We start from the raw sequence: 110884 nt of genomic DNA on the forward strand, positions 1-110884 counted from the left end.
GTGATAGATTTCAGTAGGGATATTTGGTTTTTCGGTGCTGATGGTGGTAACGTAAAATATAATCTGTGTTTTGAACCAACCTCTCGTACCGTGTCGTGTGCATCCACAGCTGTTGTTCTCCGAGAGGACGAAGGTGCCCATCTCACGCCAGCTGAACGACAGGTGCTCGCCGACGTCATCAACAAGCACGCACAGGTATTTGCAGCAGGGGGAGGTCCTACGCCGTATGCAGTACACAGAATTGACACAGGTGAGCACCAACCTATTGCAGTACCTCCATATCGCCTCAACCCTTCCAAGAAGGAGCTGATGAGGAAGGAAATTGACAAAATGCTAAAAGAAGACGTGATAGAAGAATGTGAATCGGCTTGGTGCTCTCCGGCGCTCATGGTACCAAAACCAAATGGTTCTATCCGTTTTTGCGTTGATTACCGGCGTTTGAACGCAATCACCAAAGCCGACACGTATCCAATGCCACGCATTGACGAGCTGGTACAAAGCACAAAGCGAAACTGTTACATGAGTACCTTAGATTTGCGTTCTTCGTACTGGCAAATCAGCGTACACGAGGCTGACAGAGACAAAACAGCTTTTGTATGTCCTCTGGGCACATTCCGTTTTAAAAGAATGCCCTTTGGCCTTCGCAACGCGCCAGCTACGTTTCAGCGTTGTATCGACCGTTTTCGGTCGTCTGCTGCATTAAAAGATGTTACACTTTTAGGGTACGTGGACGATCTCCTAGTAATCTCTGAAGGTTACCAGCGCCATCTGTCGGACCTGGAGGCAGTATTCAAGCGTTTGGCTGAATTTAACCTACACGTCAACAGGGACAAGTGCCACTTTGCCAGAGAGAGCGTGAAATATCTCGGCCACGTCATTACACAAGACGGCATATCCACTGACCCTGATAAGGTAAGTGCAGTTCTCGACATGAAGGAACCTGGTAACCTCAAACACTTAAGAACGTTTCTGCAAACGTGTTCGTGGTTCAGAAAATTCATACCAAACTTCTCGAAAGTCGCTGAACCTTTGACGCGACTAACCAGAAAGAACCAAGTCTGGTCTTGGGGCTCAGAACAAACCCAAGCCTTCAATGAACTGAAGCAACGCTTAACAACAGCTCCAATACTGGTACAGGCCGACTTCAGCCGTCCCTTTGTTCTGCGTACCGACGCAAGTAACTACGCTTTAGGTGCAGTTTTGCTGCAAGGGGATGGTCATCAGGAAAGGCCGATCGAATATGCTAGCCGTCTTCTAAATGCTGCTGAGCGGAATTACTCCACGACAGAACGAGAGGCGCTCGCAGTAGTATGGGCGGTAGAGCGTTTTCGGCCTTACCTAGACGGCCAACCAGTCATCATCGGCAGCGATCATCAGCCTCTTCGCTGGTTGCTGTCCTTAAAATCACCAGCTGGAAGGTTAGTCCGTTGGGCCTTAAAGCTCCAATCATTCGATATCCAATTCCAGTACACACCAGGGAAGGCGAATGTCGTGGCAGACACACTTAGCAGACCGATCTGTTCAAGCGAGTCCCGTGAAGACTGCGGCATATGCTCCGTTATATGTGATCTGCCCACAAAGACTCCTAGCCAACTACGCTCTGATCAAATCGCAGATTGTGAACTGGAAAAGGTAATCAGAGAACTTGAAGGATCCGACGATCTCGCTGCCCAAAGATGGTCCGAAAGAGGCTATCTAATGAATCAAGGAGTCCTATACCGTTTCAACCCGGACTCTGACAGTGAATGTCCCCAGCTTGTAGTTCCCGCTAGCCAAGTTGCTAATATTTTAAAGGAGCTTCACGATTCCGAAACAGCTGGCCATCCAGGTATTGATAGGACTTACCATAAAGTAGCACAGCTATATTATTTTACAGGGATGCGAAGAATAATCACCGATTATGTTAAGGCTTGCATCGACTGTCAACGATATAAAGCCAGCAACGCGAAACCACAAGGTCTTCTGCAGACGCCGGTTATGAATCAACGGAATGAGGTATTAGCAATAGATTTATTCGGCCCGTTACCGGAAGGAGACCAGGGGGAGCGCTGGATTTTTCTAGTCGAAGACACAGCGACGCGCTGGACTGAATTATATGCCCTCAAAGAGGCCACGGCGGAAGCCTGTGCTCAGGTTCTCATTGAGGAGTTCTTTCTAAGATTCGGTCTTCCACGCAGGATTATTTCGGATAATGGGGTACAGTTCATTTCCTCTGTTATGCGACAATGCATGTTAGTTTTTGATATTAAACAGAATTTCATACCTCTGTATCATCCGGAATCAAATCCTGCGGAGCGAAAGAACCGTGATTTAAAGGCAATGTTAGCTCACCTCGTGGAGGAAAACCACTCTTCGTGGCCGAAGAAGCTACCGGTTATTCGTTTCGCTCTGAACTCTGCCAAGTGTCGCACAACGGGCAAGTCACCGGCGTATCTCTCCTTTGGCAGGGAGATGAGGTCCCCTTCAGAGGTGAGTCATGACCTTCGAGCCATCTTGCAAAAAGACAATTTTGTACCACAGATAGCCCCTTACCTCAGGAAATTTGTAAATTCTTTAACAGCAATCAGGGAACGCGTGGAAGAGCAGCAAGATAAGACCAAACAGTACGCTGATGCGGCACGTAGCCCAGCAGTGGATCTGAAGGTAGGAGATCTAGTAATGCTAAAGACACACTTACTTAGCAAAGGACCAAAGGGTCTCTCTGCAAAATTTTACCCACGCCGTGATGGACCTTACAAAATTGTTATCAAAGTAAGTCCCTCTACGTTCACCATCGCCAGCACCGATAAACCTGATGTCATTCTAGGGAAATTTCATGTCAAAGATCTCACTCGTTACCAAAATACCCAAGATTCCTCGGTACCTCAACCTGTTATCCCTAAGAGAGGAAGAGGACGTCCAGCTAGGGCTAAGACTACTCGTAATTCACAAGTCCAGGAGCGGGGTCGTTCTCCAGGACTTGAGGGGGAGTGTGTAGCAAACCGATCATCCGATCGTCCCATTCGGGGTACTCGCGGGCGCATGCCGAGCCGATTCCTGCAGTAACGGCTATCGCCGTCTCGCTCACCCCCTAGACGATTGAGCGGGGCAACAGAGTGACGCGGGGGCAGTCCGCTGGCCGCCGGCTTTGGAGCAACAAGTGCGCGAATATTCTCTTGTACCGCAACCACGCTTTCTTTTTTTGTTCCAAACCTTTTTCCAACTTTGTGTTTTTTTCTTTGTACTATTCAACTTGTGTAGTGCTAGAATAAACAGGGTATAGACTCCGAATCTCACGACTTCTGATTTCATCCCTGAGAACCAACCTCATAACTTTATATTATGCCCGTTGCAGACGATGCACAGTAGCTTGCGCGAGTACTTCAAACGTAAAAAGATCACGCGAAGTAGCTTTGTATAGTGCCAGTGCATAGTAGGCAACCATGGACAAGCGTATGGTTTTGAATAAACTTTTTAAGTGCCTAATTCAAGAGCTAAATGGAGTGATAGCAGATGAACTCATGCAGGAAATACAGAATTTAGAAAAAGGAAAACTGTATAGTTTTATCTGAATTCCATTTATTCATTTTTAATTCAGAAACTTAAAACATTAAGACTCAATAAAACAACCAACTCCCCAACAATCTAGTGGTAGGTTTCTACATCTTTACCAAAACAACAAACAGACTGAACTGGCGCTAGTACTGGCGGTAGTACTGGTCAACGCATGTTCAAACGATGACCAGTGAAGTAGCGCGGGGGTGAAGAAGCCGGAGCGGGGACAAATGAGTCGCACTTGCGCGAGGGCCAAAGCGAGTGCTACTAAGCAACTTGCACTCGCACTTTCACTAAGCAAAATGCGTTCACACGATGAAAATATATGCTTAGTATTAGTACTTGCGCAAGCTACTGCGCATCGTCTGCAACGGGCATTATACTCGACACTGGCCATGGTTATGTAGCAGAAGTGCCATTATAAGAAAAAAAAAACAGTCATCATCGTCCATCTGTCAAATGTCAATAAATTGTCAAATTACGATCAAAATTTCATTTCCAAATCAGACCATTCAAAATAGAAATATCTCCAAAAATGGACTTTACAAATTTGAAAAGCCTTATAAACGTTGTTTCTCCCTTTATTATCTTTCTATGGATCGCACAAGTTTCTGAAGGTACGCACTTTTTCATTGATTATTTTTACTTTGTCCGTCGATGGGCCGCGAAGCTTATCGTGTTTTGCTTTGCAATTACGTGGCCTTATATTATCGGTTCATATTTAATACCTTTATATCTTACTAATAAAGCTTTAAACTATTTCCAGCGTCCAAAGCAGAATTTGTAACATGTGGTACAATTTTGAAGTTGATGAACACTGATCTGAGGCTGCGGCTTCATTCGCACGACGTGAAGTACGGCTCCGGGTCTGGTCAACAGTCAGTCACTGCGGTGGATGTTTCAGACGACTATAATAGCCATTGGCTAATTCGACCTGGTATGGGAGAATCCTGTAAAAGGGGGTGTGTACTATTCATATTTTATAACCTTGTGTTGGTAGTAATAGGGAATCCTCCTTCTCCAGTCGTGTTCCTCATGTCTGAGGGTCGTGACCTCCCCCTTCCATGACCTTCCTTGTAATGGTCTTACGCCAGCTGTTCCTATCCTCGGCCACTCGAAGAGCGTCGTAGACGGTGGACTCAAGTGTGGTGCGGATTTGATCGGACCAATGCATAGGACTGCGACCTCGTGGTCTTTTTCCCTAAATCTTGCCAGTTACCATCAGTTTTTCAAGATTGTCTCCTTTTTTTCTGGCTATGTGTCCAAAATATTCTAAAATGCGGTTGAGGCAGATGGTAGAGAGCCTTGTTTTTATATTTAGTTGAGCCAGAATGGATGCGTTGGTTCTGAATGCAGTCCATGGAATTCGGAGCATTTTTCTCCAGCACCACATCTCGAAGGCGTTGATACGTCTGCGGTCTGCAGACTTCAGAGTCCATGTCTCGGATCCATAAAGAAGGATGGAGAATATGAGCGTGTGCACAAGTTTCGTCTTGGTTCTTAGTGAAATCTTCCTGTCACGCCAGGTTTTATGCATTTGAGACATGGCACTCTTAGCCATCCCAATTTTCCTACGTATGTCTGGTCTAGTGGACCCAAGGTATACGAATTTGCTAACCACTTCTAGTTTTAGAAGTAATAGGGAATATGCATGATTTTTTTTATACTTTAATTAGTCCTTTATATCTTTATAAATGAGAACAAAACATAAATAGGCTTCAAAATATTCAAATTATTCTTTAAATTGAAATTTAAAACATTGATTAAATTTGTAGCGTTCAAACGCCGGCATTTAGCGCGCCATGTTGATGACGTCAGATGTTATGTCCCTTGTTTGTTTCCTTTAGTGATTCAGTTACTTCGTATTTATTTTCGGGTTTATTGGCTATTAAATCATGGAAGAAGCTAAAAAACCTTACAAGTATTGTGTGATACTGAAGTGCAAAAGCATTACTAGAAACACACCTGACAAAGTATTTTTCGTATTCCAAACGATGTAAAAATACGAGAACCATGGTGTAAGATAATGAAAAGCTATGTTTTTTTATGAAATAAGGGGGCAAACGAGCAAACGGGTCACCTGATGGAAAGCAACTTCCGTCGCCCGCCCGCGGACACTCGCAGCATCAGACGAACTGCAGGTGCGTTGCCGGTCTTCTAAGAGGGAATAGGGTAATAGGGGAGGGTAGGGAAGGGAAGGGAATAGGGTAGGGGATTGGGCCTCCGGTAAACTCACTCACTCGTGAGAATTTTTTGTGAGAACGTGGTATTTCTCCGGTCGAGCCGGCCCATTCATGCCGAAGCATGGCTCTCCCACGTATAAATTCTCTATCTCCATTATTGTGTTTATTACTATTGTGATGATCATTACAACGTAAGTACCTATGCTACGTATATAGCATACTTATGTTACTGTTATACATCTTCATGCGATTTAGTCAAAAGTAAATTAATTTTGCAATAGAAGATCTGAAACAAACAAGTAGCTACTTATGTCGGTACTCAACGTAAATTGTTCATAATAATTGGAACATCTAATATATAAAAATTCTCATGTCACCGATATGTAACATCTGACGTCACATTTCGTTTCGACCAATGGTGGCGCGTTTAGTAAGTTTGAATTTCCCTCCATTCATTTTCATTTTTTAAACAATATTTTATGGGTTCAAATGATAACCAATTAAAAAAAATACCTTTTGATCATAATGTGAGGATGATAAAGATTACAGAAAAATATATTTGAGATGGAATTATTTTTTTTGCATATTCCCTATTATGTTATCCAGACATAAGTCTTAATAGAAATGGTGTTGTTTAGGAAATTAGTAGTCTTTATTTAAATACTTCAAATAATATAATATAAATAATAATAATAATAAAGCATATTTATTCAAGACTTATACAATTTGATTTGTTTACAATCTATTTTGAGTTAGTATATTTCTTAAACTATGTTAGTAAAAGTTATTGTACCCTTGACCCCATCCGGGTATATGCCTCCTCCATCTCATTCCAAACCTGTCTATCCTTTGCTTTCTCTAGCCAGTTTGTGTCTGCCACTTTCGCAATGTCGTCCATCCACCTCATTTTTGGTCTGCCCCGATGTCTGTTCCCTGGGTGGCCTCTCCATTTTGTGATTTTGAGAGTCCATCTTTGGTCTGGGACCCTGGCTACATGTCCTGCCCATCGCCATTTCATTTTTAGAGCATGTTTGAGAAAGTCTGTAACCTTCGTCCTTTCTCTAATGGTTTTGTTTCTAACTTTATGTATCCTAATTAGCCTTAGCATACTTCTTTCCATGGCGTGTTGTGTAGTAAGCAATCTGTTTCTGGCTTTATTAGTGTACACCCATGTTTGGCTACCATAGGTGAGGCAAGGCAAAATACAGACATCGATTACCGTCTTTTTTAGCTCTAAATTATAATATCCTTTTAAGATTTCTTTGTGTGACCAAAACTTGTTCCATGAGCTTCTAATTCTTCTTTCAATTTCTTGTTCATTACTGTCGCTGTTGAAGGAAATTTGTTTCCCTAGATAGACATATTCCTTTACATATTGGATCTGGTGCCCATCTATTCGTATAGGTCTCTGCAGACTGTTTATTTATTAATTATTATACTTCAAATAACAATTCATTATTTACTATCATTTGTAAGATTTTTATTGTTTCTATTATAGACAATTTAATTTCTTTTTGTATAAATTTCTATGAATTCTACATTGCTGTTTTGTTTTAGCGCACCAATTAAATGCAACACAAATGTCCGTCTCCAGCATGTATCTACGAAGAAGAACCTCCACTCCCACTATTTCTCGTCACCACTGTCTGCTAATCAAGAAGTGTCTTGTTATGGTGATGAAGATGGTGAGGGGGACAGCGGAGACAACTGGACAGTGGTCTGCAACAATGATTACTGGAGAAGGGACACACCAGTTAAATTGAGACATGTGGATACAGCTGCGTATGTACTCTTATAAGATTTTATTGTTTATTGCAAAATCTATCCCAAAATCGTGGGTGGTCGCCTCTTCTCTACCCTATAGCACAATAGACTGAATGAACTAATAGGTTGACTTAGAAGTGTTCTTGAAATTTACGTGACTTAGTGTGACATTGCCCAGCGCCTCCGCGCCCCAGTTTGATTGAAGTAGGCCTATTGGTTTGTCCTTTTGTTAGGCCTCTAGCTTCTTGCAACACAAATTGTTGGTGCGCTTGCCAAAACCTCTAACTAATTAGTTAAGTTTTCAGTGGAGACAATAAACTATTTTATTAAATGATTGATTGACTTGAATAAATTAAAAAGTCTTAGTTCATACATAATATTTTTTGCCACCATACTGCAGTTTTAATTTATTGATAAGTCCATCAATTATTAAATATAATAGTTTTAAATTGTCTACCCCTGAAAACTTGACTAAATACACATAGGCTGATTTTCCTGTCACGCTGATTGTCAGCACCGACGGTTGGCGCGGAGCTCGTCAGCGCTGATCAGTCAGCTCGGACTGTTTTAGTCTCGCTCAAAATTCGTGTTTAGCAGTGTTGCAGAAATGACATTTATGAAATCGGTGTTGCTACCAACTAAAAATCGTGAGAAATAGGGAGATTGCTACGAACTAAAAATCGGGAGAAATAGGGAGATTGCTGCCTAAATAAATCAAATAAAAACACGTGATAAAGTTATTAATCATTAGCCTCCTTGCAGCTTAGACAATAGGCGTAGTTTGCATCTTTAATATTACTGCTTGCCTGTAACCACCCAGCAAACTCCGGGCGCGTTTCCCACTCTTTTTTATACTTTTGTAGTAAGTATATCTTTTTTTTTTGTTTCGAACGTACCACTACTAGTGGTTGAAAAATCACTGTCTGGGTCTGAACTAGACATTTGATTTGCGTTAATACAATATGGGAAGTTGCGTATCGGACGAATGATTAGAAAATGAAAAATTGAAAAATGAAAATTTGAAACCTGTCGCATTCATATCGACGTATTTAAAAATATATATTCCCCTACAATAATATTCAACTTTAGTGAGTATGAATTACAGCCTAAATTTGCTTGTTTATTGAAAGGCCAATATAATGCCTTGCCCCTTGGGGAATAACCTAACTTGGGGAATAAAATAATAATAATAAAAATGTTAAATTTGGTGTTACAAACTACAAAATGAATATAAATTAAGTTTAATGTTCTAAGATTAAGTAAATCGGGAGATTATACCCTAAAATCGTTTTATCGGTATTTGTTTGCTAAAATCGGGAGATGTACCGATAAATCGGTAATTTTAACAACACTGGTGTTTAGCGCGACACGAAAACGCTCACTGAGTGTGGAGGTGCCGCGCGTACGGCCACGTAGCGATCTGCGCGACTCGAAAACGCTACATATAACTACATACCCATCAGCGTCGGCCATCAGGAAAATCAGCCATAGAGGTTTTGGCAAGCGCAACAACAAAATTTCATTTAGCTCCTACCTAGTTTTTTAATAATAACTTTTTAAGCAGTAGTGTTTGTAGCTAAGTTGCTTAATAAATAACAAACTATAATTTTAGGTATTTGGCTGGATCAGGAAGAACATTTGGAAGGCCAATCAGTGGACAGGGTGAGATTGTAGGAGTGAACTCACAATATGGCGCATACACAGACTGGCAGGCCAAGGAAGGGCTCTTTGTACACCCCAGTGAAGCGTTACCACACCAACAAATAATTCATTCCGAACTATAATTATTTATTACAAATTAGAATTAAATTAATTTTATACCATGTTGTGTTGTAATTTTTCACATTGTTGTCTAGTTTATTCTATACTTCCTTTGGTAAAAAAAATTGTTTAAGGGCGCGTTCAGACGTGCGCGTTTTCATCTCGCGTGTTTTCCCAAACGCTACAGCAGAAAACACGCACGTCTTAACGCGCCGTAATTAGTGTTGGACGTATGTTAAATTTGCCATTAGGATTTCGCACCACGACTGAGCAGCCAGGTGCTAGCAGTTTTAATTGTAGTTTTGAACTTTTTATTTTGTATGTTATAACTTTTATAATAATTATTTCCGTGCTTCAGTTGCATCGGAATTTGATTCCCTACCACACTTTCAATGTCTGTGCATTGGTTGAAACTTAACATCTCTTCACAACTTAGTTATTTTATGCCAAACCCTTTTTCCTCAGCCTTGTGTACTCGACATAGCTCTCTGCCTTAATAATTATTTTAAGCCATTTGCACTGTGTTATAATAATTTGTACATTGATTTTAATATGATTTAGAAAAATACTTTTAGAAGTGCCTTACACAAAAATATGAATGATTATTATTTTTGTTTGCTTTTTTCACTGTACTCTCATCTAAGACAGTATTATTATTAGTTCGATGCTCTTGAAGCACTAATATTTGTAAACTTTGGAGGTGTGTTGCATCACACACAATTTGACAATAAAGTTTTTAGTAATAAAAAGTGTTTTCATTCCATTAGTGTCTAAACACACTAGGCCGAATTTACGCGGCGGAAATTCCGCATGATTACGCCCCCAATTTCAAACGCATACAATATACGGACGGAATAGTGTGTCATCGGTAATTTTTAAAATACATTGCGGGCGTAATCATGCGGAATTTCCGCCGCGTAACTTCGGCCTAGTGTGTTTAGACCAAGTTTAGACACTAAAATCATTTATTTTTCATGTACCTATGCATTTTTTCCTTTTGCAACAATATAGTGCTATGATTTAGCTAAATTTCACTTAATTTTTTGTGATTGCAATATTTGTTGCTAGATAGTCCTACAAAGGCGACAGTTTGGGTGTATGGATGTAGCGATGTATGGATGTTTGTTACTCTTTCTCACAAAAACTACTGAACGGATTTTAATGAAACTTTACAATAATATAGATTATACATCAGAATAACACATAGGTTACAATTTTAACCGACTTTCATAATGGGGGAGGTGTTATGTTCGTTATTTATGTTCAACGATTACTCCGCCATTTATTAACCGATTTTCAAAATTTTTCTTTTGGTATATAGGGAATCATCTCAATTTAGTATTATATCCACAAAAGTGGTGATCTGATGAAGGATCCATAAGTAATCGAGGGAACTCCTCAAAATTTATAGGGAAACATGTGGTGACTTCGATTTCGTGAGAAGTATTCTAAGCTTAAGCTACCAACCAGTAAGATTTTGCACCGAGGTATACCTGGTATACCGTGGTTCGGAAGGTGCTGAGAGAACTCCTGATTCTTTATAGATACAAGTTTGGGAGTTTCGGCGTTGTTTTAAGAACGGAAAGCATATGCTACTATGCAAATTACATTCATCATCATCACTACCATATTATGACCCTGTTGTTGGTATTTTTCATAGTCTTTTAGATCGCGACTCGAATTTGTCAAGCGATAATTTAAAAAATTCTATACTTAATATTATAAACCTGAAGAGTATGTTTGCTTGAACGCGCTAATCTCAGGAACTACAGGTCCGATTTAAAAACTTATTTCAGTGTTAGAAGCTCATTTACCGAGTAAGGCTATATATTATAACGCTAAGACTAATACGACCGAAGAAACTCAGGAAAATGTGGGAAAAATGGGGGAAATATTAGAAAGAGCTTATCTCACAAACTACTGGAGCAATTTTTGGCAAAGATATATCATATAAGAGTAGATCACTTGAAGGGAGTATAGCTAATTTTTATGGGAAAATGTACGGTTTCCGTAAAATTCCTAATGACAGCGGGCGAAGCCGCGCGGGACATCTAGTAGTTAATAATATAGTGCATAGGTGGGACTCAGTGTATGTCGCAAATTGAAAATTCTGTATACCTACTTACATTTATATCAGCCATCTTGCAGGCAGCAGGACATGTAAAATCATTAATATTTTGGCATAACAGTATCAACAGCTAATGACCATGCCATTTTAATCTATCAAATTGTTCCTGATATTGGTATCGATATATTAGATTGTATCTATTGAATCGATTAAAATAGATAGTACCGAATAAAAATCGATAGTGTCGACTATTTTAGACTAGTTTTTGCCCGCAGCTTCGCGTTAAGAAGTATTATTACATACAATCTTTCATTTCTTTAGCAACCTATAGGAGAGGGGTTTGGGGGGCAAACTCAACACTAACGACGCGACACTATTTTGTTATAAGCAACATTTACGCATAGCTGCAAGCAGCACAAAGCTTCGTGACGATAGACGCATGTGAGGCCTGGCGAAAACAAAAACACTCTTTACAAGTTCATTATTATTTATTTGGCGGGACCGTGACAATGGTTTTTTACCAGCCACGGTCCCGCCTCTTAGCAATCATTATTGGGTTTGAAGGCTGTGGACGCACTGCAATTATCTCTTGCGTCGGCGGACGAAGGAAATGCAGGCTCGCCAGAAACTGGCGAGCTTGCACCCTCGACCGCCTCCTCGTTTCGATGCAGCTGAAAAGAAAATAAAGAATAATCGTATTGTTAGCTAAGGTTTTCGTCAAATATGGCGTCCATAATGGACTTTTACTAGGGATTTGACAGTTCATTTGACTTTTTGTTATGGTTAAAGATAAAGTTATGGGTATAGTTTAAATAAACACACTCTGAAGTGTAACAAGGAGAGAAACAATATGACCTGGCATATATTGTTAACTTATTATTTGGTCGTTTAACGACGCCCATTTACCTTGCGTTGCGTCTTCGGCGGCTGCGCAGGGGGCGGGACAGAAATCGGCGCAGGCGGCAACGCAGATCGGCCGTGGCTGCCCTGACGCCTGCGCGTGCCACCACCACCAGATTTTGGAAGCAATTTCCAGATCCAGGCATGCTCGCTGCTCGGGAAATCAAAATGTCACTGTCAATTTGACAGTGTCAAACGGGTTTACGTTATTGACAGAAAGGAATGCCAACATGACACACAAAACACAAAAACCTTGTTAAAAACTTACGTATTTAATGTTAAATCCACGGTTTGAGGCATTCTTTGGCCGTTCTTAGTAAGATCTTGCATAAAACGTTGACTACCTATACACTTTTATTAACACTTTTATCACATGAAATAATATGCAGACCGACTCCTTTGTTATGACTAGGGTTGCCAGATGTCCGGTATTTAAGCGTACAGTCCGGTATTTTCGAGGCCTGTCCGGTAAAAAATAAACGGTCATACCGGACAAGACAATGTCCGGTATTTTGAGGAAAGTTGGTTTTACTGGTACCTAGTTTTAGGTGATATTAATTTTTTAGAAGCTCCCTTACCTTTATTTCGTTAAGTAAGTTATAGTATATTATGGCGACCACAATTTAATGACCGCATTTTATAATATAAAAAAATGTATTTTTGCGACCTTCCATACAAACTAAAGTACCTGATACACGGTTGACAACGGCGGTTGTTAACAGCAAGAACGGGTTTGCGCGTTGCCAGCCACACTGTTGTCAACGTGTTGTAAACCACAGTGTCGAATAGATTTTGCGTGAATAGGACGTGTCTATGCTTGCAACTCACACACAACCTCATGGCGCCCTATACCTAATTATAATATAATTATGTTAAATTTTTATTATGACTAAAATTTGTTTTTATTATGCTTATCATACATACATACAATAGGTACATACTACACATATTTTTTCTATCCAAGAATGTTAAACACTAATTATTATTAATAATCATAATACCAAAGTACGTCAAATCGCGTAGCGGAAATAGAGTCTTTGTACGAGTCGAATTTTATTTTATTGTTATTTTATTACTAGTAGACTAACATAAATACATTTAATATTATTGGGATTGGACTTAAAATAAAAAATGTAAATGGTATCAAACATCGATCTACACGGTTGAAAACTTAAGTTGAAATCCGCCGTTGTCAACCGTGTATCAGGCCTTTAACACAACATGATATTCACATCAAATGTCACAGGAATTATTACCAGTGTACTGGCTTAATCGCTTAGGCCAATGATCGCTTAGGTTTAAGATATTTTGATTTATGTCACACTTGACAGCACACTGATATTTTTTGGAAACACAACCCATATGTAGTCAGTGATGCCAACCTGCAGATAATTTCAGATCGGTGAGGAACCAATAGAAAATCTAGAAGTGTCTATCCTTACGCCATCTAGTTAAGATTGTTAAAATTAAAATTAAAAAATATAAATGAAAATCCCTCATTACGTAGTTGAATATTTTTCTTATAGATGTCGCTGTACCGCGCTAGAAACAAACTAGTGGTATTTCGACGATGAAAGTATATATTTTGTACGTTTATTTCAAATCTGTATAATGAACTGTACTTGTAAATATTTTAATTAATTAATTTATTTATTTACAGTACCGGATCTTCTACTGACGACGGGTGTGATGTTCGATGCGTAGTCTGCATCGGACATTGCATTCAATTTTTTACAAGGCTATTGCCTTATTAATCTTATTATCTACTCTACATGCATTACAATTAGGTAACATGTTTAAAAAATTGTAACGAATGGACATAATATATTATGATACAAGTTACAAGTACACACTTTCTATTGTGTGACAAAAGAACCAAAACACAATAACTTAAATGAAATCCATACTAATATTATAAATGCGAAAGTATCTCTGTCTGTCTGTCTGTCTGTCTTGCTTTCACGCCAAAACTACTGAACCGATTGCAATGAAATTTTGTATACAGTTATTCTAGAGTCTGAGAAAGGACATAGGCTACATTTTGATGTGGGAAAATATCTTATTTCCATGAAAATATCGATGAAAATGAATTCGCATTGCGCGTGGCCAGCGCTCATCCCGGGGGTCCTGGGTTCGAGTCCCGCAGGCGGAACAAAAAGTTTTCAATGTTCCTGGGTCTTGGATGTGTATTAAAATAAAATTTCAAAAATCTTAAACATATTTTATGTATAATAATATTATAAAAAATCCAGAAATATATCGATGGAATGAACATTTTAGTTCTAATACGATTCAACAGATGGCGTTTAATTTTTACTTTATTGTAACATAAAACTAATCATACTTATTAGTTAGTATGTTTTTGTTTATAGTTTTTAATACGTTAGAATATTATCTATACTAATATTATAAATGCGAAAGTATCTCTGTCTGTCTGTCTGTCTCGCTTTCACGCCAAAACTACTGAACCGATTGTAATGAAATTTTGTACACAGATAGTCTAAAGCCTGAGAAAGGACATAGGCTACTTTTTAACTGGAAAAGGGGGGTTGTAAGGGGGTGAAAATGCGTAAATTTGGTCAAATTAAATTAGTTCCAAAAACTCAAAATAGATGGCGCCAAGAGTCCCCCTAGATCGCGCTATTGCTTGCTCATGCGTATTTTTATAAGAGGTGGTACCATTTTGAGCCAAGCTTTTCGATTCTTTCGATTGTTATACACGTTATTAATTAAGAACTCACCTACCAACTTAGATTAGATATCAAATTCAAAAACAACAGCGCCAAAACTACTGAACCGATTGTAATGAAATTTTGTACCTACACAGATAGTCGAAAGCCTGAGAAAGGACATAGGCTACTTCTTACTGGAAAAAGGGGTTGTAAGGGGGTGTTTATGCGTAAATTTGTTCAAATTAAGTTAGTTCCAAAAACTGGAACCGATGGCGCTAATAGTGTTGTTTCTGGTCTCTATGTTGGTACGTGAGTTATTTAATAACATGTATAACAATCGAAAGAATCGAAATATTATCTCAACATGGTACCACCTCTTATAGAAATACATATGAGCAAGCGATAGCGCGATCTCGCCTAGATCGCGCCACGCCACTAACAGTCTACCAATAATAAATACTAAATAGTTTATGGCCTATGGTTATTGGCTATTGGGCAAAGCTAAAGTTGTGTAATGCATTATGCAGCTAAGTTGTGTAACGCTAAATAAGCTTTAAAAGGTATAAAAAAGTTTAATTTAAAAAAAAACATATTATGTGCACACTACACGGCTGTTTTGGGTATTTTAAGGGGTACCAGGGTTTTAAAAAGCTTTTGACACCAATTTTATTAACACCGCGCGGTATAAACTGAAGTCCACGCGGACGAAGTCGCGGGCAACAGCTAGTAATTTTATATATACTTACGCCATCTAGTTAAGATTGTTAAAATTAAAATTAAAAAATATAAATGAAAATCCCTCATTACGTAGTTGAATATTTTTCTTATAGATGTCGCTGTACCGCGCTAGAAACAAACTAGTGGTATTTCGACGATGAAAGTATATATTTTGTACGTTTATTTGAAATCTGTATAATGAACTGTACAATGAACTGTAAATATTTTAATTAATTGATTATTTATTTACAGTATTACAGTACGAGATCGCGAGATAACGGATGTGATGTTCGATGCGTAGTTTGCATCGGACATTGCATTTAATTTTTTACAAGGCAATAGAAACTCTATTGCCTTATTAATCTTATTATCTACTCTACATGCATTACAATTAACATGTTTAAAAAATTGTAATGGACATAATATATTATGATTTATGATACAAGTTACAAGTACACACTTTCTATTGTGTGACAAAAGAACCAAAACACAATAACTTAAATGAAATAATTTTATTTGTGACTTTAAGTGAACATTTTATTTTATTTTATCATACCCTACCTGGCAGGTCGGCACGCACTCGCGTACTAGCTGCCGCCGACCCGCCACGTAGGACCGTAGCACAAGTAGGGAATGAAATTTGCGTTCCTACCTGGCGCTATCGTTAGCACAGCCGTTGCGGCACTCTCGTCCCAATAGGCGCGATTTCAGCAGTTATCGTGTTAAGAGTTAATCAACATAATTAAATATGAATTTTTGTTTTAACTTAGTCCATCCCAGTCTCAAACTTATTTGGTTAAACTTGGAGTTCATTTGAAGTCTGGAAAGGGAAGAGTCTAAAGATTTGCCAAAACTCCCACATAATGTCCCTGTCAATGGGTGACTTTGGATGGGTCTATAGGTTTTATGTTATCTTAACAGTTAAAACCAAAAGACAAGACTTGTGAATTGATTATTATTATAGCTAAATTTATATTGAAGAGCTTATGCTAAGATAAGAAATGTCCAATGTTGGTTAATTTTTCATAGTTGCAATCTCATGGCTATGATTATTAAGTCCCAGAAGAAACATCTCTAGTTTTATATATTTTTAACTACACTATCATTCCTATTCAATGTAGAAATTAATTCATTTAGCATTCATGTACTCCCACGGTGCCTAGAACAGTCGACTAGCACATTTTATTAGCTAATACACTGTTTAGTTTCTCTAGTGCGTATGTGAGGTTCGTGTATAGTTTCTTATCACAGCCGTGCTCCTCTATTGTACTGAAACGGAATGTTCTGAAGTTCTTGTCGACGTCGATGTAAGTCACCGCTTGCATAAGGGGGCAGAGTATTATTTTCGTGTGGTCTTGGAAGTTTATCTAGAAATAAAGAATAAATATTGAGAACAGTAATAGAAAAATAGAATCACGAAAATCACTAACTTGAAAAACATTTTTCGAGCATTCTATTTGCATTAAAAAACGATTGGCAAATGCCGAGAAACGTTACTAAAGTAATTTGTATTTCAACAACAGACATTCGTAACTCAACGTTAATTTTCTTCAATGCTGTTGTAAATTTTCGTTAATGGAAAATTTGCCTAAACATGACTAAACTAAAACACCAACTACTACAACTACAGTAAATATAAGTCTAGAATATTACCTGTAGTGTTCCATTAGTGAGGTACATGATAACCGCCAGCGTCGTCCGGAACCACTGGTGCAGATGCGGCAGACGCGATAGTCCGTCACTCTCCCGCACCGGGACTGAGGCGCCTGTAATTCAAATATTATTTTGTTCTTAACTAAAAAACTCGTTAAAAAAGAAGCAGAAGTATCATAATTCCAAACAAAAATTCCATCACTTTTCTTGGGAATGTTGATGCATTCTTCTGAATTTCAGACAAACAATTGTTGCCTTTGTTTTGAAACAAAATTGTTTAGCAGAGAAGCATTTAACAGATCCATTAATTGTGAGGGGAAATGTGGGGCGCGACCCACCCGCTTCTTAGCCAACAAATTCTTAAAGGTATAATACATACCAGCTTTCATAAGATGTTCTGTCATATATCTTCTAAAGTATGTCAATAGTTTCATTTTCTTGTCGAGCTCCTGTGGGTATTCCCGCATAGTCACATACTGCTCTTGCCCTTGTCTGTTAATGTAGTGCACATTTCTGAAAACATAACAAATGGTTATTTTCAAATGTAAACAAAAACCTTGGATGTAGTAAATGATATAAATAATAAAATTGCAAGCTACCAAAAACGACAATATTTTTGAATGTCAGCATGTCAGCAACGAGGCTTACCATCACTAAAGTAGTGATGGGCAACCTGAGTAACTAATTCGATTTAACTCGAGTTGGGCGTAACTCGAACCCACTCGAGTTGAATTCTCTCTGACTCGAGTTCGTAAACCGCCAAAAATACATTACAAGTTTTTTACTAAAAAATGAAAGAATTGAAACATAAAAATATCATTTGTCGGTTCGAATTTTTTAACTATTTATGTGAAGCTGAGGGAATTAACTGGTAAAAATTAAAAAAAGTATTCACTTGTCCATCCAGTTAACTCGAGTTCAACCCGAGTCACGTGAATTTTAACCTGAGTTGGCACATCACTACACTCAAGCGCTACGCTACGCGACAAGTCAGAGCCAAATAATAATAATAATACTCCCCACACCGGTTTCGGTGACGGTGGCCGCTTCCATTGAAACCAGACCAAGTACGCAGGAGTAATTTTATAGTGCCCAAGTGTGTGCGCAGTACACAAGAGCACTCTCTATTCCTTTACTCTCATAACCCAGTGGGACGGAAGACCGACACGACTGGCGAGAGATCAGGCGCAGGACCGACTTTTTACATGCCCATCCGACGCATGGATCATCTTACTTGTCAGACAATCAGGTGATCAGCCTGCATTGTCCTAACCAAACTTGGAAATAACATGTTTCCAACGCGGGATTCGAACCCACGACCTCCGAAGTCGAGAGCGACGCTCTAACCAGTAGACCACGGAGGCGACCACAGAGCCAAATATCCTTTGTATGAAATAAAGAAGACTGGTCACGGACCATACAAAATTTACCCATGCCCGACACGAAAGAGACGTATCTCATTGTTTTCGTTATATTATGGGTATCCAGGATATGTAATTTTTATATTCAATATCAGTGGCTAACATGTTATTTTATTGCTTTCTTTTTTCTTCAGGCGCAGCATGAAAAGTGCAAATATTGAGCAATTTTATTCAATATCATTGGCTAACATGTAAATGCACTTATTAGATGTAGAATGCAATCACGACATATTTCTTCAAAAACATACTATTACACTTATGTAATGTACTATCGAGGAAATTGATTCCTAGGCAGTTGACAGACCTACGTCATTTGGTTGGGTTATGTCAATTCAATACGTTAGTCGTAATCTGACGGCAAGGTTTGACGTAACCAACCAAATTATGTAGGTCCGCCATGTGCCTAGGAATACACTTCTCTGAATACAAGTACAATCCCATCATTGATGGAAAATATTCTATTAATGAATATTACTGTACATGTTATTATGGAAAGCGAATGTTATTCTTATTACTTTTTATTATAGCCTAGGATGGGAATCTCGTTTTCATGTTCATTAGCTATTAGGCATAGGTTTATCTCGCCCTCGGTGTTATAATTATCACGCGAGATAAAATATAACATGCTGCAGAGACAGGATGTTTCTAATTGTTTGAAACTCGATGGGCATACTCGTAGAATGTATTATCATGAAAAAAATAAACAAAATATTATTTATAATGGTTACGTGTTTTTATTTAGCCACGGTATAAAAATAATATAATATTTCTAAGTGTTTGCCACTGATATTTAATATAATTACATGCAAATAACGATTCTTAATCTTCGTATTAGCACTTTTCATACTACGCCTGAAGAAAAAAGAAAGCAATAAAATAACATACTAGCTATATATGTGTCGGGCCTGGGTCACAAATGACCCGTCGCCTTTTGTATAATATTTTATAGCTGGGTCAGTACAGTATATTTTGTCCAGACTCCACTTCAAGATCCACTTGTCGTCACTGTATCTATGCAACTAGTGTCCCATGGTACTCACACTCCATTGGCCAACATGATGAGCTTGGTGGTGTCGTTGAACATGACGCCGACGCTCTCGTCGCACAGCTGGTAGCCGAAGCCATACTTGTCGCTGTAGTCCACCCACTTGCCCACCCACACCAGCGGCTGAGCGGCCGGGTCGCTCATGTCGTCGTTCAGACACTCCGGACGGCATTTCAGCTAGAAAAACATTTTGTGGCAATCTTAAAATACGAGATTGTTTAAGTAAATTAGATGATGCCGCAACTCCGTCGCGTCAAAATTCCTTTACGCAAGTACATTACATTTTTCCCGAATGAAAAGTGTGTCTGTCTGTCTGTTACCTCTAACAGAAAGACATACACACTTTCGCATTTATAATATTAGAATAGATTCAACTAATCGGTTTATGTGTTATTTATCTATTTACACTAATTTACACTAATAAAAATATTTAAGCAGCGACAATTCAAATTCCACAGTTTGTTTAAATATTGTAAAGTTTTCAATGTGCCAGAAAGACATGCCGAGCTCACTGCATATTTTTATAAATAAGGAGGATCATGTAACTTCAAATTAACAACAGTTAATTTATTGAATAACCCTTATGAAAGGGTTAAAACAATGGCTGTCCCCAATCCCTGCCAAAATATTGGTATAGAAATTAAATTATTTTTAAAATCTTTATTACAGTTACATTCAAACTGTTGGCAAGCCACTACCAATTTATTTTCAGACACTAGAAAATTTGACATGCTCACTGGGTGTCTATGTAGCAGCGCGCCGTTAGGCTCAAATAAAGAAGTAAAACCTTCATATTATTATAAATAGGACATGCTGTAACCTCGAAAGTTTGTTTTACCTCGAAAGTATAACTTGCAAGGATAGTCTATATAAAATACTGCAGAGAGCAATTTCAACATACCTTGCTAGTAAGTAATGTAGCGAGTTGATCTCGCAGCGCTATGAGATTCTGTTTGTGTGACGTGGGCTCCACCGAGCGCAGTTCGGCGGGCGGCGCGCGCTTCACAGGCGAATCCACTGCCATGATGTTACCTGAACCATCATATTAAATTTAAAAATAACAAGTACACAGGGCAGGCTCTATTTACAGTTAAAGGATATAAAAAATAAAATAAAAATTAAGAAGTTAGTTTAGAATGAAACTTTCGGAATGTTTACATAGTTACCAAGGTTAATTTAAATTATATTAATATAATATCTATGGACGCTTTGCACCACGTCAGTCTGGCCCTGTGCTAAGTACCTGAAGGACTTGTGTTACGTGTACCAGACAACGGAAATATATTTAATACTTTTATACTATACATATATTTAAGATTTTTATTAATTATGATACACATATTTAATACACATCCATTACCCAGGAACTTCTGAAAACTTTTTGTTCCGTTGGCGGGATTCGAACCCGCAACCCCGGCTTGAGCTACGAACAGCCCACCAACTGAGCCACAGAGGTTGTCGAGATATTTAATAATACTAGTACATAATCTATAAATTACCTATGTAACATTCGAGAGCATGCAGTGAATTTTGTTGTATTTGTCATTTTCCTACATGCTTCTTAAATTTATTCTGAGCTGCAATTTACAAACAAAAAAGAAAGAAAAGTAACGCACACAGGAAGCATTTTAACTTAACTCATTCTTTTTGTTTCATTTATTTGGTACAATATACAGTTAAAAACATTTTTTTTCTTTTCAACAGAAAATAAGCAGAATAAAAATATCTTACCATTAGCGTTAACTTCATTAAGTGGACGTCTGTTCAGTGTTACACCCTCCAGCTGGTCGGTACGTGGGGCGGTGGTGAGACAAGAGAGCGGCAGAGCAGCAGGCATGATGCCCGATGTAAAGAACTCATGTTGAAGGAGCTTGTCAACGGATGGCCGGAGTGAGGGGTCAGACTGCAGCTGCAGGACTATCATTGAGGCCGCTGGCTTTCGAAGCGATGACGGGATCCTGTAGACAGTTCCATTTTAGTGTCAAGCCTATTTAACTCTAGTAACACAGAGATGATAGATGCCTTTTACCTTTTAGGAGCAAAATATATGTGCACCTCTGGCAACTGTTTTTTTTTTTTTTTATAATTGTTTTTTTTTATTTCCAAAGACAGTGATGTTGTGGTAGTAGTTTAAACTAATATAATTGATTATTGTGATTGACATGGACTTAACATACATTTGATTATCTGACAAAAGCAGTACAATTATCACAAATGCTAACATTGCAAGTTAACCCGTCACCTGACATATTATTTGTTAACCTGTAACGGTGATTGACTGTGTTATCGTCGACAACTGCCTGAGCGAATCTGCTACCGATCGCATGCCAGGGCCCACCAAAGCATATCTGTAGTGCAATGTCTACCCCCTCACTAGACAATATACAATTCATTTTCCATTTGTCAAAATTATAATGTTTTTTGTAAATTTTAAGTAATGTTTTATAGTCAAGTAACTTTTATTCATAAATATGCCACTAAATATTATGACAACTCATAATCATATCTTATAATTGCAAGTCTGATGCCCGGCTTCTAAAGTTTTGTAAATCTTCAGAAACTGGGCAATAATCTGCTTTAGAAACAATAATATTTTACCTGTATTCACATTGCTTTATTCTTTTGTAAGTATCCCTCAGAGTGGATGTCTCAAATGGTGGTTTGCCAATAAGCAATGTGTACATGATGCATCCCAAACTCCACACATCTACTTCAAAAGAGTGTCCTTTTTTAGTCAAAATCTCTGGTGCTATATAATTTGGGGTGCCGCAAAGAGTCTTCTTTTTCTCTCCTGAAAGTATCATATAATTAATTTTAATAATATTCTACACATCATCATAATATTTGCTTTTCAATATAATTTGTACATAAGTACAAATTATGTTAACCTATCAATCCCCAAATGGCACCCAGCTGTCACATAACAATTGATAATCTATTATGTCTGTATTGCCACAATCGAGGTATTAAAGAGTGTAGTCTTATCTGACTGCTAGATATTCAAACTCCTAACCTTCTACTTCAAGTTTGGTGGCAAGACCAAAGTCTCCAATCTTGACATGGAGATCATCATCAAGGAAGAGATTGCCAAGTTTCAGGTCCCGATGTATGATACGCTTGCGGTGCAGGTACTGCACTCCCAACAAAATCTGGTGCATGTAGAACCGTGTTTCCGGTTCCGTTATAGCTTTTCTACGCTTGTGCAGTTCCATCATAGACTGTAATTAAAATATTATGATTGAAGAATCACACACATATAAGGCAGAGCTCAATAAATATATTTTGAAGATCACTGTTAATCAAAAATTTCACATAGTCTATATTTCCTGTCAAAACCTGTGCTTAGTGTACTGTGTACTATGTGTACTGTGTAGTCATTACAAATTTATGACTACAACTAGTACTTTTTGCAACAAATAATATAAAACAAAGACTCAGGGTAAAGTATAACGATCTACATGTTCATCACTTACCCGTCTCTTGCACAGCTCAAGAATAATGTAAATGTTCAATGAGTCTTCAAAGAAACCATGAAATCCAACAACGTGTGCATGCTGTAGTGATCTATGTATGGAGATCTCTTGAGCCATCTTCTCTTTCTGGCTGGATTTCACCATAAGCGTTTTGGACACTATTTTGCCAGCATAAATCTGGTTTGTGGCGAGATCTTGTATTTCGTAACATTTTGCGAATCCACCCTAAAACAGTTGAGAATTTTAAATTTGTGAAAGAGACAACAAAAAACGATGTTATAATTATAGCTGTACTATTACAAATACGTATTGCCAAGGAGATTATTTTCTAACAAAAGAGGCATGAAAACGGACAACCACGCATCAACATAATTAGGTTTTTAGTGTGAACGGTTAGTCCGTTATAATTTATTATTTCTAACGAAAATTCATTTTAAGTTATTTTCTGCTTCTATTACCATAACATAATTAAGATTTATTTAATTTAACTCGAAAGTTTATTAATTACAACAAAATTTACTCACCTTGCCGAAGAACCTCAGTCTTTGATATGTGCTATTTGTTTGCGGATCGTGTATAAATTGCGGAATTTCTTTCTTTTCATCTTCTTTGATCGATGTCATTATAAACTGGCTTAAAAATATAAATTAAAGTAAAATTAAATAACAATAACGTGACCGCCGTAATGATTTTTGTTGACAAATTTACGAATATTTCTAACGGCCGGAGCCCAAGCGTTTGAACATGAAGGCAGTTGCATTTCTTTCAAACGGTATATTTTTGGACCAATCACAAACGAGAACACAAACTTCTGTACTCTATGGTGATAAAAGTTGCCAGATTAAAAATAATTTGAACGTCTATGGTACATACAATTTTTTTATTGTTAGTAAAAACGTAAAAATAAGGGCTTCATTGACGGTAAAATGGGTTAATTAAAAAAGATCGCCCATTGAAATCAAATGTTGTCAAAATAATCCCGAGTCCCGACTCTTGAGTATCGAGTCTTTGGCTTTTGTTATCACTGAAATGCCAAAGATGTTTCTATAGTCAGGGCTCGGACAGATGGCACCAGCGGTCATTGACCTTTCTAGTATAGGAGCTATGTCAAAAATACTCACACTGCATTCTGTTAACTTACGAATAGAATTGACTATTGTATTTTCATCGGAAAACGTCTTAATTACCTCTTCGTATGATAATCTCCACCTATTTATGAGTTTGAAGTTATATTGTAAAATACGATATTACCGTACAGAAGACTATATTAAAGAAACATAAATCTGTCACTTCATTGTCAATCACAGTTTGTATCATAATACCTATAAATGACCTATACCTAGCGTATAGTAACATAGAATATCATTGCCTACAGATATGATTAGAACACCAGATCTTCTTGACTTTTATGTAACCAAAGGATTATCCCATGTATATGTGGAAGTGGAATCATCGGCCGACTGCCTATCTGACCACAGTCCTGTTATAGCAACTATTAGCGCAACAGCTATCTATAAAAAATCTAAACCCGTATTGTACAATAAAAAAACTGACTGGAACGCATTCTCTGAACACCTTGAAGACATCATTGATCTCAATGTGAAACTGAAGACGATATTGAGAAGGCAACCTTCTATATCACCAACGCGATACAAACAGCTGCCTGGCGCGCTACACCGAATCTAAAACCTACTGAATCTCTTCGAAATATACCCTACATAATTCGCCTCAAATTATAAGAAAAAAGACGACTTTGTAGACGGTGGCAACTGAGCTGACATGCAGGACATAAAGCTCTTTATCTAAAAGCAGCAAGAGAGCTCAAAACAATGATTAGGGAAAATAGAGACAGTATGTTCAAAGAAAAAATCTCATCTCTTTCAGCATTAAAGAAGGATAATTATTCATTATGGAATCCGCCTACATACTAATTACTAAGTGAAGATTACCTCGGCGAGTCAACGAGCAATGTACAACCCGTGTGTACAACAGTCACCGGTAATTCTCAACTTACCTGTTACCTTACCTTCACATACCAATAATTTACCTCAAAATACCTCATTACCCTTACCCGTTACCTCATTACCTTTACCTGTTACCTCACAACCATTACCAAGTGCAACACCGATCAAGCAGAAGACACCAGCAAGTCCAGCACAGAAGACAACAAGAACGGGCCGTGCCGTTAGACTGCCGGTACCTACGCTTCGCTTGAGGGGGAGCACTGTAGCAGTACCAACGTTCGTTCGCCGATTGAAACAAAGAAAACTACGCTCTGAAAAGAACGTTATACGTTCGTTATAGAAGATGAAACACAGAAGAAAATTGTTCTGCAAAGAACATACGTTCGCAATGACAAGAGAAACAGCTGTCCGTGTAATAATACCGGACATGAACCGGCCCTGAAAAGGGCGTTTTTCTAATAAGAATTCATTCCAACACTATACTACGCGTCTTCACACCGAGGCTACGTCGAGCGAGGGATCTTCGCAGCGTGGCTACGGTCTTCATGGAGTTTGCAGAGCTTCATAACATCTTCACAAAATGGCGACACTACTATTATTTAACCGGCGCAGCGACGACCGACAGTGAGGCTCGCGAGAGCTCATATTTATACTCGGGCGACGCCAGCGCGGCGCCGCGAACCGCGGTGCGGCCAGATTCCCGCGCAGCAATCTTAAAACCTTGTAAATATTTCTTATTCGATTTTTTTCTTTGTGAATATTTTGTATCCTTTTCTGTATGTCCTTTTCTAATGTTGTTAGCCAATCACAATCAATCTTTTAACCTTTGTACATTTTGTAATAATAATAATTAACTCATTTTTTTGTATATAAACAGCGCATTTTTGTTGTGGCGCAGCGCACCACAGTATATCGAGTTTTACTCTATAGGTACTCCTCCGACCTCTAGTGAACTCTTAGAGAGACCAACCGGTCCTCCGAAGGACCAATGCTATATACACTGTACACAGCAGATCTCCCTCAGACTGAAGAAGTGGAAACAGCTACCTTTGCAGACGATACGGCATGCCTTGCTAGTGATCGCGATCCAGAGAAGGCATCTGAAAAACTCTAAGTTCAACTTAACAAAATCAATAAATGGCTGAACAAATGGAGAATAAAATCCAGTAGCACAAAATCGATACACATAACTTTGACCTTGAGACGAAAAGAATGCTCGCCAGTGCACTTAGGAGGTGAAGTGCTGCCAAAAAGCGACTGTGTAAAATATCTTGGTATGCACCTGGACAAGCGACTCACATGGGCCAAGCACATCAAAGCAAAAAAGAGTGAAGCGAATATGAAATTTAAAGGCCTACTGTGGCTGATAGGTCGTAACTCACAGCTATCTTTGACCAATAAACTACTTGTGTACAAAAGTATTATTAAGCCGATCTGGACCTATGGCATAGAACTCTGGAGCTCCGCAAGTAACTCAAACATAGAAATCCTGCAAAGGTTCCAAAACAATGTGCTCAGAACTCTAACAAATGCGCCATAGTTTATTCGGAACTCAGAAATCCATGAACACCTGCAAATAGATACAATAAAGGAAACAGTAAATTCATACACCACTAAATATAGAGCTTGCGCCAGATATGGGCTTCAAAGTTTGAGCAAACTTTGCACAAATAGGAAAATACCAGCAATTAATTTGCACAAATAGGCAAATGTCAGTGCCACACTTGGCGAATTTGCGTATTTGATCACATGTCTGGCGCCCGCCTAAGAACAGACTTACAGAACACCAAAATGTACTTGCGCAAAATCTCCTTGATACTACAGGAGACACTGTTCGCCTTAAAAGGAAACAGATTTTAGACATGGAATGATGTTCAAGGGAACAACATCCACTTACTCCTATTAAAAGCGACTCCATCAGATTATAGCTTCCATAAAGCTGATTGCTGATAGCAGAAAAGGAGAAAAAAAAAACCTAGCGTATACCTAGCGGAATGGAGCAACAATCTCGAGCTGTCAAACGAAACCGAAATTGATTTACGTCTGTGTGTAAAAATGTGTTTACTGTTCGACAAGGCTTTATGTACAGGAGCGCTGCTGGTAAAGGAGAACTATCAAACATATGTCAAAAATGACGTTTTTATATGAAAGAAGCGTTAATTAGTTCCTTTTCTCGCCACGTTCATATAAAGCCTTGTCGAACTGTACGTATATAATACACTTTTTTGTTGTTAGCCTATGCTATCCCACTGCTGCGCAAAGGCCTCCCCCAGGGTCTTCCACTTGTCTCGCGCCATCTTTTCCTAGGCCGGCCACGGTTGCGTCTTCCATCTTCAGGTACCCACTATGTCGATACATATCTTTGCCCAGCGGTCGGGATGCATACAGCTAACGTGGCCAGCCCAATCCCACTTTAGCTTAGCCGCCTTAACTCCTACGTCGGTGATTTTTGTTTGTGGTGGTACCACGACCCTACATCTTGTGCTGTTGGTCAACAGTTGTGTTTTGGACCTGTTCTTTGTAAGTCCTACCTCGAGGCTTACAGTGCTGAGATCTTGGAGCATAACTTGGAGATCTGCGGCTGTAGGAGTAAAAAGAACTATGTCGTCGGCAAAGCGGAGATTGGTCAGCCTTTTCTTATTAATTTCGATGCCCTTCTCTGACCACTGACAGTGCCGTAAATAGCATTTTTTGCGCCCTGTGCGAGCTTCTATAAGTTGTTATGCCCTTGGTATTTTTTAAATATTATAGGTACCGAAGGCAACACTATGTTTCTCCAATTTTCTTCCATTCAGGGTAAAAACTTGGTGTTGGTAGAATTGAAATTAGTCTATCAATCTCGGATCTCCTAGCGCAGCGGGAACTTATCGGGAGAAATAACAGAAAAAATAATATTCCTGCCTAGTCTGGCCATTCTTGCGCCCCCCAGAGTCTACGCCCTGTGACGGGCACCGGTGGCACTGCCCTATTTACGGCACTGACCACTGGCTATCCAGTTCTTCGGAAATTTTCTTCAAGGACACAGCAAACGTACTTTTGTCGGTTTTTGACGGACATCAAAAGAGTCTTAAGAGGCCGCGTGCCATCGAAATTCTCATACATACGTAATACCAAAATAATTTTCTCATATGAAAATATTTAACATGTTTGAGTTATTTTTCAGCTTAGAATAGTAATTACCTAGGTTCCTACACAAAAATTTACTACATAATATTTTCGAGAATTTCGATGGCACCTGGCCTCTAAATACTTAATAGGCAAGTAAACAAAATCAAGTAAAAGTTTGGTATTTGACGTCCATGTGTGGAAGGCCGTATTTGCCTTTAATTGCTTGTTTGTGTAAGGACTAATGCAACAAATAGCCAATAGCAAATACCAATGTCCAATAGCCATGTGAAGTGCCACCATAAGAGATTAAATTGTCAACGTGCCGATAAGTGCCGACTGGACGTCAAACAGATGAAAAAAATTGGTTCTGCTGTCATGTATCACATGTCTCTTTTTACCACGCAGTTTTACTGATAGTGACATCTCGCTTGCTCAGGCCTTTGTTTCTCTATTCCGATATATGTACAAAAATAACAAGTTTTTTGACACGGAGTCAATGACCGCTACAGACACGGTCTTTGCTACAGACAGAACCATAGAGGAAAATAATATAATGGACAGAATTCCGCGATTTGATAATAAAGGCCTGTTTCACCACTTCCTGCAGAGTGCTGGATAGGTTATCCATCACTTGACTTGACAGATAATGTATGGAGAATCTGTCAAAAAAGTTTTTTAAATAGAGGGGGGAAAAGAGCAAACGGGTCACCGGATGGAAAGCAACATCCGTCGCCCATGGACACTCGAAGCACCAGAAGAGCTGCAAGTGCATTCCGGCCTTTTAAGAGGGAATAGGGTAATAGGGGAGGCTAGGGAAGGGAAGGGAATAGGGGAAGGTAGGGAAGGGAAGGGAATAGGGGAGGGTAGGGAAGGGAATAGGGTAGGGGAATTGGGCCTCCGGTAAACTCACTCACTCGGCAAAACACAGCGCAAGCGCTATTACACGCCGGTACACTGGTTTACGCTGGTTAATTATTATGGTTTAATTAATGGTAAATGGTAATAGTAAATACGAGCTGTCAAGGCAGTGACTCGGACGGCGGACCGATTGACAACTCGACAACTACTCGACAATTACTGCCCTCGCAAAATGCGAAAGCGCTTATTATATTGTAAAAATGCATCTGTTCGATTTACCTCGAACAAAATGAATAGTATTTTTGTGTAAAGGCCGTATTCACTTTGATATTAGTGATAATAGGCCTGGAGATACTGACACAAAATTCTTGGTCATTTGTACCAGTATGGCGGTTTTACAGGGGTATAATTACGTAAAGGCAAAAAGGAAAATGATGGTCATAGCGCTCGCACTGGCAGTCCAAGCGCGTAAATTATTAACATTAAACCAATGTACTATCCGACACGTTCGATTAACGCGTGGGCGTTAATCGAACGTGTCGGATAAATAACGAGTGTCGAACGGTTTGTCCCACAAAAATGCTTGTATTTTCAGATAGTCGAAAAAAAATAAGTAGGCGAAAGCGTAATGCCATTCTTACGCGAATATGTTATACAGCCCGCCATACCGACGCGAATACGTTAATTTTAATAAAAAAATTGTACCATTTGTACCAGGCTAATTTTTGCATAGCTAATCATTGTCGAGTAGCCATTCACGAAAATCACCTTGCCATACTTTTCCGACAGCGCCCAATGGCCGCCATACCACTGCAAAGGCGTTTTTTTTTTTTGCCAAACGATTTGTACCAGTATGGCATTTAAATTTTTGGAAAGTATTTGACAAAATATGACCGTTATTATTTTTCCCATACTTCTAGTAGGGGGAAAAAGTGCTGCCATACTTGAAATACTTATTTATTTGACATGTTTCAAAAATACGACTATAAAATACGTAAAATCATTTTTTTACATCATGGCATTTGACAATTATACCAAAAAAAAATTGTTACAGATTGTAACTGACGTGAAATGTAAGCTCAGCTCCTTAATACTATTCTAAATTACTCATTTAAACGCTATTAGACTGAATATTTACTCTTTATTTTACTGCATTCTCATTACAACGTTTTAGACAGTAACCATGGGGCGGGATGACTCTCGGACTTGAGCAAAAAAGTGATAAAATTGGACGATTTGTACCAGTATGGCATTTGGATTTTTGGAAATTATACAATACAATGTGACCATTATTATATTTGCCATACTTGTAGTAGAAAGAAAAAGTGGCGCCATACTTGAAAAACCGTTTGTAATTACGAATAAAATCTTAGGATTTTGAAATAATATTGTTCATATTCGCTGCCTCCTACAGGTATGGCATTATACTATTTATGATCATACAGGGAACTGTTAAAAAAGTTTCAGGGTGGTACAGATTGTTTGGCGAAAAAAATAATATTACACCTTTGCAGTGGTATGGTGGCCATTGGGCGCTGTCGGAAAAGTATGGCAAGGTGATTTTCGTGAATGGCTACTCGACGATGATTAGCTATGCAAAAATTAGCCTGGTACAAATGGTTCAATTTTTTAATTAAAATTAACATATTCGCGTCGGTATGGCGGTCGGTATAACATATTCGCGTAAGAATGGCATTACGCTTTCGCTAGGGTTGCCAACCATACTGTTTTAAACAGTATTATACTGTTTTTCATTAAATTATACTTTGTACTGTTGAAGAAAAATAAAGTATACAAAATACTGTTTTCAGCATCAAAATGTCAACACTTTATTATGGCGTATTAAACCAAGACGCTCAGACTTTTTTTTAATTTGAAGTTAGTTTTGACAGAAGCTCTAATTAATTCCTCGATCGTAGGTACTGTTCATTTTACTAAAATACTGTTGAAAATACTTCAGAGATCTGAATATACTTTATTTCTTGCCAAACAAGATGGCAACCCTAGCTTTCGCCTAATTATTTTTTTTCGACTATCTGAAAATACAAGCATTTTTGTGGAACAAACCGTTCGACACTCGTTATTTATCCGACACGTTCGATCAACGCCCACGCGTTAATCGAACGTGTCGGATAGTACATTGGTTTAATGTTAATAATTTACTTTTGAATTCTATGAAATCTAAATGTTTAAAGTTTACTTTGCCCAATGTACGGCAAGTTCAAACCAATGTACTATTGAATGATGAGAAAATGAATTTGGTGGACACTACTGTATTTTTAGGTATTACACTAGATAGTAAATTACAGTGGGGTCCTCATATTGCTAAACTCGCAGATAGACTCAGTTCTGCAGCATATGCAGTCAGAAAGATTAGGGAAATTTCTGACGAAGACACTGCACGATTAGTATATTTTAGCTATTTTCACAGTAGAATGTCATAGTATCCTTTTATGGGGAAACGCTGCCGATATTAATACTATCTTTGTGCTGCAGAAGCGAGCTATACGTTCGATTTACAAAATGTCTACATTTGAATCTTTGTGAGAAAAGTTTAAAGAAATTGGTATTCTGACAGTAGCTTCTCAATACATTTTGGATAATGTAATACATGTTAGAAAAAATATATGTAAATTTAAAGCCAAAGGTGACATTCATTGTAGAAACACCAGAAATAAGTACAAGCTAGATTTGCCAGTGATCAGACTTAGTAAAGTCAGTAAATCTTTTAAAGATCAATGTATACGCTTTTTCAATAAAATCCCAGAAAACGTTCAAAATCTTTCCATTAATAAATTTAAGAAAGTAGTCAAAGAGCGTTTGTGTGCCAAAGCCTATTATAAGGTCAATGATTTCATAAACGATGGCACATCTTGGGAGTAGGATGGCTGCTTACAAGGCTACTTCTACATTATTGTACATGACTTACTATGTATGTATGTTGACATTGTATAATTTTAAGTTACAGCATTGTAAATTTTATTTTAAAAGATTAATTTTTTTACCTCACTTTTTTTTGGTAAAAAAAGTGGGCCCCGTGCGAGTTTCTTACGCCGGTTCTTCTCGCCGGGATAGTTCCCGAACCGGTGGTAGGCACCGTAGCTAATATTAACATTCTGAAAGTATTTTCTTAAAATCTACTCAGAAATAAAACATTTTTTTATTTTTTAATTTTTTTATTTATTTACACAGCTAAGCAATCACAGAGCCTGAACAGTGTCTTGAGACCGAGATGCATCTTGAGTACTGACTATTTATACCGGCCTAAGTACACGAGGCACTACTAGCCGGTATAAATAGTCAGTACTTAAGATGCGACCCAGTCTCAAGACGCGGTTCGGCTCTGTGATTGGGTCCAAATTTTGACAGCCAACCAATCACAGAGCCTGAACCGTGTCTTGAGACCGAGATGCATCTTGAGTATTGACTATTTATATAGGCCTAATATAATAATAATATAATAATAATAATAATAATCTTTATTTCATTTACAAAAGTTACAGTTAAAGTACAATTAAAAAAGAGAAATAGAATGAAAATTGAACTAATGCAATTTACAATTAAATGATGGAAGCTACCTAGTAGGCTTAGCCTGTATCAGGCAACATCCCTCTTCCACATCTATAAGGGAAATAAAGAAATCTCTTAAGTAAAGTGAAGCAAACTAATCTTAAATACTACAAAAACTCTTAGTTCTAATACAGACCTATTATATTATAAGAAAAAGCTAAGATAAAAAAAATGTTACAAAATTACAATATAAATTTTTAGCAAAACAATCCTATGTACATAATATTATTATTTATTATCTACTAATTTATAGTTTTGTATGTTGTGTGTGTGTGTGTGTGTGTGTGTGTGTGTTTGTGTGTGTGTGTGTGTGTGTGTGTGTGTGTGTGTGTGTGTGTGTGCACGTGTATGTATATACAATATTTAACTATAGTTTTATCGGCTCAATTAGTTTCTCTACTTCATTGTAGCTTAAAGAAGTAAGATATTCTTTGACTATTAACTTCACCTGTCTGTTTGTCTTATTTTTAATATTTATAACATTGTTTAATTTATTATAAATAATAGTGGAGCTAAAATCATACTGTCTTGTTGCAAAATCTGTTTTTATTTTAGGTAGTTCAATTTTCATTCTATTTCTCTTTTTTAATATTATACTGTTTGTACTGGTTTTATGCTTTCGTAGAATCGTGAGTAAAATATACAATTTTCGTACTGTTAATACTTTACTAATTCGATATATCTCTTCTGTTGGTGTTCTCCTGTTTTTGAAATGTATTATTTTTAATAGAGAGCGTTGTGCCCTTTCTAAATTTAACATTTTCGTTTTATTAGCACCTCCCCACACAGGAATGCAGTAGACTAATATCGATTCCGCCAATGCTCTGTAAATTTCATTTAGAAAATTTCGCTGAGGATTACTTGATTGTGGACTAGGCATAACTTGTCTTAGAGTTTTAAAAATCCAGTTTAACTTTCGTATCCTACTGGCTACCTGCTCAAGATGCGGTTGCCAGGAGAGTCTTTGGTCAATTATGACTCCTAGATATTTAATACTGTCTACCTTCTCAATAGCTGGACACTTGCAAGCTGCAGGATTCATATCATCCAGTTGACATGTATGAATCCTTACACCAAAGCTAGGATCAGGCTGACAACGGTTTTGAATGCTGAAGCATATGAATTTAGTTTTTTTGGTGTTTAAAGTTAAAAGATTATTTATCAACCAGTTTGCAATTTGGTGCATACCATGCTTGATACCCTTCTTTAGTAAGAGCCAGTTCTTCTCTTTAAATAAAATAGCAGTATCATCAGCATATGATAGTATATGAGCATTATTGATTTTTATTTCACACAGGTCATTAATGTAAATAAGAAATAGTGTAGGTCCTAAGACGCTACCCTGTGGTACACCGAAAGTTACAGTAGTGTCATCGCTGATTATATTAACTTTTACTTTCTGCGTTCTACCAGTCAGATAGCTAATAAATAAAGAGAGTGAACTGCCTCTTATGCCAGCTTTCTCCAATTTTTGTATCATAAGTGGTACGGATACGGTATCAAAAGCTTTTTTCAAATCCAAAAAAACTGCAGCGCATTTTTGTCCCTTATCAACGTGTTCCGTCACTAATTGACTCAAGGTCATTACTGCATCTTCGGTAGATTTTCCACGCCTGAAGCCAAATTGATTGTTAGATATTAAATTATATTTATTCAAGTAATTAAGAAGTCTAACATTGAGAAGTCGTTCCAGAATCTTAGAAATAGCCGGTAGAACAGATATAGGACGATAGTTGCCAACATCATTTTTGTCACCACTTTTAAAAATTGGAGTAATAATTGATTGTTTTAAAAGATCTGGAAATATACCTTTTTGAAAAGAAAGAGAAGCAATGCGTGTAATTATTGGAGCAATCTCCGTCTTAGCCAGTTTAAGATACTCATTGGGTATGTTATCCCAGCCAGGTGCACTGTTCGATTTAAGGTTCATTATAGTGCTTTTGACTTCTTCAATATCAGGCTCTAGTAACACAAAGGAGTTGATTGAGGAAGAAACATTTTTTATAGCAGATCGAGTGTTCATTGAAGAGTCACATTGAATATTTTGTGCAAGTTCTTTGCCGATATTTGAGAAATAATTATTAATATAGTTTATAGATTCGATTGTATTTGATTTTAAATTAATTAGTTCATTATTATTGTCATTACTTAATTTGTTATTATACGTTAGTTTTTTAATATTAGTCCACAGAGTTTTGTTATTATTAAGAGATTTAGCTATAAGTTCCTTTTCATATTGATGTTTAAGTGATTTTAATAAGTTATTACAGTGGTTTCTGTATCTGACGTATGTAATTTTTAATATTTCATTGTGAGAGTCTTTTTTTAGTTTTAGATATAATTTGTTCCTATTTTTTATACAACGCAAGACACCGGGAGTCACCCATGGCTTAATGATAATTTGAGATTTTGAGATTTTAGAAGTTTCAGTGTTTGCTTTCAGAGTTTCAGTTAATAGACTTATGAATTTATGAGTAAGAGCATTAGGATCGTCATAGGTTAGCAGCTCAGATAGGTTTTTTAGACGCAAATCATGTAATGCTTTGTCTAAGTTCACTTTAGATATAATTCTATTCACATTGGGCGTAGTTTTGCATTTTGACAGATTAAGAAATGTGGTAAAATGGTCAGTTACTGTAGTCTGAAGAATAGCGATGGTAGGTAATAATTTCGTTTTATTGATTTTCAACATTATATGATCTAGACTGCTTTTCTCCCTCGTTGGTAAGGTATGACCAGCAAGTATGCCATACGCAGAGAGTGAATCAAGATAGTAAGTTTTATTACTATAGTCCAAGTTTGATTCAGTTAGTTTTGATGCAATATTTATGTTAATGTCCCCCGTAATAATAATGTTTTTATTAGAATTAATCGTATCTAAATGGGTGCAAAGCGAGTCAACGAAGTTATTTGATTTGTTAAAAGATGGAGAGCGGTAGATGCAAATTATAACATTGCTTGACACATCAATTTGTAAACATGACGCTTGTATCAATTTGATTTCTTTGACCATGACGGACAAAGTGTTTTTGACATAGACTACTACTCCATCATTTTGATTCAGATAGCAGTTGGTTAAAAAAGAGGTATAGTTATCAACTTGAGGTACTGGTTTATTGGGGCTTAATCTACATTCAGTGAAAACCATAATAACCTATGGTTTCATCCATCAGAAAGTAAGTTATGTCTTATCCTTCTGGGATCCAGTTCTATTCGGCCGATAGTTTGATCGAAAACTTAATCAGTACGAAGATGTATTCAGAAGGTGCGCATACTAAACGACCTGTATTTGCCGATAATAATGTACTGAAACCCCAATTCGGTCAAACTATCGGCCGATAGAAAGTCTGCGGGGGACTTCACTGAGGAGTGAGGTGATTATAGCTAACAATCAAACAGTATTAGTTGGTACTACTAATATATATTCTGTGTAATGAAGACCAGTTAAAACCATAATATTATGAAATCCCACATAATATAATTATTAAATAGACGAAAACTTAAAACACGTGGAATAACCTGCATAAAATTATAAAAAACCCACGTTTCTCGCAACGCGTAGCGAACGCAAATTGGCATTTCGAGTTCATAATAATTATATTATAAAAATTATGTAGGTACCTCAGGGGACATCCACTCTGTCCAGTTATCTGAAGGTATATATAATTTTATTATATAAACAACGTTCATACCTTTATCATTTATAAAAGTAGCCGGCACTTCCTGGCGTTCAGTCATAGCGAGTTGTTGTTAACAATAAGCTCGTATTTTGCTATAAGTGTTTTCTACAAATAAAAGTAACTTGCGAAAATTAAATTATATTTCATAGGGCTATAAAATAAAAAAAGTTACGATATTCCGCCGTGTTAAAGTTGTTCGTTATTTAAAATTGATTTCGTTTTCTTTTAGTAACTGAAATTTTCTAAATCGGAAAACTTTGTGACTTAAAATGAATATTTTAATAAGTTGTTTATTAGCATTAAACTATTTGAGTTTCTACAACACAGCTGCCTACAGAAATTGGGTCACAACTGATGAATGTAAGTACCAAAACCTTTTTTAATCATAATATTTCATAGATAAGTAGGTAGATACCTACGTGTATGTAAGTTTGCTTTCTAGATCAGTGATGATTCAACCAAAACTCTTGTTCTCTGAAGATAATCTACGGCCACTGTATATCAATCATGTAGTTCATCACATTATATGATATATCCATAGTATTATAATATTATTTTATAAAATAGTAAGTGCTAGCTGTCCCGGTGAACTTCGTGTCACTTTAAAACCTTTCCTAGACTTCTAAAAATATTTTAAGACTAAAATTAGCCCAATCCGTTCAGCCGTTTTCGAGTTTTAGCGTTAATAACTCAATTAAAAATCCATTTTTATCACAAGACTAGCTGTCCCGGTGAACTTTGTGTCACTTTAAAACCTTCCCTGGACTTCTACGAATATTTTAAGACTAAAATCAGCCCAATCCGTTCAGCCGTTTTCGAGTTTTAGCGCGACTAACACATTTGAAAATCCATTTTTACATATATGTATAAGATAAGATTTTTATACTTATATATAGATTAAACCTGGTCACCGACCTTTTTGAATCTAAAATCTAAATCTACCGTGTATTTTCTATTTAAAAGGACACAGATAATAATAATTATAATTCACACCTACCGTACGCGTCTCAACATACCGTAACCTTGTTCCTTTATATAGCCATCTCATATAAAGCAGAGTCTTCCAAAGAGTCTTCGCCAAAACACTCTGATACTGGCGCCTCACAAAGGAGCCAAAAAAGAAGAAGTTTTACACCTAATTTGCCTTGTAAACGATTAGGAATTTAGCAATCGCGTGTCATAGCGTGCTTTAGCAGCTCTTCGCGGCATACTGCCTATTTAGGGCCGATGAGGGATGTTAGAGGTTGTCTTGGAAACGTTTGCCCTATTGACACAGTATCGCAAGGTCAATAGATAGCGTGATGCTAATTAATTATTAGTTAAGCCTTTCTAAGAATAGTCAATAGAATTAATTAATTTTGCCCTAATTCCAATTAACGTCATCTTATTAATTTTTATTAGAATTTTCCCGCTAAAACAACATTAGTTTATCGCATAGGAAACATTTTTCGGAGTCTGGACTCCACGGACCACGCATATTCGTTGTCATTCCAAATTTCCGATGAAGCACAGCGCTAGTGCTTCGCCGAGTGAGTGAGTTTACCGGAGGCCCAATCCCCTACCCTATTCCTTTCCCTACCCTCCCCTTTTCCCTTCCCTACCCATCCCTACCCTCCCCTATTAACCTATTCCCTCTTAAAAGGCCAGCAATGCACCTGCAGCTCTTCTGATGCTACGAGTGTCCATGGGCGACGGAAGTTGCTTTCCATCAGGTGACCCGTTTGCTCGTTTGCCCCCTTATTTAAAAAAAATATATTTAAATCGGTTCAACAAAAAGCGTGAAGAGGCAACAGGCAGATTCACTTTCGCATTTATCTAAGGATTAGTATATGGACTAGACAGTTTGTTACGCATTTCTTGCAAAATGTACTCAAAGCAATCTAACTAACATAACCTAACCTATCAACTAGGTTCCAGAATCGATTATTGGGTCGCGGTTTTTTATTATGAAGGTATTTGAAACCTTAATGCACCCACTACCTTTGCCCTCATTCACCCGTTAAGGCCATCCCCCCAGGGCTGTAGCTAGAGTCAAATTTGAGGTAGGGCAGCGTCGGTTACAGGTAGGGCGGAAGCAAAGCAAAAAAAATCGGTCAAGTGCGAGTCGGAGTCGTGCACAAAGGGTTTCGTACCGTTATAGATAAAAAATAGGCCAAATTGTGTTTTTTTTGTAATTGAGCCCCCTTTAAATATAAATGTTATTTTAATTGTATTATTAATTAATTAAGTGATTTCGCAAAAATGTCCAGTGCCTACTGTTGCCATTAATATCAATATGCAGCAAAAAAGGCCAAAAAACACGAATCCTTAAATATTGATTTTATTTTGTTTTTAGTATTTGTTGTTTTGATTTATCTCTAGGTCAATGATGTATTCAATTCATTCAATAGTTATTCTTAGATACTTAAAAAAATTCTGTGACAAAGCATGAGCACTATAATATCTAAGAACTACATATTATTAAATCCTCAATTACGAAGAACAAGCGAACAATATGATTAAACTTCTGGATGTAGCGATCCACGTGTGAGTGAGAGTGAGGAAATAATAATTAATTGTTGGGTTGGGTGATACGAGTCAATAGATACGACTAAAAATATATTTAGATTATTATTGTTTCTGCAAACTTATTAAAATAATAATTAATAATAAAATAACATAAAATATTTAAAACAGCTGAATTCTACGATTCGCCATATTATTAAAAATGCGAAGAACTTCGTTCAGATCAACTTTGTTCTTTTTTTTTTCAAAGGCCAGAAATACCATACCAGCCATTCTTTCGTGACCCATTGACAGTCTTTGAGGCCTATTAATTGCAGTTAAAGTTGAAAACGTGGACTCGCACACTGCAGTACTACATCTTTTTTTTTCATTAAGATTATAATTAAATGGACGCATCGCTTCATGTAATCGTGATTCAAATGCCATCTATACACAGAACAAAGAATTATTATCGACGAACTCTGTGGCCCAATGGTTGGCAGCTTAATCCGGGGGACGCGGGTTCGAATCCTGCCAACGGAACAAAAAGTTTTTAAAGGTATAATAAAAATCTTAACTATATAATGTATAGTTTATATAAGAATAAAGTATATTTCTGTTGTCTAATACCTGTAATGCAAGTCCTTTAGGTCTTCCTTTTTAGGGTTCCGTACCCAAAGAGTAAAAACAGGACCCTATTACTGAGACTTCGATGTCTGTCCGTCTGTTTCCAGGCTGTAACTCAAGAACGGTAATAACTAGAGAAATGAAATTTTCACAGATTATGTATTTCTGTTGCCGCTATAACAACAAATACTAAAAACAAATACTTAAATTAAATATTTAAGGAGGGCTCCCATACAACAAACGTGATTTTTCTAACATTTTTTGCTTAACTATCAATGATGACCAGAGATCGGAATTGGGTGTGTGAAAATACCTAAAGTTTGCAGCGGGACATAATATGGAGCTGTTACAACCACTTAAGTTAAACCGGTTTTGGATTTTACCGGTTCAGTTTTGTATAATACCTAATGTATTCTATGACAGTGTTAAATTCCGACTTGTTACTATTGTAACAAGTCGGAATTTAACTCCGTTGAGGTCTAGTAAGCAGGGCAAGTAAAAACGGAGCGACGCCATTAAGGCTAGGATATTCCAAATTCACGTTTCTAGAATGAGTAATTTTTAAAGAAAGCGTCATTAAAAAAAACTGAAAAATATATACATGTATAGATACATCTTTTAACTAGTGACTTTTACGGTTAGAAACACGATACAGATAATTTTACTCGATAAAAAAAAATTCCGAAACAACCTCGATTTTAAAAACATTTTCAGTTTTATAGGACTTACAGGGACTCAATCAAAAAATAATTTGGATAGTTCGATTACTATTAAAATTTTACAGGGAAATGTACGGATACATGTTTAGTTATACTATTTTTTATCTAAGTAAAAAGGTTTTTTCTCCTATTTCGCCCTATCATGGACGCGGCGATCGTCGTAACCGCCACTGTACAAGGCGCGCTGATATGAATGTTATTTTAATGTCTTTTACGTCGATATTCGCACTGACAGACATCGGCCTGCTAATTTAGGAATAACCTCCCCTTAAATTGAACGCTGCGCTTACATGCGCGAAAATGTTCGTTTTCCTTGCATCAATCTGTAGCAAAACTTTTTAACTTAAGATAGAGGTCAAAAAAAGATTAAAACCACATTAGCATTTTGCAGACATGTAAAATTCTGTGTTTGGCCGACAAAGAAAAATTGAGACTAAAAAATTAATTTAGAACTGTATAAGCAGCTTGTAAATGTTTATAGTTCGGTGTTTCAAAGGTAAGGAACATGTTAAAAAAAATACAAAACTGAACCGGTAAAATCCAAAACCGGTTTAACTTAAGTGGTTGTAACAGCTCCATATTATGTCCCGCTGCAAACTTTAGGTATTTTCACACACCCAATTCCGATCTCTGATGATGACAACAGGTAGGCACTTGAAATTTTCACAAAGGCCTTAATAATATATGTAATTTAATAAATAAGTAATAATAAAAGTTAAAAAAAAATATTTAAGGGTTAGGTAGGTAAGTAGGTCCCATACTATTTTTGCTCTATAACGGTACGTGCGCGGTATAACCCTTCGTGCGCGGGTCCGACTCGCACTTGGCCGATTATTGGTATTTTTAAGGTAGGGCATTGTGATTTTAAGGTAGGGCATTGCCCCACTATGCCCCCCCCTAGCTACGGCCCTGCATCCCCCGAGCAAACGAGCAAACGACCTTGACATTTGACGCGTTGCCGAGATTCTTATCCTATTTTCCTCCTCCGAGAATCCTATTTTTTTACTTATATTATTAACAAATATAAATTGATTAAAAATAAATTCAAACGGGGAATACGGTATATGTAGTTAATGAAATTGTCTATCTATTGTCCTGTGTTTCAAATAAACGTAAATTGTAAATACTAGGGAGTATGCTTCAATTTTAATAAATTGGTATCACGTTGGAAGTTAATATCATGATTCATGAGTATAATAAACAAAATTAGGAAATTAATAACGGTGAAAGGAATGTTGATATACTGAAGATTATTGCTGTATTTTTATTATAACTTTGTAGCTTTCAAATTATGAGTTTATATGGCTTTAAATACGGTAAATTATGGCATCTCCGTAGGGGGAGCGCCTTAAGGTTCATAAGTTAAGACCTCTGAGTAGGCTCTGAGACGCCACGCCAGACCGCGGTTTTGTATGTGCTTCATTGGCGGTTTAAACATTTAGCTTGCAGGCTCGTGGCATCCCAACGGTCTTAACTCGCCAGTGGATGCCTTAAATAGCAAGTGTTGTTTTATTCACGTCTTCTAAGTGACTTAGGTCCCGGTCAAGCTTTTTAATTCGTAAGGAACTCGACTCTTAAAAGATTACTTACTGTATTGTATCTTAGCAAAGACTAGTAATTGATTAGTCTATGATATTATTATAAGTAAAGCCAAATCCGTACTAATATTATAAATGCGAAAGTGTGTCTGTCTGTCTGTCTTCGCGCCTAAGCTGATAAGCCGATTTTGCTCAATTGTTTCAACCGATTTCAACTTATGGTATGGAGATACTATAAGTCCTGGGATATACTATAAGATACTTCTTATCCCGAACAAAAATATAAGTAGTTTCCGCGAAGTAAACGTATTTTAGTGTAGCGGGGTTGCGGGCGTCATCGAGTAAAAAAAAATGTCAACAACATGCATCACTTTCACAATTTTACCAATTCATCAAATTTTCCTTGGGTTGTCTCGGTTGAGTCTGCGTCCTTGAACCAGAAATACAAATCCAGGTTAATGCTAACTCATTAGTGGTCAGTAGGCTTATTTATGTGATTCACTGTCAAATGTCGCCAAATAGTACAAGTAACATATCGTTTTATTGTTTAATAGTGGAGTAAGGGTTATTTAAAAAAAAATGGTGAAAAAGTGGGTGTCATATATTTGTTGGTGTGTGAACTGCGTGATAGTTCGGGCGGTGGCTCTCTACGTAGGTATATGGAAGTGATTGTGTTGGCCCCGAATTCTATATTTTAATTACAATAATCCAACAGAAAAAAAATACAAAAACCCACAGTTAGAGTTTCAGAAATCGCATAACTTGCAATATAATAATCTTCTTTTTGGCGCAGTAGCGTAAAAAGAAATAATTTCACGAACGCAACTTCTACCCTGTACGCTGACAGTTTTTTATTCTGTTGCTCAGAATACTTAAATGGGACAGAAGGACATTACGGGGTACAGCAAATAATTCCTGTCATCTTGTCCAAAAAGCTATTAAGCTAACTGTAGAACTTTGTTTCTGACACTGTCTTATTGTTGCAGTGGAAAACCACATAAGTCCAGAGGATCTACACACGTTTTTGAACTTTAAGAATGATACAGCGACAAGATTCGGGACCACCACCGATACGGATGACTCTGCTAGTCCTGAGGTAAGCCTGTGCTACTTCTAACTATCTTTTACATACATTTTAGGAACGCCGTTGTCTCTTAAGACGGGAAATTTGACCACCACTGCAACTTCTGTGTCGCCAGGATCAACAGTGGTAAGTGGTTACCAACTACATGAACGCCATAACGAATATGAATCGTTAGGGGTGCCTGAGGAAGAAGCTGAATCTGTCTTTTGAGTATCATATTATATCTCTTGACTCTAAAATGGCTTATAATATTATGCATATTAAAAAAAATGCTACTTCAAATTGAAAATGTTTTTGTCTACATTTTATTAAAATTTAAAAGCCCCGGTCCCTACTGGCTACGTGGAATATACGGTCTACGGTTTACGGGCTAAACCTATGGATTACGGCCTACGGGACTTACCTACGGCCTACGGGACTTACGGGCTACGCCGGGTTACGGGCTACGGGCTACGGAGTACGGGCTACGGGCTGCGACATTGTAGCCACGGGCTACGCCCGGATACGTAATACCGAATACGCCGGGTTGATGACATTAAGGATATTTATAAATTTATAATTATTATGTGATAAACGCAATATTCATTTATTGATAAAAATAAAGTAACGGGTTATGCTGCTTTAATAATACTTTAAACCATTATATAAATAAGTCTATGCTTTATTTTTTAATAAAAAAAGTTTCCGGAGAAAGTTTTCGGCATGTTCTTTTTAATTTTCATCGTTTTCATCCATAAAATACGATTCGTTATTAAGTTATGAATTGTTAATTGGACAAAGTTGGATAATCTTGTATTTAGGAACACCTAAATACAAGATTATCATTTTCATTTTATTAACATTTTCCTCAACAGAGGAAAATGTTGGGTATTTTTATTTTCAAGGCTAATCTGACGTGCCAAAGTAACTATTGGATTTTCTAAAATTGCCCATGAAAATGGTAGGGCTTAGATTAGGTCTCATTAAGAATCATGCCTTCTCTATTCTAATTACAAAAACAGACAAACAGACAGCATGACATTAAATCGAAGTTTGACTTAAGCCCAGACTGGTGTAATAGCCGTCATAAAGGATTAACGTTGCCGCGTTGGTACTACCCGCTGCTTTAAGCCAAAGCCCGATACTTAAATTGTAAAAAAAAAACCTTTAAAATTTTAAAATTGGAACGTTTTATAGGAGCTGACCACAGAGCTGCCAGTGCCGGAGTCAGTTGACTGCTTCGGCCTGGGCCCGCTCACGACACGGCTGTGGAGCTTGTTCAACACACGACCAGACTCATCCATCGATGTCAACACACACTTCTACTTCTCATCGAGGAACCAGAGGAATAGAGTGCAGGTTTGAATTTTGAGTTGTCTACACTCATATTATTGTGACGAAATTGTGTCTATTTCAGGCTTATTCCGCAGAACGGATTGAGATGTTTGTATTGGAGTCCCGGTTAATAATGCAGGATTGGCCGAAAAAAACTAATTTATGCCGTAAAAAATGTAAAATTACGATAAAAAGTAAAGAAAATATAGTTGGGTAAAGCCTTATTTATAGTCTTAGAGCCAGTGTTCTCAACGAGAGTGGAACCCTCGTTGGGAATAGTGGATATACCCATTGCATCAACGCAGACGACACATTATACCTGCATTTAATAATATGAGGTTAGCTACTTTACTGTATTAAGTCTGCCGAACACTCGCTCTCAGTCTATTAAACTTGAATTTGTGCAAAGATATCGCAAACGTGAATTTAAATGATTAGTATGCATTGTGTTATCATTATTATGCATACAGCTGCATTGTTGTACCACCTTGAACTTAGATATGTTCACGACCATAACAGAGGATGACGTGTCGAGATAATTTCTATTTACATCTAATTATCTTCGTACCATAATATTATTAAATTTATCATAATTCTGTGTTCTTACTTAGCACATGATAAAAGAAATAAAATAGAATTATTGTAGTTACGTAAATAAGGGGATGAATATTAATTTCACAGATATAAAAGAATGGAGGAAAGTCGAAACATTTCGAGAAAAAGTGGTCAGGGTACACTCTGTTAGTATGTTTTTACACCCTGCTTTATTTTTCTTGGCATACGGACACTTCCGCGCACTCAGTTTTATCATCATTTATCGCAACTGGCAGCTGCATTACTCATCTTTAGAAGTGTCCACTGACCATTTACGCCTTTAATAGATGACGCGGCAACTCCGTTGCGCCAAAATTCGTTTATCGCGGGGGAAACGTACATTTTTCCGGAACAAAAAGTATCCTATGGGCTATGTCCCAGAACTCAAAGTATCTCCATAGCAAAATTGTTCCAGCGGTTTGGGCATATAGAGGTAACAGACAGACAGATAGTCTGACAGACAGACACACTTTCGCGTTTATAATATTAGCATGGATATTATTTTATCTCTCACTGAGTATGATCGATGTTAGATCATAATAGCCGTCCCAAGATATATAATTATAATCACCCTACCAGTTACCCAGATTTTTTTGTTCAGATGTGCAGCCTCGCTCTTACTGTATACATATTACATACTCCTAGGTATACCCCGGGAAACAGTTCGGTCTGGAGTGGGTGGATTTCGACCCTGATCGGCGCACGGTGATGATCGTCCACGGCTTCATGAGCCACAGCAACGCCTCCTGGGTTTCCCAGATGACGGACGCCTTCTTGGAATGGGTGAGTTTTGCAGAGGGGCACAAACTCAGGGGATTCAGGAAGATTTATGGGGGAATTGACGGGGAATACAAGGGAGAGATGTGAAAGTATGAGTAAACATGGTAGGTGAAATCCAAAACTACAGGAGATAGCAAATAATTCTCAGGATTTTCTTAAAAAATAAAACTTGGATATAATAGAGTATAGGCTATCAGAATGAAAGCAGGGCTTATAATACATTTCTGCCTACCATAAAACAAACATGTGCTGCCTTATCTATTTGTGCAAAAGAGATTTATTATTATATTTGTGTAAAGTTATTCTTTAAGATTCTATATTTAATATTTCTAGATTTAATAGAAACGAGCTTAAATTAAATGATATTACTAGATTCAGGTAAGCGAGTAATAAGCTATTATTGACAAATATTTTGCTTTGTGTCCGGTAATTTCCAATAGGATTCAAAATATGTTATTGCCGGTTTGTTACTTATTATGTGAACGACTTCCTTAACTTTATCCGAAGGAGTTTTGTTACCATTATCCTTATGCCAGGATTGGCAAGGAAGTACTAACCTGTTTGTTCTCAGAGATTTAGCCTTATTCACAACGAAACTGCACAGAAGTGAATTAATATAGCTACTGTAAATTGTAATTAACCTGACTTTAATTTATTGTGAGAAAAATAATGTTATCTTGATATAAATAAATGGGTATTCCCTTTTGCGATTTTGGTTTAGGTGTAGCTACAGCACCTGCCTTATATCCTATTTAATAGTTCTTTTGATTGGCTAACTTGAAAGAGTAAAACACAATCAAGAACGCTCTTGAAAAGACAATATCCTGTCAAAAAAATTTAAAAACGGCATCTGCAGTCGCGCTCCAAGTAACTTGAATTTGACAGACAATGTATGTTTGAACAGAGCGACGTGAACGTGATCGCGGTGGACTGGAGCGGCGGCGGCAACACGTGGAAGTACTGGCGCGCCGTCGCCAACACCAGACGAGTCGGATCCGATATCGTGGGGTACGTATTCTATGTCTCCTGCTATCAGAGCGACTTGAACGTGATCGCGGTGGACTGCAGCGGCAGCGGCAACACGTGGAAGTACTGGCGCGCCGTCGCCAACACCAGACGAGTCGGATCCGATATCGTGGGGTACGTATTCTATGTCTCCTGCTATCAGAGCGACGTGAACGTGATCGCGGTGGACTGCAGCGGCAGCGGCAACACGTGGAAGTACTGGCGCGCCGTCGCCAACACCAGACGAGTCGAATCCGATATCGTGGGGTACGTATTCTATGTCTCCTGCTATCAGAGCGACGTGAACGTGATCGCGGTGGACTGCAGCGGCAGCGGCAACACGTGGAAGTACTGGCGCGCCGTCGCCAACACCAGACGAGTCGAATCCGATATCGTGGGGTACGTATTCTATGTCTCCTGCTATCAGAGCGACGTGAACGTGATCGAGGTGGACTGCAGCGGCAGCGGCAACACGTGGAAGTACTGGCGCGCCGTCGCCAACACCAGACGAGTCGGATCCGATGTCGTGGGGTATGTATTCTAGGTCTCCTGCTATCAGAGCGACGTGAACGTGATCGCGGTGGACTGGAGCGGCGGCGGCAACACCTATAAGTAGGTGTGCCGTCGCCAACACCAGACGAGTATTTTTAACCCCGGACGTGTTGTTTGGTGTCTGTTATAAGTTGCACTTTCAGACATGAAAGTGCAACTTATAACAGTCTGATTGTCTGTCCGTGGCATCGTAGCATCCAAAAGGGTGGACCGATTTTGATCTAGTTTTTTTTGTTTGAGAGCTGACATTATCGAGCGTGTTCTTAGCTATCGTTTTGTTTCATTTACTTTTTTTTTTTAATCGGAGGTTGTTTTTCTTAATTTAACGTATCACCTTAATTTAAAGCATTTTGATTGTTCGTTTTTAAATTGCACATTTTAAGCTAATCTCTGCTCCCTCCTGTGCAGATTCATGAAGCAGCTGATGAAAGCGACGGGCGCGAGCGTCAAGAAGTTCCACTTCGTGGGGCACAGCCTGGGCGCACACATCGTGTCCTACGTCTCCTACCACATCGGGACTGTAGGACGAATTACAGGTAGGACAATATAAACATCGCGCTTAACTTATAGATCGCTCAGCAAAAACTAACATGGAACAATAATGTTCGATTTTTTAGTCTCTTTGGAGGAGCAAGGAGTATGCAGGGCGAACTTGGTACCAATTCGTAGATCAGTGAAGAGAATATATGGGTATAATAACAGCTGACAGTGCGTTGGTGACACTTTGTTGAAAGCTAGCTGCTAGCTGTACCTTTAATTAGTATTTAGTACATACACGTATTTCCTCTTAAAAGGCCGGCAACGCACCTGCAGCTCTTCTGATGTTGCGAGTATCCATGGGTGACGGTAGTTGCTTACCATCAGGTGACCCGTTTGCTCGTTTGCCCCCTTATTTAATCACGAGATGACGACTGCAATTCCGTTCCGTCAAAATGCGGTTTTCGCGCGGGAACCGCACATTTTTCCGGGATAAAAATTATCCTATGTCCTTTTCCGGGACTTAAAATATCTCCACACCAAATTTCAGCAAAATTGGTTCGTGGTTTAAGCGTGAAGAGGTAACAGATGGACAGACACACTTTCGCATTTATACTATTCGTAAGGAGGAGTATGGGAGATAGTGCTTACTCCACTCTCCAGTCGCACGGAGCGATTTTAAAGTTGTACCAACAATCTCAGGATAAGATTGGGAATTGGGATACAAACCGTGATCCTAGAATTATTTTAAGCGTTTGAAATCGATTCGCTTCGGGCGGCAATCCGGGCCTGAATAATTGATTTTGAATTGAAAATTTACATTATTTGTTTTGGGCAATGTGCATAAAGGACAAATTGTAAAATATCTTAGATCTAACACTTTTTATAGTCTCATAGCATTTATTGTTGATATCGATATCGATTTAAATGAGATGTTGGTTTGCCTGTAAAATATACAGTTTCTACTGAAATAAGTTTTCCATCTTAAAACTATTTTTATTTGTAACTAGATGCCGAAGTTGGCAACCAGTCCAGACTCCAGACGTAAACTCAGCGTCAATACAGTAGTCGGGACGCGACGCGGCGTTTTCCGCATACAAACTTTCACAGATGCGTGTTTTGTTTTATCCTGATATCTAAAGTTGTTGCAGTTGTTTTCAATTTGTATTTTAGAATTATTTTATGAACCTTTTGGCTTGGTTTTTTATTTTTAAAATGTTGTAAGTAAAGATGTTTTTAATACAAATATAATAAATGGGTCCAAAAATACCCTTAATAGGCATGTTATTTACATCAACCTATATTGCTCTACCGGGTCTAACCCGTCTAACCAAGAAATAAAAATTAAATTATAAAAAGGTTATAATGATCACACCGAAACGAGACGAGGCACGATGCAGCACTGCAACACAACATTCAAAAGGTCAACCGGCATCACGTTATTCCACAACCGACATTAGAATTTTGTATCGTCAAATTGCGTTTCGTCCCATATCATTTTATAAACGAACCCTTGAGGAGTGTAAAATCTCATCATCAGCTAGTACCTACGAACATAATTATTATTACTTAGCTCAGGCGGCAGGCCTAAAGCGTCAAACTGGGCCTAATTTCATCATTATTAATTTATATAATTGTTACTCGGCGTGTGAGGGTAGTTGTAATTATCTCTAATGGTGGTTAATCCACCTGGGGCTGCTAATACAGATTAATATTGCTCCGAGTGACTTAACATAAAGCTAGACGATACTTTGATTGATGTACACACATCCTGACATGAAGTCGGGGAGTTTTAATTAGAATTTGGTAAAGTGAGCTTAGAAAATAATAAAAAGTAGATCTTTGTATGAACACCATAGAAAAAACTTTCTACAGAGGAATGCATAGGGAGATCGCAGACGGCACACTTTTTGTGTGATCGAGTCTGTGGCGCACATACAGTCTGCATGGCGCGGCCATGCAGACTGTATGTGCCATCTCCCTTAAAGTGACAGGTTGACAGTCTCTCATTTTGCCCATTTCATAAGCATAACTATATTTGCAAGCTTAGCAACTGCAGAGATTTATCTTTCTTAAATGAAGGTAAAATTGGAATAATTGTAAGTTGATATTTTAAATAAAGCTTCATGTCTGTATTGCTAAAATAGTAATAAAAGTTACTAATAAATATGGAGCTTATTGAAAGCCTAAAGGTTGTTTATCGGTAAGACACGTCACAAGTCGCGGTACAATACTAGCCATGTGCAGTTTTATTCTAGACGTGGGAGAGCCATGCTTCGGCACGAATGGGCCGGCTCGACCGGATAAATACCACGTTCTCACAGAAAACCGGCGTGAAACAGCGCTTGCGCTGTGTTTCGCCGAGTGAGTGAGTTTACCGGAGGCCCAATCCCCTAACCCCTACCCTATTCCCTTCCCTACCCTCAACTATTCCCTTCCCTTCCCTTCCCTACCCTCCCGTATTACCCTATTACCCTTAAAAGGCCGGCAACGCACTTGCAGCTCTTCTGATGCTGCGAGTGTCCATGGGCGACGGAAGTTGCTTTCCATCAGGTGACCCGTTTGCTCGTTTGCCCCCTTATTTCATAAAAAAAAACCTACGCAACCTACGTAGTACGTACATACCACGTAATTTTGCTTTCTTTTTGTCTTCAAAAGGTCACTGAGATTGCTGCGTAGTGCGTACCTACTATTCATACAGGGTTATTCCGTCACAAATCACAATACTAGGAACGTTGCGAATTGCCAGGCGCAGTAGACTTATTTTACCCCTGAAATAGCTCATATTATGTCAATGAAATACTTACCGCGAAATGCGTCATCACCTTTTTACTTTGCGGTGAGTTGTGTCCTCGGAACTGTTTTGGATTACTTGTCCTTACAACTTTTGCTTACACAAGTTTCCCCATTGTAGTTCCTAAGAATTTGAACTTGGTTTTTTGTTGATTGGTTCTTTGTTTCAAACTTAGAAAACATTGCCAACAAGTTTATTGACACTAAAAGTAAGAACCAAAGAGCCTATGACTTTCAAAGATATCAGATATTAGCCTATTGCCATCTAACCACAGAATATATAATAGTAGTCTAACGTAGGTCTCCCTAAACGAGCGCCAACCGTCTTGATCTTGGGCAGACCTCATCTACCTGCTGTCCGCTACCTTCTCCAAATCGTCAGTCCATGGAGCTACATCGTGTCCGTTCTCTGCGTTTGCCTTATTGTGGTCTCCTCATTACATCTTTAAGTTTTAACTGTCTACATGTCTTTCGGCTTTTTTCGTAATTTTAGATCCATATCGCCGTAGTTCAGAGACTACAGGGGGGTACAGTTTAATCTGAGTTGCTAATGAAATATTTTTATAATAGCACGCAGTAGACCAACTTATAATACAGTTACAGGATATGAGATAGGAGATAATACTTATGGTCTACATACAATAAATATAATAATTAAAAAGGTTAAAACTAAATAGATAAAAAATATACTATTGATAATAACGCAAATGAGAAATCGAGATTTCAAATCTGTGAATTTTTCTACCCATGTGCATCGTTAACCTAACCATCACCCACTGAACCTTAACAATATCCTAAATCCTACATGCGAAATTGTCTAATCTGTCTGTTCACGCTTTTGTTTCCATTCCACACTTCCTCTCAGCTACCGTTAAGCTTAGAACAAACCTACGCGTCAGTGACAGGGGACGCGGTACGCGATACGGGAGCGTCTGCAATGCGAAATTGGCCGTGCACACCTGCGCGACTACGGTGCGAACCGTCAAACTTCATTTGTTAATGAACAGTCACTGAAGATGTGCTGAAGACGCACGACTTTATCTGGTGTATGCTAACTGTAATTGTGGTAATGACATCCTCATACTTAATATCAGAGTCCGGTGCGTCGGACGGACGGACATGAGGGTTGCGAGATGCTAAGCTTGCTTTTGATTTGGAAGGTGCAGAGGAATAAAACACGTCCACAATGGTCAAGTTTAATAAAATAAAGTAATTTAGGCGCCTACCACACGTGCATTTTTGACTACAGATTTGCTTGCGCATGCCGGCTTGAACACTGAACATTGTGCGTGTAGTTGGTAAAGCGCAAGCCTCAAAGTTTGTCTTGTTGTTTTTTAAACTTGCTTGAAATTCAGGGATGCCTTCGTGTAGACTTGTCTGCGCGTGTGGTTGGAAGTTCAGTGTTCAATCCGCTCTTTGTCAGTCAAAATGTGGTGTTAAAATGCGCGCACGCTGCTATAAAATGGCAGATTTACGTACATATTATAAACGTCAGTTTGCAACTGAATTCATTGAATTATAAAAAAAAAAAATCTGCTCGCTCTGTGGAAGATCAAATCGAAAGATTATTCTGACAGGAATAAAAAAAATACGCATATGAAAAAAAATATTTTATTTACCTATGCATTATCAATTTTGTCACTAGCAAACACTGGAAAAATTAAAGCAGAAGAAAATATAGTTCTTCATTGAGAAACATTGTTTATACGCCGACGATCTCGGCAAGAATGTGGCTTGCGCATGCATGTGGTAGATAAGTCAGTCTTACATCTTTTCATGCGAGAAGCATGCGCTAGCAAAACTGTGTTCAAGCATGCACATAATATGGTACGTGCCTTATATTAATGATATGAGAAACCTCAATATGATTTTTGAAGACCTATTCATAGATACCCCACACGTATAGGTTAGATGAAAATTTTTTTTTGTTTCAGTTGTACCTATGGGGACCCCTAAAATTTTTAATATTTTTTTCATTTTTGTATCAAAATCTTAATGCGGTTTACAGACTACATCTACTTATCAATTTACAATAGTATAGCTCTTATAGTTTCGGAGGAAAGTGGCTGTGACATACGGACGGACAGACAGACAGACATGACGAACCTATAAGGGTTCCGTTTTTTGCCATTTGGCTACGGAACCCTTAAAAGGTTTTAAAAAAGAAGTCTAGTTATGTACACTTCAAAACACGCGTCTGACAACTTGACGCGCATGTTTCGCTTTGCCGACGCGAACATTTTGCGTCGCGGTCGCGTAGGTGTGCACGGCGCGGCGCCATAAGATTACATGGGCAGCGTCCGTCGCGCGGTAGACGCTACCGCTTCGCAGTCGCTTTGGTCGCGTAGGTTTGTCCTAAGCTTAAGGCCCACTCGGGCCGGGCTATATGTACGGCGCCATTCCGTCAAGCGCCCAAGTGGGCCGCGCTATTTCATTCGATTATATTACGTATTTCGCTGATTTAGAGAATACTTTTGTATGAGGAAGTTTGGTTAGGTTAGGTTAAATACTTTGACCACATTCTGAAATAAAAATATTACACAATTACACAGTCTGTGGGCGATAAGTAGACTGCTGACTTGAAATTTCTTATGAACACACTTTACTCCCCAGAAAAGAATATAGGTTAGATTTTGTCATTAATGTTTATTTTGAATATGTTAAAGAGAGGACAAAGCTAGAATCTGAGCTTACTGCAGTTGGTTTTTACCTAATGGTTTACCTAACCTTACAAATCTGTTTCAGGCCTGGACCCAGCCCAGCCGTGCTTCCGTACCACGAGTCGCGTGGAGCGCCTGGACGAGACCGATGCCGACTTCGTGGACGTCATACACACTAACGGCAGATTGCTACAGAGACTTGGCTTCGGTTTGCCTGATCCTATTGGTAAGTTAAAGTTGACAGAGAGATATTCGAATAAAAACAGACAGACGGACGGACGGACAGCGACATCTTAATAATAAGGTCCCGTTTTTACCCTTTGGTTACGGAGCCCTTAAACGAATAATAGTTGAGTGTAATTATTTACTGTCTTGCTTGTTGGTTAATTCTAGGCCATGCAGATTTCTACCCCAACGGCGGTATGAAGCAGCCCGGCTGTCTCAATGAGAGTAATTCCGTCTGGTCAAGGATTCTACCTATTTCGCCTGCAAGTAAGTTATTCTGACAATCTGAACTATTCTATTTAAAGTATCAAGGATTATTAAGTACGAGCACTTTCATTTTAGATTTACTTATATTTGCAAGAGAAAAGTCTGTCATAATAATATGTCTTATTAACCAAACTAGCTGTTTGACCGAGCTTTGCTCGGTATCCGATGAAAATGACATTTTATGGAAATGATTCCTAGCTAGATCGATTTATCGCCCCCGAAACCCCCTATATACTAAATTTCATGAAAAAAAAATATATACAAAAAAATTTATATATATATGTATATTTGCTCGTTTAAAGATATAAGATATGTTGTTTCTTCTAAGTTTTTTCTGTTTGAAAGATCGTCGAATTGCTTAAGAATGTCAACTTCTAGATTATGCCCTTTGTCCCTTAACGATTTGTTTTTTGATATTATATTGATATTCAAGGTATGAATTGTAGGTAAAGTCGACAGCACATGAAGGTTTTCACTTGTACTACGAGCCTTACATCTACAGCGATTGTAAAAACAGAATCTTTGTACTATATAAATATATATTCTGTGACAGAACAGAGTCCAATGTGTAAAGCTACGAGCACGAGCTCTTGACTATGTAATAAAAAACTTGTAAATAAGTTATAATAACTTAATATTATTTTTGTATTATATATAAATGTATTTTTTTTTATTATCAAATTCTAATTTATAGTGGTCGTTGTTTGCATTATATTTGGCAACTTTTTTAGAATCTCTAAGGGGGGGGGGGGGAGGGGGCACCTGCCCCTCTTTGCCCCCCCTTGGCGACGCCTTTGTTGATATTGGTAAAGCCTTTACTGCATTATTTGTGTATTGTTAAATTATTAATTGTGTCCATAAGCTTCTAAATAAGGCCTCGCTATCATAATATTGTTACAATATTTTGTGAACAACTTGCAGAGCTGCAGCAGGCGATCTGCAGCCACGGGCGAGCGTACCTGCTGTTCACGGAGTCGCTCATCAACAACAACTGCACCTTCCGCGCGCACCAGTGGAACCTCACATACGAGGGGTAAGCCTCTCCTTACATCATGTTATGCACTGTAGGTGCAAATAATGAAGAAATGAAACGACTGGCGAGAGATCAGAGATGTGTTATGCACAGTACCGGAGACCCAATGATCCCTTACCCTTTTCCCTTCCCTACCCTCCCCTATTTCCTTCCCTACCCTCCCCTATTCCCTTTCCTACCTTCCATATTACCCTATTCCCTCTTAAAAGGCCGGCAACGCACCTGCAGCTCTTCTGATGCTGCGAGTGTCCATGGGCGACGGAAGTTGCTTTCCATCAGGTGACCCGTTAGCTCGTTTGCGTCGTTATTATTCATTTAAAAAAACCATCGACGAAATTGATTCATAGGCAGTTGACGGAGCTACGCCATCTGGTAAGACTGTGTCAATTTAATGTTAGTTTTGATCTATAGGCTGGATTTGACATAACGCGACTAATCTACGTAGGTCTACAGTCTACCATCTACCCATGAATCAACTTCTCTGATAGTACACGCCGATTTCGACACATGGACAATTTTTATTGTTAGCCTGCATGCATTGTCCTAACTCCTAACCAAACCCGGAACTTTCTACAACGAGGGTATTCAATCCACGACCAAATCAAAAGTTTGAAACTTTTTAATCGGGACTTAACGCGACTTATTTAAGTAGTAATGCTACTACGAGTACATACTTTTTCTCGACGTCCAACGTCGAGAAAAAGTATGTACTCGTAGTAGCATTACTACTTAAATAAGTCGCGTTAAGTCCCGTTTAAAAAGTTTCATTATAATGCAACGCGAAAGTTTAAATGAAATCAAAATAAAGACCCCGGATGGATCGTTCCTACTGAAAAATGCAATTTTTATTAGCTGTCAGCAGGGTGATTCATGATTCCCGTTCGAAACGGATTCGAGAACTTTAACGTGCAATCATTGGTCAATACTTGGCGCGACGAGCGTTTATTGGATGTCGCGCGACGAAGTTTCCGAATCCGAGTCGAGTTGCGCATTGTGAATCAGGGCCCAGGACCAAGTTTTTGTTAACATTGCTGTTGTAACTTCCAGCGTAAACTCCAGCATATCAGCGACTTGCGACCGTCGTCGGTCCTCGTGTTCAGAGATGGGTATCCGCGCGGCGGGCGGTGAGCGGCTGCCGAAGGCGCGCGGCGCGTACTTCGTGCTCACCACATCCGCCGCACCATACTGCCGTGAGTATCATGTGCTTGCTTTAAAACGAATGGCTTGACCAGATCAGCCTCAAAATTATAGAAAAAAACTTGAGAGGTGTCAAGGGACACCCGGATGGAACGAAGAATGCTTTCTATGAGAGAGATTTCTCTTACAACTATAGCAAAAAGTGTCGTTACAAGTTTTGGTCACAATTTCGCAACGCGTAATAAGGAACTTCGTTCCAAAAGTGGGCTTTTAGCCCGAGGCTTGTTATGTCACGTCATAGTTCGGTAATTCGGTATAAATAGGTAGGCATGACCAGATTAATATGGACGGTCTTAAAGATAATATCGTGAGTGCGGTATTCCAAAGCCTAAAAGGGGAGAGGCTACCTACCCTTATTAAGAACTTTGTCTCAATGTAGCAAAGGATCTCTACATTATGAGCAAATTCTTTTATTATTGTAATATTTTGTGTTAAAGATTTAAGATGTATGTAAAATAATGATGTGTGATGGAGTGTAGTTAAACAGGATTAGCTTGAATGGCAAAGTACCGTATAGGATTCTTTTTTTCAGTGTGTAATGACGTGTCGAGTTAGCGACCGGTCGTGCTCCGCGTTACACACGCAGCAAAAGTAATATTTTTGCGAATCGCGCGGCACATTGCCGCTGCACGTGACTATGGCGCTCGTGGCCAACGAGTTGCTGGCGTTTATCCAGGACGCCATCGACACTATGGACGAGGTCAGCATCATGCAGATCTGCAAGTGCTCCTTCTCCAGCGAGGAGATTTGCAAGGGCAAGCAGCTGCTGTACGAGACGCTCGGACAGAGCGCGAATATGCCGTCGCGACGAAGAGACGGTACGGAAAGGAGCGTGCAGGACATCATCTCCCTGCTGAAGCAGACGGATCCTAATGAGGTGCCGGCTTTTGTGGCAAAGGTGCTGCACAAGCTGCCGCCCGTCACATTGGACCACGTCGACGTCGTCAGTCTACTGAAGGACATGAGGTTCCTGAAGGAGGAGCTGGCCGGAGTTCGAGGTAGATTGCAGGCATCAGAGTCTACAATCAGTGACTTACGTATTGAATTATCGCAATTAAAAAGTGGTAATTCAATATGTAGGTCACCTGATGCCGCATTCGTCACTACTCATCGTGGCGCGCAAGCGAGCACGTTTAGCCCGTCAGCATTATCGGATGGGTCAACGAACACCGCCGCTGTCGCCCCCGCCCGCGTTTCCCTCCCGGTTGCGCCGACGCCAAGTCCACGGGCGACTCAGCAAAACTTTGCGACTGTTGCTGGTCTGGTCTGGAGACTCCGAAACGAAGCGAGTCATGTCGCCGGCAAAATGTGACAGTGTTAGTTTTTTAAGTATATATATGTATGTTAGATTTAAGGTACTTATTTGTTATATGGGCCTCTGATGCCCGAATTAAATGATCTGAATTTTAATTTTTAGAAAGTGAAACAATGTTCAACATTAATAAAATATTACCGCAAGTAAAACATCTCATTGTGAAAATGGAAAAATCTTATTCCATTTGAAAATAATCCTGCACGAGACCGAATTGTCAACATTATTAGGGGTGCCGCATTTGCTTTAATATCATACTTTGTTGATAGTATTATAAATGCGAAAGTTTATGTCTATCTATCATAAACGTTGTATATGCTTTAAAAAGTTATACAGTGTTTTGTTCCTGTCACACAAGTGACATTTTTAATTGGATTGAAGAAGACAAAACACTGTATAATCATTCAAAGCTTATACAGCGTTTATTAGTATGGGGGCTAGTCTATACCAGTAAACTCTTTACACTTAAATGGTGAAAACGATTTGTCTGAGTTTTATATTATATACTTGGAGTGACAGGAAATGATTAAGGATCGTTTCTGTTGCGGAAGAATCGATTTTTTTATGTTCACTTTTTTACATTTAAATTTTAAACCACTAAATCGTTTTTAATGAGATTTGATATGGGACTCTTATGCTAAGTACTCACATACGGTTTTGCTCGATAGTTTTACTCCAAATCGAGCAAAAATCACCGCGTGGACCGCCAAAACTGACAGCTCGAAGGCTCGCTTCGAGCCGGCCTCGATGGAATGAAATATGACAGGTCAAATATGTCATTTCCTTTGATTCGAAGTAAAACTATCGAGCAAAACCGTATGTGAGTACTTAGCATTAGTCCTTGCTCTAAATTATGTCGTTTTCTTATGATAATTTCGCCTTAAATAACATGCGACCAACATCTATTTAAAAATACCCTTTAAAGTAAAAAAAAAATATTTTTTACAGCTTCAGAATACGAGCGTCGTCATCCCCGGAATGATCTACTCATGGACCTAGTAAAGGGTTTCTCTCTCAACCGCACCTCCAATGCTCTCCATCATCACACAACGCCCGTGGAGTACGCGGACCCTGACATCGTCACCGATGACCCACCCACTTGTACCACACAGAAGAACTGGTTCTATAGATTGTTTGGATGAGAGTAGAAAAAGATTGGAGAGTAAGAAAGATGGTAGTATTGATATTTTTTTGTTAATTGTAGATAGTTTAGATAGCGCTAAAAGCAATAGAAATGTAGGTTACATGTTATTTATTAGGTTTTAAATGTCATGACACGAAATCTATCATATCAAAAAAAAAAAGAAGTCCGTGCGAATCATTATTTAGTTTAACTGCTGACTGTGATTGTTTGATTAAGATAATTGATAAAATAAAATGTAGAGGTAACGTTGGATTTTTTTTTGTACCTCATGGATCCTGTTTTTGATATTTATGCGTACAATTTATTGAATGTATTCATGGGCGTACCCAGGTTCTGAGCCAGGGGGGGCAAATTACCCAGGTTCTGGTGCCGGGGGGGGGGGGGGGGGGGCAATTTACCCAAGTTCTGGGCCAGCGAGGGGCAAATCAGATTTTTCATAAGCTAGGTGTTTATTTTTATAGATAAAAGTACTAGATAATATACTTAGTAGGGACGTCAACATGATCCAGGGGGGGGCACCTGCACCCCCCCTGCCTCCCCCTCGGTACGCCCATGAATGTATTATTATAATATATTATTAGGTATATTTTCTTTGCCATAAGAATAAAACATAAAATAAATAAGAATTTATTTAAAGTAACTACTTACCAGAATTTCATCTTGATTTAAACTAATTAGTAATTGCACTTTCAAACCCACAAAAAAGATTTACATTTTTAATGTACACTCATATATTATTATTAGGTATAAGTACAGATTTTTCTTCACATTTTTTGGCAGACCCACACAGTTACAACTTATTTCAATTTTTGGTTCAGAACTGAATCAATTTACAGTTTTCGAGATTGTGGGATTACCTCCGCTTCTCACGATAGTATATCTTTTATCTGCACATATTAGTTGATAACACAATGACTACAGTGTCATCATCGTCATGACGTATATTTGTTCCACTTAGTCTTGTTACTTCATTTAATTTTCTGTTTCTTCCAGCCTTTAAGAATAGTCTTATTATTAGATCCTATTGGCAAAATGTTTGTATACTATTAGTCTATATTAAGCTACTATTAATGTACTGTAGCGTCTGTAGCTTCTAAGTTCTAGCAACCATATAGCAACCATATTATTATGGTAGGTATCCGTATTTTAGTAACATAGCAACAAAGCTTTATCGATACTTTGCGCTAAAATTATCGCAAGGAGTCTCTTTAGACCGCGCTCGTCTTTAGTTATTTTAATGGTAAACAAGAAGACTAATGGCAATTAAATATTATTTGTCGAAGAAATTACCTATATTAAAGACACTCAAGAAGAAAGCTATTTAAATCCTAAAAATGCGTAAAACCAACTAAAATAAACATGCGTGTGCCAACCCTAGCAACGTAGTTTAGTCGATATTGTTTGAACTCCTTCCCTTTCCTGGTCCGTCATTTGTTTTGATCTACTGCCGACATGGGTAATACGGAGAGTAATGTTACTAGTGGAGTCAAGAAGCAGGCGGGGACATGTACGCAGAAGCTGTACAAACTGATTGATGTCAAAGGTAAGGACAGAAGCAGGTCAATATTTTTGGACGGCGAGTTCTGAGGCTTGGGTGGCTAAGAGCCACCACCAGATTAAAGTTACACCCCGTAGAACAAAATGGCTAAGTATACTGCGTGAAATTTTAATGGTTGTTTTCCCGCAGTAAAATGATTCTATCTTAGTAGTACAATAGATTTGTGAAGTTTTTTTTTTATTCAAAACATACTTAAATAAAATTCGGCCGAGTCATAGCCGCTCGGGCCTATCGGCATAAAGTTACCATAGTACGTCATACAATATATTTTATATTTTCAAATAACTTGCATGATTCTATAATACCTACTACTATATTAGCTTAGATAAATTATTGGTCTCGCGCGCGCGCTCGACTAGATACCGCGCTGTATAGAAAACACAGATTCCCGAATGCGGCACCTCAATATTGTAGTGTATGTAAAACAATGCACAAATATTGTTGTGTGCGTAGATAATCGGGTTGCCAGATACGTGACTGGTGCCCTATCAATGGGGAAAAATTAGTTGCTGTGGTCTTGTAATTTATTAACTGGTGCCCTATCAATGGGGAAAAATTAGTTGCTGTGGTCTTGTAATTTATTAACTGGTGCCCAATCAATGGGGAAAAATTAGTTGCTGTGGTCTTGTAATTTATATTTTTGTATAGTAAGTGCTGATTTTTCAATCACCAGATAAACTTTACCATTGGAATAAAGTCCATTCGAAAAGAATGCCATAAAATAACAACGTTGTTTAGGTCAACGAAATATAATGGGTACAATATTGATGAGAAAACAATACAAAAACAATGGTAGGAAGTTTAATGAAAGTTAAGAATGAGTCATAAAAAAGCAAATGTTAAATTTGTTTTCTCATTTGTTACTGTATTGTGTACTTACATAAAATATAAACTGTATTTAAGATTTTTATTATACTCGTAATATGATACTCATAATTCATATCCATACAAATATTATAAATGCGAAAGTATCTCTGTCTGTCTGTCTATCTGTCTGTCTTGCTTTCACGCCAAAACTACTGAACCGATTGCAATGAAATTTTGTATACAGTTATTCTAGAGTCTGAGAAAGGACATAGGCTACATTTTGATGTGGGAAAATATCTTATTTCCATGAAAATATCGATGAAAATGAATTCGCATTGCGCGTGGCCAGCGCTCATCCCGGGGGTCCTGGGTTCGAGTCCCGCAGGCGGAACAAAAAGTTTTCAATGTTCCTGGGTCTTGGATGTGTATTAAAATAAAATTTCAAAAATCTTAAACATATTTTATGTATAATATTATAAAAAATCCAGAAATATATCGATGGAATGAACATTTTAGTTCTAATACGATTCAACAGATGGCGTTTTATTTTTTACTTTATTGTAACATAGAACTAATCATACTTATTAGTTAGTATGTTTTTGTTTATAGTTTTTAATACGTTAGAATATTATGTTTAATAATATTATCACTTGGTATAATAATAATCAATCTATCTTATCTTATGTAGAACTCCTACTGCATTTCTAATCCATACTATCCATACTAATATTATAAATGCGAAAGTGTCTGTCTGTCTGTCTGTCAGTCTCGCTTTCACGCCAAACGCCAAAACTTCCGAACCGATTGTAATGAAATTTTGTATACAGATAGTCTAAAGCCTGAGAAAGGACATAGGCTACTTTTTTACTGGAAAAAAGGGTTGTAAGGGGGTGAAAATGCGTAAATTTGTTCAAATTAAGTTAGTTCCAACAATTCATAATAGATGGCGCCGTGCGTCTTCTACATCGCGCTGACGCTTGCTCAAAAGTCTTTCTATAAGACGTGGTATCATCTTTTTAATTTTCAATTTTTTCGATTGTTATATCTATTCTACGGTATTAAATAACTCAGTACTTTATCTGTGCAGTGACGTAACCTTAAATCTATCAATGATAAATAGTTTATGGGTAAAGTTGTGTAATTGGAGGGCTAAATAAGCTTTAAAATTTGGCATAAAATATAAAGTTTAATATAAAAAAATGAAATACTTATTGTGTGCACACTGCACAGCTGTATTGATTTAAGGGGTACCAGGGTTTTTTTATAAAAGCTTTTGACACCAATTTTGTTGACATCGCGCGCTATAAACTGAAGTCCACGCGGACGAAGTCGCGGGCAACAGCTAGTTTATTAATACACATTCATGATCCAGGAACTTTGAAAACTTTTTGTTCCGTTGGCGGGATTCGAACCAGCTACCCTAGCTAGAGATTTTAATGCGCTCATCCACTCATCCACTATGTATATATAAAAAAATAAGATATAATAAATAAATAAATAAAAATCACAATCTCAGAAAAATTTGGGATTTTTTAGTTTATGGTAATTGGCAACACTGAACATCAAGCGGTACTCCGATCCGAATTTTCAGGTTTATATTATTTTTCTGTGTTTATGACGATTTATATAATATTTACTAATGGTATGTGATGCCAGTACCTTTCTTGTTTCTTGTAGTGTTATTATTGCATAGTCTCACTACGCAAATTGGCATTTTGCTACGGACGTAACTTAAAATTTCGAAAATTATCGACACATCTACCTCACCCGAAGCTTGCGGCGCGACTGGCGCGGTTACGCCCGATGTGGCGTATTATTTGTTGCCGCATTTTTCAAGTACTCCGACGGTATCTAGTCGTAGCGCGAGCGCGAGACCAATCATTCATCTAAGTATATTAGGTAAATCGTTCTGCTGCGGGAAAACAACCACTAAAATGTCACGTTGTATAAACGCTGTGAGAACGCTTAATGTTTCGTTGCATTGCGTTATGTCGTCAGTACGGAATGCCACAATAATCTATACAGGATGTAACAAAACTAAGTGATAATACTTTAGGGTGTGCATGTGCTCCTTGTAGAAAGTTCACTGTGAAAGTAGCAGCGCTGAAAGACCAGTTTTTTTCACTTTTGTATGGGGAAACTCGTGACGCCGGGGCGCTCGCCCATACAAAAGTGAAAAAAAAATTTGATCTTTCAGCGCTGCTACTTTCACAAGGAACTCATACACACCCTAAAGTATTATCACTTAGTTTTTTTACACTCTGTATAATTGTAAACATGAGTGGAATGTGGATACAGTGGATAACTAACATTTTATAACATAAGGGCAATTACTTATTAGTTATTTTTTCTCAAATAATTTGACCAAATCTCGTAACTTTCCTACTTCATCATCTGACTTGATATCTGGGTGTACGTAAACTTTATTTTAATGTCAAATCATTTTCCTGGTCCTAAAGCCTTCATTTATGCATTTTTTTGCATAAATGAAGGCGATTATTTTCAAAGTTAGTTACCCACTTTATCCACCCACGTCTTCAATTACCATGAGAATGCAATGTATGCCACATAGCTACGTTGCGACGACGCGCGACAAAACAATACAAAACGGCAATAGTGCAAGTTGCAACGCGTCATCCACTCTCTCACGTCTTCATTTCTTGCAGTGTTGCCAGCTTAGTGGAATTTCCACTAGATGGTGGCTTAGACGTGCCTTTTGGCGGGAAAAATTTGGTTTTAGTGGCTAGTGGTCAAGACTTAACAGGTTTTCAAACTATATTTTCATTTTAACAACATTTTCAAATTATATTCAGGTAGGTTTTTGTTGTCTTTACGTTATTTAGTGGAATTCCGGTGGTTAGAGAGGCCATTTAGGTTTTAGCGGTTTCTGGTGGTTTACGCTGCTACATTTGGTAAGTTAGTAAAAAAAATGTTGGCAACATTGATCTCTTGTCCGTAGTATCATCAAAGCAACACGTCTGATGATGCGACGCGTTGCATAATATAAAATATGAAATCTGTGTGTAAACGTCGCGTCGGAGCGTTGATGCTGTCGAACCGCACCGCAATGCTAGGTAGCAATATGACCTCGGGCTAAGGAGAAGTTAAAGCTTTATAAAATCAATCCTAATAATTTCTGAACTCGAATTTAAATTAATGTTAAATACTCGGGTACATCTGAAATTGACGATGCCTGAAATTACTTTTTGATTTCACTGAGTTAATTGCTACTTAAAGATATTAAATCCGTTGGTAACAAATTAAATTGGGTTTATTTAGGACTTATTTGCAAAGGTCGGATATTTCAACTGTTTATATGCGCGTGGTTGGTTTACAAGGTGAATTTTCAAAAAGAGCATACTAAGCAAAGCCAAAACCATTATGTACCTAAGTATATATTATTATGTATAAGAGGGTATACCAAGGGCGAGAGAAATTGAAAATAGGTATTTGAAAATGTATTGCTGTCTCACCAATCTCAAGTCTCCCACCGCAGAGCGCGATAGATACAACACGACAAAAGTTCTAATAAAAGAACAGAAAATCTTCGATTCGTTGTCCGCTGATTCCTTCTCCAAAACTTAACCGACATAAGTACTTTTTTCATTAAGAATTAAAGCAAGGCTTGAGCTGTGTTCCTATATTTTTTTTGTATATTCTAGCCATTTTTGTTTTCTGGGTGTTTGAACACAGAGGAAAATCTGGCCATTTTTGGGTTTTTGGACGTTCTTATCTTTTTTAATAATAAAATTCTGAAAAAAAAAAAGAAAACATAGGGACATGCTAACAGTGTCCATAGATATTCAGGAAAAAAATAACTCTACCAGGGAGGAAACAGGGGACAACGTTTGTATGGAAAAATGGCGGTGTGGACTCCTCATAAGCTCGCGATCCACACAAAGAACCTATATTTATAGGCTTTTGGTTGACAATGACTTAAGTTGGAATTCCCATATTGAAATATTATGTACTAAACTACAAAAGTTCTCATATGCACCACGGATATGCACTATATATGCTAGCAAAAGTAGTCGGTATCAATGTCTTGCTTATAACGTACAATGCTTACGTAGCATCAATTTTAAGATATGCTATTGTTTTTTGGGGTAATGCTACTGAACATGAACGTGTCTTTAGAGCTCAGAAAAGATGCATACCCTCTATGTGCGGTCTCAAACAAACAGAAAGCTGTGAACCCTATTTTAAAAAGTTTAAGATCCTAATGTTACCCTGTTTATATTTAAAAAATTATATCAATTTTATTTAAAAAAATATATAACATACAGTATACGAAAACTTTAAAAGCATGCGACATAAAAATAAACTTAAAATACCTCTATCAAAGACTTGTAAGCTTAGTAAAAGTGCATACATAATGATGCCAAAACTGTATAACAAACTACCCTCTGACATAAAGCAAACTGAAAATTGTTATAGTTTCAAAAATAAATTATTTACATTTCTCATAGATAAAAATTTCTACTCTGTTGCAGAATATCTAAACGATAAATATAATTAATTCATTAAAAAAATATTTTAATATATATATATAATTTAATGTAATGTATAATTTTGACATGATTTTAATATGTGTTGTAATGTGATGAGACCTAATTTTATAAACCTTTTTAGATTACATAATAAGCATGTTACTTAATAATTAATATGACTTCCATAAAAAAAACATTTGCATGCCATAAACAGGCAAAACATGTAAGTACCTACGTATCAATGTTTGGAACATCTAATTTTACCATGTTTTGTGCAAATAAAGAATTTTGAATTTGAATTTGAATTTAACAGAAATCGGCCACAAACAAAAACTTTAACAGACCTCAGGATCATATCCTGGATACTTACTAATACTTACTAGTTACTTAATTAATATTATCAATGCGGACGTGTGTCTGTCTGTTACCTCTTCACACCTAAACCGCTGAATCGTTTTTGCTGAAATTTGGCATGGAGATACTTTGAGTCCCGGGAAAGGACATAGGATACTTTTTATCCCGGCAAAATGTATGGTTCCCGCGCGATAAGCGAATTTTGTCGCAACGGAGTTGCGGGCGTCATCTAGTCTTCAATATTTTCATTGAAGGTAGCGGACTTCTAGTGGACATGATGAAACGGGCCGTCCAGAACAAGCAGTACGCGGAGATAGACCACGCCATCAAGACCAAGGTGGAACCGTTTCTGTACAATAACGGCAAAGGACGATACATACCGATATCCCATGTCGTGCTGCTGAGGAACAAGGAGAGGCCGAGACATAAGTTGGTAAGGAGAGAGTTGAGCGAAGAACCCTATAGGAAGTGCTTGTTCAATGTTCAGACACAACGGGAACCGCACGTTTCAAGTGCAGAAACCGAGCAGTTAAGTGTGAACGCTTTAAGAGGATACAACAGGGGCTAGAGAAATGAAAAAAAAGTACGTGTAATATCTATAGCTGTCTCCCTTACCTCAAGCCTATACCGCAGAACGCGATAGAGACAACTGCAGAAAATCCAGAAAATCAACGATTCGTTGTCCCCTGATTCCTTCTCCAAAACTTAACCGATTTAAGTACTTTTTTCATTAAAGATTAAAAAAAGGCTTGAGCTGTGTTCCTATGTTTTGCTTTTTTTGTATAATCTATCCAAATCTGTTTTCTGGACGTTTGAACACAGTGGAAAATCTGGCCATTTTTTTGGGTTTTTGAACGTTCATATCTTATTTAATAATTAAATTATGAAAAAAAAGAAAACATAGGGACATTGTATTAGTGGCCGTCGATATTCAGGAAAAAAATTATAACTCTACTAGCATTATCCAGGGAGGAAACAGGGGACAACGTTTGTATGGAAAAAATGGCGGTGTGGAATCCTCTTAATACAACGCCTTTGTATTGTTTGTAATAAGCTGCGAGCAGTTAAAACTTAAAACACGCGGGTCCAAACCGCGCGGTTCCCGCTTTGTCTGAACAAGCACTTATAAGGGCGAAACCGCACTAGGTGAGAATACGTTACAGCGAAGCGACGCGGTACTTAGCGTTGCAAGGTACTGACGTTTTGCGTTGCGTAGTTTAGCTCATATGATTTCATACAAAGAATTTTGCGTCGCACCGCTGCGGTGCGGTTACACCTTTATACAATTTATATTGCTACTTATGCAAGGCATTCCAATTTGAAGCAGGCCTAACAGCAAGCAGGGCTGCCTGCTGGCCCAACGGGCAGGCGGCAAGTCTCCAATCTCCATTCATAATGTTCATTCTTATGCAGTAAACTAATAACAGTTTTGAATGGCTCGTTGGAAAATCCATTGCATTGCATCGACGCGGCACAATATTACAAAATTGATCCTCATTTTCAATAAACCTAATATTAGGTTCTAAATGCAGTAAGTATACCATGGTATTCTGCAGATTAAGTTCTCAGAAACTCGAGCAACGTTCATAATATGCTCTAAGTTTTAGCGAGAAAACTTCGCCTTGCACTTTAATTATTTTTCCTAACATAAGTTTATTGAAAGAATTCACCGTTGTTACAAAGTTTCCTTAGTTTTCACAAAAACGTTTACCGACTTCCAAAAAAAAGGCGTGCTTGCGTGCGCAAAAAAGTGAGGTGGAGGTATTTCTATGAAGAACTAGCTGTTGCCCGCGACTTCGTCCGCGTTAGCCAAGTATTATTGTACAAAAATATTCAATGTACAGAATTGACCTTCCTACGATTTTATTATATTTAGATGTTCCGCGCGGCTTCGCTCGCGTATTTTAGGAATTTCACACAACCGTACATTTTTCCGCAAAAAATAGCCTATGTCGCTTCACGTGGTCTATTCTTCATAAAAATTGCTCCAGTAGTTCTTAAGATAATAAGCAATTTCATATAATTTCCCCCTTTTTTCCACATTTTCCTCTATTTCTTCGCTCATATTAGTGTGAGCGTGATAAAATATAGCCTATAGCCTTTCTTGATGAATAATTTTTCAAATCGGAGCAGTAGTTCCTGAGATTAGCGCGTTCAAATAAGCCCTTTCAAATAATTTCCCCCCAGTTTTTTCCACATTTTCCTCTATTTCTTCGCTCTTATTAGTCTTAGCGTGATAAAATATAGCCTATAGCCTTCCTCGATATATGGGCTATCTAACACTGAAAGAATTTTTCAAATCGGACCAGTAGTTCCTGAGATTAGCGCGTTCCAACAAACAAACTCTTCCGCTTTATAATATTAGTATAGATTTTTCCACATTTTCCTCTATTTCTTCGCTCCTATTAGTCTTAGCGTGATAAAATATAGCCTATAGCCTTCCTCGATAAATGGGCTATTTAACACTGAAAGAATTTTTCAAATCGGGCCAGTAGTTCCTGAGATTAGCGCGTTCAAACAAACAAACAAACTCTTCCGCTTTATAATATTAGTATAGATAAAGAAATATTCCTAGGGATAAACATGCATGGATTTTGAACGTAATTGAATCACCGGGCTTCGGGCAAATTGAATATTTTGTAATCTGGCAACTCGCCAACTAGACCTAAATTCTAGCTATCATCATTCGGCATTCCTATTCTCAAATGTTTCTCTGAGTTCCTGAAATGAAAATCTTTGACAAACATTCAAGGCAAACTGATAGAATAAAGTCCCTTACCGATTAAATATTTCAATTATTTATTGGTCATTCAGCTCTAATTGGGCAAATCTGTGTTAAAGTCAACTATACAACAAGCTCACTTAACAAGAGAAATAATAATTGATTTTCGACCCAGGGTGAACTTTCCACTCTGGCGAAAATGGCCTTTCTATCCTCTTTTCTTTGTGTCTTTGATTAAATTATGTAAAAAGATAAAAATAACTTTTCCAAGAAGAACAGATAAAGCGTCAAAGCATAAACTATTTAATTTTAGTGTACCTTTACTAATTACTATATTTTAATTTGACAGTTACCACCACTAAGAGGGATGGAGAATCCAGACGAAGAATTCGACATAGATAAAGACTGGCCATTGGTTACCCAACAGGAGTATGACGCAAGCCCTTCAGCGTACAGGGAACTTTGTTGGGATTTGAAGGTAACTGTTACAATCTACACCTATTTTAGATTTAAGTTAATATGATAATTGTAGCTTTGTTAACTATGAATAAATACTATATTATATAGGCAGATCACAGGCCTCTACAATTAACAGCAGAGTGAGGCCAGTGATTCATTTATGTTGAAATTTGTCTAAGTATATATCACATATTATTCACTCGTCTACGAATCTTTTGCTATCTCGTTGCAAATTTACGAAAGAGTTCGAAAACGATATTTACGCGAATAAATGAAAAAAAAAACACGAGATTCTATTTCCATTCTAGTCAGAAGCGTAGCGTACCTTGGCGAGGTTTCGTATAAAGATTCGTTAGGAGGCCCTTATGAAGCGTTAAAATTTCTCACAAAACGAAAAAAAACATAACATTCACGTTGGGGGCCTCCGTGGTCCAGGCAGCGGTAGCTACGCCACTGAGTCAAGCTACTCGTTTCAGGAGCGCGGTGCCGTGGGCGAGACAATTCTTCACCTGTGTTTCTTATCTGCCACATCGCTCCTGGCTGACTTGGCCAAGAGGCTACTGCGGTTCTACCCCAAACTCATCAACGACGTTTACATGAGCGACGAATACTATGGTTAGTATGTTAATAAAATAAAATTCATAGTGAATCATTCACCTTTCATGGTGAATATTCATTCCGTTTTAGATCCTTTGCAGAAAAAGCAACTTTTTCTATAGGAACAATTATTTATTTTACTTTATAAAAAATATGATGTTGTGTTTGTGTTGATGTTCATTTACTTAAGGATACCAGTATCTAAATTTAACCACAAAAATATATTTTTAAGAAGGCATTAATATTAACTTCACTTTTATTAATGCCTTCTTATACTTATACATCATAGAAAGGACGATGCGTACAATCCTGCAGATATCAAAGTAAGATAAATATTCTGGAGTGACCATTTGTCACGACTTTTTTGGCAGCCATTCTTTGTGGACGTCCCAAATAAAAGTTACAGAAAAAGCTATATAAAGTATTAGAACGAATTGTTTACTTGTGGGGTAACAGATTTATGGTGTTATTGAATAATTCATAAAAGCCCAGAAAAACAATACCTGGTTTGCATGTGCGTAAGTAGGTCACGGATTATTTTGTAGCCGTTCTGCGGAGTTTTCAGCCTCGCTCCGCAAATTGATTTTACTTTGATAGAGTGATCGATAACACTTTGATATTAAAAGCGGATATTAGTATTTAGTATTAAGTATGTAATTACTTAAGAGATCGGGGCTTTATGAAATTTCAAGGTTTTGCGCGTTAAACCGTTCACTTAATAGTAAGGGATTGAAACCGTAATCGTGTTCCGTGCCCATCAATTTTTAGATTCCCACCGTACTCCTTGAATGTAACTGAGTCTGTAAAATTTGTCGCTTTAGAGCCAGCAGGCCTACTACAAAACCGTTTTGAGACTCGAATAATCGAACTTGAATGCAGCGTCGCTCTAACAACGTCATTTCACGTTCGATTGTTTGAGTCTCAAAATGGTTTCGTGGTACGGCCCCAGGCTACTGCTCCGGTGGGTTGCGTCGTCGAATATAACATGTCACGAGGCACGAGTACAGAACGACGACAGGACTCAGGACTTTCATACTTCGAGCTCAACTCCTTTCCGTTGTTTTATCAAAGCACCTCGTCCGACGAAGTGAAACATCAATGTAGCGCATAATGTGGCTACTGCGCAACGCAGCAATATGACTATTCGTTCTTAGTTCTTACAAGTTACATGTCTTTGCACAAACTTTAGAAGCTTAGACTTTTCGCTAAAAACACTACATAATGTTCAACGACTGTTGTTAACATTATGCGAAATGTCTTTAGTCGTTAGCTCGAAATTGGATGGAATAATGTATGAGATGAGTGGACGTCAACATTAGCATACTGTCAAAACATCACACTCCAGAATCTGTTGTTTTGACGCTGAAATGCTATTATGATTCAGTACAACTCGTATGGTTTTTATTATGTTTACTCCATTTATCGCGGTCTTATTATCTTTTCAATGAATGAGAACTCATTCATTCAAAGTTGGGCTCAGACGTGTCGGGATTCCAGAGGTGCTCCGTGCAGGAAAATTCACTGCACTGAATTAGGATTTAGAGCCCCCGCAGACTGCAGACTTTCTATCGACCGATGAAGTCTGCGGGGGCTCTTAGTACTATCAGAGATGTTGATTCATAGGTAGATGGCGGACTTACGTTATTTGGTTGGATTCTATTAATTCAATATGAATCGCAATCTATCGGTTGCGTTATGTCGTTTGACATAACGCAACCAAACGACGTAGGTCTCCCACCTGCCTATATGAATCACTTTCTTCGATGGCACATTGTGCTAATATTGTTCTAATTTTTGTAGTGTGAAATCCCTCAACTCTGGAAGTCTCGAGCGTTCTAACTCCCAGACTTAATAGTATTAATGCCAATAGGGTCCCTGAAATACCAACATATTTCAGGAGAGAGCGTGTTACACATGACGATAGTAAACGAGGATCTCACCATGGTGAAGTTCCTCCTGGACTCTGGAGCGGACTACCACGAGCGGTGCTTCGGCAACTTCATGTGCCCGGAAGACCAGAAGGCGTCCCGGTCGGATTCGCTGGAGCATGAGTGGGTTAATGTGCAGCCTGATACTAATTATGATGGGTGAGCAGATTTTAACAACGTGGTCCAGTGGCTTTGGCCGCCTTTCCACCAGAGCTGAGCGGAGCTATGTTGCGAGGAATGTGTTTTTGAAAACCAATAGAATCGCTTCATTGACATGACTTTGCCATGGCATCGCTCAGCGCGGCGATGCTATTGGTTCCCAAAAACACATTCCTCGCAACACAGCTCCGCTCAGCTCTGGTGGAAAGGCAGCCTAAAGCTGGCTTTTGACTCAGAGGTTGCTACTATTCTAGTAGAATTTTACGGTTTTAACGTCAGGGGTTTAGCTTTAGAGCTTGGGTATCTATTCCGTCGTGTGTTTGATTTCCGCGTAGAAACAATAAAATATGTGTTCAAGACGTAAGGGTCAATTTATATTAGCGCAGAGTTGAAGCGCATCGAAGCGAATTATTAATTAGGTAATTCGCTTCGATGCGCTTCAACTCTGCGCTAGTATAGGTAGTAGGTAGGGTAGGCTTCATGTGATTGTCTGACAAGAAAGATGTTCTATGCGTCGGATGGGCATGTAAATCGGTCTTGCGCGATCTCTTGCTAGTTGTGTCGTATTATCCCTTTGGGTTTCGAGAGTAAAAGCAAGAAAAAAATATGCTCTTGGGTAAGTACTGCGCGCAATCTAGAGTATAAAATATAAAATTGCTTCTGTCAATTTCAAAATTTCAAATTCCAGTTGACAAAACAACGAACTTCTACTGATGCCCGTTGCAGACGATGCACAGTAGCTTGCGCGAGTACTTGCGCAGGTACTTGCGCCAGCGTTCAAACGTAAAAAGATCACGCGAAGTAGCTTTGTATAGTGCCAGTGCATAGTAGGCAACCATGGACAAGCGTATGGTTTTGAATAAACTTTTTAAGTGCCTAATTCAAGAGCTAAATGGAGTGATAGCAGAGGAACTGATGCATTCCATAAACACTCATGTTCTTTATACAGTTGTATAAACTGTATAGTTTTGTCTGAATTCCATTTATTCATTTTTAATTCACAAACTTAAAACATTAAGACTCAATAAAACAACCAACTCCCCAACAATCTAGTGGTAGGTTTCTACATCTTTACCAAAACAACAAACAGACTGAACTGGCGCTAGTACTGGCGCCAGTACTGGTCAACGCATGTTCAAACGATGACCAGTGAAGTAGCGCGGGGGTGAAGTAGACGGAGCGGGGGCAAATGAGTCGCACTTGCGCGAGGACCAAAGCGAGTGCTACTAAGCAACTTGCACTCGCACTTTCACTAAGCAAAATGCGTTCACACGATGAAAATATATGCTTAGTATTAGTACTTGCGCAAGCTACTGCGCATCGTCTGCAACGGGCTTGACACCGAAATCGGTGTTGAAAGCTGTTACTATTCCATCGAAACTCTTTCAGCTACGTGTACTGGGGCGAGTACCCGCTCAGTTTCGCGGCGTGCTTGGGCCAGGAGGAGAGCTACCGGCTGATCCTGGCGCGCGGCGCCAACCCCGACAAGCAGGACACCAACGGCAATACCGTGCTGCACATGCTCATCATATACAACAAGATCGTGAGTTACACTGATATTATAAGTTTCGCAGTTTGTTTGTCTGTTACCCCTTCATACTGCAACACCGTGCTGCACATGCTCATTATGTACCATCGAGTTGATGATTGATTCCTAGGCAGTTGACGGACCTACGTCATTTGGTCGGCGCGTGTCAATTCAATGTTAGCTGTGATCGGTCTACTTAGGTCCGCCATCTGCTTAGGAATCAACTTCTCTGATAGTACATCAAGATCGTGAGTTACACTGATATTATAGGGTCAAAGTGTGTTTGTCTTGCTGTCTATCTTTCTGTGTGTCTTTGTGTCACTATGATCAACAGTGAGAAGTTGGTAACTAACTACGAGAACTTACGATTTGATCTCAGGTGTGCCCAATTACATGCTCAACAGCTGTCTTCGGATCCACAACGAAATTAATCATAAGAAAGGTAGTAGGAGTAAAAGATATGTCTGTGATAATGTCTGTTTGTCTGTTACTTATCTCTTCTCGAACAAGACGACCAACCATGAATATCGCAAAGAAACACTTTTAATCCCGGTATAAATATTTTTTATTTTCACGAAAAAGTGTAAGGGACAAATTTTGTGTTAACGCTTTTGGTTTCTTCACACAAAAACTCAAGTAAGGGCCTGTTTCACCACTTCCTGATAAGGCTATCCACCACTTTACTTGACAGATAGAGTATGGAGAATCTGTCAAATAAGCCTATCCGGCACCTTATCAGGAAGTGGTGAAACAGGCCCTAAGAGTTGAAAATAATTCAACAGGGCACATTCGACATGGCATACGAGGTGGGCGCGTCGCTCAGCATCAAGAACGTGTTGAACCTCACTCCACTGACGTTAGCCGCTAAGCTGGCCAGAACAGAGCTGTTCTTCCACATCCTGAACATCGAGCGGGAGATCTACTGGCAGATCGGAGCGACCACCTGTGCGGCTTATCCGCTTGATCTGGTCGACACTATTGATACTAAGACTGGACTGATTAGCAAGGATTCGGCGCTGAATTTGGTGGTATTTGGGGTAAGAAGATGTATTAAGATAAGTAATGATTTAGGTCACATTGATGGAAGATTATTAACGTCTCCATGGCCCAGTGGTTAAGAGCGTGGCTCTTGAATCGGAGGTCGTGGGTTCGATTCGTACTGCGCACGCACTTGGGCACTATAAAATTACTCCTGCGTACCTGGCCTGGTTTCAATGAAACCGGCCACCGTCACCGAAACCGGTGTGGGGGGTATTGTTAGTTCTTACCAGCACTAGAATCCAAAGGTATATTAGTTTATGTATGAGAATAAAGTAGACAATTGCGAATTGTTGGTATAAATCTGAAATGCTATTAACTTCACTGTGAAATGACCTATTTAGCTACAAAATTTTAATAACAATAATTGGAAAGAGCTAAGCTTCTTTAAATGGTTCCCCACTGAAAAAAACATTACTGTAATCACCTCTCTGTCTTGTAGGAGAAAGACGAGCATCTGGAACTTTTAGAAGGAATGCTGATCGACTTGCTCAAGACGAAGTGGAACACGTTCGTGAAATTCCGCTTCTACCGCCAATTCATACTGTTCGCTTGCTACTTCCTAGTGTCTCTAGTTTGTTTCACACTACGGCCAGGGCCTCATGACAGGTCGCTTAACACGACCATGATCAATACTACGACCATCAATGATACTGAGGTGGATGTAGGTGAGTATACCAGGTCAAACAAAGGATACCCTATGACTTCTTTGACCTGACATGGACTTGCCTTGACACTATTTTGACTATATTATACTATAAAGACTGGACGATTGTCCATAACGGACGGCGATTTGTATTGCCTCTGGCCGAAGTTTCTTAAGTAAGCGATTACAAGACGATATGACTCCAGTTATTAAACTGATATTTCCAAAAATGATTATTGTTGGTGACCATGAAAAATTTCATTATTCTAGCAGAGTTTCTCACAAGCACTAACCGTTGAATGGTACATCGAAGACAGACTGACGGACGGATTATGGAAACTACTGATCCTTGATAATATTTCAGAAAATTGCACTCTCCCTGTTGGGATAGAGCTAAATCCAGCCGCCGAGGTGATCAACAGTACCAAAGCGGATGGTATACACTGTGCACGCTTTAAGAGTCATCCCAAAGAGAAGGACAAACGTGAGTAATTATCATCCCATATATTATTGACATGATGATTAATGCCTAATGGAAATGGCAGCTGTCATAGAATTTGCTAAAAATTCTTAAACTACAGTCGTGGCTTTGCAAGCGCCATGTCGATTAGCTACGCATTTTTTGTAATCCCATGATTTTGATTCAATGCAAGTTGAATCTAGGTTTACAGAGTAGGATATTTTAACCGGGTCATAAGTAACTAAATAACAACTTTTTTCAGCAACGGAACCTCCAAAAGAGAACGACATGGAAGGGTGGTGGGAGGACTTGACTGAGGAGTGTCGTCTCATGAACTTGGATACTTGGGAAGCTAAAGTGCGTACTTTTCTATCTGTTGAGTGTTGTTTATTTATTTAATATTTTCATCAGCCTCAGATATATTTTATAACACATTTATTACTATGTTACATACTATTTTTCCAAATATTTTTCCAGCTCCGAATATGCACCGAACTGATTCTATGGGTAGGAGCTCTGGCGTACATCGGGCTGGCTCTACGTGAGGCGAGGTTCTTGGGACTGAAGATGTTCTTCGAAAACTTGAGCACAGTACCGTCAAGGTAGGACGTTCTATTAATTTATGTAGCTTCATTATGTACCATCGAGGAAATTGATTCCTAGGCAGTTGACGGAACTACGTCATTTGGTCGGCTTATGTCAATTCAATGTTAGCTAAAACCGGTCTGATGGGTTTGACGTAACGCAACCAAATTACTTAGGTCCGCCATCTGTTTGATCTGCCTAGGCATCAACTTCTCTGATAGTACTACTAGAAATTCTAGGAATACTGCACTAGAATGACACCTCAGAGACACTACTTTGCAAAGTTCTTAATTTTGTCGGAAACTTCCGAGACGAACGAAAATACCCCCATGGCTCGTGCTTAACGGTAATGCCGTTAAGCACAAGCCATTCGTCGCTTTTAAATTTCGTTAGTCTCGCAAGAATGAACACCTGAACCTATTTTGTTTGTCTTGAAATATTCGTGGAAGTCCAGGTAAGGTTAATATTAGAAGGGAAGTTATAAAAGTTAACCAGGCCATTTAGCCGAAACTTTTTCGTTTTTGCTTCGTTATAGAATCACCGATCAAAATGTATGGAATTGACATAAGATGAGTCGAACGTCAACGTCATATTAACGAACGCTTATGTCAATTCCATACATTTTGATCGGCGATTCTATAACAAAGCGAAAACGAAAAGATTTTGGCTCACCCCCTAGGTCACATAGTTTTTTTTTTAAATTATTTTCTTATAAAGCCGTGACGTGTTGCGTCGCTACGATGCGGTCAAGTGTTAACAAAAACATTTAATCTTTTTGTTATTTATCGCTAGTAATAATATTAGATATAGGTCGTATTATAAAACACTAGTGTAATCAAAGTTTTCATAGGTGGATTGCGTAACAGAGCTGAGAGCTGAGAGCCTGTAGCCAAGTCGTTTTTTTACGTTTATGTCAACTCCATAATTTGATCCGTAATTTTGATCGGCGATTTTATAACTAAGCGATAAAGAAAAGGTCTTGGCTAAAGGGCCTGGCCTTAAGCCCGCTAAATATAGTATTCAAATAAAATCATTAAGATCTCTTTGAGGCGGCGCTGACACGAGTGGTCTACGGCAGTCGGCAGGTCTCGACTCTAGGGCCTTCTTACCTCGTGCTCATCTTTTTAAGCCCGTTATCTGCTTTAAAAATAACAAGCTTTTTTACTGCAATGCTGACCATTATTTACTGTAGTTAAAATATTTTAATCTTATTGCAAAATATAAAATAGTAGATATTGCCTGCAGCCATTGCGCCAAATTATGCTCATTAATTATGCATATTACAATAATAGGACTCAATTGGTAAACCAGTTAAAGCATGTAGAGATAGTAGACAGACAGACACACTTTCGTATTAACAATAATAGTAAGAATTTAAAAAACAATACTTATATTTTAAGTGTTTCAGTGCGAAAGTTATGCTGAAAAATTTTTAGCGTAGACATTTGCTACGAATTTTCGTAGCGGGTGTCTACGCGCTGATCTCTCGCCAGTCGTGTGGGTCTTCCGTCCCACTGGGTTATGAGAGTAAAGGAATAGAGAGTGCTCTCGTGTACTACGCACACACTTGGGCACTATAAAATTAATCCTGCGTAGCTGGCCTGGTTTCAATGAAACCGGCCACCGTCACCGAAACCGGTGTGGGAGCTATTATTATACATTTTATAAAATAATACAATATTTTATGTATTATAAAATTAATCGCGTAACAAGTCACAACAGTATAATTATTATTAACGTAGTAACAGAATATTGCTTTAAAATATAACTACAAAGCGACAATATAGTAACATTGTATCGGTCAAAGTTTAGTATAAAACATTTTTATAGCGCCATTTCCTTTGGAGAGTATCTGTGCATTGTTCGCGTGTGACATAAACGACTGTAGTGTACAGGCGCTTATTTATCACTTGCCCTCGTTCTGTTATTGCTCAAAATTTACTCCCTTTCTTGTGCTAATTATTTTGAGAGTTTCGAAGGAGTATCTATGAGCATTACAAGTAAGTTAACATGACTTAATGGTCAAATAATAACTTCTCCCATCTATAGTTAGATTAATCTATACTAATATTATAAAGCGGGAGAGTTTGTTTGTTTGTTTGATAGATAGCTTATTTATCGGGGAAGGAAGAGAGGATGCATAAACTATGTACTATGACACAGATATGTATTTTTTTTTTATGAGATAAGGGGGCAAACGAGCAAACGGGTCACCTGATGGAAAGCAACTTCCGTCGCCCATGGACACTCGCAGCATCAGAAGAGCTGCAGGTGCGTTGCCGGCCTTTTAAGAGGGAATAGGGAAGGGTAGGGATGGGAAGGGAAGGGAATAGGGTAGGGTAGGGAATAGGGGATTGGGCCTCCGGTAAACTCACTCACTTTTTTTGTGAGAACGTGGTATTTCTCCGGTCAAGCCGGCCCATTCGTGCCGAAGCATGGCTCTCCCACGTATAGATATATGTATGTATTTGGGTCACATTTTGTAGACTCGTGGACATACAATTACTCTTCCTTAGTTTTTATTATTCGTAGATCATAGGCTATTTTTTGTGGGCTAATTTTTCTGTGAAATTCCTAATTTACGCAGGCGAAGCCACGTGGAACGTCTAGCCATAAATATGTGTTAACAATATACAATTTTTCAATCAGAGGTGGCGAATGATCGCCAAATGATTTTGACGGAATCCTAAAGACTATTCTTACATAGAAATATACCATATGTTTTGCAAAACCCCCCTAACCCCTTTTATGCCGTGTTCTAGGGTACCATTCATTACTTAGTCTGTCTGTCTACCTGACTGTCAAGGTTAGTACTAAGATCATGGAGTTTTGATTACTTACCAATCGATTTTTTCACTAGGAAGAGTGTAACCAATATGGCTACCTAAGTCTTTTGGTTTCAGAGTTATGTTCCTATTCTCGTGTCTGCTGATGGTGGCTCTGCCGACCCTGCGCCTGGCGTGCGCGGATGAGGAGGAGGACCATCTGGCGGTGATGATCATGCTGACCACGGCACCATATTTCCTGTTCTTCTGCAGGTACGTGGTCCAGGGATCAAAGACCAGCCTTACGCCTTAGCAAACTGAAACTTTACTCCCATGTATTAAATAGGCTAGCCTAATTTCTTAGCACAATGTAAAATTTGGAAATTGAGGCACAGAATATATTATTATAATAGTACTCCGATTGAGGTCGTGAAAATTCTTCGACCTTGTCGTCATCTCTATTGAAAAGCAAGTTGTGTATCTTGAACTTGTCTACTAATAAATTAAGTTTAATCGTATAACGTAATCCTAAAAATGCCACGTCATATATACCGGTGTGTCTGACCCTAAGCGACATACTTTCGATTCTTGTAATTAGGTTGAAGCGATGTGGGTGACACATTTGAGCCTGTATGAAATGCCTGATGAATATGGAGTAAAGCCTGAAGGTGAAGTTTAAGCTTTTGCCTTTGAATGCCCCGCACATTATGGAAAAGTTATCTTTCTTATGGTAATCAGTCCGCCGTTTATTCTTGCTTAAAAAAATCCCGCTCCCATTTCAACTCATTTTCAACTTAAACTGGACTTAAAGTTAGCTCTAATTTAAAACTTAAACGTACCGTATCTCATTTTCGTATCAATCTCAACTCTTACTTAACTTAGACTCAACCATAACTTAAATTAGACTCAAACTGAAATTAATCTCAAACTAACTCAAATACAACGCTTATATTATTATAACATCTTATATATAAAATTTTCGTGTCACAATGTTAGGCCGCGTACTCCTCCGAAACGGCTTTCCTGATTTTAACCTATATGCATATTCAGTGGGTCTGAGAATCGGCTACTGGGTATCTACTTTTTATATTGATAAGTGCATTTGTTGAATAAATAATAGTAAATTATTACAACTCGAGACTGACGGCGACCATTGCTTGTGCGACGAGATAGCGATGGACGTTGCCATGGTGACTTACTTATTTAGTCACTTCAATAAAATAATACGGGCAAAATTCTTTATATGGCAAAGAAACGTTTGTCGGGACAGCTAGTAATATTAATGCCGGTAGCATAAACCGTAAAGTTTTTTCTACATAACTAAGTACTTCATTATACTTAGTTTGTGCGTTTTAAGATGATATGGGTGACAGTTTTCATATTCCTTGCTACGGGTTTTTTTTACAAGAAAATAAAAAAAAAACAAAATGTAATAAATTATATTCCATCTACAAAAAGTAAAAACAAATGTTTCCTATAATTGTAAATGAACTAAAAATGAAAAGTTGCTAAATGCTAACTTATTAATATAAAATTTGTGAAATAGGAGTAAGTATAAAATTATTGTTACGAAAACATTTGAAAAATGTCAGATGCATGAAACGGAACTTATGTCAATAGAGATTGACTCTGTTGAATCGAAATCAAATCGATAAAAAAGGGCGGCCATCTTAAATCGCCGGCACCACTGAAATGTCAGTACGAAATCGATAATTTAGATTGCAATTCCTTTACGAAGTGATTCGATATTTTTAAACTATCGATTAATTTTTGTTAGGTAACTTCCCTACTATTGTCAATTATAATGTGTCACGCATATCATCATAAAACGCACAAACTATAGTTTTCTTACTACATTAGTAAGTCTTAAAATCTTGGCGCCGTCTCACAATATGACAGCTATAGATATTTTCAGAGGATTCAAAACGGTGGGTCCCTTCGTGGTGATGATATACCGCATGGTGATGGGAGACCTGCTGCGGTTCGCCTGCATCTACCTCGTCTTCGTCATGGGATTCTCTCAAGGTACTCTTGCCCAATTTAGAGTTTTGTTAAATAAAATTAGGGGGCAAACGAGCAAACGGGTCACCTGATGGAAAGAAAGTCGCCCATGAACATTCGCAATATCAGAATCGTTGGTAAGAGCGTGGCGTCGATTGTCAGGAGCAGACAGTCATTCATAATTTTATAACAGTATTATTAGCCTTTAAGGGTTTTTGGCAGTGAGAAGCAAATGTCATAAGCGTCTAGTACTGGAAGACAACATTTCTAGAGCTATCCCGACGAAAATAAGAAATAAAAATTAGTATAAAACTTTAACGAAAGTTAGGTAGACCTTCACAACCGGATACCAACTCAAGTTACCGCGACTTAAACTCCATAGTCGCTGGTGGTTTTTACCTGTATAGGAGTGTACAAAAAACTTTGAGCTTTTATAAAATAACTGCAGCATGAGAGCCAGTCCACGCGGCGCGTTGCGTTTCGTCGTCGCAAATCGTTTCTCTCAGAAAACCGGCGTGAAACAGCGCTTGCGCAGTGTTTCGCCGAGTGAGTGAGTTTACCGGAGGCCCAATCCCCTACTAGTCCCTTCCCTACCCTACCCTATTCCCTTCCCTTCCCATCCCTACCCTCCCCTATTCCCTTCCCTTCCCATCCCTACCCTCCCCTATTACCCTATTCTCTCTTAAAAGGACGGCAACGCACTTGTAGTTCTTCTGATGCTGCGAGTGTCCATGGGCGACGGAAGTTGCTTTCCATCAGGTGACCCGTTTGCTCGTTTGCTTATTTCATAAAAAAAACGCAAATATTTTGACGTATAGCCGACCACACGGGCGCTATGCGTCAAAATATTCCAAAATACGCCATCGTCCCGATTCGTCTCGGGAGGCATGCGGGGTCATGTGTGCGTTGCGACGACGCAGCGCGCCGTGTGAACACCTTGGTTATTTGTATGTAAAACAACGCAACGGCAGCGCTGCGTCGACGCAACGCGCCGTGTGGACTGGCTCTGACGCCCGCATCTCCGTTGCGCCAAAGTTAATTTTTTCTGGGATAAAAAGTATGTTATGTCCTTTCCCGGGACTCATTTCGACGGTCCCTAAGTATAAAAGCACTTCCATATAATGAGCCGCATATTCCTACATTATTATTTTTTTTCTATCACAAGTAATTCCAAAGATAAAAAGACGTAAATGACGACAAGTTGGGAGTTTTATTAGATTTTACTGTGGTAGATGCGGAGATCTATACTTACCGTCTTGTACCGCATTGGAAATTACGCACCGTCCCGCGACATGTCATACATGTCCGTTTCTACCTCTAAGGTAGAGAATTATTTATAGACTTGTTATTATTTACGTACAGTTATTATGAGATTTTTGTTTGTTTTCAGTGGGACTAGTGCCACACATTCAATCAAATTTTAACCAATATGAATATTTAAGTGTTATAAATAATCAGTGACGTGAAATAATGGCTGCAACGGAGGCTGAGGCTTCTTGTCATGATGAACAACCATCAGGGCCTTACCGGTATGGATATAGAGCAAAAAATCTCGTTTGTTGTTCGAGGCCCCACAATAATCATTAATTTTATTTTGATTTTAATATATTTCTTAAAGCGCCAACAAAAAAACGTAATTTGGTGAAAATTTCTACTATTGCGGTTCTTGAGATGAACCTCGGCGATAGACGGACGAACCATATATAGAAAGCGAAGTCTGATAGGTTCCCATTTTCAATTATTAAGCACGGAAACCTAAAAGCTTAAAAATATTATATTATGTTACTTTATTTAAAAAAATAAAATAAAATATCTTTATGTTTGCGGCTTTGCAAGAACATTGAGTATGAGTTTCGACTGCATATTTGTTTTGCGAACAAAAGGCGTTAAATTGTTTATATGTTAAATGAAATGTTATTTATTTTATTTAAAACAATTAATAAATAAAAAACTATAAAGAACACTCATTTTTCGCTCGATAGACAAACTAACGACGGTAAATAAGCCCTTTCAAATAATCTTCCCCGTTTTTTCCATTTTCTTCTGTTTCCTTGCTCGTATTTATTTTAGCGTGATAATTTATAGCATATAACCTTCCTCAATAAATGAGCTATCTAACACTCAAAGAATTTTCAAAATTGGACTAGTAATTCCTGCGATTAGGGCGTTCAAACAAACAAACTCCTCAGCTTAATAATATTAGAATAGATAAGATGTTCTGTGGTCAATTTGGTAGTCGCCAATTGGAATGAAACACTATTTTGTTCCTGTGAAGAACGTGTAAGATGGTTATATCGATGCAGCTCTGTATTCAATGGTAATGCTCAAAATTACGACCTTCATAATTATATTCTCAAGAGTCAGTAAAAGTTGAATATAATAATCGACTCAGAATTATATTTTACCGTCCAGACTTGTCCACTGTAGAAGTTATAACGAAGCCTCAAAGAATTTATTCATTTAAGATGCAATTAAAAGTCTAAAGTCGTCAATGGTCACCTAGGGAAGGGAAATTGGAAAAGATATTGACCTTGCTCAAGACGTATCCGAAAAGACCAATAAGAATGTTTTTGTTTTACCCTTTAGTGGAAACAGAATTAGTTAATACATTGATACTAAAATTTATAGACTTTTGAAATCTATACAGTTTAACTTATCAAACAGTCACATTTCATTAGAATTTTTCATTTTAGGCCTATAGATGACATGTCCTTTTATTCGTTCATTATAACATAGAAAAAACTTCTTAAATTAGCAGCGTATAAAAAGATATGTCTGTATTTTTAGTTTTTCTTACTGAAGAGCCAGAATTTATATTACTCATACGTTATAAACTTGTAAATTATGACAATAAGAATCATTTTATAAAGTGCTGAATGAATTTAGGACCTAATATAATATTTTTATTCTTTCAACGTAAAAACAGACATGTACGACTTAACCGTTTTTACGCAGACAATTCAAAACTGAATTTGTCTTGAATTTTCAGCGTAAAAACGGTCATCTTGTAATTTTGGCAAAAATATTGAAAATATTTAAAATTATGTTATATCATTAGAAACGGCCTACATTAAGCTATACAAATCAACCAAAAACATTGTGTTAATGTTTTATGATAATCTACAGTAACAGTTTGAATCTTAAAAACGCTCTCCTGAAAACCACTACTTTTGACATGTCGCTTTATAGTAGGGACCGTCGATTTCATCAAAATTGGTTATGCGGTTTGGGCGTGAAGAGGTCTCAGACAGACAGACACACTTTCATGGATGAAGGTCTGGCTGCCCCTGGCTCTTGAATCTTGAGCCAATACAAAACTAAATGAAAGATTTACAAATAGACAATTAATAATGGGATATAACGCAAGCGCCCATTAATCATTTGACATTTGAAGTATTTTATTGGCGTTTTTTCCTTTACCTCCTTGTGCTTACTGTTTAGTCTTAACTCTTACCTAATTAGATAAGTCCATTTATCTAAAGTGACATTTACTTTTTGTTATGACTTATGATTAACATTAGTGAAAGTCATGTTGGGCTAGGTCTACGAAATTTATCAAAAATTCTCAAGATAATTAATTTTTCCATGCATTTTGTATTAATTGTAAAGCACGAATCGCCGATTGAGAAACATTTGACGAATTCAATAATTTAGAGAAAAATCTTCTAGCCTGAGTTCCCATTTCAACTAGGAAATAGGAACTCAGACTAGAAGATTACACCTATCACTTACTGATGTTAGTACAGTGGCGGCCCTAGGGGGTGGGGAACAGGATAATCGCCCGGGGCCTCGCTCTTGCAAGGGCCTCACAACCTATTTTTTCGTAAGACTAAAAGCCTCGCAATGGGTAAGGCCGCCACTGTGTAAGTACACACCTACCTACCAGCTACTGAAGTAGATCTGCGGTACGTATCCAATTATTACGCAAACAATGGCTTTCATTCTCCAGCCATTAAAATTACAATTATGTGGATCTCAAATGGAATCAGTAGCTTACAGTAAGACAAACATGAAAACATTAAAAATATAAGAGATAGCAGGCTCATGAATTTTGGCTTTGCCGTGACTACGGGGCGACGGATATGAATACGTACAGTTTAAGTTTAATTTGTAGCATCCATTAATTTTAGCATTTATCTTGTAGCGTACTACGTGATATTCCTGTCGTTCGACAACCCCAACACGCCGGAGGGCGTGGACGACTCGGTGTCGAACCCCATGCCGTCGCCTATGGAGAGCGTGATGGCCATGTTCCTCATGTCGCTCACATCATTCTCCGACTACTACAGCGCCTTCGAGAGGACCGACCATGAGATTGAGGCTAAGGTAAGTTAGGTGTTAATGTGATGATAAGTGTTAATATCTTGATGAAGATGCTAGCAACCTTGTTGTGACAAAATTCGAAATATTGTTAATCACGCAGAGTCGTACATTTAACTGCAATGCAAAAAACCAGGACTCAAAGTATCTATGTATTAAACTTACACTATGTATTAAACTTAAATAAAGCAGGTTATATTTTGTATACTGTAAAATTAAATGCTAAAATTAAATATTATATTATTTTTGTTGTAGTTACTATTCGTGATCTACATGATAATAGTGGCGATTCTCCTGGTGAACATGTTGATTGCCATGATGGGAAACACTTACCAGAAGATAGCGGAGACGCGGAACGAGTGGCAACGGCAGTGGGCGAGGATAGTGCTGGTGGTGGAGAGAGGAGTGCCACCAGCGCAGAGGTTGAAGCAACTAATGGCATATAGCCAGCCCATGGCTAACGGACAAAGGGCTTTGGTGCTGAGAATTAACCAGAAGGTAAGCAAATACTCGCGAATGATAAAGGAATTAGAGTAAAATATATTATAAGGGATGAAGAACGAGTGGCAGAGGCAGTGGGCGAAGATAGTGTTGGTGGTCGAGGGAGCTGGAGTACTATCAGCGATGTGGTTGAAGGAGCAATCTACGATCAACGGACAGAGAAAAATGTTCAAATCTAAACACAAAGAATGGAACCAGAATCCAAAGTAAAATTCCTTTATAGGGTTTTTTTTTATTTATACAATTAGGGACCATCTATGGGCTGTTCGCCCATATCCTTATTTCGTTAAATAGGGTTAAATGATGTACAGATAATATTGTATAAGTAAAATTATTAGCACTTAAACAACTTTTGAAATATATGGTGTTATAGGATAATAATTTGATAAAGTTAAAAAAGGAATAATTAAAAAGTACCTTTTTAAGAAAAGGTACTTTTTAATTTTTTTTTAAATTACAGGATGAAGATAAGGAAGAAATGAAGGAAATATTGGAGATGAAGCGGACTCATGAGCGTATAGTAGCTAAGAGGAAGGCTCGCGAGGCTGAATTGAAGGGCGCCAAGGGTCGACTGCCACCGGAACCAGCTAGAAACTATCCGATTAGAAAATAGGAACTGCACATGAGTAGAGCAATTTCATTTTTATAAAGTTTATCGTAATATCGGCATTATCACATCCAAGTAAGCAATCTAATCCATTCTGATGTAATGGCAAATAATCATGACGTCATAATCATCATTAACTACACTTACTAGATTTTGCTTGCTTGCAGCTCCTTCGTTTAAATAGAGTATCCCAAGAGGACCGTTTGTTACCTATATGCCTTGTCATAAAAGTTTGTTAACATCGAGGACTTAAAATTACTATAATTTTAAGTCCTCGATGTTAACAAACTTTTCCCCCTTAAAAATTATATAATAAAGTATAGGTGAAGTCATGACGAAGCAGATTAGATTTAGAAATATGAATGAACATGTCAAACAATTCATTACTGTGGTAAACGTAAACTCCTAAACTCGTTTGCATAGCACTTGTAGCTTCCAATGCAGTGTACCTAGGTAATTGACCGAAAACCTAATCGAAAGTGACTCAAGATCTGTCAGCAAGTACTATCAGAGAAATTGATTCATAGAATGACTACTATATAATACAGTAGATATGGTCTGGTCTAGGGTTGCCAGGCGTCACAGTCAGGCTTTTTGATTGCGTGTCCGGCCAAAATTAAGAGCAGTCCGGCTTTTGTAGAGCTTTGAGTCAATAATTTTATATGAAAATCTACTAATTTTTGAAGGTTTTACACCTAATAAAATGTAAAATTGTATGTCAAATTGTTTTAATAAAACAGAAAATTACGTACGTATTCCTACACTTACTGCCGCACTCAGAGTAGAACATTATTTACTTACTTAATTGTAATTAATTCAAAATTTTGACATAAGCTCTATACATTATCTGTCAAACTCTTCATTAAATTCAAGGTTAATCGAAATTAAATGTCTCTGAGTACGGCGGTAAGAGTTCAGATTCTAAGTATTCGATAGCAGGACTTTTTTGTACAAATGTCCAGCCAAGCCGGCTGCTTTGTCCGGCTTTTCGGTTTAGCGACCTGGCAACCCGACTCGGGTCATGTCAAGTCAATGTTATACAGATGTCTGATGGACTTGCTATTACAGTCCGACCAAATGATCTTGGTCCCCCAATCAATTGATGTGAATCAATTCTCAGACAGTGCATAATATAATTTTGTTAATAGTAACAAAATTTAATTTTGATTATTTAGATTCGGTAGATTATAAGTAGTAAAATAATAAATTAGTTGATTAATTATTATAATTAGGCAAAACTATTACTCAAAGTAGGAAAATGTAAAATAAACACTTAGCAAGTCAATATGGGTTTTCATTCATACAATGATCTACTAAACATTATATAACAATATACACAATGTTTATTCAATAGAAGGTGTAAATTGTGAGCGGTTTTCTCTCTTACCTCATTGTTGACCTCTGTCTAGTTACTCCAACACTAGATCTCGTCAAATATTTGCCGAAAATGCCCATATTCGGATTAAGCAACGCGGAGGTCAATGTGATGATTTACCGCCAGTGTCACAAGCGTTGTGATAGACAAACAAAACACTAAGGTCTACACACCTTAGATCTCGATTTGTAGAAAGGCATTAAAACAAATAGACATGCGCAGTGTAAGAACAAACGGTGAAGCTTAATTTATGCATCTTTGTGGTTTTCCTACGTGATGTGGTATGAACTAAAATATAGCCGTAGGCATGGGCGCCGGTAGAAATAATTTACAAGGGGTGCAGATTTTAACAGTGACTGTCTATTTACGTCAACAGAATACATTTAGTGCCGAAACATTACGAACTATCTATGTACGGCATGGTAATAGTGTTACAGACGGTTTTATTTCAATAATTCCTGTAGATCCCGAGATTCCCAAGGGGTGCAAGTGCTGCACCCCCTGGCACCTTCCTGCCGGTGCCCATGGCCGTAGGTATAGTTGGACCGAGATCTAAGTACTGCGCATAAAGAAAAATAAACCTATACTGGTACTGCGGGGCTAAAATGGTCATACTTTGCAATTCCTCTCAAATCAATTCAGAAAATGAATTATCAAAACTGTCAAACTGACGAATGTCAAATAAGTACGAACGACATATGAATTGAAAGCAGAGTGACCATTTTGCGATTAAAAAAAAAAAATATTCTCCGAAGCGACCGTTTTAGCCCTGCTGGTCTTCAACCTTCATTCGAATAATTAACTATTTGATTAATAAAGCTTAGCTTAATATAGATCCAGACTGGATCATTTCACAAGCACACAGCAAAATAGTAGGTCTATTCTCATATTCATCAAAAGTTCAACGCACACCGGGTGATTTTTTTGAATTTTAGAATAATTATAAATTTTAATAGGTCAACAAATCAAAGTGGGTAACAATATTACCAGTTGCTGCTAATGTTAACTGTTAGCACATACTGCGTAATGAGTAAATGACCGTTTACTTGTTTGCTTGAAAATTTTCGACATTTTTCTTTCTCAATTACTTAGAACTCTATGATGACTAATTAATCTTTTGAAGAGAACGTTTAGTGACCAAATCAATGGAGTTATATTATATAGTCGACATACTTTGAAAAGGTACTAAATATGTTTAATAAGAGCTAATACTGATAGAATGTTTAATAATAACGACTATAATCTAACTATTATGTGCACAATATTATAATAACTAGCTATCTAAAATAGTTAAAAAACTAAATAAGAAATTTAATTGGCAATATGAATCCGTTAAGCAAAAAATATAAGCACTGGAACTATTAAAATCTTATTGCTTTTTAGGCAGTCATAGACACAATATTATTATTTAACACAGGGTCGTGATTTTCCTGAAGAGTCATTAAAGATAATTTTAAGCTATAAAAACCCAATCTTCCTATTCCAAAGCTTTACCTTCTTACTGTCCTACCCTACCTCAGTACGCAACAAAAGCCACGGGACGCAACTGTCACAATTTGATAATGAAAGCTAACGAGTCACTCAAACATTGCTTATCAATCCCTGGGTTGAGTGGTGGTGGTATATAACCCAGCGGCCACTGTTTGCGTCGCCACTGCCTCCCAATACACCACCATGAGGACCGTGGTGAGTAACTTTCTAGTCTGTCTGATTACTCAGCTTAAATAATAAATGAAGCTAATTTCTGTAAATATGAAGTACCCATTTCTCTGTTAATTTTGGGATAACAATTATTATTAATCATTACTTATATTAACAATGTAATCAATATGTAGTTTAGTTTATTTGTTTTCATTTTTATGAAATTTATTTTCATTTATCAATTAAATAATTATTATCCAACCAAATGGTTTAATTTTTAAATAATTTTGATAAAAAATTATAAATTGTAGTTTTACGTCTTGTATCATACTTATTGATTTATTTGTTTTTAGATTGTGATATTGTCAGTGGTAGCAGCCACGTGGGCTGAGGCACCCTACCACCTGCCTCGGCCGGGACCGAACCAGCCAGCTCTGAACTATCCGTCAGCACCAGCACCTCCGCCACCGCCGCCTCCACCACCAGTATTTGCTCCCCAACCACCGGTATTTGCCCCAGCCCCGCCCCCGCCACCCCCGGCATACCCACCTATAGCCCCAGCTTCTCAACCTCAACCTAGACCACAGTATCCTCAATATACACAACAGGGGTATCACTACCAGCAACCTAGCCCTGCTTTTGTTCAGCCCCAACAGCCAGTGTTCGCACCGGCACCACAACATTACCAACCGCAACCAGCCCCACAACAGCAGTACTACACGCCACCACAACCACAACCTCAACCCCAACTACAACCGATTTATCATCAACCTGCACCCCAGCCGATATATCATCTACCCGCACCACAACCTGCACCCCAGCCTCAATATTACGCACCCCCTCAACCCCAACCGATACCGCAACCTCAACCCCTTCCTCAGCCACAACCTCAGCCGATCCCCCAGCAACCCCCAATAACTTATCAACCTCAACCTCGGCCCCAACCACAACCACCTAGTCCGTCGTACGGAGTTCCGATTAGTCCTATTCGACCTCTTCCCGCAATCATAGCACCTCAGCCACAAATACAACCTCAAGCCCCGGTCCAACAGCAGCAAGTGCAGCAGCAGCAGCAGACCTCCCAGGGCTACTCCTACCAGCAGCCTCAAGCTCAAGTCCAACAACTGCCGCTTCAGAACCAACCATCAGGTGGTGACATATCCAGCTACCAAGCTGACTCCCACCAGTACAATACCGTAGAGCAGGCTCAAACCCACAAGGAGGCACTGGACGATGTCGTCGTCAACCGCGTCCAAGACATAATCAAGGACAACGAACACTCCTCGGCGAAAGAAAGAGGCTACTTGTCTTTAGTTTCCGGAGTATCATTGGAGAACGCCAAGCCCAGTCTAGAAATTCTGTCCTTCCAACAGAAATCCCCACTGACTGGGTCCTCTGAGAGCTCCTATTCCAACACCATATCAGGTGATATCGACTCTGGTTTTGGATTCCTGCCACAAACGAAACCGGCTACTTCATACGGTGTGCCAAACTAAGTGAAATTCTAGTGTAACTTTTGTATACTTTGTAAATAAAGTGTTTTAAGTGTTTTTATTTCTTTTTAATCCATTATAATAATAGGATATATTATTGCTGCAAAGTTTTCACTCAAGAGGCAGCACCAGCATAGAGTAAACAAAGTTTTGCTTCACGTTTGGTAATATTCTGATATGACGTGTGCAACATGTCGCATTTTGGTCGGATTATTTATACACTGCACTGTATGTGCTAATAGCGCACTCAGCCTCCGACCTTTGCGTCGCCTATTTAGTACAAAACATACTTTGTCTATCAATACATTTGTTACTATAGTCTTTACAATCAATTATTATTGTTATATTAACAATATTGAGGGCCTGTTTCACCACTTCCCGATAAGGCTATCCACCAATTAACTTGGCAGATCAAGTATGGAGAATCTGTCAAAAAAGTTGTGAATAGATTATTAGGCACTTTATCATAAAGTGGTGAAACAGGCCCTAAGTATTTTAAAACGTTGACAAATCTTTTCGATAAGTACTTTAAAATAATGATGTCGATGTCACATACAATTAATTTTGAAAAAAAAAACTCGGTAAAACACATTTATCACAATTAAGTGACTGTTCCTAAATGAAATATTGCTTAATAATCACATCAAATAAATCAAACGATTATAAGCGGTACGAATTACCATAATTTTGATTTATCTTTGAGAACAAGTGTTTTTTTCATGGAAAGTATTTCATCCATACTAATAAACTAATATTATAAATGCGAAAGTGTGTCTGGCTGAGTGTCCGTTTCCTCTTCGCGCCCAAACCGCTGAACCGATTTTGTTAAAATGGTACGCAGATACTTTATGTCCCGGGGAAAGCACATGTACAAGAAAATGTACGGTTCCCGCGCAATAAAGGAATTTTGACGCAACGGAGTTGCGGGTATGCTAGCCTCTAGTAAAACAATATAACTTCAATAATTATTATCTAATGTAATACGAGTATATGCTTTCGTTTAATAATATGTCAATTTATATAAAGACATTAGATTCATTTCTACCTAAGCCATGTAATATTTGTGTAAGTACTAAGTTACTAAGCGATGGAACAAACAGTCGTATACACATAATATTATGTTACATTACACGGGTCAGGGCAAAAACTGTATGTAAACAGTTTTGATTGCATTTTCATTATTCACTCACTCCAATTAAACTTGCCGAGGAAATTATGAACGGATATTTTGTCGTCCATTGCTTTAATTCTGTCCACATGGTTGTAAAGTTAAAGTTAACATTTTTTACTTAACGACAACGGACAAACGCTTTGGCTGTAAGTAAATGATGTTAAGGGTGAAGCCAAACGAGCGTAATTTTGTGAGTAGTGAGTCGCAGAATTTCGGTCGCGTAAATTATTTTTCATACAAATCATGACTCACAAAATTACGCTCCTGTGAATCAAACATGACTTCTGTATGAAACTGAATGCAGCAGAATTTCTGCCAGCTGAAATGCTGCGACTCACAACTCATAAATTACGCTCGTTTGGCTTCACCCTAAAACTTAAAAGTAATTTAATGTTCTACTATGCTTCAATTTTAAGTAACTATAAGACTAGCCTTACATTTTTCAAAGAAATGTAATTTAATTTATTTTATTGTTAAGATAAGACCTACTCTACATTCGTCTTTATTTCTTTAGATTTTCTTTTGCCATCAAAACTTAGGAAAACTATAAACAATTTTTCATTGCTTAACCTGACCTTAAACGAAGACATTTGATACCAAGGTGCTACGAAGGCGGATGGCTACGTCCGAAGTTTTTAATAAATCTACCGACCGTTTTAAATGTCAACTAAATTTCATAACCATGCAGATCTGTGTATTAACAGTAAACAATATTATGGAAATGCTTGTATGTTTTCTGTTGGTAATACTAATTTCGAGGCTCGAGGCCTATTCGAACAATTTGTTTACAGTAGCTACAACACCGAGCCTTCGGAAATTAGGTAAATATTAGTTGAAAGTGTTCTAATAGATTTTAGAATACATAATATTAGTTATTACAGTGTGATATTATGTAAAGCACCAAATTGGCATTCAAAGAAAAATCTAAGGCTTCGTCCATATTTGTATCATGTGCGCGATCAGATCTCCGTCGCGTATCATCGAAGCGTATCAAAATGATACGCGTATCATGATACGCCCCGATCGCTATTAACCGCGTATCAGTAGGCCTACTACGAAACCGTTTTGAGACTCAAACAATCGGACGAGAATGCCGCGACCTGCTCTAACAACGGCATTTCACGTTTGTTAGAGTAGGACGCAACATTCTCGTACGATTGTTTGAGTCTCAAAACCGTTTCGTGGTACGGGCCCTGATACGTGTCGTATCAAATACGCGCATGATCGGCAGAATGAAATAGGCGTCCACACTATGATACGGCGCGATGATCGCGACGGAGATCTGAGGGGTTAGTGCGAGTTTTATTCGATCATACGCATCGGGCACGTAAACGCGAATTTATATGGAATCAAAGCAGCGCCATCTACTGGCTAACGTGGATACTGCTTTGATCCCATATAAATTCGCGTAAACGTGCTCGATGCGTATGATCGAATAAAACTAGCACTAACCCCTCTGATTGGAGATGATCGCGCAAATGATACAAATGTGGACGCACCTTTAGGTGGACACAGATAAGAAAATTAAAAAATAAGTACTTACAGTAAGTATGTTTTAATATAAGTTAGAATATTATAGGAATAAAATAATAATTAAAGATTAACAATTGATTTTCAGTAACAGCTTGTAGAGACTACAGCGATATTAACAAGACAGTCGGACCTACAGCTAAGGTGGATGAAGATGTCGTTGAAGGTATGGTGTTATTGTTTAGTATCAGATCATAGTGGAACTATTTTATATACGGGATCGAGATGATTCCGATAGGAAATAATGTAAGCACCAACCGGCAGTGTCACCGGATCAGTGCCATATTAGATAGTACGAAATTTTCGAGTTGACTAGGTACACCATAGCAGCTCTACCATGAGTTTAATGCTATACGGTCTTACTGCAAAAGATTTAAACACCTGTTGAACAGTTGATTGGAAAAAAATTCAGTACTTAATGGTCTCAAAACAACTGTTCAATAGATATATAAATCTTTTGTGGTAAGACCGATAGTATTTATCGATACTCGATACCGACTACGTAAATTTTTAGTATGGCAAATTTTACAGCGCCTCTAGCGGTCACTTGCGGAACTAAAATTGCCATACTAATTATTTACGTAGTCCGTATCGAGTATCTATAAATACTATATAGCTTTAAACTCATGGTAGAGCTACAGATTACTAAATAGTAAATAGTTACTGCGTAAACTATACTGACAAGATAGACGGCAAATTGTAAACGGGCACTGGAATACCATTCAGTGTATTCAAGTATCCGTTTACTTTATCTCAGTAGCAATCCATGGATTGGATTACTGGATTGGAATAATGTTAACCAGCCATTGGATTTAAAGCGAATGTGACGTAAAGATAGACACACAGTACCTCTATTAAACAAACGGTGCAAATTACGAAAAGATCTAAACATTTTAAGAAACTTTAACCAAGACTAAAGTAAAGATGCAGCGCGGTGTATCGGGAAACATAAGTTTAGTGAACTTATTATGTACGCTCGCCGCCCATCGTTTATAATGTCTCCTCCCAGGGGAACCACCCCGCCATAGCCCGCCAGCTTAACTGTAGTCTGTACATAAAGGAAATTAAAAACTATACTCTAGAGCAGTGGTCCCCAACCCTTTTTTCATGCGGGCCACAAACATGTTTTGGTCTTGGTGTCGCAGGCCGCAACAAAAATTTTTCAGGGTTAAAAAATAACATTCATTAACATTCTTAAAATTAACGATTTAAAGTGGAAAAAATTCGACGACTTTGCTTAATACGTACACTTTACGTTATTTTGCCGGTGGGCGTGAATTTCAAAATTGTTTAACATCACGCGGGCCACAAATACAGTCCCTGCGGGCCGCGGGTTGGGTATAGCGGCTCTTGAGTCTAGAGTCTAGGTGCTAGTAGAGAAATTGATTACGCCCGCCACTCCGTTGCACCAAAATTAATTTATCGCGAATTCGTTTATCGGGAACCTTACATCTTACCGAGATAAAAAGTATCCTTTATCCTTTCCTGGAACTCAAAGTATCTCCATACCAAATTTCAGTAAAATCAGTTCAGCGCGGCAGTGTGAGAGGTAACAGACAGACATAAGCATCTAACGGTGCGTCCACATTTGTATCATTTGCGCGATCAGGGTATGTAGCCGAAACTTTTTCGTTTTCGCTTCGTTATAGAATCGCCGATCAAAATGTATGGAATTGACATAAGATGAGTCGAACGTCAACGTCATATTAACGAACGCTTATGTCAATTCCATACACTTTCATCGGCGATTTCATAACGAAGCGATAAAGAAAAGATTTTGGCTCCCCCCCACATCTCCGATCAGATCTCCGTCGGGTCTCATCGAAGCGTGTCAATATGAAACGCGTATCATGATTCATGATACGCCCCGATCGCTATTAACCGCGTATCTGATACGTGTCGTATCAAAAACACACATGATCGGCAGAATGATCCAATAGCCGTCCACACTATAATACGCATACTTGATACGGCGCGATGATACGCGACGGAGATCTGATCGAAGATCTGATCGCGCAAATCATACAAATGTGTACGCACCCTAAGATGTAATGCGTGGTAAAAAGAGACATGACAGCAAAACTTTTTTTTGACGTCCATTCGGCACATATCGGCACGTTGACAATTTAATCTCATAGAATTCATTTTCAATCATGCTTGTGTAGTCTGACAGCTCAAGATTGTTGCTCTATTCGGCTAGGTATATTCATTTTACACCACCCATCACACCATGCCGAGGTTCCGCGGCGGAAATTCCGCATGATTACGTCAGCAATGTCAAACGCATACAATATCATGCGACGTAATTACGGTATGCTGTGTCATCGGTAATTTGAAATACATTGCAGGAGAATCATGCTGAACTTCGCCGCGGAACTTCGGCATGGCATGTTTAGAGTTTAGACCAAGACACTCAACATTGCATTGACTTGATATTATAGTAGGGCTTGTCCATTGACATAAGAAACTTGTCCAACTTAAAATGACGCGCCCCTCCCTCGTAGACACAGTACCTACAAATTTTTCATTTTAAATATCAACTACTGAAGTGGTGGGGCGCGTCATTTCAAATAAGACAAGCTCTACCACCAAATGAAGTAGTAACTATAAGAAAATTCCATGATGTTTAAAAGAAAATATGTAAGTAATAACAATTATCTAATCCAAATGTTTTAATTTCATAGATCCTTACGAAGTCTTAGAAATGGACCTTAATAGATTCCTTTTTGGGAAAGAAGACAGCGGTAAGTGTTGATATAATATGTAAAAGTTGGTATAATGTTAATAATATAATCTAATAAATAAAAATAAGTCGGGTTTTCCTTCCTGACGCTATAACTCCAGAACGCACGAACTGATTTCCACGGTTTTGTATTCGTTGGAAAGGTTTCGGGCTCCTTGAGGTCTACAGAAAAAAAAGAAAAATTTCAAGAGAAAAGCAGGAAAACAGGGAAAATCATTTTATGGCAAAACATCGTTTGCCGGGACAGCTAGTATGTAATAGCGAGAATTGAGAAACAGTCAAGTCAAAATAATTTGCAAATAACGATGAATAATAAAAAAATCTAACAATAATGTCAACTGTTTATTGCTATTAAAGTTCTATAAATTGTTATTGGGAAAGCATTCAGAAATTGATAAAAGCGGAGTGCTTTATGTAATAGCTTAAGCTTTACTATAATGTACCTACTAAATTTCTATTAACTTAGCCTGAGGCGATGCGACAGAATACACAACAGCCTTCGGTTATATCAGTTGGTCAATGTTGATACTTTCATCTTATTGTTTAAAAGCCATATGTACTTATTTATTATTTTACTCGATTGTGCCCGCAATTTTGTTTGCGCAGAAATTACTGTATCACAAGGGATACTTTTACTTTATAAAAACTATTTTATGTTGTTTCCGGGACTTAAACCAATATCCAAACAAAAGATCAAAAACTGCATCTTGCCCGTAATTGACACAGAGGTAACAGACGGACAAATAAATAGTACGTTAATACTTAATATAGAGTTTATTGTTAAGAGCTCACCTGACTCTAAAAATCAAACATCGTCCTTCTCTCTTCACACTCACGCCCGTCTTTCATATGCCAGGTGAAAAAGGACGGCGCGGAATCATCGCCGAGTTAGTTTTACTTGAATAAAAGACGAACTATAATGATTATGAAAAAAGTGTTTTGAGCAAATTTAGGTTTTATCAATACCTTTTTAGATATTAAAAAATATTAAAGAAAGGACAGCAAACTTCGAAGATGTTTTTGTAAAAAAGAAACTATCGAGCATTTTTTGAGTAATCGTGTTTTCGTCTTGAGCATTTAATCTTTATGAACTGAAGTTACTTGTGTCAAAAAATCAGTTTTCTAGACCTTACAGATTTTGAGATCTAGGTTAAAGTATGTAGTCAAGTTAGGGTCATATGGGCTCTTAATTATAATTTCCCAGATGATGACGATTGGTCGCACAAGTTACGGACGAAGCATGAGAAGCAACTGCTGATGCAGAACGTCATGGGAAACGCTATGAGGTAGTACTTGCTATAAAAGAAAACGTCATTCGATAGTCGATATGCTTTTATTAGTGTTACGGTACATGGTATACGGACACGTGGTGCGCAAGTACATACTCGAACCTTCTAAAAAGGTCCAATGTTTGTTTACGTGTTTACCCTTTATTTGTTAGCGTGTTTGAATTTAGACCTTATGACTGAGTCCATAAGGTCTAAATTAAATTCAACTTACTGCACTTATCGCAAGGACGGCAGTTTTATTGTGGCACATTCCCGAGCCTACTAGAAATTTCCCACGGTTGTTTACTTGTTTACGTGAAATCGGGAAATTTCTGGAATTCGTCTCGCCATATAAAAAGAGCCGCAGGCAGACCCGGCAATTCAGTTCGTTTCGAGTTTTCATCAAGGCGATTTCGGAGTGATCAATAGTGAGTGAACCAGTGAAACCTGCGACTTGGCTACGACCTAGGACAGTGATAGTGCTTAGTGATTGGACCTAGTGATTTGTGTTTGGACTTAGTGCTAAGTGTTGTGACCTAGTGTTTAGTGCAGTGTTAATAAAGTCTTCAAGAGAGTCACCAGGTCTTTCTCTCCAAATCCTCGAACCCTAGCACGTAACAACTGGTGTCAGAAGTGCGATTTGGAGATGCCATTGACTCCGAGAGAGGACTTCAAGGGGAGTGTCAGGACAAGGGCGCAGCGAGCTGCTGCCATTGACTCCGAGAGAGGAGTTGCGGAGGCCACACCCACTGGGGACCAAGCTCCGCCCACTGAGGGACAGGCCCCACCTACTGGCCCCGCCCACATGGCTCCGCCCACTGGCCACGCCTACCAGGATCCGCCCACTTTGGATGAAGCCACGCCCACTGGCTCCGCCCACCGGGACACGCCCACTGGCCACGCCCCTCTGGCTCCGCCCACTTTGGACATGGCCACGCCCACTGGCTCCGCCCACCAGGCCACGCCCACTCAGGCCACGCCCACTGGCCCCGCTCACCAGGCCCCACCCGTAGCTCCTACAGCCCCCCAAGTGGCCCTTCATTTAGAAAGTTTAATTGAATTAATGGAGCTGCAAAGGGCTGAAATCAGAGCGATTCGAGAGGCACAAGACCGCAAGTTCGGCGCTTTGCAGGAGTCACAAGACCGCAAGCTCGGCGCTTTGCAGGAGTCACAAGACCGCAAGCTCGGCGCTTTGCAGGAGTCTCAAGAGCAACAAAAGGACCTCCAAGAGAAAGCGCTTCTGGCCATAAAGGATGTCAGTGACACGGTGACTAAGCTTCGTAAAGATGTCGACGTAATGGACGAACGCGTTACCGGGTTAGGAGTGGATGTGGAAAATGTGAAAACCGGCCTCACTGAACTACAGAAGAAAGTAGTGCGCCTGGAAACCACAGGAATCGCGGCGTCTAGTGGAGCTTCCGTAGTGGTACAAGGACCAAGAGTTAAAGTGCCACCATACGACGGTACTACTTCCTGGAACGCTTATCGTCAGCAATTCCAGACGGTTGCTTCTGCCAACGGATGGACTGACGAACAATGCCTGACCGCTCTCACTGTCGCGCTCAGAGGGCAAGCCTTGTCAGTCCTGGAAGCACATACAGGAAATGGGTTCAAAGACCTGATGGAAGCCCTTGAATCCAGATACGGGGAGCGACACCTGGAACACGTGTTCCGTGCTCAACTTCGTGACAGAGTCCAACGCTCAGGAGAAGGATTACAACAATGGGCGTTGGAGATTGAAAAACTCGTCAAGAAGGCACACCCAGGAGCTGACGCCAAGATGGTCGACACGAATATTGTGCAAGCATTTGTCGACGGAATCAGGGATCTGGAGGTCAGAGCGGCGGTGAGGCTTCGTCACCACACCTCGCTTAAGGAAGCATTGGCGCATGCTTTGGAAGTCGAGGCTGTTCGCCGTGACATACGACAGACCCATAAGATCCACGAGGTCTCTGAGGAAGTCAAGGAGGTCAAGGCTCCCACGAAGAAAAGTTTTGGAGCCATGTGCTACAAGTGCGGCGAGAGGGGCCATCTTCAGCTTAACTGCCCGCAGAAAGAGACCCAAATGGCAAGGATGAAAATGCTCGAGGAACGTCTGGAACAAATGGAGGAGCTGCAAAAACAAGGGGCCTCGTTCCCTGCCCGGGATCAGGGAAACGAATAAAAGCCAGGACTAAGGGGCGAGTGCTGGCTGACACGGAGGAAGCCCCGATAACTGTTATCTCCCAAGCATGCAGCGGGAACAGTCTTGTGATTCAGGGGACTATTAACGGGATGGACTGCAAAATGACTCTAGACACAGGAGCCTCTAGAACAATAGTGAACCCAAATTTGATAAAAGCCGCAAGGAGGCACAAGAGGAGAATTAACTGTCGGCTTCTTACCGCCTCCGGTCAGCCAATACCCGTCCTGGGAGAAACGTCAGTTACGATGAATGTGGGGGAGTCCTCATACCCTCATGACGTTATCGTGGCTGAGATTATGGATGATTGCATCTTGGGTTTGGATTTCATGAAGAAGCACAACTGCAGAATTAATGTCGCTGACGGAGTTTTCAAGTGTGGTGAAGAAGAAATTTTCATCCTTGGAGGCGCCTGCGGGAAAGTTGAATGTGTAAAGAAAGTCATAATACCTGGACGTGCGGAAGCTCGGGTGCTGGTGAAACTACCGCCAGCTGGAAAGAAGAAGTTGAATAGATGCGTGTTGATCGAAGACACACCTACCAAGACATCAGCGCAAAAACTGATGACGGCGAGAACCCTTGTTAGTGGAAGCAGTAACGCTGTGGTCAGGGTTCTGAATCTTGCTGATCGCGAGATCTGCTTGAACAAAGGTGACGTCATTGGAAAGTGCGAGGAAGTTGTCTGGATGAGAAAGTGTAGTTCGATCACAGGCTCAGACTCAGCAAACACCAGCAACTATGGAATAGTGACTGAGCTACTCGATGACTGCAAGAGTAATCTGACTTATTCGCAGGGCATGAAAGCTAAGAAGTTTTTACAACGCCACGCGAATATCTTCTCCAGTCAGGAAGGTGACCTTGGAAGAACGTCGATGGTTCAGCACAGGATAGATACCGGAAGCGAGAACCCAATTCGTCAACGAGCAAGACGGATACCCATTGCAAAGGAAAAAGAAGTTGAAGGCCTTTTGGAGGACATGAGAAGGAATAAGATAATTGAACCGTCTGCAAGTCCGTGGTGCTCACCAGTTGTATTAGTGAAGAAGAAAGATGGCAGCACAAGATTTTGTGTGGACTACAGACGTCTCAATGATGTCACTAAGAAGGACAGCTATCCATTACCTCGAATCGACGACACTCTGGATACCTTGAGTGGCATGAAATGGTTCTCGACCCTGGACCTGAAATCTGGATACTGGCAGGTGGAAATTCATCCAAAAGACAAGGAGAAGACAGCGTTCTCCACCGGTAAAGGTCTATGGCAGTTTAACGTCATGCCCTTTGGATTGTGCAACGCACCTGCCACATTTGAGCGACTCATGGAGTGTGTACTGGCAGGCTTAGTTGGAGAGGCTTGCTTAGTCTACTTGGATGACGTCATCATTGTTGGCCGCGACTTCGAGGACCATTTGCGAAACTTAGAACGAGTTTTCGCCAAAATAGAGGGGGCCAAGTTAAAGTTGAATCCGAAAAAGTGTCGTTTATTCAGGAGTAAGGTGAACTATCTCGGCCATGTTATCTCCAGTGATGGAATTCAGACGGACCCGGAGAAACTAGAAGCAGTCCAAAATTGGCCAACCCCTAAGAACAAAACCGAAGTACGGGCATTTCTTGGCCTATGCTCCTACTACAGGCGTTTTGTTAAGGGATTCTCAGAGATAGCCAAGCCATTACATCGGCTGACAGAAGATAAACGACAGTTTATTTGGGACGAGACTTCCGAAGATTCTTTTCAGAAACTAAAGAAACATCTGTGTGAAACACCAATCCTGGGGTATCCACAACCTGAAGGTCAGTTTATAGTCGACACGGACGCAAGCAACACAGCCATTGGAGGGGTGTTATCTCAAAAACAGGGTGAAAGAGAAGTTGTAATTGCATATTTCAGCAAATCTTTATCTAAGCCAGAGAGAAACTACTGTGTGACAAGAAGAGAACTCTTGGCTGTCGTAAAGACGCTACAACATTTCAGCAAGTATCTCATCGGCAGACAGTTTTTACTGCGAACTGATCACGCAGCCTTGAAGTGGCTACTACAATTCAAGAACCCAGAAGGCCAAGTAGCTCGATGGATTGAACAACTCCAGGAGTATGACTTCAAGACGGAACACCGCAGCGGAAAGGCACATGGGAATGCCGACGCACTTTCGCGAAGGCCGTGTCCGGAAGACTGCAAACATTGTGTTAAGCAGGAATCTAATGAAGTAACATTAAAGTTAACGAAAACAAGTCCTTTGGGCCCATGGGAGAATGATGCTATGAGGGAGGCTCAAGAAACAGATGACGACCTTCGGCACATCATCACATGGAAGAAACGGGGTGATGAAAAACCAATCTGGAGTGAGGTTGCACCCACTGGCGCTGTCACTAAGGCGTACTGGGCGCAATGGGACAGCCTGATACTTCAAAACGGAATACTCTACCGGAAATGGGAGAAGACCAACGGCAGAGAGTTCCATCTTCAGATAGTTGTCCCAAGAACGAGAGTACCGGATGTTCTCCGTGAAATGCATGATGGCGTATCAGGAGGTCATCTAGGAGTAAAGAGGACGTTAACAAAAGTGCGAGAACGATTCTACTGGTTACATTGTCGAGACGATGTACAGGATTGGTGCCGCAAATGCACTACTTGCGCTACAGTGAAGGGACCACAGACAAGGAGCCGTGGGAGCCTGCGCTTGTATAACGTTGGCGCACCGTGGGAACGAATCGCAGTTGAAGTAGCTGGGCCATTTCCCGTGACGGAATCGGGAAACAAGTATTTTATGGTCGTCATGGATTACTTCACCAAATGGCCCGAAGTGTTTGCCATACCAAACCAAGAAGCTACAACAGTCGCTTCTAAATTAGTCGAAGAAGTGATATCTCGGTTTGGTGTGCCTCTGGAAATCCATTCTGATCAGGGCAGGAATTTCGAATCGCAGGTCTTCCAGGAAGTGTGCAGAATTTTGGGAATGCATAAAACGAGGACCACCGCGTACCATCCACAGTCTGATGGAATGGTTGAGAGATTTAACCAGACCCTTGAGAGGCATTTGGCGAAATTGGTAGATGACAAACAAAAGGACTGGGACAAGTATATACCGCTCTTCCTTCTGTCATACCGTACCGCCGAGCATGAGAGCATAAAAGCTACCCCGGCGTATGTCAATTACGGTAGAGAACTGCGAGTACCAGTAGACCTCTTGACAGGAGGGTCACCGGAGGAACCGAAGACCGTACCAGATTATGTCTGCGATTTAAGGGAAAAGATGCGCTATATACACGCCATGGTTCGGGAAAATGGGTTACAGTCAAGTGAGAACATGAAGACCAGATACGACCGGAAATCGAATACAAGCGGCTTCGAAGAAGGGTCACTGGTGTGGCTGCATAACCCAACTCGCCGAAAAGGCAAATCTCCAAAGTTGCAGACCAAGTGGGACGGCCCATACAAAGTGGTTACCCGATTGAACGATGTGACTTACAGGATTCAAAAGCAACCAAGAGGGACATTCAAAGTGGTACACATAGACCGTCTGGCGCGATACCATGGCAGTAACAATGATGCTCGGGACGAGCATCTCTAAGAGGGGAGTAGTGTTACGGTACATGGTATACGGACACGTGGTGCGCAAGTACATACTCGAACCTTCTAAAAAGGTCCAATGTTTGTTTACGTGTTTACCCTTTATTTGTTAGCGTGTTTGAATTTAGACCTTATGACTGAGTCCATAAGGTCTAAATTAAATTCAACTTACTGCACTTATCGCAAGGACGGCAGTTTTATTGTGGCACATTCCCGAGCCTACTAGAAATTTCCCACGGTTGTTTACTTGTTTACGTGAAATCGGGAAATTTCTGGAATTCGTCTCGCCATATAAAAAGAGCCGCAGGCAGACCCGGCAATTCAGTTCGTTTCGAGTTTTCATCAAGGCGATTTCGGAGTGATCAATAGTGAGTGAACCAGTGAAACCTGCGACTTGGCTACGACCTAGGACAGTGATAGTGCTTAGTGATTGGACCTAGTGATTTGTGTTTGGACTTAGTGCTAAGTGTTGTGACCTAGTGTTTAGTGCAGTGTTAATAAAGTCTTCAAGAGAGTCACCAGGTCTTTCTCTCCAAATCCTCGAACCCTAGCACGTAACATTAGTTTTAGCAGGCCATCGTAGCAGTTAGGAGTAGTCTTGCTTACATTGAGGATATTATTATGTTGTTGTGTTAGGATGGTGAGTCCTAATATTGTTACTGGAAATTGGCAACATTCGTTGTTTGGTTTATACTTTGGTGAAATAGTTGCTATTATCATAAATCCCATCAAAAAGGGTCTAAGAAGTCCTCGAGGACCCATTTATTACGACTAAATTTAACCCCCTATTTTTACCTGAATTCGACTTACCCCTACATTTCAACGAAGTCAATAAAACATTTGGCATCTATTCAAATCAAACAATCTTTTCTTTCCTGCCTTTTTTTTTGGAAAATTGATAGCAATTTTCCAGAGCAGAGCTATACAACGGCAGAAGCGCTGTTCACCTGATATCACCTGAGTTTATTCACAAGGGGTACTGTCTGCTCAACGTGACGAAGGACCACATGCAGACCGCTATAAATGCATTCGCCATCTTCCTGTATTGTCACACGGAGGACATCGAGCGTCTACCAGCTGATTATGTGTTGAGATCTGTGAGTTGTTCTTAAAGTATTTTCCTATTATTATATTCGTATGTCGAACGACTGATACGGACGGAGCTTTGACCAGTCAGAAAACTAAGCGTTTTTAGCACAATCGACCGACTAGATGAGGCGCACCTGTCCCGAATCCCGATGAGTGTACGAGTATAGTTTTAAAAAGAAAATATTATATAAATACTTTTTAGTCCCGCTCAATATCCATGATGAGGATCGAAAGAGATAAGTTAGCGGCGACGTGGAATGTAGTTATGAAAGAGTACGAGAGTCCCATGCATATACCGCACCAGACCCTGGAGAAGTACAGGCCCCTGTTCAAGTACCTGTCTGGCCATGAGATCGCCCAGCTGAACCTCTCTGATGATCGCATATTGCGCTTTATAGGAACACATCCTGATCTTAATCGTCATCAGGTAGGACATTATTACATGTATTTTTGGATTGTTTTAGATTGTGTGTTTAAAATAACGATACCCATCTGGTTCTGCCCAGGAAAACTGTATAATAGGAACGCTAAAAGTCTGGGGTACTCATGTTTTGTTTGAGAATATATCAAATTAGAATTATGTAATATTAAGTATGTTAAGATGGAAAATAAAATCGCTTGTGAGTTGAGCTCATAGCATGTCACAGAGAAAACTACTTTGCACTAATTTTGGTACAATGCAGGTCGGTGTAGTGGCCAGCAAGTATATGAAAATTAACAAGAATTGGGGTAAAGAGAATTTCCTGAACAAACTGAACAATCTGCTCTGCGGGATTCCCATCTCGTTGGTTCGGCATGCTACTTACGATAGCTACTTTACCCTGGCGCATCAGGTAAGTTCCAAAGCATGCTAATATGATCGTCGTTGTTCCTGTCAAATCCCGTTTGTGTGTTCTAATAGGTTTTTGAGAACATTAAGAAATGAATTATATATTTTTGTACTAATTTTGGATAATTGTAAGCGCAACAGTGTCATCATAACGAATCTATTGACATTTCTCTCATGATAAAAAACGAATCTGAAGTTAATGATTATACAGCGCCTATATGATGGAATAAGCAAACGCTCATACAAACAAACTACCAAAATGGTTATCCTTCTTATATATCTTTAACGTTCTGTCTGTCTATCCACAATAATTAAGGATATGCCTTGTCTTTATCCTAAATATCTTATTCTAAAGGTGTTCTACCACATTAGAGCCTGTGACCACGTACAGCGGACATTTTACCTGACGAAGATGACGAAGGCGCTGGTTTGTTCCCAATTGCATACCTATACAACGAGACATTTTAGTGGTTGTTTTCCCGTGGCAGAACGAATTACCTATAGTAGTACTATCGAATCATGCAAGTTATTTTTTGAAAATAAAAAATATTTTGTATGACGTACTATGGCAACTTTATGTCGATAGGCGTGAGCGGCTATGACCCGGCCGATTTTTATTTATGATTTGAATTTAAAAAACTTCACAAATCTGTTGTACTACTAAGATAGAATCATTTTACCGCGGGAAAACAACCATTAAAATTTCACGCAGTAGTTGAAATTAAAAATGAAGAGGTTTTTATTAGGTGAGATGATGTAAGAATTTGATTGTGTTTACTAACAAAGACGAGTGTTTTTTAAAAACTAAAATGGTTTCGTTAGTTTTGAGTAGGTAAGTACCAAAGTCTTTAAACATTTTACGAACCCATTTGGACATAGAAGTTAAAACGTCGATCTAACTGTAGTTCTGACGACCCAGCTTGTGAAACAACATTTAGCTCAGACCTGGACGAAGTAAAATGATACTTATAAAATTTTATTGACCCCTCGAGGAAATTGCTAGCAATGTGGAAACGTCGTGGCCTATTGTTTTGTACAGGCGCTTGGAAAATCTTTCGGATGGAACGCCCAAGATGTTTCCAGACTTGGCTTGCTGCTTTCGGAAGTGGAGGGTTCTCAACTAGCAGCTATCAAGCCGGAAGCCATGGCTGGTATAGCACCACAGGTATTATCCAAGCTTATGGCATATAATCTAGCCGAACTCATAGTTTTTGGGTTATCACGGCATTAAAATCTCAAATAATAAGTATGTCTATATTATAAATATTGTTTACTATGAAAAACTACCTATTTTTTAAGCGAGCCTTAGCCCACTTTACATTCCCATTTTCCACCACTACATCTCCTGTAAGCAAATTTCAATAGCGCGGCGGCGGCGGTAGCAAACCACGATCTCAGAGCCCTTGAGATAAGCTAAAACTGTTTGAAGACCAGTTGCCTAAGATGATGTACTTCAAGATAGTGACTTTTCTGGAATTTGCAATAGCTTTATGCCATAGGGACATTCTACTTGGATCACGTTCCTAATTTAGGGCAAAGAAAAGGCGGCAAAGCTTTTAATCGAAAAAGGAATTTACGAAGTATTTTTATCTCTGATTACTTAAGGCAGGGACCATTATTTATAAGGTATTATCCGATTTATCTTTTTATTAGCAGACGTCCTCTGAGAGAAAATATATAGAGTCAGAATAATGTAATAATATTATATAATATGCTTTATTTTTTCTAATATTATGTTCTAAAATTAATAGTCGCTACGTCGTAGAGGCTACGTCATTGGATGAGTCGACTTTGGAGTAATTTTTAAATAAGCTACAATAAATAAAACATTTGCATTACAGTGAACGATTATTTATGTAAGATGTAAAATTTCAAATTATCCTATTGCCACTTTTTAGCGACTTTTCCAATCTCAGAAAGTTATCCTATAGCTTTTTAGTGAAGTTTATTCATTGACGATTTTGATAGACTGCTAACGTCAAATAGCTGACCAATCCAAAACGCTGTTGATAAGATAAACTACTGCAAAATCCCTGTTTAAATACGGTAGATTGATTATTTATTTTATGTTACTTCAGATAATGCAGATCATACCAGCTGCAAGACTAGAGTCCTTCACAGAGGAGCAGATGAAGCATCTCAGTCACAAATCCCTGTACATTCTCTTGAAGCGGCGGAAGAAATACAGAGAACAGTCCGTTTTCGATGGTAGTGACAGACAAACATACAAGATGGGTATTGTCATTTTATGTTGTTTAGTTATATTAAAATTTTAAACTAACTTCGTGCTAACGTTATTATATTTTGTCGTTTGTGAAACAGTTTTTGAATATTTCAGCATACAGCACTTTGAGATGCTTTGAGCAAGAAAGAGTTTTTTTATATAAAAATAATAAGTTTCAAATTGAATACAAAATATAATAAAAAGTAAGTAAATATTATAATAAAATTACACTTCATTCTTGAAACATGAATGTTTGTAAAAGTTGACGTAATAGCTAAATGCTTCTGATAAGCTTAAACGTTGTCTAAAACTTAGTTCATTCATTAAATCTGAAACCCAATATTCTGAAACGGGAACTGATAGAGTATAATTAAACTAGTGGCATTAAACTTTGACCCATATTGTATGGCAGCTAAGTGGCTTAATACGCTCCACTTTTTAAGCTCATCAGTCTGAAATGGATACTTCCACAGAATATTGTATACTTGTATAATAATTAATTTATGGATTCGATACTCATTATCTCCCTAGGTATTAATTATTATGTGATGGACACTTTTAGGTCGGTTTGTATATTATATACAGCGTATAAGTCACCAAATTCTAAAAGATATTTATTTTCAACAAGATGCAATGCCCCTAATTAGATACGGTCTGAAACTAAGGTTTTACCTGCGTTTATAGGTTTTCAGAAAATGTGATGTCTTTTCACGGAACACGGTATAAATTACTATACATAGTAAAATCACTACAAATCGGTTTAACAGTTAAATGCTTAAGAGGTTACAAACTGTTTTGTACTAATATGATTTTAGTATCCAGAACTATTACTGGATAGTGGATACTGTGCTGCTGTTAATTAGTATTATCAGTATACATAAGTAAATATATATAGTTAAACGACCACCTGCATTACCAGGAGACACGTGGGTGCGTTGATAATGATTGATGGTCTCCGGAACTCGCATTAAACTCGAACACGCTCTTGACAAATCGTAAACGATTTATTACTTGTCCCTATTAGGAAATTCGTGACAATTGGGGAGCTTAAGAGTACGCTAGTCGAGTAGGCGTGAAAAAAATGCTTGTTATTTTGCTTTATAACAATCCTTATAAAATTGCAGTCTAGGATGACTTCTGAGTAAAACAAATAAAATATACCCAAATCCTTAGAAATTGGTGATAGGCATCGCAGACTTTCCTAAAAGAGTTATTTTGTAACAAATTCGGAAAACATTTTCTTTTGTATTCGAGTAGGTATAAAGAGCGTTTATAGAAGTTTATAAAGAAAAAATACGACAACTGGACTTTTAAAATCGTAATAATATAATTCGTTCAGACCTATTTTTACCTCTAAACTTCTTTGCGTGATCTTTAAATCAAAGTTCAAAAGTGAGACAACGGTTTCTAGCATAGGGGCATTAGCTTCTCTATCTATTCCACAATAACCATAATTTGATGGTTATCAAGGGGTATCGAGGCAGGTCAACGCTCGCCACACCCTGTGACCAACTTGACGTGGTAGTGGTGCAGTTTTTGGGTGCAGTTCAACTATATTATGGGTGTCGCAGCACGCTTAAAGAAAACCCTGGTGAGCAAGGTTATTTAAATATAAGAGTGGATGTGGGAAGAAATATGGATGTGAGAATGCACATGGCCGACATAATATAAGTGTCCCACTCCCACCCCACTGCGTAATTATTATATTATATCATAAACATTCAAATAAAATCTAATATTCAAAATATACAGTTTCTTGGTGTCTTTTAAAAGCGATTTCGGTATTCACTGTTTTAGCTCGATAATCGAGTAACCGTGCCCACTTAAGTAGGTCTTTTCTATAATTTTTTGACTCTATAAAATTGAAACAGCCAGTAGAGAGGTAGCGACGACTATGCGTGGCACAAATTCGTAATAAACCTAACTATTAAATGGTGAAATTATCAAGAATTTTACAGTTTATAAAGGTCAAAGTTTTATTCCTGAAACGTCACGATAAAATGTTATAAATTTTATACTGCTTTAGAAAGGTTAAAGGTTAATAATATTTAATTTCATTGTGGTGAAATATTATATTAGCTGTTCCAGTATGAACATGAAGTCAGTTCTTTTGTGTTAAGTAAGCTCTATTAGAAATACTATGTTAGTTTTACTTATTTGATTTACATATTTGGAGCAGAAATATTGTTATTATATTACCTATAATATTATAAATGAGTATGTGTGACTATCTGCACAGAATATACACAGTACATATAATAGCTATCTGTTACCTCTACAAATATTTGATGAAGTAAAATAGTATGGAATCTATGGATAAGAAGATAAGTTTTATCACGAAAAAGTGTACGACTTTTCCTCTATAATATAGTTGTAACAAAACTAAGTGATGAACTTTAGGGTGTGTACTGTGTATGCTGTATGGGTTGGGTATGGTAGCTTAGTTTTGTTACATTCCGTATAAACTAATTTCTGCGTGGAAAAGTTAAGGAAAATCTAGTATCGAATATTTATTGTTTGCTATTAACTTTTTGTTTGAAAACTTATATTCACAACACTCAATGCTATTAATTTACGAAGTTGGAAGCTTCATTGAGCGAGCCCACTATTACTTTCAGAAAACTTTGCCAATTTGTTTATTTGACCTAAATTATGTTTTCAAAAGTCTATCCAATGGAGGACATTTGAAAACTCCTGGTTTTTTATTAGAACAAATCGAAAAATAAAATTTTATTCGAATCCTTAAACGGACAGAATATAATATAACTCTTAATTTTGATAGATGCCCTAAAATAATAGAGATAAAATTTAACTAATTTGGATAAAAAGAAAGCACGTGAAATGACGAATTAACTAAATAAGGGAAATGATTGTCTTTTACTAATAATATACATCCTGCTTCGCCTTACAGAGATGTAATTAATGATAGAGCTATATGATGTTAAACAATTGTTTGTATTTAAAAGATATAGTACATTTAAAAGATAAAGAAGACTCAGCTTAAGTAGATGTAACATTTCTATAGGTTCGTTTAAATTTTATATGGACAAAAATTCGAAGTACTTAGACTCTTTCTCCAAGAGGGAAACTTAAGTATGAATCAAATACGAAATCTAAAGCAACTCTACGACATTTCATCAAAGTTAGATCTTACTGAGAGAAATCTAAAGCAACGTCTCAAACAAAAGGCCTAAAATTATGAATTCTCCTTAGAACCTAAACGCAGAAAAACATTTTCATGTACAATGTGGGTGCACTCGAGTCGGAAGTGGAGATATGAGAGGCCGCTATGACGATGATTATGGGAGCGTGTTAAAAGTAAAACTAAGGCACGCAATTACTCTTGCTGTTCGTAGACGACGCGCGCCGGACGAATACGCAGACACAGTCCACAGAAACTACGTTTACGAACAAACACATTCATTTTTGATGTTACAAAAGGAATATAATTGTGATATAGTCGACCTAAAAGCTTTTTCAAGCCTTAAAAAAAGCGAAACTAACATATTTCTATTGTTTTCCGTAAAATTATGCCCGATTTCTTAGGGGGTTTTGTCAGGGGTTTTGTTAATTTGATATTAATAATATTGACTAGCCAATTAAAAGCGCTAGTGAATTGATAAAATTAAAAACCCTCAGAAACGGATGAAAGCTTATCTAAGTAAAATATTATGAGGCTCTGCTAAAAAAAGCTACCTTATTAATGCGTATGATTAAAAAGGTAGCTTTTTGTAGAGATGTAGAGATTTAAACATAATATTATGCTCCTTGAAATTCCTAGTCAGCTTTGTGTTTTATATCGGCACGTGGAGTAGTCAGTAGACAGTCGTTGTGTAGTGTTTGCCCATATTCAGAAACACTACACTCCAAATGCTTTCTATTAATGGAATACTTTCCTCCAGAGACCTAAGCTTTGTTAGTTGAAGTTTGTACACGATATAGCTTTTTAGAACGCACATTCTCTTTTTCAGGAAAATTCTACAGTTTCACTGTTATTATAATTTTCCTTATTTTACGAGTTACGTTTCGAGAATATTGTGTAATGTATAAATTATTATGTTGTCTTCCTT

The 110884-nt window shown here is 38.5% G+C and overlaps 6 protein-coding genes across 6 annotated transcripts; 5 read left to right on the top strand and 1 right to left on the bottom strand.

The window, feature by feature from the left end:
- Nucleotides 1–4000: 4000 nt before the first annotated feature.
- LOC121729782 (stromal cell-derived factor 2) lies at nt 4001–9304 on the top strand. The gene is made up of 4 exons (XM_042118406.1): nt 4001–4151; nt 4301–4496; nt 7275–7499; nt 9094–9304. Exons 1-4 carry the CDS (start codon nt 4070–4072, stop codon nt 9263–9265), a joined length of 675 nt encoding a protein of 224 aa, XP_041974340.1. The 5' UTR covers nt 4001–4069; the 3' UTR covers nt 9266–9304.
- A 7466-nt stretch (nt 9305–16770) lies between these two features.
- On the bottom strand, nt 16771–36460 carry LOC121729310 (serine/threonine-protein kinase polo). The gene is made up of 11 exons (XM_042117780.1): nt 36384–36460; nt 23716–23824; nt 23192–23416; nt 22732–22936; nt 22317–22509; nt 21450–21676; nt 20620–20750; nt 19714–19895; nt 17632–17765; nt 17253–17365; nt 16771–16966 (listed from the first exon to the last, which is right to left on the bottom strand). Exons 2-11 carry the CDS (start codon nt 23812–23814, stop codon nt 16772–16774), a joined length of 1704 nt encoding a protein of 567 aa, XP_041973714.1. The 5' UTR covers nt 23815–23824; nt 36384–36460; the 3' UTR covers nt 16771.
- Nucleotides 36396–58421, top strand: LOC121729311 (pancreatic triacylglycerol lipase-like). Its single transcript, XM_042117781.1, has 11 exons — nt 36396–36731; nt 42726–42835; nt 44000–44161; nt 45377–45514; nt 46416–46519; nt 47477–47604; nt 53084–53224; nt 53392–53490; nt 54412–54523; nt 55571–55713; nt 57981–58421. The coding sequence occupies exons 1-11, from the start codon at nt 36641–36643 to the stop codon at nt 58172–58174; spliced, it is 1422 nt and encodes a 473-aa protein (XP_041973715.1). The 5' UTR covers nt 36396–36640; the 3' UTR covers nt 58175–58421.
- A 1195-nt stretch (nt 58422–59616) lies between these two features.
- On the top strand, nt 59617–85909 carry LOC121729738 (transient receptor potential cation channel subfamily V member 5). Its single transcript, XM_042118346.1, has 16 exons — nt 59617–59719; nt 65640–65818; nt 68457–68585; nt 69043–69181; nt 71061–71250; nt 72640–72793; nt 73561–73815; nt 74259–74484; nt 74827–74946; nt 75185–75279; nt 75400–75524; nt 78411–78545; nt 80188–80297; nt 84418–84599; nt 84849–85091; nt 85555–85909. The coding sequence occupies exons 1-16, from the start codon at nt 59629–59631 to the stop codon at nt 85705–85707; spliced, it is 2526 nt and encodes an 841-aa protein (XP_041974280.1). The 5' UTR covers nt 59617–59628; the 3' UTR covers nt 85708–85909.
- A 2693-nt stretch (nt 85910–88602) lies between these two features.
- Nucleotides 88603–90267, top strand: LOC121729739 (extensin-like). The gene is made up of 2 exons (XM_042118348.1): nt 88603–88762; nt 89071–90267. The coding sequence occupies exons 1-2, from the start codon at nt 88751–88753 to the stop codon at nt 90211–90213; spliced, it is 1155 nt and encodes a 384-aa protein (XP_041974282.1). The 5' UTR covers nt 88603–88750; the 3' UTR covers nt 90214–90267.
- Nucleotides 90268–92099: 1832 nt separating this feature from the next.
- LOC121729525 lies at nt 92100–108322 on the top strand. Its single transcript, XM_042118065.1, has 11 exons — nt 92100–92202; nt 93000–93077; nt 95596–95655; nt 96859–96940; nt 103586–103769; nt 103964–104188; nt 104445–104594; nt 104946–105017; nt 105630–105755; nt 106669–106825; nt 108285–108322. Exons 1-11 carry the CDS (start codon nt 92103–92105, stop codon nt 108320–108322), a joined length of 1272 nt encoding a protein of 423 aa, XP_041973999.1. The 5' UTR covers nt 92100–92102.
- The last annotated feature ends 2562 nt before the right edge of the window (nt 108323–110884 follow it).

Source organism: Aricia agestis, chromosome 8 (genome assembly GCF_905147365.1).
Source record: "Aricia agestis chromosome 8, ilAriAges1.1, whole genome shotgun sequence".
NCBI lineage: Eukaryota > Metazoa > Arthropoda > Insecta > Lepidoptera > Lycaenidae > Aricia > Aricia agestis.

Excerpts from the sequence above, each read along its gene's own strand:
- LOC121729782 (XM_042118406.1), top strand. The coding sequence starts at position 4,070 with ATGGACTTTACAAATTTGAAAAGCCTTATAAACGTTGTTTCTCCCTTT. Across the intron at positions 4,497-7,274 it reads GGAGAATCCTGTAAAAGGGG|CGCACCAATTAAATGCAACA; the intron begins GTGTGTACTATT and ends GTTTTGTTTTAG. Across the intron at positions 7,500-9,093 it reads AGACATGTGGATACAGCTGC|GTATTTGGCTGGATCAGGAA; the intron begins GTATGTACTCTT and ends CTATAATTTTAG.
- LOC121729738 (XM_042118346.1), top strand. The coding sequence starts at position 59,629 with ATGGGTAATACGGAGAGTAATGTTACTAGTGGAGTCAAGAAGCAGGCG. Across the intron at positions 69,182-71,060 it reads CATGAGCGACGAATACTATG|GAGAGAGCGTGTTACACATG; the intron begins GTTAGTATGTTA and ends AACATATTTCAG. Across the intron at positions 74,485-74,826 it reads TGATACTGAGGTGGATGTAG|AAAATTGCACTCTCCCTGTT; the intron begins GTGAGTATACCA and ends ATAATATTTCAG.
- LOC121729311 (XM_042117781.1), top strand. The coding sequence starts at position 36,641 with ATGAATATTTTAATAAGTTGTTTATTAGCATTAAACTATTTGAGTTTC. Across the intron at positions 36,732-42,725 it reads TTGGGTCACAACTGATGAAT|TGGAAAACCACATAAGTCCA; the intron begins GTAAGTACCAAA and ends TTATTGTTGCAG. Across the intron at positions 45,515-46,415 it reads CGGACGCCTTCTTGGAATGG|AGCGACGTGAACGTGATCGC; the intron begins GTGAGTTTTGCA and ends ATGTTTGAACAG.
- LOC121729525 (XM_042118065.1), top strand. The coding sequence starts at position 92,103 with ATGCTTGTATGTTTTCTGTTGGTAATACTAATTTCGAGGCTCGAGGCC. Across the intron at positions 96,941-103,585 it reads GTCATGGGAAACGCTATGAG|AGCAGAGCTATACAACGGCA; the intron begins GTAGTACTTGCT and ends GCAATTTTCCAG. Across the intron at positions 104,189-104,444 it reads CTGATCTTAATCGTCATCAG|GTCGGTGTAGTGGCCAGCAA; the intron begins GTAGGACATTAT and ends GGTACAATGCAG.
- LOC121729310 (XM_042117780.1), bottom strand. The coding sequence starts at position 23,814 with ATGACATCGATCAAAGAAGATGAAAAGAAAGAAATTCCGCAATTTATA. Across the intron at positions 17,366-17,631 it reads AGAACATCTTATGAAAGCTG|GCGCCTCAGTCCCGGTGCGG; the intron begins GTATGTATTATA and ends TTTGAATTACAG. Across the intron at positions 16,967-17,252 it reads TCACTAATGGAACACTACAG|ATAAACTTCCAAGACCACAC; the intron begins GTAATATTCTAG and ends CTTTATTTCTAG.